Raw genomic sequence first — 107,725 nt, 5'->3', positions numbered from 1 at the left:
AAAAAAGAGGAAAAAAAGGTAGAGAATAAACTTCAACTTCTGGGTTTCTTTCTTTTTTTCTTCTGTTTTTATTTGTTTTAACCATAATGTATATGTTCAGGAAGGCTCTGTGATACTTACTGTGAGATCACTTCTTTGTGATCACTTTTCACTCTCCACACAACTGCTACTTTGACCGTGTATTTTGGGTGTAGTTTTGAATCCCAGTAGAAGAATGGTGTTTTTTCCCCACCATTCAGGGAAAATCCATCCTCACTATCCACACCTGCAAAAGCTTTCTCTGTAGTGAAACTGAAGCTCTTCCCAACAATTCATTTATTGGTGCAAAAAAAATTGTTTCCAGCTTCTAGACTACCTGATGTTCCTCAAAAACAGCATGAAAAAGCTGCAAAATTAAACCACACATCTGAGCCCAGCTACTCACAATGCCCAAAACATGAGAGAGGGTGGGGAAGGTGGACAGAAAATGGGGTGGGAAGGAAAGGAGTACATAAACCTGGTTGCTCAAAACCAAAAGGGCTTCTGGCCCCACTGCCTGCAGCAATTTGCAAGTTGGCTCTAATCTGCTCTCAGCAGTGTCTTGCCTCTCTATAAGGCAAACTGCTCCCTGAGGCAATTTTCTGCAGGTGTTCCTAATGCAACTCTTTTTTTCCCAAAGAAAGGAAAGAAAAAAAAAAGAAAAAAAAAAAGGTGGTCTGATGATCTTGTGTATAAAAGCTGCTGCCTGGCAGATCCCCCAAGAGTAGTCCAGAGTGGTATCTTCAAAATAAAAGCTACTTAGAAAGAGTTCAAGAGGAGGGAGAAAAGGCCTTATTGGGCAGACCTCAATCCCCTGGACTTACATGAGTCTGGCAGCAGCAGAATCCCAATGGATGGGGCAGCTGGAGAGGGTGTGTGGTGAAGAGCCACTGCTGGGGACATGTGGCTTCCAGCAGGGCAGTTCCCAGCCTCACAGCCTGTCCCCTGTCCCCATGGTGCCACATCAGGCGTGGATAGCTGAGTGCTGATGAGCAGGGCGAGTCCCAGAGCAGGAGGAGTTGTGGCTAAAAATACACAGAGCCACGAGGAAACACAAATCTGGTCATGTCAGACTCCTCATTGGAACCAACTGAGTGAGCAACTTACATCCATCCATCCATCCATCCATCCATCACTCAGGAGAGTTGCCTCATCTGCTAAACCAGGGGGAAATTTCCCTGCTCATTTAGAATGAGGATTGGCAGAGCCAGGCTGCCAGCAAGGGGCTGGGGGAGTTGGGCACTCAGGTCTGGGGGTGCCTCCTTCCCTGTATATGCTGTTAGTTCCAATGCTGCATGGTTAAAATTAAATGTCTGAGCAGCAGCTCCAGAAGGGAGTGTCGCTGTTGAGCCGCTAGCAGAGAAAAAGACCCATATTCTCAGTGTGGCAAGAAAAAAGAGCTTTATTGTTTTGATTCCAACTTATATAGACTTTTCAGAGGTCTCCCAGATTGGTCAGTCAGAAACCTCCCCCTAGGCAGATTGGCCAGGCCTGAACTGCTCAAATCTCGAGACACTGTTTTTAATAACATCCAAACTTTATCTTTGTTTATAAAACACAGGAGAAAAATCCTCATGGGAAAGACCTGTGCTAGCCACAAGGGAGCCTGTGAAATGAGGTGCCAAAGAGAGAATTAGGTCTCAGATTCAACAAGGTTTACCCAGGTTTGCTGTTGCACCAGAGAAGCTTCTTACACCAAACTTCTTCCCGAGGATTGTTCTGTTATTCCCTTACTTTTGAACTCTTCCCTTTGTAACTTTAACTGCAGCCCTTAATATGTTTTCTGTGGAAATAGGATGTTTATCCACTTTCACTCAGATTTCTCCAGAATTCATCAGGACTGCAATATTTATGGAGGGAAATGGGAGACCATACATTCCACCAATCCACTCTGATTCCCATGCACTCAGCTCTGCCTTCATCTCCCACATGAAGTTTTTACTTGACTTTGCTCTTGAATTCTTCATTTACAAAGTTGCAATGGGGAAAAAATGTAATCCAGAAATAATAGCACAATAATGTTAAGAGAGTAAACTTTCACCCTTGTCAACTCAACACTGCCCTTTCTATGGTTGTTTTTTCCAGAACTGTTGTGCTAAAAGAGCTGGAGCACAATTGGCAGGAATTCAAATACATTTTCACATGTAGTCAGTTTTTATTATTATTTGTCAACCACCAGCTAAACTGTAGATACATTCCCTTTATGTCCCATTAAATGTCAAGCTGGTATTTTTAAAACCCAGACAATGTATTTCACATAAACCTTTACACCATTATTCCAAAGATCAAACATGTTTTCACCTGGGAGCCACAGCATGGCTGTTCCCTCAGCAACAGGAGGTGCTTCCTGCTTGGCCAAGCAGTGAGATCCCTTTCAGGCATCTCCTACCCTGGGCCTGGATGGGAGATCAACTCTGACACAGCCAAGTTATGCCAAAAAAAAAAAGACTTTATACTGGTGTGGCTGATTTCATTCCCTCCCAGAGCTGCAGCCATGGGATACCTGCCACCTCCCTGATACTTAGCAGGCATCACTCTCACTGTAGCTCTTTACAAAGCAATTATTGCTGCAGCTTTTGCTGGAGGTAAACTTGGCTCAACGAAGCCATTAATGTGCAGGGAAGGCAGGATGGCAATAAAGGTGCACACAAGCAGTAACAACTCACACTTTCACTTTGTTCAGTATATTAAGCCTTCCTCAACATTTTCTAGACTTGCAAAAAAGCAATACATCTCCCAGTGCTTGAACTTTGTCAAATTGTTCTCCTTCCTGAGCCCCAAGTCTTATTCAAAAGAAATGTAAGACTAAAGAGCAAAGTGTAAGCAACAGAGTCAGATCTCTGAGTCAAGAGCCCCAAAACTAGAAAAGCTTATGAAACAGAGCTCAGGGCACTGCACTCCTCTTGCCAAGGCATGAATAGCTGAGTGAAACATCTCTGGCACGTCTTGCTGAGGTCAGACAGTGTCTCCCAGTGCTCCAGTCCTCTGAGCCAGCTGGAAGGAATGTGCCTGTGCTAGAAAGGCATGAAGGCAGAAATATTGGCACAACACTTCTCTGCCTAAGCCATATTCACCTGCTGTCTGCTGACAGGTACAGGTGACAAGGTCTCGAGCTCCAGAGGAGGAGGAAACTGTCTTAGCAGAAGCAGTGATTGAATTAAACACGTGTTTGGACACTACAGCATTTCCTCACTAAAATTTCTATGAAACTGCACAGACCAAATGCCTGAAATAACATTTGAAAACCAACTGAAAAGAGGCTGGGAGCCATTAGCCACAACCAAAAAAGGTAAACTTCACCTGGAGTCCAAAATATCAATAAAATCTGTGTGCCCACTAAGTCTGTAGTAGAGAAATCTGACCTGGCTTGCTGAAGTATGCAAATAAAGAGGTAGTAGATTATAAAACAGTAATTTGATCAAACCATTTCCCTGTGGCTATTGTGGCCAGGCAGTTACAGTCCTGTGCTCTTGCACACTTCACTAATGGAATTTTGGATCCAATTCTGACTTCCACCCCAAGCTTGGACCCTGGGTGCTCACTCATTCCAAAGTTTCCCACTAATTTAACAACCTCTGAAGTGGATCTGAGAGGTCCAAGTCACAGGAATTTGCAGAGGTTTCAGGGGAACCCCAGGGTCTCTCTTGCAACCTACATTTATTCTGCTGGTGGGAAGAAGGAAAGCCTGGAGGAGCACTCAGTTTAGTGTGAAGCCCAGGAATTACAGTTGAGCAGGCAAATTAACCCCTAAAAACAAAGCAAACAGACAGGCCAAGTCAAACTCCATGAGGTGGATTTCCAAAGAAAATGTCTATGTACACAACAGGGGTGGCTCAAGTCTACTTAGAGACCTGAAAATCAGTGGCAAGGATTTTGACTTTCTAATTTAAGGTGGGTTATATTTTTTAGTATATAAAAAAAAAATCCAGCATTGAAAGAGGTTGTTGACAGAAATACAACCAAGACCATTACAGTTGCAAAGGAGATGAAGGAAAGCTGGAACTCCCTAGAAAAATGGCTGATTTCGGTCAGAACTCACGAACAAAAAGATCAGTGTTCTTCACCTTGCAACTGAATCACAAACTACTTTGGAAACATCAAACCAAATAGAGAGCTTGTAGGTTGCACGAGTCAAGTGTGGACAAGAGCATATCTAAATCTCCAAAAATTCAAGCAGAGTCACAGGCAATGGCTCTGTGCAGGGAATGAACCCAAACAGGAACCCAAATATCCAATCAGCTACAAGCAATTGTATTAAGTTACAATAGAGATGTGTTTAGTATTCTATTACCAGCAGCTGTGGGGCATTAGCTGTTATCTCCTGCTGTGAACCACCCCTGATAACGGACAATGGGCCATCAAGAAACCACCATGTGACTAATGGAATTATCTCATCCTATTGTGAGATGCTCCACCCAGGAGGGAGGAGCCAAGCATTCCCACCTGGATATAACCTGGCCTTGGAATTGCCCCAGTTAGTCCTGTCTGCTGGGTTCCCCAAGGACAAGAGCTACTGCTGGACCTTCAGCTGGAGACCAAACCTTCCACAGGATCACTGCTTCAACTGAACTGCTTCACTTGGACTGCTGCTACCACCCTTAAGAGGGTGTCAGGTTGTATCTGACTCTGTCAATGCTTTTCCTTGTATTATTGCACTTATTTTTAATTTTCTTATTAAATTTATAATCCCTACTTGTGATCTCCCACTGGTTTGTTTTCAAACTGACACAGCAATGCAGCTGGACAGGTGGGACAAACAGACCTGGAACACGGGCAGAAACAACCACTGCACCTTGGAAAGTGATACAAGAGGCAGAGAGGGAAATAACCTCCTAACAGCTCTCCTGACAGATATGAGGGAGACAGAACCAAATACCCCAGGAATTTAAAAAAAACCAAACCAGCAAACAGCAACATGTGCATCAATTTGGAACACTACCAAATAAGAGGAAAATGCCTCCAGAGTGACTTTAGCTAATTAGAACACTTGCCATGTACAAACACTACAGCCTAATCACAGCCACACTGATAAGCAGCAGTATCAGACTGGAGGAAAAGGACCAGCTGCTCACCATGCACACTGAAACCATTTGGAGATGCATGAGGAAGTGCAGGCCAAGAAGGAGCTCAAAGTACCAGGAATGTTATTCTAAAACCTTCACAGCACTTGATGTGGCACAAGCACTGTCATCTGTCCACGCTCAGCACTTGTGAGTGACAGCCAGGGATCTGCCTGGAGCTCACCCTGCAGTGCTGGGAAAGGAAAGGAGGATGCCAACCCTGCCCAGCTCCAGCCTGCTCTGAAACAAGACAGGAAGGGGGGAGGGAAATGAATAGCTTGAAAATGGATTTTGGAAGAATGGCCCTCAAAAAATTTTGGGAACTCTGAAGAGAGACTCAGATGCATTGGGGAGTGCTCATTCCCCAGAAAAAGTAGGGAGTCCTCACTTTAAACAGACCAGCTATGCTTCCAGAGTTAGTGCAGCACCACTTGAATGTGATATATTTATCTAACAGCATCAAAAAAAAAATGTAACCGTGAAAAGATAGCCACGAGTCTAACAGTGCAGGAAGATGTTCAGGAGGGATTCACCAGCAGTAAAGACTCAGTTGCATGGGTAGTTCAGTTCAGGGCTTTCCTGGAGAGCAAAAAGGTTGTGTTTTCCGTGTTAGCAACATGCTTTAGGTCACAGAAGTGACAAAAATGACACAAAAGTCATTAAGGGAAAGCCAAGCAAAGCAGGCAGCTTCAAAAATACAGGTACCAAGGGCCATAAACAGCAGAGCAGAGGTGAGTGTGTCTGGGCTCCACATATCAACCCTCCGTGGGAAGCAATGGAAAAAAACAGCAGATGATCTCCAGGGCTCATGGTGGTGAGGAAAAGAGCTAAAAGAAAGTTGGTGTGCATTAAGGCACAGCCTACGTAACTGCCCACAGCAATTTAGTTTATTTAATTAGGTGTACTAACGCTAGTAAATAAGAGATTTGAACATTTGTTACAAGAAAGGGAACAGATGTGATTTTTCTGGAGCATCAGAAAAGCTCAGCATCGACCAAACAAACCAAGTACAGTTTGCTTACCCCCTTCCTGCAGAAAAATGAAGTCAGAATAGGACTCAGAGGACCACCAGGGAGCTCATAAATAGGCCTGGCTGGGGAAAAGGAAAAAAAAATCACCCCTCATGTAATTCTTGAGGATGTCAGCAGTGGCTTTGCTGCCCTCAGACAGTGCCCCAGCCTCCAACTGCATCCCTGTGCTGCCCTTTGCTTCCACCCCAGTACAAAACACACTAATTTAAATGAGTTTGGCTATGCAGGAAGACTAAGTGTTTGCAGATGTTTTTTTCTGCTTTAATTTTATCTTATTTCACAGTGCATCTTCAATTTAAAGCTCTTAATAGATGTCAGTCAACATCACGGAATGGCTATTAACTACTGCAGCTTGGTAAATACAAACCTTAACTCAAAAATCAGGTTCTGCATTACAGCAGTGTCAAACTCCTGAAGTTATCTAGATCAAAATTAAGAGCTTTAAAAAGAAAACACTTGTAAACCCTAAAAATAAATTTAAACTGTTGTTTAGCCAATCAGTTTTCAAAGTATTTAAATCCAAGGAAAAATGTCAGATTTTAGCTTAATTTTAATACTATGGTCAAACTACTGAGTGTAATTAGATAAAGCAGCTACAGAACTTAGTTTTAAAATTACCACTTAAGGTAGCTAAGTAAAGGAATCTTTATTATGTTTCAGAGCTTATAATAATTGAAATTTACAGTAAATCCACAGAGTTCAATAGAATTAACTGGCTATAAATCTCAGAGCATAAAACTGGTTTGCAGAGTAGCATGTAAGTGATTCCCAGACTTTCTGCAAGGTGCCAGCCATGGAGAGAGCTGATTAGTCAGCCTTTGATTAATTGCCTGTTATATTAGAGCCAGGGTCAATCTACTCAATTAGGTGAAGGTCTGGTGGAGATCAGAGATGTAAATCAAAACCTGCAGCAAAGGCTTCAGCCCAGGAGGAGAATGTTCCAGCAGCTTTTCTTCCCTGCAAGGACCTGTGTCCCTTGGGCAGCTGGCTGTCCAACCACAGCTGTGGATCATGGGATCACAGGCTGGTCTAGGTTGAAAGGGACATCAAAGATCATCCCATTCCATCACCTCCCATGGGAAGGGACACCTTCCACTAGACCAGGGACACCTTCCACTAGACCAGGCTGCTCAAAGATCCATCCAGCCTTGAACACTGCCAGGGATGGGGCAGCCACAGCTTCTCTGGGCAACCTGTGCCTCACCACCCTCACAGCCAAGAATTTCTTTCAAACCTCCTCTCTAAACCTGCCTTTCTTCCATTTGAAGCCATTTCCCCTTGTCCTGTCACTTCATCCATGGTGTCACCTCCAAACAGGCAAAGCTGGAGCTGCTGTGGGACAGGAGGGACTCACATTAGGGGGACACACCAGAAGAGGCTCAATGGAAGAAAAAACCCAGTGGGAAGCTGTAACTCCCTGGATATGAGAAGCAGGAGAATGTCAGGAGAAATGGTGCAATGTGTTAAAAAAAACCCCATGGATTAAGATTAGTTTAAAACCTACCAGATTGTGACATTGTCCACAGGGTGACTGGGCATGGAGACAGAAATAAGGAATGATTTGAAACTACAGTTATACCACAGAGACTGGGAAACTGTCTTGACAGGGTGCTGAAAACACTGTATTTTTAGACATTATAAATAACTAGTTAAAAACCTGTAATAGAAGAGCAGCTCGTCCACAGAGACACATGGAAATGGCTATTCTTCAACACCCCATGGAAGCAAAAAGAAACCCACAGCAATTTAAGCAATAAAATTGGATTTGAAAAAGGAGGACTACATAAAAATCAGTGTAACACTATGAAGAAATAGGTGAAAAGGCAGAAATACTTCAGGAGACCACGTAAAGGTACTATAGGAAAGTATCAGGATACTTATTGATTCAGTATACTTTAAAAGGACCAAAAAAAATCCATTTGTTGATTGGGGTTGAAGGGTAACTTCAGGCAAAAATGGAGAAAAAAGCATCCTTCAGAATGTGAATATCATGTTCAGAGAAGGAAAAGAAAAACAGATCATGAACTTCTGTCAAATTCAATGTGGAATCACTGGAGGGCAGACCAAAAAACAACTGTGGTCAGCAAATTTCTAATGGCATAAAAATTTAATTACAACTCCTCCTCAAGTATTGCAGAAATACAATGCCTTTCTGAGAGCTGGTGGGGCCACTGATGATGGAGGTGCACAGGGAACACTCATGATGGTAAATCTAGAGTAGGAAAGCCAAATTTTGCACCAATGTTACCTGCAGAGAAGCTGAAGGGTGTAATTCAGGACTATTTTCTCCCAGAAAAGGGATCTCTCTGACTGCCCAAATAGTTCCTTGAAAACAGCTCAGTGTTCAGGAGCAAGGCAAATAAAGAAGTATTATGAAAAATAGTTAGACCAGGAAAAGTATTGCCATTACAAATCCATACTGTCCCCCTTTCTTCACTACAGTGTAAAAGTCTTAAAAGACTTCTTAAAAGCCTTAATAGCACCACCCTGAGACAGACAACTTGGATAACAAGGGGTCTGCAAGAGTTTCTGCTCAAGGAAAAAACTTGATTTTGTCAAATAAAGAGGTAATTATGGGATCAGGGCAGATGGAGGAGTAATAAAAAGGGGGTAGTAAGTGTTATGGAGGTGGGAAATAAGGAATGAATTGTAACTACACCTTTCTGGAAAGCAACTGGAGGGCACACAACACAATGAGCAGGTGTTGGGTACAAATCACAATGCACAGAAATAACGTTTCATGCAACACAAGACTGTGGAACTCACTGCTGCAGGTGTTACAGGGCCTGGTAGCATAAGTATTTCAAAAACCAAGCAGATAAATGGAGTATGGGTTCATCACAGGCCATCAAACAGAACTTCTGGGTTAGAAAGTCCCCAAGCTGCTGATTGTCAGAAACTGAGAACACAAAGCCAAACTCTGTTCTTAAATATTGTCCCCAGGTACTTGCTACCAGCCAGCATGAGGGACCTTTGCTTTGACACAGCACAACCACACTTCTGGCACTGCAACCAGAGATTACTTTTTTGTTTAATTTTTAAATTGTTTGTAAATTTAGAAATAATCTCAACCCATGAGATTGCAAGCTGTTAACGAACTACTAAAATTAACTGCTTGGTTTGCAGCTTTCACTCAGCAAATCAAACAAACTAACTTTCTTCAGTAGCTTTACCTATTAAATGAACCTTTCTGATCATGTGCTTTAGGCTCAGGGACAGCAGTCCCAGCAGGAATGGTATCTGAAGGCTAATTTCCACTGCTAATCACCCAGCAACTAACAGACTACCACATCACCCAGCTGGTGTGCTATGTGCACAGCAGTCAATACCAATCCCCTGGTCCTGCAGCTCAGTTGTACAAGATTATCATGGATATTGCACAATCCCCATCACCCCTAAACCAGGGTGAGGCATTAATCCAGAGCATTATTTTTATTCTTGCTGTTTCTCCTGAGGTTTATGCTTCTGAGGCTTTTCTCAGTCTATGCCAAGCAGCACAGGGACACCTCTCTGGTGATGAATCCTTTCTGAGGAGGGCAGGAGCCGTTTCTGGGCTCAGTGCAGGATGGACATGGAGCTCCTGGAGCCATTTCTGGGCTCAGTGCAGGATGGACATGGAGCTCCTGCAGCAGGTCCAGCAGAGATGATGAAGGGATGATGAAGGGACTGGAGCAAGGAAAGGCTGAGGGAGCTGGGCCTGTTCAGCCTTTAGAAGAGGTGACTGAGAGGTGACCTCATCATTGTATTCAAATATCTTTAGGGTGAGGGTCAAGAGCATGGACCAGGCTCTTCTCAGGGCCAAGCAATAGGACAAGAGGCAATGGGCAGAATCTGCTGCACTGAAGTTCCACCTGAGCGTGAGGAAGAATTGCTTTCCTGTGCAGTGACCAAGCACTGGAACAGGTTGCCCACAGAGGGTGTGGTGTCTCCCTCACTGGGGATATTCCAGAACCATCTGGATACAATCCTGTGCCATGTGCTGTGGGATGGCCCTGCTGGAGCAGGGAGGTGGGACTAGGTGACTCACTGTGGCCACTTCCAGCCTTACCCATCCTGTGACTCTGTGATTCCACCTACCAGGACACCAGAATCCTCTCCTCCAGCCGGCAGTCTTCCCCATCCCAAGAATGAACACAGGAGTTGTTCTCTTGGCCAGGTAATGTCACTCCGTCACTGCCAAAACAACATACTTCTTTCAGCCCTACCATGCATGAGTAAGCAGTAGGACACTCAGGAGCCACAGGGAGTTTCATGGATGGGCTTTGCTGCTGATGGAGAGCTCTGGGATCAGTGCCCAGCCCTGCCCCACTGGCTGCTACTTGCCCTGATGGGCATGGAAACCAGAGAAGCCTCAGTTCATCTTCAGTGATCCTTGTGGGTCTCTTCCAACTCGTGTTATCCTATGATGCTGTCCAAGGCAGAAACCAGCCCAAGATTAACCAATACTTTTGGGGGGAAGGCAAACTGAAAAACATCTGATTACCTTTTGAAAGAACACTCAGCTTGGAGAGAAAGGCTTCACATCAGCCTAGACTGCCTTGACCATTCTGGCACAAGTAGGGAAACAAGGCCAAGTAGGGAAAACAGAAATGGGGAGTGGGAAGGGGGATGGAAGGAAAAAGGGAGAGAAGGTTAAACCAGAAAAGGAAAAAGCAATTGGCAATGTATTCCCCCTCAAGTGGGTGACAATAGGTCAGCTTCCAACTTTCAAATGAGAATTTCTCCCAGAAAAATGACAGTATCTTTTTGTTTATCTTTTCTTTGATGCTGCCAAGCCTGGCTGCCAGCAAAATAAGTTTTGAATAAAAATGTTTTGACCAGCTTTGCCTGAAACACTCAATTAGTGGTGAAGGGCAGGGCAGGGATGGGAGGGAAGAAAAGAGGCCAGCAAACAAAGCCAGGCTGACAGAGAAGCTGGCAGCATTCAGGCCACCAGCCACCTGACAAATGTGTTCAAGCTATCAAATCCAGCCCTTTTTCTCAAACGAGGCTTATCCTTTGAAGGATTCCTGTACCATCTTCTCCATGGGACTCCCCCAGGCTGCTGAGGTCCCTCAGACCATGCTGGGTGCCCAGCAAGATCTGCTTTAGCAACAGGGATGGACAGCACTGAAAATAAATCAGGAAGCTCCTTAGGAACCAGTCATCACAATGACAGCCACCAGGCTGGCTCAATACGACTCCAACCACGCTTCATGTGCTCGAGTAACAGCTCAGATATAGCAGTAGGTCAGCCTCTTTTCAGTCCTCAGATTCACCCTCTTCCTTTCCAATTCTCTCTTTTATTACATAGTACATCTCAGGCATCTCTAACTCAGTGCTCCGTTTGTTGGCTGCCTGACAGGTCTCAAAAAAGCACATCTTTCCACTTCCAGAGCAATTCTGTTTAATCTTGTGTGAAGAAGGTGTATCGCTTAAGTAACTTTTTCCACCCCTCCTTTTTTGCAGGAAAAAGGGGAAGAAGTTGGAAAGAAGAATGACAGAAATGTTTCAACCTAAACGGGAGCAATTTGCATGCAAATCAGGTTTTTCAGGTGCCACAAAAGATGTGGGTGCCCTGACAATCTGAAGGGAAGGAATAAAAGGAAGGGGGAATTTGACACAAACACTGTCAAGTGATGAACTCACAACTTTTAGTTTCCTTACTAGGGCAAAGTGGCCTGGAGAGTGAAATTTTTTCCATACTACCTACATATTTCTTTTCATTCTCATTGGCACTACCATTGTGGGACAAAGAAGTTGTTTCTTCTGGTATTTATACACTTCTCAAAGCTCCTTGCATGCAAGAGCAGCTACAAATGCAGTCAACATGTGAGTAGGTGCAACTGGAGGTAAACCCAAGTGGGAAGTGGCTTCATTGCAGAACACGATGAGAAAATGAGTTATACAATCAATAAAATAGCACCAGACTGCAGAGGAAGAGAGAATCATATGATGTACTAAACAGCGCCCAGGCGTTGTCACCAATAAATCACAAAACTGTGGGGTTTAGCAGGGGCACGACAGGGGTGCTGAAGCTGCTGAACACAGAGGAGCTGCAGGAAAGACAGATTTTCAAGGTATTTGAAAATACCCAACAGGCAGCATTTGTTATCCATATGGGAAAATCTTTATGCTCCAGAGCTGGCACTCCTTGCACTAAGTGTGGGGTTTTGTGCCTCTCAAAGAGAGACCTTTCAGAGACTGGTTCTCATGGACATTTATGTTCTTCTGGCAGCACTGAAGTAATCTTCTGCAGAACCTGAAGGCACCAAAGCCTGTGGCAAAGCATACCACAGCACTCCACATATGGGACCAGATCACTGCACCACACCACAGAGCAGCAATGTAGTCATGAAATTGTAGGTTGGGTTAGGTTGGAAGGAAACTCAGAGATTACCTTGTTCAAACTCCCTGCCATGGGCAGGAAATCTTTCACTAGACCAGGTTACTCAGAGCCCCACCCAGCCTGGTCTTGGACATTTCCAGGGATGGGGAGTCCACAACTGCTCTGGGAAATTTGTGTCAGGGCCTCACCATCCATAGACTAAAGATTTTCTTAATTACATCTAGTCTAAACCTCTTCACCTTCTCTGAAATCCATTCCCCCTTGTCCTATCACTCCATGCCCTTGTGCAAAGTGCCTCTCCATCTCTCTTGGAGCCCCATTAGGTACTGGAAGGGTCTCAGAGGTCTCTCTGGAGACCTTTCTCTTCTCCAGACTCAACAGCCCCAGCTCTCTCAGCCTATCTTCATAGGAGAGGGGATCAACCTTGTGGCTTCCTCTGTGTTTCTTCCAACAGATCAACATCTTTCTCGTGTTGGGATCATTCAGACCAGACCCATAGCACTGCCATACACAGGCAAACAACATTTTCACTGAAGCCTCAACATCAAATTGAACAGTTTTAACTTGAAAACACAGAGGGAGCAACTGAAGAAAACTCCCTGCCTTTGCCTTCCCATGGATTCTGCACAACAACCAGGTTAGCAAAGCTGCCACAGCTGCCCTTTACTAATACAGACACACACCTGGTGTTGGAAAACTTGCACTGAGCCCGAGTTTTGCTAGTGTTCCTTTTTTCCTGGAAATGGAAAATTTTTCTTCTTCCACGTTCCCGGTATTCTAATGCAATTTACCACCACTGCTCTTACAAAAGAATTACACCCTTTCTAAAATAAACCAGGGCTGTGTGACAGATCTAAACCAGCAAAATGCATCAGAGCAATTAGTGGTTCTGCTGCTTTTATGGCTCTGATTGGAATTCTGATCTCCAGTGAGAGAAGACAGTGGCTCTGCATACGGGCTCCATCTGCCGGCATTGCCTCTCTCCTGGCTCTGCTCAGAACATAGTAAACTGAAACAAAACCTACACAGCCATCAATTACATTTTTCTTCCCTCAGCCTATGAATTTCAATAAATACACCATCTGTTCATCTTCTGTGTGGGAGTTCAGTCATCTTCTTGGCAGCAATATTATTCTAGAGCAATTACCTGTGTCTTTATCACCTATCATTGTGCTTCATCATCTTTTCATCATGTGTAAAAACCAACTACTTTATTACTACAATTTCTGTAGGCAGCCCGGTCCTGTTAGTTACCATGGAGATGATCTGTCAAAAGAAGTCTACATTTAAAGAAGTAAAAGCTGTGAAAAGGAGGAGGAGAGAAACACAAAGAGCCTGAAATGAACTTGTTTCTCTAAGTCAGAGTTTAAACACAAAAGGCACATCTCAGGCAGCAAGGCTGAGCTGCCACTAACAACCTAGTTAGGAATCCATCAACCTGCCAATAAAGAGGATGAGTCAATGGCTCACAAGCATTACAATATGCACAGAGGTCAGGCACTTGGCTTTAATCCCTCGGCCCAGTCCCATGACCTGCTCTTAGGAAGGCCAATTTCTTATTACTGTAAATCAAAAGATGAAGCCAGGGGAGGGAGGACAGCCTGGGACCACAGGCAGGCGGCAGAGTGGCAATTTCCCCTCCCTGGCAGTCACAGGCACGACAGGGACTCTTACATCAGCTGCACTACAGTTTATACCCATTCCTGAAAATCTCTCTGAATTAATCACTTTCTTCCCCAACTTCACTCTGGTTTTGCCCCACTTTCTCTCACCCCTTCTGTGGATTCCTGCTTAGCTCTGCTCTTTTGCTCCTTCCCTCACAAGCTGCACACTGCTCTCCTCTTTCCATAAACCATACACACACTTGCAGCTGTTCCACCTCTCTCTTTCCAGATTCCCATATATTTTAAAGGCAGCTGTCAGTGCCAACTATTTACAGATGCTTTCTCCCTCGCCCACCCACATACACTCCCTGCCTTCACTTCATGAAATCCTGTTTTTCCCTTTGAATTTTTTCATCTCCTCCAGCCTTCCAACTCTCATCCTTCCAAGCTGTAATTGCTCTCATGTTACTGCAGGAAAAATATTAGCAAAGTACAAAGGACTTGCTGATGCTCTGTGTTTCTAGGATGCGTCATTAGCAGCCTTGAGCTGAGACACGCCGGGCTGCAAACTGCTTTGGCTCAATTCATCCTTGTATTCCTGGAAGAAATAAGCAATCTCAGAGCTGTCCAATTTGTTTGCTATCAAGTACACATGCACTGAGTTTTAATGATGTGGATTGTCATTCTGAATTGTAAGGGAACAAAAAGTGACCCCCTGTATTCGCTGTGTTCACAGCTACCTTCTGTAATTGAATTTCCACAGTGTTGTAAATCACAGAAAGAGAGCTGGGGAGGGAGGAAACATTTTCCAGAAGTTCTCCAAGCTTAAAAGCACTTTAATTTCTGTCTGTCCACTTGGAGACTTAAATTTCCTAAGTTCTAAGTGCCTGTACTTCCCATGGATTTCTGCCTGCAGAAAACTTTCTACCTTAGATAGCTGAGTCTAAAGAGTCTCAAATCTCTAAAGAGTCTGCAAAATAGGAGTGGGGATTACAATAAAACATTAAGCAAGAAAGGAGAGAGAGTGATGAAAATTTAAAAAAAAATTAAAAACTAAGGACATATCAGGAATGTGCTGCCAGAGTTCAAAGAAGAAATCTCATGGACAAAACCAAAAATATCAAACCTGAAAAAATCAGCATGTGGGGACAAATTTTGAACTAAACAAGAAAAAAACACATTTTGATCTCATATCTGATCTCCCCTAAAAATTTATTATGGAGCTAAAATTCTTCCCAACTGTCCCCTTTAGCAGAAATATTGTTGAAGAGAGGCTGAAGCCACAGACAGATCAGACACTGCAGTAGCTTCAGTTGCTGAGGAAATGGCACCCACACACTCCTCTTTATCTTTAAAGATGTGAGTCTTGTGTTTCCTCTCTCTTCAGATACCTTTTGCAGGCAGGTTGAGCCATCAGCTTCCTTATGGTGCTTCACCTTCCACAAGACAGGTCCAGGGAAAGTCACATTCCAGCTCTTTAGCTTGGTGTGTTGCTGCACAGATTGGATGGAGATGGAGAGGAGCCCAGGCTAAAAAGTGGTTTCCAGCATCCTTGGCCAACTTGGACTGTCACTTGGTAGGCAAGCTGTAGAAACTTCTGCTTCTGCTAACCTCATTTCCTCCAGCCAAGCCTTCCAGACAGGCTCAGTGGCTGCTGACTCTCTGCACAGCATCTCTGTGCCCTTCCAAGGCAGAAACCCTCAACCAGCAGCATCTGTGCTGCCTCTGCCCCTGGCAGGTGCTGCCAGAAATCAGCACAGACTCTGGTTTTGCTTCTCTCTGCTTTCCCAACAGGTCTGCAGGGACAGGAGAGCTGTGCCCTCAGGGAATGCTGCCTGCCCTGCCTGCTGATGCTGGGGCTGCTCTGCCTGGGGCAGTGACACCCCAAAGCATCACACACAGCTCCCACTGGGACACAGAGGGTGAGGTCCTCATGCACCACTCCCAATCTCCCAAACCCTCAGCAGCTTGGCAAAAATTACTGCCTCTGCTTCTTCTGCTGCTTGAGCAGATGTCCCCAGGCAGTGCTGTGTGGTGGCACAGTGATTGTGCCTCTCCAGGGCTCTCACAAGGGCATGCAGGTGAGGGAGAAGGAAAGCAATATAGGGTTTGTGGCCTGGCTCAGCCTGGTTGCCCACAGCTTGTGAAAGACATGAGGAATGAGCAGCAGATGATGACAGGCAGGCAAGAATAAAAATGGAGTGTAGGGTAAAGAAAAATTTCTTCCACTCTTTCTGTTAAATCAAATACACACAATGCAACCCAATGCACACCTGGCTCATTAAAATGAGAACCACCAGGATTGAAGAACCCACCAGGAATGAACCTACTGCCAAAGAACCCACTAGGAATGGGCCTTGCAGGTCCATTGTTATCCTTATGGAAAAATCATTGAGAAACCAGTGTGACCCCTCTCACTCCCCTCCAGAGAGCCAAAAGCACATTTCCCCAGGGGCACCCAGAAGCTGCTGCAGCAGTGACACACCAGATCCGTGGTCAGATCAGGCAGGAATTGCTCTGCAGGCTAGGGTGGCACAGCTTGGGGAGCTTGCCAAGGGGAAGCAGTGGCACACACAGCAACCCTGATAACATCAGCAAGCCCTGCACCTTGCCAGAGGAGCCTGCTACAGCCTGGAGCACTGCAGAGCCCACACCACTGCTCCTGACAAGGATCTGTGCCTGGACAGTGGGCAGAAGGTATCTGTTCATCCCTCAGCAGCATCACACACCTACAACCTCCCTAACAGCCAGTGTGAGCTCCCAGCTGCATGCTCAGCCATCTCCTTCCCAGGCTGGGATGGGAGGAGAGAGAATATGGGGTTTGGCTGCCTTTAGATGACACCTGCAGCCCACCACTGCCATGGTCCTGTGGGATCATCCCCTGGCATGATAATTAACATGTGGATCCAGCTCAGATATTCATGATCTGTGCTGGAATTTGGAAATCCCAGTGTAAGACAAGCAGTGGCAGGGCAGAGCAGGCTGGGATGACTCGTGGTGTGCCAGAGGCTCATCCAGCACAAGGTCACTACTACCTGATTTTACTTCACCAGTGGCAACCACGATTGGACCACCTGAACTGTGCTTTGAACTGTCACAAATTGATTCCACCCAGTGATCCAGCATCACTCTTTACCAAACCACGAGGCAGGAAGAGCAGAGGGAAAGACACTGGAAGAAGCTAAACACCAACACTGGTGGCAGGGACAGAAGCCAGGACCTAATTTGCCAATCTGAAGTATTAGCATAATGAAGAGGCACCATTAACACCTTTCACTCTTTCCTGTAACTCTTTATAAAGACATAGGCAAAGCAATCCCTACTTCTGTGATCAAAGCAGCGTTAATTATTTCAGTTCACAGCATGTTTCTATCCTCAGTTCACCACCAGCCTCGACTTGCTCCTTAAAATGTTAACAATAATAGTATTCCTGGCCTCACCCCGGGGCAGCAATTTCCTGGCAGTGCTGGAGAGAGTGTACAGTCAGCATTACCCACAGCAGCCTGCCTGGCAGAGCAGCAGAGCTGGGCTGAACTGCATTCAAAGGCAGAGCACAGCTGAGATGATGGTGAGACAGAAATCATCAATTCTGACAACAGCCAGGTGGAAAAACAGGAGTTCCCACAGAGATTTGGGGGTGAAAAGGTCAGAAGATCTCAGGTTATCACCTCTCCTGTTGTTCTCATGTCACTTTGGGAGAGCACACGCTTTTTTAATTTTCCATATACGTTGCTGATTTATTGGCTGTTCCACGGGGCTTTACAGCTTTTTCATTAAACAGCAATTAAAGCAGGCAGCCAAAGTCAAGCTAGACCTGTGCACTGAGGAGGCAGAAAGTCCTGAGCAAACAGTTTTTCCTTCCTCATTTTAGGTTTGAGGAAGAACGTGACACTGGATCTAGCTGATGCTTTACCTTGTGTCTGCAGGTAGCTGCATGCAATCCTAGTGAAAATTCTTGAAAATATCATTGACAATTCCCTTCACGTGGCTTCCTGCCCTGTTACATACAGATATTTGAGGAACAGAGTAAAGCTCTGTGCTGTCTTTTGCTAATATTGATGCACAGTGCCAGCAGAGCACCTCAGGAACACCCTGCTTTGTACCCCCCAAAATAAATGCAAGCACACAGCATCTGACTTTCAGCTAAACACACCAGCAATGCATTTGCATACTTCATCACGTGGCCTCCAGCACCAGGCAAATCTGGAATCCTTCAGCCTTAATTTGTCTTTTTTTTTTCTTCTGCTTTAAAGCTCAAACTCAAGTTGAGATTCTCAGACAAGGGGATGCAAGTCCTTAGCAAGCTCAGACCATTTATCCTCTCCAGGGAGCAGCTCATCACACGAGTTGCTGCCAGCAATGAAAGACAGTTAAGGATTTTCCTGATTAATATAAAAGTAGCACATAAATATTTCCATCAAAAACCACTGTGTCCTATTCTCTAGGAATCAAAATACTGTGACTTCATCTCATGCCTGGTAGCTTACTGGGGGTAAAGAAAGGGGCAATTTAAATGACTGGTAAAAAAAATACAAAAAAAAAGAGTAAAGTCTGTAGAAAACATGAGACACAAGGAAATACAAATAAAAGGGAAATTAAAAAATCACCATGGATAGAAGGGAGATTATCTGATCCCTGTATCTATTAGATCCAGTGCTTAACCTGCAGCCAGAAAACCTGTCAAGAGCGAGTTAGATATGATTCATCTGGATGTGGGGCAAAGGGATGGATCTGTAGTCCTGTCCAGCTTTATTTTCTGTAATTATCCGTGCTCCTCAGCACTCATAAATCAAGACAGCCTCCTGGAGCTTAGTGTACAAACCTAAACAGGATCTGTTTCCCATTTTGCTCAAGCTATAGAGTTTCCTCACGAAAACAATAATGCCTCCGTTTAGCCTGGGGCCCTAAACATCCAAACAAATAAGAGTAAAAAATAACCACAACTGAACAACAAAAAAGAGAGTAATTCTACAAAAAAGAAAGCCAGTATTAAAATCCATTAGGCAGAGAAACACAGTATCTATCAGATTTATTGCTTGGTTTCAGGACTTGGGAAGAGTCTCTTCATTTCCTGTACCTCTTGAGTATTTACTAGGTCCCCTATGAGCTAAGTCTCCCAGAGTCATTTTAATGTCATGTTCTAAGCACTTCAGTGTTGTAAATCATCGATTTTTATCTTCTTCTCCCAATCAATGCAAAGGTATTTATGCTGAACACATAAAAGCACTTGACACTATGGAGAAACCAATTACACCCTGCGAGACGTTTGCTTTTGGTCGTTGACATCATGGAATTATCCATTACACTTTGCACATGCCTGCCATTTACAGGAAAGCAGTGTGACCTTGCCTGCCTGGAGGTTGCATCCCTGCATCCTGGGGGAGCAGAGTGGCAGGAGCTGGAAGCAGAGCCCATCCCTGAACTGCAGACTGGTGAAATCATGGAAGGAGAAGCAGCTCTCATGTCAGTCCTGCTCCTACCAGACACTGCTTGCTGTCAGACACGAGGTGCTGGCCAGACAGATTAACTTCTGACTGGAAAACTTCATTATCTCTTAGAGTTTGCCAGTGCTTCAAGGATGGCTCCTGCATCCACCTTCTGCCAGCTTGCCAGGTCCTTCTGTCTCTCCCCACTCCCACACACCAGGCTAGCAATGACTGCATCAAACTCCAGGGCAGACACACTGAAGCACCTGCAAATTGTCTAGACCACCCCAGGATCCCTGGTGGCTCCCAGACTCCATGGCACTGGCAGACAGGTTCAGGAGATGAGCCAGGAACCAGCCCTTTTATCTTGGCAAAGCTGCAGCAGACTTGTCAAGTCTCGGAGTGATTTACGTTCCTGACGCCCACCAGTGCCTGTCTTGCACTTTCTACTTGTAGCAGCAGCAATTCACACCATCCCAGCAGAGCACTGATGAGTCCTGGAAAAGGACCCAGCACCAAAGGGCTTCCCAGGAGGTGCAGTCTCCCCAGCCTCAGCATCACTTTCTCTCTCTCCCATGTCACCTGCTGAGCAATGGAAAGGAGCTTTCCTGCCACGTGGATGTGCCTTGCTGCCACACAGCTCAGTGCTTGCTCTCTCACAAGTTAGACAGAAAAGTGTTTCTCTCAGCACTAAAACAGCCAGCATTATCTGAGGAGGAAGTGTGTTGAACAAGACCTAAGAGAGTGCTGTACCTTCCCCAGCACTGCTGCCAGCGTTGCCTTCCCATTTCAGGTGCTTGCCCAGATTTCCTCTGAAGCTGGCACATGCCTGTAGCTCCAGCAGGTGAGGAACAGCCCTCACAACTTGCTGAAGAGAGCTGCACTTCATTTTAAAACCTTGGTGAGTTCTTTCAGTGCAGAATGTAATGCCAGTGAAGTCAGGAGCTGTGATGGTTACATCAGACCCAGCCTGTAAGCCATGAGCACACTTTTAATGAGAATATAAAGAGAGGGAATATTAAACTCCAAATGGTCATCATTCTGTCTTCTTGCAGAGCAAGAGTTACAAAAGCAGTGACACCAGCAGAAGCTTTAGGGCACAGAGTCATCGTGTTTGATTCTCTGAGCTCCCAACAGACCCAGCTGAGTGAGGCAGAACTATCTCTCATTAGTAGAACAATTAACTTTCTGTGTGCCCAGGCACTGTTTATACTGAATCTATTTTAGGTTTTGGAACTTTTCCTTAGAGGGTGTTGGGGTTTTTGTCTGTTGTTGTTAAAACAGGCAGAATTGAGCCAAGTTCACTGCAGATCACCCCATTAACAGGAGGTCAAACCACTCCGGGGAAAAAGGGCAATAAAAAGCATCACTGTGTTTAAAATCTGACAACCATATTTTGACTCTCAAATTTTAGGAAAAATAAAATCCCTCCTCCCTATTATTCATCCACTTCTGAACACCTGGAGCATCAGGCAGTCAAGGGCATGGTGTGAGAACACCAAGCAGAAAAGATGTCCCTTATTTTAAAGGAGAACACAAAAGAAATGCTAATGACAAGAACTTGCAGCACATCAATTCAATGGCATTAAGCCCTTTGGCTATCTCTCTTCTCCAAAAATCAAAGCAGTCTTAAATAACAACAGTATGAAATTAAGCTGATTTCATGCTCTTTAATCTAAATCAAGGCAGCACACATGGCTCAGTTTTAAACCATAGAGGAAATAACAAGCTTCATTCAGAAGGAGACTGTGTAGACAGGAATTTGGCATCATTCTGTTAATCTGCTTTACAGTCATACCTTATTTAATTAGGAAACACATAGGGAAATTAATTGGTACAAACATAAATTAGCAGTGATGTCTATTACAGTAATGCCTCTGCAGCATTCATCAGGCAGCAGCCAATCTGGTTCACAAAGTCTGTTACCAACAGGTCTCCTACTCGACAAGGCTACATTTTGGTGTCCAAAAACCAGGATGGTCTGACAGGCAGCTTGTTCAATTCACCTGGACAAATACCACCAGCAGCAGCTCTTCCAAAAACTGAAGAGAAGGTGGATAGATACTGCTGCAAAAAGAGAAATAAGTCACGGTAGGACTGTGGCATTTGTAGGTCCCATGCACCTTCTCTTTAAAGGCAGAGCTGAGTAAAATAAAGCAGAGAGAAGAGGGAGGGGAAACACTGCTTTTGTTTTAAAAATATATCATTCTGGAAGTATGTATAAGGAATTTTGCTTCCCTCAGGTTGAAATGAGAGCATCTCATTATTCACCTCAGTTATGTAAAGTCCTCTCTCTGTTATCCACAGCCCCTCCTTTCCCATCATCATCTCTAATTTGCACAGATGAACAAGATGTACTCTGCTTGGAAAACAAACAAATATGTATTTCAGAAGTATCAGTTATTCAATGCTGAGCCCACATTCAGATCTTTTGCATTCACCCAGAGCAACTGCTCAGGATTATCTTCTCTCTCCTGCTGTGAAAAGCAGTCAATTTTAATTTGGAAGAAGTATTGCCACTGTGAAAGCTAACAGAAATCCATCATTTCCTGCCTTACAGAGGGTGTTGGTGGCACAGTCCTGTCCCAAACACCTCTCTGCTGGGTTTCAGCTCTGCTCCCTCCATGCCCATCACTGAACGACCCCCTGGCCACATGAGCAGCACAATCCTCACAGACTGGAGAGGTGAACTCCCCCATACAGCAAAAATCCACACCAAATGCTCATTAAATAATCACCCAGCCACACATGAGCTGTTCATGGGATATCAAGGATCTACCAACCCCTTCTGACAGCAGCAGCAGCCTCCAGGTTGTGGCTGACACCCTGAACCACCACCCTGCCACTCTGGGTGCAGCCTTGGAATATTATCAGCAGGCAGGTGTGTGAGGCACATCTGAGCTCCCACCTGAAGTGAATTCAAAACCTTCCAGCACAGGGGAATCTTGCTTCAATCTGTGCTCTGCTGACAGAATGATTTATTGATTTATCTCTCTGCAAGGAAAACAGGAGCACCTCCAATCAAAGGATGTGTTGCATTATGGGGCTGTCCTGGAGAAGGGAGAAAACAGATTTAAAACAAATAGCTCTTTGTGGACTCTGCTAGATGCACAGGAGGGATGAGCTTCTGTTTGTTTGTTTCCTTAAATCATGCACAAATATTGTACAATCTTTTTTTCAAGAGATTAAAGCCTTTTCAAAGTGAATACAGCCGGTCTAATGTTCAAAGTCCCCCTAAAAAGAGGGTCAGGTCTTCTGGGTACAAAAAAATTTCATTAATCAAAACTCCCTGTGAAATAAAAAACAACTTATGCTTAATACTATCTTATTTTTATTTATTTTTAACAATCATATTGCAGAGTAAGATTCCTGTGAAAGAATCCTGGAGGCACTCCTATCTCAGGGATGCTGCACTGCCCTCTAGAGCCTCTCTCACTCTCTCATTCCAGCATCCATGCACAAATTCTTACAAAATTGGCTCTAAAATCACCACAGAGGGGAGTGCTGTCTACCAGCTATGAGGCACAGCCAACAATTAAGAAAAGAATTCAGATTCAAACTCTTCAAGTGGTTGTCAGTGTATTTTGGACAATTTTCATCTGCCTCTATTTAGGAATGCACATCCATGAAATAAGGTATTGCCTTCTAGGAAGGACCTTTAATATCAGCATCTCTGTCTCTTACAGAAAGAAAGGTGCTAACAAAGAGAGAAATAATTATTTTTTTTTAATGGCTTGCTCCTTTCCCCAAAGCCACAACTATTCCTGTAACTTGGATCACAGAACGAAGAATCTGCCTGGCCCCTTTCAAGGTGGAAAACTGCTGCACTCAGACCTGCTGTATCCAAACTCTGTGCAGTGCTAGAGAAAGATGGATATTGCTCCTGGGAGTGCTTTGCTTTGATTTGAAATTAGCTGTAGCCCCTTTCTCTCACATTCATAAGGAAAGATCCTCCAACACAGCTCACTACCATACACACAGAGCCACCTTCAAGCAGCTGACTGCAATAAATTTTTCCATTCATAATGCAGCAAGGAGAGGACAAAAGATACCTTAACATATCAAACTACAGCAAGTATCTCCCATATATATATATATATATATATATATATATATATATATATGGAAAATTTAAAAAAAAAGCTGCCCAGTTGCTAAAAGACATGTTGAGAATTACAAAATCAGGACTGTTGGGACTCTCAAAGAGCTTTGTGATTATATTCAGACTTCCACAGCCATGAGAAATGAAGCATTTCTAGAAGATGGTCCTGGACACGGCCCAGACCAACTGATGGATTGCAGTGGGAACACCAAGGACTGCATTTTGTGCCTGCCTTTCTGAGTCACAGAGAGAAGGGGCACAGGATGCAGCTCTTAGGATTTTTTCTCACTACACGCCAGTTTCTGGAAGAGGACTGAGTCTCAGAGAGTCATCATGATCCCTTAGTCTCCAGCATACATCATAAAAGAGTCAAGAAGCTGAGGGTTTAGGGTTATTCTCTGAAGATTTTCTGTTTTTCTCCACACCATCTCTGCTGTACCCTGTCCCACCAGGCTTGATCTTGTGTGGAAAACTGCAATCTCTATCCAAGACAAAGTTGGAAAGCTTTTAAGTTGGCCAAATGTACATCACACTGAGTCACACTCAATTAACCTAATCAAGTATTTCTCTAATCAAAACATACGTTTCTGGGCTGGCAGATTCTGACTCAACCACAATTCATTCAATCTTAAGGAAAAATCATTAGGAAAACCATCTGTTCTCTTGAAATAGAGAAGCTATTTTTGCGTTCATGATGAGCCCAAGTAATTATAAAACAAGTGGAGTGGGTTTCAAAAAGAAAAATAAGAAGAGAGGGTAAGACAGCTGCTACCTTGTGATTATCGTGGTACTAACACATTTCCAGCCATGTGAAGTTCAGGCCTTACACTCCTCACCCTCTTATGCAACCTGTAACCTATTGTCATCCCATTAGCACAGTGAATGCTGCAGGGAGGCACTGGGGGCAGAGTGCAATAGAGTGAGATTTGGTGAATGAATATTTACATACTAGAGCTGAACACCAGCAGAATCCCAAAGTTAAAGTTCTCAGAAAAGGGTTGATTCTTGAAGGAAATCGGTGACAAGGTCCCACGCAACTGCTATTTTTATGTGCCAAATTCAAGACTTCATTCCTCAAAACCATCAGTCAGTTGACACCTAATCCTAGGGGATCTGACATTTTTTGCATTAAAATTCCCTGGGCACCCACCTGCCTGCAGAAACCATGACAGCATGAACCAAAACAGAACTCTTTCATACCTAACCCTCCCCATAGCACAGAAACTTCTGCCTACGTTTCCTGGTGAGATCATCTATTACTAAAGAGATGAAGCACCACGTGAGATCATGTGGGCAGCACTTTTCCTTCCCAGCATGGCTGCAAGGTGGGACAGCCCTGAGAAGCTCTGGCTTTGCCTGGAAGGATCTGAACCCCACCATCCTCACTGCCCTGGCCTGTGGGGCCCTCCTGAAGAATTAACTCTCAGCACACCCCGCTGAAGCTGCTCCTTTAAAATGTTCAGTGGACCAAAGAGAAAAGCCAGGGGAGCACAACTCCACTGTGAGAGAGTTTCCTAACCCAAGGCAATCTTGATATCTTGGTCATGCTCCAGGGGTTGCTGCTGCCATTGCCCTGGATGGAGACAGAAGTAGTGAAGAGAGAGAAGAACTGGACCAGAAAGAAGCAAGGAAGCAACAGGAAGGCAAACTGGGAGAAGAGCAGCTCTGGAGGTTTGTCCTTGTGCCTTCAGCAGGGCAAATAAATGACTGCATGCCCAGTGTAGTTCTTGCTGAAGAAGCACTGAAAACAAATGTGCTCACTAGAGTCACTCCTTCCCCCCCTGAGATTATCCTTCTGGGAAATCTTTAATCCATTCCTGTTTCTCTGAAAGGGGGACCTGCAGCTCTGTCCCCAGAGTTCCTAGCACATTGAAGTTCTTTGGTGTTCCTCTTAACTCTGTAACACTTAGACCTAAGTCAGAACAAAAGAGAACATCAGCTTTGTTTTGTACTTTTGTTTCTAGCTCACATTTTTGCAGGAGAAATATCTGAAAACCAGAGGTAGGCAGAGGAAAGGTCAGAGTCAGTCACGATGTGTGTGCTTTTTGAGACTTAAAACTACTGATTTCTCAGTGTTAGCTTACAGGGTTGGGAGGCAACACTGTCACCTTGACTTCTTCACAGAGCCTGAAGGATGTAATTCTTGGTAGGATGAGGAGTAATGGCTTCAAACTGAAAAAGAGTAGGTTTGGATTAGATATTAAGAAGAAATTCTTGACCCTGAGGGTGCTGAGGCACTGGAATAAGTTGTCCAGAGAAGCTGTGGCTGCCCCACCCATGGAAGTGTTCCAGACCAGGCTGGATGGGGCTTGGAGCAACCTGGGATAGTGGGAGGTGTCCCTGCCCATGGCAGGGGGTTGGAACAAGATGATCTTTAAGGTCCCTTCCAACCCAAACCACTCTGATTCAGACACACCTAAACCAATTTTCAGAGTGGCAAGGAGCAGCACAACCCCTGCCTCCTCTGCCCCCCCTGACCTGCACAGCACAGCCCCCAGCACACCCCAGGAGAAAGAGGAAATCCATGAGCAGCATCAGACTGGGACACATTGAGTTGTACCAACACAAACAGTACAACCATCAGTGTAAAGGCTCCTCCTCCAGGTACCACTTTCTCTTTGTCTTTACTAAATCACAACTCTTTGGTCATTTTGTCATTTTGGACAGATCAGATAAGAAGGCCTGGGTTCCTGAGTAATGAGGTTGACAGCATTTGGGCTAAAATGAGAAGATATCAGATACGGTCAAGATTTTGTAACTGAGTGGTGGGATCACTATTTTGCCACCCATTAGGTGTCCTTACATATAGGTCTTACATAATTAATATGTATAAATACGTATATATTTATATACGTATATATACGTATTTAATTAATTATATCTGCATATAATTAGGTGCACATCATATGGTTCAGTTCCCTGACAACATTGGCATGTGGCTCTTGGAGCCAGGCAGGATGACCACCCAGACACACAGCATGAATAGCACAGACAGAAAAACCTGGAGAGTGGCAAATCCCTCCTGTGAGCTGCCTTAAAAAGCAAACCAAGTAATTCAAACTGCAGAACAAAACCCAAAGCACTGCTGCAAAATGCTGTGAGCATTTGTACATCTCATCTAGTACAGCTTCAGTCAAACCTCAACAAGCATTTACTTTGAAGTACAGCAACAGAACCTCCTGGACTAATCTCACAGCAGGGCTCCCTGCATAGCTGTATCACCCTGATGAGGACCAATGAGTATAATTGCAGTGTTGATGTTATAGAAATTCTAAAGTCATTTTTGCAACCAGAAAATAAAATTACTTGTAACTATACTTATGCTGCAAGGAGCATGCAGGTTTTTTTAAGGCTTTAAAACTAGCATAACTTCACCAACTAAAATCTACACCTTCATCAAACAATAACAAGTGTTTTACCTAAATGTGTAGGTCTGAAGTAAATCACGAGGCGAAAATATCAGCTGCTGTAACAAGTAACCTTCTAGTCCTTGTGGCAATGAAAAACAAATGTCTTCTTTCCTTTCATCTGTTCTTCTGGAAACTCAGAAAATTTCAAGTGCTGCAAAACAAGGAAGAGGACAAAACCCTCCCACACATGAAGCATTTTGTGTGATTTCTATGGTGATTGTGTTGTTCTTCAGGGTTGACTCAAAGTTTTTAAGCACAAAGCGTAACCACAGCATGTTATGCAAAACGAATTTCAGACAACAAACCTGCTTAAGTATTTTCAACAAAACATATTGATGGAAAGTGTTGGTTTCAAAGAGTCCTCAGGAAATAAGGGAGAAGAAATACCCACTCTAGAACAGTGCTTCATGTCCCCCTGCCATTGTCTGATAAATACATAACAATTTCTTTGGTGGAGACAACAACCTCAAGACCCCAATAATTGCCTTTAAAAAGTGACCCAAATGCTTATCTTGGGATAAAATTCGCATTACCAGCAGGAATCAGCATTATGTAGATGCCCTCTATGTGGAGAGTCTTTCTCCACACACTGGAACAAATAATGCTTAGGAAAAGAGAAAGCACCACACCAAAGGGCGATAAATTGTTTCAGAAAGCTCTCTTCTTTCAATTGCAGTGTGACACAAGGGCCTGACTAGGTCTGTGTTAAAATTACTGAGGTTTTGTTCAGCTACTAAACATTTTTGTTTCAACTGTGCAAGCACTTGTTTGCCAGCATAATGTGATGGGACACATTTGGGGGATTTTTTTTTTTTTAATTTACATACATTATCTGAATATGCTCCCTAAACACTTCTGAGATGTAAACCACGTTTTCATTTTCCACGATTTTATAAGAAGTGCTTAAGTTTTTTAAAACTGGGTTTCACCCAAAATAAGTAGCTTTGTGATCTTCAAACCTGTGGTTTTTAGAATCACACTCATTTGAAGCAATTTTAAAACATGCCTGCCAGCTGCAAGAATAAGTACTATCTGCAAGTTCACAGGTGTTTTCAAACCCTGTCAAAGCCAATGAAGGCTAGTTAGGACTCCCCATTCCTTGGAGGCACCCAGTGTCTAATAATAATAATATCAATAACATCAATATCTAGCTTATATACAGAGGTTACAATAATAATATCTAGCTTATATATAAAATATATCCCATTTCATTACAGACCACTATAGAAACAGCAAGCAGGGAGGGGAAGTAAATCCCCACAATCCCAGAGTGAGCATCAGAAAAAGGACTGGACTACTAGGTGTCCCTGCCCATGGCAGAGCAGATGGAATTAGATGATTTTTAAGGCCCCTTCCAACCCAAACCATTCTAGGATTCTGTGCCTGATGCCCAACACAAGTCCCAGATGTGCCTCCTGCAAGGGGCCAAGAAAGACATGAAAGGTACTTGGGAAACAGAGGGGTCAGAATGGTGTGAGGTATCCTGAGAAAGAAAATAAACCAGCCCCTGTCCATCCCTGCCCTTCCCCAGGGCCACTCAGGGACCCTGCACCCTTTTCACTGGGAGCTCTCACCAGGGAGCATCACTCAAGTAATTCCAAGCCAGAAATGAGGGCTGAGTTAATGAAGAGATGCCACCCAGCTGCTCCAAGCAGAGGGAGGAACAAGTGTGATTTTGTGGGGTTCTGTGGAGAGTGGGAGCTGTGATAGTCTTCCAGTACACTTTCTTTGCCCCATGTCTATATCTGTGTTATTTGTTCTTCAGATCAAATCCCCTCCTGGCTTATGCAACTCCATCCTTTCCCACTTCAGACTGTTTGTTTGCATGATCTTCCCATCCTCCTCTATGCCCTTCCCATTTCCCTGATCTTCCCTGGAAATCTGTTCTCTTTTTTCTCCCTTCCACCTTACTTCCCATCTCAGCCTCTGTTTTTGTTCATGATCCACAGCTCTGCCTCCACTCCAGGCTTATCTTTTCATCCACACTCATTACTGGTGTGCCTTTCCAGTGCTTTTGCTGTACCTTTTGAGAATCAGCTGAAACTTCAGCGTGGGTCCTAACTTTCTTTGGCCCAAAATGAGGGCACTATCTCAGAATTTGCTCTGGGGTTTCACACAGAGGAAATACCCTAATTTTTGCACAATATATGTATGGCTATGCAGCTTGCAATCTGCCACTAATTACTCTTTCAACTCCCTTCCCAGTCATCTCCAGTTTGACTCCTGTGAGCTTCTCTTCTCAGGACTTCACAGATGGCATCTTGTCCCCCTCATAGCCACTGAGAAGGCTGCCACAAAGTCACTTTTCATTGCTCTAACCAAGTCCTGCAGCTGCTGATGGATAGTGCTGGCAATTTTAACCAATTGTTTACCCACTCATCTAACCCTCCAACACAAAACCAACCTATCTTAAATCTAAAAAGGAAGATATCCTAGAAGTTCATTCTGTTTAGCACAGCCAACATAGTATCCCTGATTGATTAAAATACACCTGATTGGGTTTGATTACAGCCACTATCATAAGCTGGGTGTATATATGTATCTGATAAATGGTTGAAAACAATATTCTCCTCTGATTGGGAATTCATCTCCCAAAACAACACAAAGAACAGTCTGTGCAAAGTCAGAGTGCCCAGAAAGCATCCAACCACACCAGATTGTAGTTAGTGGCTTCCCAGCTCTGAGACAGATTAGACTCGAGCTCTTGCTGAATAATTGATCAAACTTCCTCCATGCAGAACCAGAGCCATCAACAGCAGATCACACGAATGGGATGTGAATACAAAATCTCCTTAATGACCACTCAACCCCACCAGTCAGGACATCAACCTACCTAAGGCAGCACCAAGGGAAGGACACACCCAGATGGAACTCACTTGTTTCCCACGTGCACAGGAAGCCAAAGAACACTTCAAGAAGGCAAATAAACACCCCAGACTCCTGCAGATGGATCCCTCAGGAAGTGCTGGCATCATTCCTTGGAGAGAGGCAAGGAACAGAGCTGCACTTCCCACAGCCTGACACAGCTGGAAGCTGCTGCAGCACTCTGAATTCATCCTCCTCACACCACACCCACAACACTTCCTCCACAATCACCCATCTGCACTGAACAGGACCCATTTCATGGTGACTTCAGCATATTAAGCCAGTGCTACAGCCATCAGCAGCAAGGTACATTTGGTTTAAGGTGTCCTGCAGGCTCAAAAATATTTGGGTTGGTAACTCACTTTTGTCTTCAAACCTCTAAAAAGGTTATTAAAGGCCTGCATGTAGGGTCCATAAACCCAGAGGCCCTTTAGCTTTTTAATTTTCTCTGCACCTCTGCAACTGCAGCCCAGATCTTCAGTGAAGCTCTTTCCATCCTCTCCTCCAAGGCATATAAAGTTGCCTATGTTTGTGAAAAACAAACTCTCCTCAGAGGCAGAGTCCCTGGGGAATATCTCCCCCCTGCCTTGAATCAAAACAGGAAGGAAACAGATTTTAAATGTTCTCCAATATTCTTTGAAGTCTGACTATGTACTTGAATGTTTTCTCATGGGGCCAGGTGTATATATACAAATATAGGCTCTCTGTAAAAGTACCTGTGGTTCACATATTTAGAACAGAACACAATTTGTTTGGAATCAATATTTTCCACAGAGAAGGCAGTTTTCAAGATTTGCTTTCAACACAGCCAGACGTGATGCAGGTCTATTATTAGCAAGAATTTAAGCAATGTTACATCAAAATGAAACAAGAGACAAAAGCCAAAACCAAGATACAATGACATGAACTTCCAAATAGAAGCCAATATACTTCCAGTATTTAAAACTACTCTGAAAAATCACATTTATGTCTCCTCTTTTAAACATAATCTCTTGGGAGATCTTTGATTTTAAAAGATACAGAATGCTCTTAATATTATGAGGATATCATCAAATCATAGAATCATTTAGTTTGGAAAAGACCTCCAAGATCACCAAGCCCAACCAGCCCTGCCAAGGCCACCACTAAACCATGTCCCCAAGTGCCACATCAGCAAATCATTTAAAACCCTGCAGGGATGGTGACTCCACCACTGCCCTGGGCAGCCCAACTCTGTGCTTCACAACCCTTTCCATTGAAAAGGTTTTCCTAATATCCAGTCTAAACCTCTCACAGCACAGCTTGACAGGCCTGTATCTCCCCAGATCTTCCTCCCAGCCCTTCTTGGAGATGGGTGTCACACTTGCTAACCCAGGTTAGCCAGAACTGCTGGTGAATGATGGAAAGTGGCTCGGTGAGCATTTCCACCAGCTCCTTCATTACCCTGGGTGGATCTCATCAGACCCCACAGAGCTGTGTATAGCAGGTGACTGTTCCCCCTTAGACTATGGGGGCTTCATTCTGTTTCCCATCCCTGTATTCCAGCTCAGGAGACTGGGTATCCTGAGAACAATTCATCTTACTAAATTAAGAGTGAAGTAAAAAAGACATTCTGTATATCAGCCCTTTCTTCATCCTTTGTTACTGTTTTGCCCACATTTAAAGGATGGAGATTCTCCTTTTATTGCATATATAGAGATAAACATTATTTATTGTCTTTTACAGTAGTAGCCAGATTAAGTTCTAGTCAGGTTTTGGCCCTTCTGATTTTCCCCTTGAAAAACCTCACAACATTCTTGTAGTCCTCCTGAGCTGCCTGCCCTTTCTTCCAGTGGTGGTACACTCTCTTTTTATCCCTGAGTTGCAGCCAGAACTCTCTACTCAGCCAGGCCATTCTCCTTCCCCACTGGCTCATCTTTCAGCTCATGGGAATTGCCTGATCCTGCACCTTTAATTAAAACCATTAGAAGTGTATTTAAATGATCCACAGTTCTGTTTGGCACTGATCTGAACTGTGTCCAAGCTAAATTCATTTCCAACTGAACTGCAGCCATAGTTACTGGAAACCAAACTTCCCTCACTTCTGATCCTTGAGCCAGCAGGGACAATGAATTATTTAGCAATAAAACCAGAGCAGACAGCTGTAAAATGTATCTCTGATCACTTCAAGTCATCACTGCCACCTCTTCTGGCAGCCCAGAGTCTCAGAGGAAGAGAGACTGCCTGGCTGTTTTGCCCTGCTCTGAGGAACAGATCTGACACCAGGACAGAAGTGAACACTGCCTGAGTTCTCAGGGTGCCCCTGCTCCTCCCAAAGCTCCCCAGTCAAGAGAATCCTCCAGCCCTGCTGATGGTGCCACTGACCCACACAAGTACAGGAAAGGCTGGCATCTGGTGATGTGTCAGTTGGATAAAAAGTTAAACAGAACAATCCAGATTTTCCCACTTCAATAAAAATCATAGTTTGTATCTAAGTGGAATTTAATACAAGAACACCAAGTCAAAGGAATGTCAATTTATTCATTTTAACATCAGGCTTCCCTCCAGTCTTTTTTTATTTCAGGTTATTATTTCTCAATCAAAATATTTAGTAATTTTCAAGCAGATGAGGAATCAACTGTCAGGCATGGATCTCTGCTTTAAAAACCTAACTCATGGAAGGACAGATTCTGCAAGATAAAATTGTACTATTACTACTCTAAACAAACCAGGTTAGTGCCTAATTCTCCTAAGGCCATTCTGAAGCACCGAATGACTCCATGTTGTGGAAAATCCACAACTCCACCCATCAGCCTGAGCCTTGCCTGAGATGACCCTTCCTTAAGCACACAGCCCTCAAAGAAAATAAGGAACAGCAAACACAGAGGAACATCACCAAATGACAAAAGGGGAAGAGAAACTGGACTCCCGATTAGGTCCAATCTTTTTAATAAAAAGCTCAAGCCTAGGATTATTTTACCTGAGAGCTTATATACTGCTATATACCATCCTGGCATCTCTTAAAGGTTCACATGATTATTTTCCCCAAAGCTGGCAGAAGATGTAGCAAAATCAACCTGGCAATCTTCAAGAAGTTTTAAAGTTGGCATTTTTCTAGTGAATCGGGAGGAGACTGCCAGGACTCTGTCTAACAGCAGCGGTTCAGGTCCAGCAACTCGCTGGTGTTGTGATCTGAAATATTAAGGGAAATACCTGGCAGCAGCACCACTGCCACGACCAAGAGCTGAGCCAGGGTGGGTCAACGACAACCTCATCCATCAAAATAACACCTTCATCAATCAAAAACCTGGAGGCGATCATCCCTAAAATCATTTCTATTACACCGTGGTAAGAAAAACCAACAACTCCCAGGCTCCCAGACACAGGCAAGTCCCCCATGATTACAAGAACACCTGTTCTCTGTTAATATCTCAAAAGCCGGCTTTCCTAGTCCTTTATTCTCCCTTAAATGACGGTCCGTGTACACGAACCCTTTCCGTGCGGAGCACGCAGGCAGCACATCCCACCACCGCTCCCTGTGACACCCTCGGGCAGCGGCCGAGGGGACACCGCCCGCAGCCAGCCGGGAAGGGAAAGGGACCCCTGAGCCTCCTTCTCCCGCCCAGCCGGGTCCCGCGGCGGAGGGTCCTAGCCGTCCCAGGGGCAGGGCCGCTGGAGCTGGGCCGTGCATCTCTCCGGGGAGATCAGCATCCCGCAGCGCCTCACTCCCATCAGCATCCCGCATCCCGCAGCGCCTCTCTCCCATCAGCATCCCGCATCCCTCAGCATCCCGCTCGCATCAGCACCCCGCTCCCGCTCCCGCTCCCATCAGCATCTCTTTCCCATCAGCAGCCCGTTCCCATCAGCATCTCTCCCGTCAGCATCCCGCTCCCATCAGCATCTCTCCCGTCAGCATCCTGCATCCCTCAGCGCCCCGCTCCCATCAGCATCTCTCTCCCATCAGCAGCCCGTTCCCATCAGCATCCCTCTCCCGCTCCCATCCCATCCCGCTCCCCGGGCAGCGCTGGGCGCGGTCGGTACCCGCTCCCCCTCCCCGGCGCTGCCGCCCCCGCCCCGGGCGCCGCCCGCACTCACCGTCCGTGGCCATGGCGCGGCCCGGCCTCCGCTCTTTGCACGGAGCAGAGCCCCGCGGGGACGCGGCCGGGCCGCCCCTGGCAGCGCGGAGGGTGCGCGCTGGTCCCGCACGGCGCATCCCCGCCCGGCGCGGGCAGCGGGGGGAGCCGGGCGCGGCGCGGGTCCCGCGGGGCTGCGGGAGGGAGCGGCGCTGCCTCTCCCGGGGCGGCAGCGGGCAGGGGCTGTGCCGCGTTTCGGCCCTAAAGGCGGCTGGGGAAGGGCAGGGGCTGCGCCCCCTCTTCCGAAATGTCGTTCCGTGTCTTTCCGCGCGTCCTCAGGACTGCGCTGACCGGCAGGTAGCACATGTGAAACACAACGGGCAACCCCCACCCTCCCCGGGATGGACACTGAGCTTGCAACCCTGGGTCAGAATCAGCTGCTCGGCACTGTGCACTGAGCCTGTCTCTCGGATTTAATTGCTACCCCACTTTTCAAAGCCCACACAAGAAAGAAACAAGTTACTCCCCATCTCCAGTAACCCTCAGCAGCTGCTGGCTGGCCCTCATGTCCTGCCTGATTTCCCATGCCCAGGTTTGCATTGCTGTGACTAAAGAGGAAGCAATTTGGTGTCTGTTACAGAAAGCTCAAGCTGCTGAGAGATAACGTTGCTTTGATTGTTTCTATTGCAGACAAACTAAGTTGCAGCAGAGAGAAGACTGATTCAAGGGCTAGGAAATGGTGAAGGGCCCAGAGGTGAAGCTATATGAGAATAGCTGAAGTCACTTGCTCTGTTCAACCTGGAGGAGACTGAGGAGAGACCTCACTGCAGCTAAAACTTCCTTATGAGGGGAAGAGGAGGGGCAGGCACTGATCTCTGCTCTGTCTGACCAGCGACAGAAAACAAGGGAAGGGCTTGAAGTTGTGCCAAGGGAGGTTTAGGCTGGATATTTGCAGAAGGTTTTTCCCTCAGAGGGTGGTTGGGCACTGAACAGGCTCCCCAGGGCAGTGTCACAGCACCAAGCCTGGAAGAGTTCAATCAGCACTCTGAGGCACATGGTGTGACTCTTGGGGTGTCCTGTGCTGGGCCAGGAGCTGGACTTCAGTGATTGTTGTAGGTCTCACCCAACCCAGGATATTCTACAATTCAAAGTCGTAACTTCCAGGCACAAGACAGAGCTCAGCATAATTTTCAGTTCTTGTAGTTTGGGATGTTCCTTCAGTGCCATTTCCACGTGTTGGGCTGCACACACATGAAGGAGGGAATTGGCTAATCATGTGCCCAGATTTGAGGACCAAGAAGCAAATGGGATGAGGAAGCACAAAGCAAGCTTTGTAAAATCTAAATAGGCAGCTCCAGAAGTAGAATGAACTTCAGAAATAAACATTCCGGAAAAGAAGGGATAAAATATCAGTGTCATTTGAAGAAACCTCCTAAGCATGTGTGATGAGAGAATTACAAACACTCTGCACAGGGCCCTGTTACATAAGACACCTAAGTGTAATACTAGAATAAACTTAAAGTATCCTTTAGTCCTTTAGGATCAGATCTACCTTTAGAATCCTAAAAAAAAAAAAAAAAAAAGGCAACAAAAAGAAAGCAGACTGCAAGAGTTTAGTCTGAAGAAGAAAGGGTTTAGAGTGAATGTAACAGTCTTTCTGGTAATAGCCTTTACAGCTCTGTAATATGTGTTTATGCAGATAGTGATTAACTAATTTTTCTCCATATTCACTACAATAGAGATGTGTAGTTTGTATCAACATGAATTCACTTGATAAGAGAATTTCACAGTTAACAATCTGGCCTTATAACAAAGAGCAAAATCCCCTTGACTGTAGGATTCTCCAGTTATTCCAGAGGTAATATCTACATCAACACCAAACTCTACACGCCACAGATCTCCACTGTCATCCACAGCATTTGGAATTTTTTCACATCACTCCCTTAATGATCTTTCCACTTCAGTTTGAAGGCTGCAAAAGCCTCCAGATTGAGCACAGCTGCTTACAGGAGAATTCCCGAGATGGTATTTGAATTTAATTAGTCCAAGTACAGTCTTTTGCACTTACTTTGACTTAATTATACCTTGTTGATTTCTTTAATAATAAGAATAAAAAATATAATGTAAAATGTCTTTCATCTAAAGTTTCCAGGTGTTCAAGAAAAGACTGGACATGGCACTCAGAGCCATGGTCTGGTTGACTAGGTGGTGATCAATCAAAAGTTGGACTCAGTGACCTCAGAGGTCTTTTCCAAGATAATTGATTCTTATTCTGTAAACTGATGTCACCTGGAGGTGTTTTAGGTCTATTTTGCTTTTCATCACCCATATTATCCTTGCAAACACTGGAGCACTGGCTCAAGCCACCATTAAGAGGATCTTTTAGCTTTGCCAAAGAAATGGTTACTCCTTTTGGATGAACAGACAGCTGTGTATCTACCTCAGAGAAGCTTCAGCCACAACATCTGTATTTATTTCTGAAAACTGTAACAACATCCAGATACACAGTGTCATATTGCTTCACTCCTATCCATCAGCACAGCTGGAAGTTAAGACTGGCATGACAGAGATTAAAGTTTCCTTGCAGACTTTAACTACTGCAGAAGCTGAGGCTACAGCCACGAGAGGATTTAGATCCCAGAAAGTCTACTACTACTGTTTGGAAGTCCAGAATTATTGTTGTGTTTTTTTAATGACAGCTGCTTGCTTCAGTGAAGCATTTTAGGAAGTCCCTCTCCTGTTTTTCAAAGCCTGTAATTGCCCATCAGACTGCTGCAATGGATTTTTTCTTTTAAAGATTACACCAGCAGTACAAAACTCTGCTTACAGCTGCCTCTAAATTTTCAGTATTACTGTTTTGAAACATTACCATGCATATAGTCAGCAGTTCTAAGCTTATTCTTAATCACGACTTCCATTTTATATCTGTGTAATTTTATAAACAAATTACAGAACATTTGTTTTCATGATTACAATATTAAAATAACTGCTAGTTGAATGCATCCATCCCTGTGCCTAGCCAAGCCTGTGCATGCTTTGTAAATGATTTGCAGAGAAGTGCAGGGAGGACTCAAGTCACTGAGTGAAAAATTCCAATTCCACCCCATCCTCAGCTCTTGGGATGGTTCAAAGATATATGAAAAAATAAAAAATAAGACAGTCATGTTATGTGAAAGTGCCACTGCAGGGAACAGTACTAGACATGTCCTTAAACGTGTTACTGAGCAAAAACTGATTAAATTTCCTTTGAGGTCACTTTTATGGCTCTTGTACCTGCTCACCAAAAATTAGGAGCAGAAATGCAGAGAGGCAGAGTTTGTGCTGGTAACAGAAAAGCACACACATTATTACTATCAGAAAACCCAAATAAACCAAATTGTTCAAGTTTTACAGAAATTGCACCTCTAGGGCCACTATAGCCAGAGATGAGTCCTTTCAAGCAGACCAAATCTAGGACATGTTATATCCACAGCCTAAGCCAAAGAACTTTAGGACAAGGAGTGAAATAGAAAAGTGAACAGTAAACCAGAAAAAAAAGGGTATAAACTAAATGCATGTATGATGATTTTAACTGTATTATTAACACTATCAGGATTTTTTTCTCTGTGTAAAAATATTCTTTTTCTGTAATAATTGTATCTGGGCTAATAATGACTTTTGGATTGGACCATCAACTTGTGTTATTCAACTGAATATTTGATTGTTCCTTTCACAGCACAGTAAGATTTGGCTTTATTACCAAGTGTTTCCTATTTTCTCATTAACAAGGTCAAGTGAACACTGGGACTTCAGCATCAGCTTTTCCAGCATCCAACCTCTTTGTCATTCAGGCCCATTCCTCCTTGCCACTCAACACATTTAATATGGAAAGCTTTTACAGTAAAACCATTTACATCTCCATTTAAATGTTTTTTTTCTTCTACGTAAGAGCACTTCCTCTGGTCTTTGAGAATCATACTACCAAACTAATTCATTCAATTTTGGTATTCTCAATTTTGTATTCAAAATATTTCAAATTTCTATTTTATATTTCTTCTTGTAGAAAAGGACATCTCAACTCCTTTGGCCTTTCTTGAAAGAACAGCTGTGATCAACAGGAGAAATTCCAAGGAGACTAACTATCCATTCTTCTTAAATTGTTGTGGTCAGGTGGGGATATTTAAGGCTACAGCCCTCCAAGGCTGAGTGACACAAACTCCACTGGTTTTAGTGCTTACAGAAGACACTCCAGCTGATGATTCTCAGCCCATTTGCTTTTTCTGCTGCATTGTTGCCAAGCAAACATTTCCCCATCCTATGCCTGTTCTCAGCACTGAGATCCCTATTTATTTCCACACCCACTTCTTTCACTCCCCTCCAATTTATAAAGACTGTTTTGAATTCCAGTCCTGCCCTTATACAGCTTAGGGTTATCTACAGAATTAATAAACACATTTTACATCCCTCCACTTGGATACACAGTAACTCCAGCTCTGCTGGAGACAGGGTACAACAAAGGGCTTATCAGCAAGTTCATTTCCACAGGTGTGGGATCAAACCACGATAAACAGTGAAGTTACACACCATAAAATGGAACAAGTCAACTGTGAAAAATAATTTATTGTACTCATTTTCAACAGTCAATAACCTCATGTTTGAAGATAAAAGATTACAGACGTGTCTTATATGGGGAAATATTTTTCTGAGCCCTCTCTTTTCACCTCAGACAGGACACAGCAACTTTTTCTTCCACAAGAAGCATTCACCAGGTGAATAAAGGCACCAGGTGCTGCACCACGAGACAGCTGAAGTATCCCAGTCACTACCAGCATTCCAGCATCACCTGTGGCTCTGGTCCCAGGCACTTCTTTTATGTTCAGAGGTAACCAAAACAAAAGGTGTTACCTCTGACATTTTCACTCTGTCATTAAAATTAACATCAGTGCTTCTCCAACTGGATCCTCTAACGTCGTCTTCTCCTCTTGGGGAGAGATGCTTCTAAAAGGAAATAAAGAGTTTTTTTACATTTTCCTCATGGGAATTGTTCAAGTAGAATTCATTCTACCCAGCACAGGAAATTAACTAGATGAGCTCTTGAGATCCCCTCCCAATCCCTCTCCCCATGGCTTTTTACACATGAAAAACAAAAACTCTATATTCCAGAGCACACTATCATTCAAAGTATCAACTGAAATTCCACTGATGAATATTGTACTTCAAAACTTATTCCATCTTAAAAGCTTTCTGCTCCTCACCAACACCTTTCAGATTTTGCTGTGAACTTCACAAATGGAATACCCACAAAATTAAGCACAAGATATCTGGAGACTGCTTATGGGTATTTTTAATGCTTTAGAATTTACTGGAAAATTCTGAGAAATGGAGAATGTTCCTGATATACACAGAAAATTTTTGTCCACAACCATGGACAAGTGAAGGGAAAGTGAACGAAGTACAATATTAAATGCACCATTAATGAGCCTTCAATCTGACCATTCAGAATTGAATGAATTCCCATTGTCTACAACTAAAAGTGACCAGAGAAAGTAATCTCACGTCAGTACTACAAGAGGCTCTCTTGCCTCTAAAAGGAGCAAGTAAAAACATGCTACATCACTAAAAATGTATTTAAACAGTTGTTATGCTCTCTTTAATGAATTATCCTTCCATTATAGACAATTTTGCAAAAGATATACTACTCCTGCTCATCTATGTCATCAAAACTTTCCCAAAGTTGTACTTAACCCTTTGCTCACCCTTTACGCAACCTAATTAAATCTCCTTTTCAGGTTAAGAACCAAAAGCAATCTAATTAATTCCTCTTTTCAAGCTAAGAACCAGTACCTCTGTTCTACCACGTTTTGCAATTTTCTTTGTGCTGTGCCACGTTCTCCTCAAGCAACTGAGAACAAACCCTGAAGCTTCAGAGTTGCAGAGCAGCTCAGTATCATCCAACATTTTAATTTTGTGCTTCTGCAGAGCAACTCCACTGTAAGCTTTGAGCAATTGGCGTTACCAGTGCTTCCCAATTAAAATTACGTTATTTCCAGTAACCTGAGTGGCAGCAAGGGCTATTCTTTCCTAAATTCCCAGAGCAATACATGATCCAAAATATCAACTTTAGTTTCAGAAAAGCACAGCAGAGGGATATTTAAAACCAAGTCACAGGTTTGCTGGAATTCCAGTCATTGTACCTCCTTCATCTGAGCTCTCCTCTATGATTATTGGCATCCCGATATGCCGAGTAACAGTTTCCTTTGCCACTTGCATTTCACCTGCAGACAGATTTTGAGGAAAAAAAAGTCAGTTGTTTTTTTGCTTCTGCATCCCTCATCCAGCAGGTAAAAGACTGTTCACTGCTGCTCTCTTGAGATTCTGGTCAAATGCTGTAGACAAACTTCCTTTTCACAGTATCTTCAACATGGATCATTAAGAAACCTTCAATAACAAGTAATTAAAACTACCATTTAAAGAAAATTAATCACCAACTCAGTCCAATGATAATTCAAAATGCCCTTATTGCTCCTCACCACTTCATGCACTCTTTTAAAGTCAAGCAAAGGCAATACTGCCTAATGCTCACCTCTGAAGAGGAGATTAATTTTCACAGTAACTTTTTTCTAGCAGAGGCTAAGCAAGTCTGAAAATAGAGTTTGGAACTTTGAAATTAAATTCCCATTTTCAAAATAAAGATAATTCAAAACCATTTTGCTGTTTAATTTCATTTAACCTATAACAAGTAAGGAGTAAACAGAGCAACTAGTAGAAGAGCAACTTCTATCAGTTGAAAAGTTGGATATCAGAATTTCCTTAGGAAAAGTAATTTCCCATGTGTTCCACTGATCAACAGCAAAATTTAACCCAGCTAGCAAAGCAATGGATAAACTTTTGCAGTCTCCCCAGCTTCCTGGATGCAATGGAGAAGTACCTCTGACTTCTGAAGAACCTCTTCTCCTTGCAGGCTGTGGTCTCCTGGCATTTTTACTTCGACTTGGTGACTTCCCACAAGTGGATCCTGATTCCGAGGGTTCTAACTGTACCTGGCGATGTCTCCTGGATTTGGAAGCCTGGAACCCAAACACAGGAATGACACCAAAAAAGCTGAACTTCTACAGCCAGATCTTGCTGTGAGTCACTTGACAAACCAGCAGGGACCAAAATATCAACGTGGTGCAGGGTGGAGAAAGGATAAAAGGGGAAAGAGGGAGGGAGGATTCCCACTAGCTGCTGTTCTTCAATTTTAACAGGACAATGCCCTTCTATGATTTAATGAATGTGCAACTTAAAATGCAGATAATGAAATATTCATTAATTCCCAAACCATTCCTTGTTACTACCAACCCACACCATGCTGCACCCCCTACACAAAAGGAACTTCCAAAACCTGCTGCTCTGCAAACCCTTCTTACCATCATACTTTGCTTACGTGCCTAGGAAACATTACTGCACATTCACAAGCCTGAACTGTGATAAAATCCAGAGCTCTGTTTCATTTAATAACACATTTTTAATATGAGATTTTTATACACAGAGAAAGCTGAGATGTTTCTCATAGTCCTGCTAAGAAAAAGACAAACCAACAATACTTTTAAAGCAACAGCTATTGAAACAAAGTTTCCAAGACCTTTCAACTGACTTGAAACTGCCAAGTTACATTTTCACAGGCATCTTCTCAGATTCCAATATCTAAGGTTCAAGGAATCTGATCAATTAAACTCAGGTATTTTTATTACACCTCCTTGAAATTACATCTGCTAAAACAGAGCATAAACATTAAAAGATATCCTGTAAATGAAAATGCCCCAATTACAGGCCTTATCTGCACTGTTCCATAAATCTAACAAGAATAAGAGCTTTGGGTTTCTCTACTATGTTAGGAAAACTAGAGCATTCAAAAACTGAATTACAGAGTGCAATTTTAACTCATTCCTTTTTGACCCAACATTTACATTAAACTGGTACTCAAAACGGTTTTTGAAAAATAAATATATCCCCATTATTAAATTTTATACCCACCTCAACAACTGCAGAGTATGACCTGTATTTGATTTTGGCCAGGGCATTTGCTCTTTCAGAACCCTGCAAAAAACACAAGAGTCCAGTCAGAAAAGGTTTTCTTATTCTATTATCGATACTGAAATGAGATATTACACCAGGCAATCACTTGACTAATATCTCACTGCAGCTATAGCTCTGTAATTAGTTCCACGTAATTTCAATGCCACCAAAATGGCACTTAAAGAAACAAAAAATTTCATCAAAAAGGCAAAGCATAATTTTGGTTGCCTTCACTGTTACAAAGCCCAGGTGGAGAAAAATCAAATTTGAAACTTCACATCTTGCTCAAATTCAAACTTGAAATAAGCAGACAAGTACAACATGAGACAACTTTGTAACATAAAAAATATTGCATTTCGTTGAAACTCCAGAAGGAAGCACAAAGGAGTTTGGCCAAGAAAATACAGCTCTTTTCCCTCCTTACCTGAGAGAAACTTTTTATGATAATTATCTAAGAACTGTGGTAGAAGCAAATGCTCACAGCTCAATAGATAACAATGTGAGTTAGTAACAAAACCAAGCACCCAGTTCCACTAGCTGTCCCTGGAACTTATTTTGACACATCAAGCTTTGACCTACACCATTCAGACTGAGATCTGGAGTCAAAAAATGAACAGATTTGATCTCTGCAATGCAGTAAAGTAGTTCAGTTTTCTTACCTCTGATTCTAGCGAAGTCCCTTCTTTCTTTTCGTTTTCTGTTTCATCAGTTTCTTTAGCATTTCGGAATAATTTCTGGAGGAGGGAAAGCATTGTTCTTTAAACATCTGTCATATACAATACAACTAAAATCAAAGAACTGCAAAAACCAAACCAAGTATTTACACACAAGCCCATTTTCTATTTCTACCTTACACTGTGGCCTTTCTTTGATCCAGAAATGTGTTACAGAGGTATTTCAGGAGGTCAGATTAACAGTGCCCCTAACTCACACCTTCAGGGCTTCCCTCTCAGCAGTCACTGTGGTACCCCAGAGGCAGGACAACACACAAATCCTTTCCTCCATACCACACCTCTGCCTTGGGTTTTGCACATTCCATGCCTTCAGTACCACAGTTCCTCCTCTTCAGTCTGAGATTTACCACTCCGAGGTAATCACACCAAGAAATCCAGTTCTTCCATGTTCACCCAATCTGCTGAGCTGCCCCAGCACAGTGGTTGGTACTACCTACCATTCTATTCTGCTGCCATTGCTGATGTTCCAAGGTTATGTCTTTGAGATTAACCACAAAGTCATCTTTTATCAAGCTCAGGGCCTTGTCTGGCTGGGATTTGTCAGCTGAAATGACACACTTCATTTTCTGATAGTGGTCATGAATATTCATCAGTTCCTGAAATGATAAAAAAAATTAAAATAGTGTCTTTCAGGAAAAAAAAATTACAGCAGTAAAGCAATACTAGTCCTCCATGTACAAAGCCAGGGTTACACAAATCATTCTAAGGAGATCATTGGACCAGGAGGAAGGCTAGAAACTGATTCTGGTTACATCACTTGAGTTTTAGAGAGCCAAGCAATCCTGCTACCTAGCACTGACCTGCCAAATAAGCAAAAGAAGAAAGAGTGTCTTGCATAATTTAACATAAGAAGGTTACTCAGGGCCATCTTCACAAAGGTTTCATTCTGATACTGATACTGGGGTTTATTTTCATCTCTTTGGAGGAAACATTTTACTTCACAGATTTTTGTACTTCTGCAGTCAACTTTACTGATACACATTTGCCAGCAATAAATGCAAAAACCTGCAAAGAAAGTTCTATCACTGAGCAATACAAGAACCTTTACCTGGCTTGAACTACTCAGGCTTTTACAAAATGTATTACATAATAAAAACCCCCAAGTTTTGAAAGGAGAAATAAAGGGGGGAAAAGGCTATAAACTTGCAGATAAGTAAATTCATATTAGCACAAGTATCAATCCTCCAGCTGCAACCTGCAGATGTACAAAAACAAACATGCTTCTCCCCATTTTCCATCAAGTGACAATTAACCTTTCACATCCTACTGAGGCAAAACCACAAAACATTAGAGCATATTTCAGTACTGAAAAACATACCACAATTCTTCCAACCTTAATGCCACATTTCTGAGTGTCTGGTAAAATTAAAGGCTATTACCTTAGTCTGCATTCCACAAGAGATTTACAAGGGACAAGACTGTGCTGATTAGAGAAGTTAGAGCTCTTGGACAACAGAAGAATTAAAACAAAACAAGCCCCATTCATTTTTTTTTATTTTATATATATATTTAAAATAATAATATATATATAATGATATAATAATTATATTAAGGTTGCAGCTGGAGGATTGATACTCATCGTAAGATGAATTTACTTATCTGCTAGTTTATAGCCTTCTCCCTTTATTTCTCCTTTCAAATACAAAATTACCATAATTGTGCTAAGATAGGAGAAGGCTGCAGGCAGCCTAAACCAAAATAAGTTACAGCTGTGGCCCTAAACAAGAGAGGTAAACACCTTTGTTAGAGAATAAAGCAGAGAATGAGGAGTGTAGGACTAATTAGAAAAGGCACCTGTGGATAGTTCACTGACCAATGGTAATGGAATAAGGAACACCTGTTATGTAGGTGAAGAAAGAGTACAAAAAGGTGTACCAGGGGCTAATAAATGGCTGATACCTAAGACCAGCTTGTGTGTCAGGGTTTAGGTCCACTGTCAAATAGTAACCCCAATGTGAGGAAGGTTGAGACTACAGACCAGAGAGCAGCCAGCAGTGGAGCCCAGCCAAGCCAACAGGCAAACTGAGAGCTTGAAGAAGTTGGGGTGATTTAAGAAAGAAAAAACAAAAAGACACCTGGCTCCAGGTAAGTGGCTGGGAACACAGAAATGGGGGCTCAAATGTCAGCAGAAGGAAACTTTTTTTTGACATTCTACTACCAATTTTACAGAAGAGAGGCATTATATGTGAAGAGCGGGTGTTATGCACCCTGCTCATTTGGTGTAAAGGAAATGGAATAAGAGCAGATGTACAGACTGCCTTTTTTGTTGAAACGTGGGAGGAAATAGGACAAGCATTATAGAAGGTAGCTACAAAGGGGAATGAAAGAGCCACAAAATCGTTAAAGATGTGTTGCTTGGTTTGGGACTTGTTGCTGCTATTAAAAGCTAACAGGGAGGGAGCAGTCACTGCCCCAGCAGCCGATATCCCCCTGTTGTGGCTGCTGCCCATTCATCTCCTTCTCCTCCTGCTCTTCCTTGTGCTGAGGCTGCTCCTGTGCAGGAACCTGTTTTACCAGTATTGCCTGGGAGCTACCCTCTCCCCCTGGACTCTATGCTGACACTGATGCCTCCAGAGGTGGCACAGGCAGTGCTGCCCTGGGACAAAGCATCTGTTGGGAGGGCTGGGCTGTCAGCCAAATGCCCCTTCACTGCAAGATATATTCATACTAAAGCCAGTGGCCGCCTTGGTAAGGGGAGTGGATCCAAAAAGGTTTTGGACAGGATTGTATGAACAAGCTAGGGAAGCAGGAGGGTCAGATTTGGCAGACTGGATTCTAGCATGCCCTGTGACCCAAAATGGTGGTGACAGCCCTGATGAGTGGGACCTTTTTCCTTGGAGTGTGATCAGAGACCTAAGAAACACAGTGGTGCAGCCTGGGTTTGTTTCTCATTTCACACAGTCTATGCTCAAAGGTATCTTTACTAATGATCTTAACCCTTTTGCCTGTAGGCAGATAGCCCAAATTTGCTTCACTCACATGATGACTTTTGAGTCACAGTGGAGACAGCTAGTGAATGGGGTCGCTATGGGTAATTTAGAATGCTCTCAAGATGACCCTCATTTTGGAGCAGGTCCAGCACAGCTCATGGGGGATCCTTGGTTTAATTCCCCACAATCCCAACCCCAACTGCATTCCTTAGTGTTACAACAAGGGAAAGAGTTTGCATTTCAAGCAATGCACTGTGTACCATGTGTAGGGGCTCCTTGTCAGTTGTGGACAACAGTTAAGCAGAAATCAAGTGAGCCATATATAATGTTTACAGATTGTCTTAGGGAGGCAATTGAGAAACAAGTTGACAATGTAGCAGCCCAAGAAGCTTTTGCTTTTGCAATTAGCTAAAGATCATGTGAATGGGGACTGTAAGCAGGCTTTATTGCTGCAGCAGAATCCTGCGCTGGTAGATATGATCGAGACTTTCAGCAAGGTTGGAATGACAAAGTACCAGATGGAGGAGCTTGCAAAGCAAGTTGCTGCAGTTGAGCAAGTTTCCAAAAATTGTTTTCAGTGTGGTCAAGGAGGAATTTCAAGAGAAATTGCCCTAACTGGCCTAGTGGCCATTTGGCATCAGGAAACAGTGGACAGCCCCCCTCAGAACAATAGACCTGGCCATGGCTTGCCTAACTCCCTGTAATACGGAGAGGACTGAATTGACTTTCTGTTATTATCCCATGGGCATGAGGGTGAGGATTTTGATGGTGTGCGCTGTATGATTTTAGAAATCAAATCAATGTTAGTTCTTGAATGCATTCAAAAACTGGTGGAAACCACATAGAAAATGCTTGTATCCTGTTTACCATTTTTTCTGCAAGGGCCCTGCAAGAAATGGTGAACACAGCGTTCGTGGTTGAAAAGCAAAAAGGGGGAATTTTTTTTGTGGTAAGATAGGAAAAGGCAACAGGCAGCCTAAACCTAAATAAGTTACAGCTGTGCCCCTAAACGAGAGAGGTGGACAACTTTGTTAGAGAATGAAGGAGAGAATGCAGACTATAGGACTAATTAGAAAGATACCTGTGGATAGTTTACTGACCAACAGTAATGTAATAGGGAACACCTGTTATGTAGCTGAAGAAAGAGTATAAGAAGATGTACCAGGAGATAATAAATTGCTGATGCCTAAGACCACCCTGTGTGTCAGTGTTTAAGACCACCGTCAATCAATCTGTAGTTTAAAGGTTACTGTACCTCCAATACATCATTAGTGATGAGGCTGTTTACTCTGTTACTTGGGTCCTTAAATTCTTCTTTAAAATAGTTTTCCTCAATCTTCTTCTTCGTTCTGTAGGTCAGCTAAAACAAGAGACAATGTTTGTAACCTAAAAGAGAACTTAAAATGGCACCTCCTCTTAGAAATTTCTACTGCATATCTATCAATCAAGAGATGGGAGATGCTGAAAGGCATAAAACCATCTCACCAACAACAGCTTTGCTGTCACATGCTCAGAGACAGTACTTTTGATAAATTATTCTCTAGTTAAGAATTTAATCCAGCACCCATATTCATTTTCCCAACTCGTAAGACATCCCAAATCTATTAGGAACATTAGATACTGAAAAAATATTTTCAGGTCAGAAACATTCAAATGTTCTCTAATCTTTTCATCACCTACCTACAGTAAAGCAATACATACTACATTTCAAAACAGTCTCAAGGCTGAGCTGACAATGAGTCCTGTTGACCTGTCAGACATTGAAAGATGAGGGTATTTTATTTAGGAATGTAAGTCATTGATGTAATAACTCACTAGCTTTGGCATTGCTGTGAAATGGAAGGCTCTGGCAAGACGCAGTCTCCTGAAGATATAGGCTGCATCATAATGCTGGGAGTCAAGTAGATCCTGCTCAAACTTCTGGATCTCAGGCCAATCCTTGAGTGCAATTCTGATCTGCAACAAGTTACATCCTGTTATACCAATATTTCAACAATAGAAATTAATTCAGCTGACTACAGACAACACCTGGATGTCCAGAGGGTAGCAGGTCTCATGATCACAGAGCTGCAGAAAGGATCCTACTATAACATTTGTTTTACTATCATCACTTTATGCACTTTTGTGTTAAGTCTTCTCACTGCAGCTGTCTTTGACAGTGACATGGAACACAAGTCCTTTCTGACACTTGAAAACACTAATTCTTCACACTCTGAAGTGTGTGAAAAATAGTCTGCACCTAGGAGACTCCCACTCTCTAGTGATTAGGAAACAATACTCATCAGGTTGTGCTGCTACTGAAATGCTCATAAATGTTCTCTCTCCCTTATTTATTTCTTCCTCTCCTATCACATCCACTCTGCCCACTTCACTTCCTCTCTTAAGTTTCTTGATAACTCACATACCCTCTAACAGGTGCTACACAGCAGTGGCTTTAAAGTTGCCTAAATTCATCTTCATAAAAGTGATTGATTTCTCTGAGATCAAAAGATGATGGCATCACTGTAGGCTACTCCAAATTCAGTTTATTTAAAAAATTTGGACTCATTTTTGCATGTGCACATCAGAGTTCCCAAGCAAACCACTTCTTGCACCAAGTTTCCACCTCCTTTAGAGATTGGTCTCCTATCCTAAAAGCAGCAAGGAGGGATGGCATTCAGGCATGCACCCTCTCAACCCATTTATGAATTAACAGGAACTGAAAATAATTCAGTCAGTATTCATTCTGTTGGAATTCTAAAGAATAATTTGGGCTGTAATGGGGCTCACCCCAGAGCTGATGAGCATGTTCTCTACCCCCACCTTTTCCACCAGCTTCCAGCCTGGTTCTAAGTATTTTTTTTTTTAAAAAATTGAGAGGAAATGCCCTAACCATTTATGATGACAAAGTAGACAGTGGTATACTACATATCTTATATCTAGTATCTCCTGAGAATAAAATCTCAGGAACGTTTACCTTTTGTTTTGGCTGACAAAGCTGGGCATTATAGAGCCCATACAGAAGGTACAGAGCACCAACTCGGATCTGGAAGGCGTAGGGGGGCAAGAAGTACTGCTGGGCCAGTTCTAGAGTCTTCTTTGTGAGCTTATTCCTCTCCAAAGCTCTCATCCTACCACTAAAACAAACAACAACAACAAAAAAAGGCAGCATGTTAAAGCAAATAAATATAAAGCTGCAGGTCAGAGAAAATCCATAATGGAGAAATAAGCTCTAGACGTTCTAAAAATAGAGAATCATTGAATGTCTTCAGCTGGAAGGGACCTGCAAAGATCATTGAGTCCAACTCCTGGCCCTGCAGAGGACAACCCTAAGAATCACAAGCTGACAGCGTTCAAGGAGAGTTTGGACAAGGCTCTCAGGAACAGGGAATGACCCTTGGAGTGTCCTGTGCAGGGCCAGGAGTTGGACTCCGTGATCCTTGTGGATCTCTTCCAACTCAGGATACTCTATGATCCTGTGAAACATGCAATGTCCCTCGATTACACTTTTAAATCTCACGAGGATTACATCAAGCTCCTCGAGGAATCAGCGCTCAAATCACACACATTCCTAACGCACGAAATACACTGAATTAAGACTTCTTTCCCAGCATCACACAGGGACCGATGCTTCACTTTCCTCAGACCCCAGGCGGGCAGCCCTCTCCCTGAGCGAGGCCTGAGGGGGCAATACCTGGATGTCCACCCCCTTTAGGCTCCCCGTTCCCCCGGGGGTCGCTGAGCAGCGGGGGCTGTGGGCCTGGCCAGGGGGCGGCCGGGCGCCATGCCCTCCGTCACTCACTAGAACACGGTGTGGAAGCGGCGCTCCCGCCACAGCTCGGCGAAGCGCTCGAAGCGGACGGTGTCGGCCTGCTGGAAGGCGCCGAGCAGCTCCTCGCAGTCCTCCTTGAGCCCCGGCACGGCGCTCATCGCCCCGCGGTAGTGTCACCGGCACGGCGCTCCTCCCGCGGCCGCTCCGCGCACCACAACAGCCCCTCGGCGCCTGCGCGGCTCTCCCGCGCCTGCGCACTGCCGTGCCGGGAGGAGCGGCTGGGGCTGCCCGTGAGGGAGCGGGGCTGCTCCACTCTCCGGCACTCTCGCAGAGCTCCTGCCCCGGCGCCGCTCTCTGTGGCGAGGCCCCGTCGGTGACGGCCGCTAGCTCTGCCCACTCCGGGCGCTGCCCTGCTCCTCCCTTCCATGGAGGGTCCCTGGTCCAGAGGCAAAAAGCCTCTCCGAGTAGCTCATCCCTGGGTGGTCCCGAGGCGCAGCCCGCGGGGATGAGCAGGTTCCGGCGGGATGAGCAGCGGCGGCTCCGCTGTGGCAGGCGCCGCTGTACCACAGTCCCAGAGAGCCCAGGGATGCTCTCGGGGCGTGGGGCTTCACCGCTCCAGTCCGCGCCGGAACTCCCGGCAGCGAGCTCGGGGCCGTGACCCGCCGGGCCCGGGAGCAGCGGGTTCCTCGCGGGAAGGGCTCCCGGCAGCCCCGCGGAGCGCCCGCGCCGTGCGGCAGTGGGGACGTGCCGCGCCGCCACGCTCCGGTGCAGGGCTACCGCCAGCCCCCTGCGCCGGTCCCCGCTGTGCCCCCCGGCTGTCCCCGATCCCCGACGGCTGCGGGAAGCCCCATTTCCCCCTGGGCGAGCGCGACAGGCAGGAGTGAGCAGGCGGCTGCCCCCCCCGAGCGGCGGGATGCCGTGCCGTGCCGTGCCCTGCCCTTCCCTGCCCTGCCGTGTCATGTCGTGCCGTGCCGTGCCGTGCCGCCCGCTCCCCGCATGCACGGCCACACGTAGGCGGCCGGGGCAGCGGGGCGGGCGGGGAGGGGGCCGCGGCTGCCGAGCCGCACGTAGGGTGGGTGGGTGCGGCCTCGCCGGCGGCGCGGAGCGGGCGGAGGGGGCTCTCCTGCCCGCGCTCCCCCGCGCACGTACAGAGAGGGGCGAGCGGCCACCCAGGCGGCTGCCGGGACCAGCGCCGGCGTCGGAGAGCCCCGAGCCGCGGTGAGTACGGAGCAGCGGCACCGGGCAGCGCTCGGGGAGGGGAGTGTCCCAGGAGAGCCGGTCGCGGTGCCCGGGAGGCTCCGCAGCCCCTCGGGCGGGTCCGCAGAAGGTTTAGGGATGGGGCTCGGGTTTCACGGCGGCGTTGCGGTGATCGCCGCTGCGGTCGGGGCTTGGCTGCGGATTGTGGGAGCGCGGCTGGACAGCGGCACCTGCTCCGGGAGCGGCCCGGGCTGGGCAGCAGAGCTGGGCAGGAGAGCTCCCGAGCGCCTGTGCACCCACGGGATGAGGGCTCGGCAGGTGCGGCATCTCCCTGCGCGGGGGGAGCCTTAAAGGGTGAGAAACGGCGTGTAGGGAAAGTATGGAATGCGCATGGGATAGAGCCTTGCGCGGTGCCTTTGGGGTATTTAAACCTGCAGGAGTTTTCCCAGAGACCGCGTTAAAAATTCACATTTTGCTTTTGCAAACAATCATGCGCTGGGAAATGAATGTTGGGTTCTGCTGGCTGCGGTACGGCGATGTTCTCCAGTTCACCGTTAGCATCAACTAATTGATCCAAAGGTCGCTCCTTACAGCGAGGTGCATCAAGCTGTCAGCTCCTACCATGACAGGAGCTCCCACAGTGCTTCAGGCACGCAAGCATCTTTCCGTATTTATTGTATTTCCCAAAAGGTTGATGGAATCCAACCTTTAGCAGCATTTATTAGGAGGTGAATGGTCATCGGCTGAACAGCAGTTGCCTGTGAGCACCACTGGTTGCCAATGTCGTTGACTATAGGAACAGAAATATTTGCAGAGATGTTGCATGTGAACTGGACAGGGTTTAGCAGCTTTGGGAGGAGAGCTGCACCTGCTGGGGTTTGGTTTGTGGGCTTTTTCCATTTTCTGAAAAGACATTTTCATCTGTCATTGGGATTCATGCTAGGAGATGTAGGGCAGTGACCCTGTTCATCCAGTACGTGACCCTGACTTCAACAGATTGTACTGATTTTGGAACAGAATGCCAATGCTGTTAGGAAAACAGATATAATGTGCTCCCCCCTCAATGGATTTAAGGATTCAAAGCACGAGTAAGTCAAAATTGACACATCATGGAGCGAGTTCATCATTACCTACAGCTCAAGCCAAGCCCTGTTTAGTCATAGGAGTTATCCCTTAATTTAATAGGAGCAGAGGAGCCTGGCTCTGGAGTAATGCTGAGAGCTCGAGTGTGTTTTCTGATTTTTGTATTTTAAGCGTGCATTGAGTTGGGTGATTTCTCAGAGATGGTGTTTCAAGGAACACTTTATGGGATTACTTTTTTTCCTGAGGCAGATGGGGCTGCATGATGCAAGATGCAGTGAGGATGAGGCTGTTGTGCCCATGTTAACGTGTGCTAAGTCTTCCCTTGCAGAAAGTTTGGGTACAATGTTAAGAATGAAAATGCAGAAGAATAAAACCAACAAGGTCTCTCTGTGTAACTCCCCTTTTGTGGTATATAAAATGAAATACAGTATCAATTTTTAGACTAATTAATACTCTCTCTACATAAACTGTGTGTTTTCAGCGCTACTTCAGATTTTTCGTTAGTACATTTTAATTCTTAATTGATGCCTTCCAAACTAACGAAAAAATAATAAAAAATACTTAGATGACGTAAGGAAGAGTGTGCTGGTTACTGTATCTTCTTCATATTCAACCACTAAACAAAAGGATGAAACCCTATTTGCCCTATTCCTAGTTTATAAGTTGCAAGTTAAAAGCCATTTATCCTGCACTGATATAAATAATGGGGTTTCCAGGTGCATATGGCACAAAACAAATCTTTTTTAATACCTCATACGATTGCATCAGAACACACTTTCAAGTTGAAAACATGAAAATAAACCATGTTTTAATCGATTTGCATGAAAATAAATAATGGATATATTTTATTAAACTGCATATTCCACCTTTGGTACGTACAAACCTATTGCTAGTAACAGGATCTTACTCTACTGCCACATGCCTCCTGCTTTCAGACTTCCCAACAAGCACAAACGATGCAAAAGCTTTTTAATCTGTGTCATAGGAAGTGACATTGATCTAACAGGACAGCAGGAGTCACAAGTTCTTGCCAAGTCATTTGCGTGTACTGACAGCAACTGAAATCACCTGGGGACATGATGCTGGATCCAAATGAGTTTGTGTTTTGTTACTAAGAGCATTCTTGGTGTGATTTATCAAAGAGGCTTCTGAATGTTATCTGTCCCTCTGGCTCTGTAGTTGTTGCTCTCTCTTTGGCATCCCCCAGGAAAAGCTACACCATTCCCATATCTGACCTGTTATATTGCATGTTTGACTTCTTTTGTTCATGCATGTGATCTGCTCAATTCAGGTGGGATAACCACGTGTCATAGGTGAATAGGTTTCAGCTTAAATATAAATATTATATATTTATATTTAATAAAAAATATAAAAATGTTTTTGGGACTGTGACCACAGGTCTGCTGGGTGCCCAAGTTTCTGACAGCAGGCAGTAAGGTCTCAAACCTGCAAGGAGTTTCTTACTCTACACAGTGATTTAGTTCACTTCAAAGCATGCTGCCACCTCCACCTTTTACAACAGGGAAAAGGGGTGAACAGAAAGATCACAGATGACACAAATTAGAAACAAACCCTCTCTTTTATTGAATTTTATACTGTTACACAATCAAAAAGAAATACAGTCACAAGTACGTCAAAATGTTTCAAGAGAAATATCAATTGCAATACGTTGTACTTGGTTCCAAAAAAGAATTCCATTAAAATATACCACTTCTTCATGAGAGAATACTGCTATTATTCACAAAATCTACTGTACTGTATAAATCCAGTAGCAAACTCCTTTAACTTTTTGGTAACTTGCTCAAGGTAAACAGGGAAGCAGAAGGAAAATGGCAATTCATTTATAGAATTTGGATGAAACATCACAGTCCTCCAGAATGGAGCTTTTCAGGGAGTAAAATCATAATGGTATTTTTAATGAAAGCTGGATACCCAACTCATGTGGCATTCCTATGAAAATGGTCTTCCCACAAAGCACTCCTGGCCTGTGAGGTGTTTATTTTCATGCTGGACAGTTACAGCTTGAATAACGTGCCCAAGTGCAGTGACATTTGAGTGAGAAGCGTGCTCTGTTCAGGAGCAGGGCAGCAGTGGGACTGGGAACAGATGGCTGACCTGGGGCATGTCCAGCCTGGCTGACAGGGGCAGGATGCTCCCAGATCCTGCTGCACTGCCAGGAAAGGTTCCCTCACCAGTGTAACAGGGGAGAACACTTGCCAGCAAATACTGCCTTTAGCTGCCAGTGCTCAGCTGTTTAATTAAACAGCTCTTTAAGTAATGAAAAATTACTATTAAATGTGCAATAATTTAACCTGTAATCATCAGAATTATCTGACCCTACAGTCATATTTCATTGGAAGCAGAGCTGATCATTTGATCCAAACTAAGCTTTGAAGTCTTAAAACTGTCACCAGTGTTATATGTAAATGGCTCTTTTGGGCCCTAATCTGAGGTTCTTAAATTCAGTAACTACTTTGGGAGAGTTTAATGTGTGTCCACAGACACTACTAAGTTTCTTTTCTCGGGTAAATTTTTTCCACTTCACCCAAAGGTTTTCAAAGATCACCAGAGTCCAAGCCAGTCTCACTAGGTGGGAGGAAGATATATTAGCAAGAGGTACTTTGGACTCCATGCTAACTTAATTTACTCAGTATCTTACACCCAAGATAAGTTATTGCACAGCATATTTAAGTGATTTCTGGGGAGTTACAGCTGTAGTTACTTGTAACTACTTTCAGGTAAAGGAAGGAACTATGACATCATAAGTACTAGTTTAAAAAATCCTTTACCCTTTAACAAAATCATCACTGTTGATGATTAAAGAATCAATTAAAATCTCTATGTAAAAACAATAATTGTACTGGGCCCTGAAGAAGGCCTGGGTTGAATACTGCTGTAGTCAGGAAAACCTGGAAGAAAACTTTGTCATTCTCCTCAGTTTATCATTTTCACATAATTAGCATGTTCTATATGCAGGAAGAAAACACTGTATTTACCCACAGTTTCTTCATTGCAACTAATGGCAAAGAAAAAAATTACAAAATTATTTGGGTGGGAAGGGACCTTAAAGCCCACCTAGTTCCACTCCCCATACTAAGGGACAATTTCTGCCAGACCACATTGCTCAGAACCCCACACAACCTGGCCTTGAACACTTCTAGGGATGGGGCATCCACAGCTGCTCTGGGAAACCTTTGTGAGTGTCCCACCAGCCTCACAGTCGTTCATTTCCTCATAATTTCTATTATGGTGCATCAGTATTTAAAAAAGGGAGCAAGTCAGCAAATAAAGTATGCAAAATTACTAAAAACCATTTAGGAAGCCATTTATTCTAGAAGCTTCAACTCCAAATTAGCTATAGAATCAGACTGCACGTTCCTGGAATCTAAAGAAAAAAAAAAGGTAGTTTTAACAGGGGGAAGAAGTCAGTAAAACACAAACAAATAAAAAGAAACTGAAAGGTGTACTTCTAGGTTTTGCAAACTGGCATCTGCATTTAGCAAAGCTCTTAAAAGGCCAGAGCAATTACTGTTCCTTTTCTGTGCCTTGTTCAGTATCTCTAGGAGGCTTGGTGGGGTTTTGTTAGGTTGTTATTGTTCCCCTAGAGTAAACCAATACAGCTACTACAGTTCATCACAGTAATCAAAATGCCTTATTATGCATTATAAAAAATGTGAGAGTTGAGATTTTTAGATGAAATATGGCTCAGTTATACACATAGCTCCTGCCATTAAGATCAGAGATAAACAAAGACAGGTGGGAGGGAGCTGTGAGCAACCTGATCTCGTGGAAGGTTCCCTGCTCATGACAGGGGTATGGGAGTAAGACGATCTTTAAAGTTGCTTCCAACCCAAACCATTCTGACTCTAGCAGCTCATAACCATAAATCACATGGGTCACTTCTGTTTTACTCTATGAAAACTTACTGCCCTCCTAAAGTGCACTGAAGAGGACCTCACATATCCAAACAGGTCAGGCTCCTCCAAAACACAGCCAAGAGAGCAGCAGAACATCTCTGACCTTTCTCTTGGGAGTGCAAAGGGATAACTCCCCACCCCAGGCCAGCTCTAAGCTTGGCAGCTGCACCTTTCACCTGCCTGCAAGACTCTCCCCACTATCTCACAGAAGCACCACCTCAGCCCATGCAGAACTAAGCAGGAGGGATGTCCTAAACAACAGGGGCTTTATCCAACTTCACTATCTAAACCTTCTAACTGCTGACAGAGAAAGAAATGCCATGGAAAGAATGCCAGCCCAGACACAGCAGGCAGGGAGGAGCTCTGCTGCTTTAAGCCATTAAAAATGCATTAAAAATGTTTACTAGTGAAAATGTTCTCTGCATGAAGCTTCAGCTCCAGCTGACTGCCCCTACACACCTCCTCTCCGTGCAACTTCTACTCAAAACTTCAACAAGTGTGCAACTATCTTCTGCTGCCAGTGCCTTATCATTCTTTTGTTAATAGTGTCCTTTTACTTTCATACAGTTGTGGCAGTATGGAAAGTGCTCCTTTCAGTGAAACAGTAATTTTAGAGAACAGGTTACGCTTATATATTATTACATTGATTTCAAAACAGTGCAATGAAACCAAAAAGTTTACAACATAAAACCAAAGTTACTCCTGTGACACTCCACGATTGATTACTTATACTGAGATAGGTTTTTTAAAAAATAGTTTTGGGAACGCACAGAATATCTTGACCATATTTACACAACACAGGGTTACCAATAGCATCATGTTTTATGACAGCATGATGAGGAAAGTCACTGAGTCAACAGCACAAAAATGTAGAACAAGTTTTACCAAGTACCAGCTTAATTTTTTAATCATGGAGTTTTGTGATAAAAATCCATCCCAGATCAATCACTCCTGTGAATTTTACTTTTTCCTGCTTTCCTGTGTTACCTTGACAAAGCTTCCAGAGACAAGCCTTTAAGCTGTTCATGAAGATGAATTCTTTCTGCTCTAAAGTAAAACAAAAACGCTGCCTCCTGGCTGTCAGGTTTGCTCACTGGTGTGATAACAGGTTGAGAAGTGTAACGTCTTTGGCGAGTGGTAGTACAACACTGTCTAGGAGACTTCAGTACTGAACAGGCTCAAATAATTAACGCAGAGATGTTACAATCAAAAGAAGGAAGCAGTGATTTCCAATCAACTCTAAGTTAAAAAGGGAACACGGATGAACAATAACCACTAACAAAAATATAAATTATCTCATTTCTTTCAGATAACACACTCCCCAAGGGGGCCTGGTCCACATATAGTTTATTGATGTAAGAAAACAATACAGTTAGTGTTAGATCCAACCACAAAGAGCAAAAAGAATGAGTGAATGAAGGTTTTGTACAGTACATATAGGAAAATAAGATGTTTGTGACAACTATATATTTCTAAATAAAAAGGCTTCTAAATATATTCAAGTTATTGAAATCTACATGAAAACATATGGATGTTAATAGCAACAAGGTGCATAAAACCAAAACATCAAAATATTGAGCAACTCAATGATGTACTAGATAAAAGTTTGCTAACAATGCAAGATGTTTTACAATCTGCTTGAAATATCACCTATACCACACAGGGTAAGCTGAACATTTAGATTTAAGATCATACACAATATTAGCATTAACTTCAACAACTACAGGCAGGGATTTTTTTTTTTTAAGCTGGCAAAGTGACTACTTTAAGAACATCAAACTTTCTCTAAATTGAGAATGTATCCAAATAAAATGCTGCTAGCCCTTTCCAGATAAAGCCTTTCCTTTGACTAACCACACTCACTGAAGTCAAAAGCATAAGACAGCATTTAAGAACAATTTATATTACAACGTGACTAAAATAATGACATAATCCAGGTTTAAACATGTTTTCATAGGCAAACAAAAGATTCTTCTTAAAAACTAGTTTTTATAAATGCAGAATATATTGCATGAGGAACTGCTGGTATTTTTTAAGAAAATATATTGTGCGATTGTGGCTACAATGCACCGCTGCAAAGCATTGTTGTTTCTTATAAAAACTATTAAAATAAAAAACTTACTTGAACATAAAGAGTAAGAGAGCACAAGTCTTCCAACTACCTATGAAAAGCAGCATGGAAGTATTGCCAGTTTTTCCTGTGTTGACATTTTACTAATGATAAGATTTGGTGACCAACTCCCCAGCCAAAAAATAATTTTTTTTTTAAGTCAGGTGCATATTTCAAAGCTGCTATTGCAAGTGTGTTTTAAATGTAATGGACTTAAAAGTGTATGTACCAAAGAATTATAAAAATGCACTATAGTTTGAGTTATTGTTACATAAAGAACATATTAAAAAGACTGTCAAAATAAGTAGAAAGGGGATCAAAACTGAACTAACTGAATTAGTGCAGTACTGTAGCCAGGCTTCTAAAATCAGATATAGAAAATATAAATAGACTGCTTTAGGTGATGATTCACCAGTGTCCAAAAAAAGGAGCAAGTTTTGTGAAAGCTCAGTTAACTTGATCCAGAGCTCTGAGCAGTTCTTCCCCCTGTAGCAGGTTTCTGTTGCCTTGTATGGGAGCGTTTACTTCGCAGTCGTAACTCGTGAGTTGGGGGAGTCCACTCTCATCCATCGACTGCCCTAGAAGTTTACTTGCTATGTCTAAAGAGGGAGGGGAAGGAGAAAAAGTGCACTTTATTCACCATGCTTAACCTCTCCTCCAGAGCTGTTCACAAGGAGTTAAGTCTGGACAGTTTTGGTGACTCTGTTCTCTTTCACACAGCCCCCTCCACCCCCTCTGCCTGGGAAAGGAAGATACCAACCAGTTGATAGTAGAATGATTGTCTTTTGCTCCACTCCACTGTGACCATTTGTTTTGCATCCCTTTACACGTTTCCAAGCAAGTGATGCATTTCCTCCACGGTCACCTGTCTGCTGGAATAAAGACCCCTAGAAAGAAATAAAATGAATCTATTGAATACTGTATCTTTATATTCCTCCACGCCCCTCTTCCAAATTAACATTTCCCATCAGTAAGTACTAATGCAGGCATTATTACAATTTAAAGTGGATTTTGTTCAGAACTTGGGAGAAATAAATTTCCAAGTACCCGAACTTGAAAATTATTTAACAGAAAACTGAATCAGATTTCAAGACCTTACTTCCCTATGAGAAAATAATTACTAAATCCTGGTTATCATCAGCTACCACGCTCAAGATTAGCCTGTACATGTACACAAACACACCCATTTAATTACCACTACTCTGGGGTGAGTAAGCATCAGGTTTTCACTGGAGTCTCTAGTGGCTTTCTACACTGGAATTAATAGTGTAGGCAGGAGAGTCAAGAATCTCAGTAGGTTGATTCTATCTATGCATTTAGGATGTAAATTCTGCTTGCACTCCAGTTATTGCCACCAAGCCACCTGACCCAAGCCTTGTGGAAAATGCAGTCCTACGCCAGTCTAGTGCAGATATGGCTCCTTAGCATATTGTTTTGACAGCAGAACAGAAGATAGGGAGATTAGGAAGCTGTAAGGGTTTCATAGTATTGGGATAAGGAAGAAGAAGCTGCCACTGAAACAGATGGGATGAAAAGAAGAACCATCTTAGTATCAAGTCTGCTGGCAAAAGTACTTGAATCTGCTAAGTTTGGTCTTGTTAGTAATACTGACTGATGCAAAAAGAGAAGGTATTTCAAAATACTGCCATTATCCTCAACACATAAATAGTGAAGAGCATATGTTTTCAGGTTATAAAACACCCAGGCAAGTCAAAAGAACAGCTGTATAGTAGAAGTTATAGTTAACTCAGAGCTGCAGTTCATAGTTAAACCAGTCACCTACACTGCTGCTGGTTCATTTTTTTACCATGAATGCAATCCAGCCCTTCATCTTAAGATATTGCTCAAAACTGTTCCAGTATAATGATCATTATTTTATAACCTTACTATAACATGTCTTGTGCTTGTCTAATTCTCCTGTTTTCTAGGAAGCTAAAATAGTATTTTACTTTGGTCTTCACTTTTTTTCTCTTTTTGCAAAATACATCCCACTTGCCTAAACCTAAGAAGCTATGGCAATTGTTTGTACAACACTAGAACAGCATGCATTCTAAGCCTGGATTTAATATCATTTTTCTTCTGCATGTGTGAAAGGTCTGTATATCCTCTCAGAAATCCATTGTGGAGAAAGAAGCCAAACAACAAAAGCACTTGCTTAAAATAACTCCACTAAGACTCAGCTTCATGGAAATTCAGCTTCTGACTCTGAGAAACCATCAAAATATTTATATTGCTTTTGTCAGATACAGACAAAAGAAAAAGGTTTAGCAAAGGATGAAGTCTGAACCTGTAGGCATGAATCTGGCACTGAGCACAGAAGCCTGAACACTATTATAGCAGTTAATACTGAACTGCTTGTGTTCTATGCATTTAATGACATCCCATGCTATTTTGAATATTTCATCAGCAACACTATGGAGCTGTAGCACCACTGCATGAGAAAAGGGCAGTGCAAAGCAATAACGTTTCTTGCAGAGCTGTGAATTCTTACAGGGCTTCTGGAAGCAGCAGAACAACATGCATGAAAGTGCAAAGAATTTAGCAAATGAAAACTATGGCATAAAAATGGAATAGAAAACCAGCTTTGTCTCATGCTCAAACTAGAATGCTAATACAGGAGTAAGGAGAGTTCAGAGGAAAAATAATTCTGCACTGTAAGATATGGTAGATGACTACAACTAGGAGGTGGCCCAGTAGAGAAACAAAGAAGCTTGAAGGCTACATTGGAGTAGAGGAACTAAGACTAAAGACTAAGACTTCTCAAAACCTGAGAAGTGGGAATTTTCAGTGAAGATGAGAGAGAGAAAAGTGCGCAATGGCAAAGCTCAAAGTTTCAAAATACTACAAAATGACAGCGAGAGACAAAGATTGTGGAGACAATCATTTTATGCAGAAAATAACAAACTGGACAACCCCTAATTAAGTGACACAAATCTAGGAGCATCGAAAAAGTTTCTTTTGAATAGCTAGGACAGAGGAGGATGAGCTACTCCCAAGTGCCCAGAATAATACTAGAGGGAGCATGCATGAAAGGGAGTGGTAGTAATAGACATTTACTAGGTTATTATAGGAGTTCTGTTCCCTCACTGTTCAGGTGGTCTTGTTATCCAATTAAGTAAAGGAATTTCAGACCCAATGGAAAAATAAAAGCATAGGAAGAAGCATAAGAACACTAATCTCCAGTACTGACAAATATGAAAACTGGGTTTGAATTTAGAAGTTAAATACATACAGCAGTTGCACATTTAACTGTGATGCCTTACATTTGTGCATATTCTACTGAAGAAACATGTATGTTTACAGAAGATATCTTCTACCTAATCAAGAAATGTACTTGGGTGTAGAGGGCACTTTTGAAAAGCTGACAGTAAAAGAGAACAAAAATTGGAGTATCTGCATATATATAGATATGTGTGTGTGCATATATACAGAAATTTCAGTATCAAACAATTATCTCTCATCCCAAGATTCCACTGCTTACCAACAGCTCAACTGCACTGATGCCTCATTTCAGAAATTGCAAGGTTAAAAGTGAATATTTTAAAACGGTAAAACAAAACTCACAATTCCAACTGCCTGAAAAAGTGAACCATCATGTTCCATTTTTCGTTTTCTCTGAGCATTATGCAAAGCTAGCATCTTTGGATTTAGTTCTTCATCCAGTGCAGTAGATCTAAGAAAAATTGATTCAGGCTGTTAAGACATTTCTACTTTCCTCAAGCCATTCTTCTTTCGTGGACACTTATACAACATCACAGAAATGAATTTAGGAACTCCACGACTTTTTGTTCATAAATTGACTCATTTCAATAATCATTTTCTATGAGCAAAGCAAATGTTAGCCTTTAATCTTGCTGTGAAGCTCAGAATGAGTTTTTAACAAAAATTTTTAAATCTGCAGAAAAAAAAGCATAATAGTTCAGCAGTTCACTTTCAACAGAAAGAAGGGAGGAAAGAGTGAGGGAAAGTCTATTCTGACTATTTTTATGTACAGATAAATCTTTTACGTATCACGAATCTCATGTTTGACTTAACGTAGTTTTCTATTGTGATAAATATCTACTACAGACACCACAGTCCATCATAAAACTCATTTAGCTTTAAAATTAATAGAGGTAGCACAAACTGTAGTTGCCTCTTACCTCTAACTAAGTGGACAAGGAAAACACCAGAAATATTGTGTGGATATAACTACCTGCTGCATTTTAATAAAGGCTGCACATCAGGTACAAGAGCAGAAGAAAATTTTTACAGCAGCTGCCTTTTACATGAGGTGCTTATGTAAAAGCTACCATGACATGAACTTTAGGTAAGTTCACCACAAAAAAAAGACTTGTTTGACATGTCCAAATTTAAATGTCTCAATTTCTGCTCTGAAGAACGCTGAGGATGAACACACAAGAGCTGGCAGAATTTATAATTTATATCTAGTTCCTCGAACAGATACCAGGGCTTAAGTGCCACTTTTAAAATACCTTTTATTCAGAGTGACCGTTAGCAAGCTGGGTGCTCCTGGAGAAGGCTTTTCCGCCTGATCCACTGTTCCTTTCCCTGCTCTGATGGGAGAGGCAGTTCGACTCCTGCTCCCGCCGTAGGGCGAGGCGGGGGCACTGCTGGACTCGGCGACTCCGCGCACGGGAGACGAAGGGACAATTATCGTCTTCACATCGTCCGCGCGCTCCGCCGGCTTCATCTCCTCTGCAGGGCTCGGGGCTGCCTGACTCTGCTGGAATATGGTGATGGTGGCTGCGCTCTGGGAGCTGGACGAGCTGCTCTCCAGCGGGGACAGCTGATCGAAGGAGCGCAGCTGGAAGTCGTCATCCATCGGGATGTAAGGAGCCAACATCTCTAAATCTAAATCGGTTTCCTGAAAGAGACAAGAGGTGGAACTTAGCAATGTGGAAGCAATCTCAGCTATGATTTCATGGCTTCATCAAGGCTCTTCCTTATACCAAATCCTTACAATTTTTTCTTTTTTTTTTTGCACTTTAATCAAAATATTACATAAAAAAGGAAGGAGGTTCCTGAAGACATTCTAAAGAGGAAGAGTACATTCAGAATAAGATGGTAAAGAATTTTAAGTTACTGTACATTACCTGAGTAGAGAATGGATTTTTTGCTTCTGTATCTATGGCAAAGAGTTTCTCCACTAATTCCAGTTTGAATTCACTGGCCATATCATTATCCACATCAAAGCAGTAGTCGTTGGGACTACTGGGCTGTGAAAACATTTTGAGCACAGTTTTAGGTTTCTGTCATTGCATCACTTGGCACTGCAACCTACAGAGTCTCTGCAAAATGTTCTAATGTAGAAACTAATTCCACACTATAGCTGCACAAAATTAAAATGGGAAAGGAAAACACACTTGTCTGTATACATTCAAATTTACCCCATCTGGGAAGCACTTGCTTAGCTGGAACCTGGAAGTAGCCTCTACAATAATTTACTGCAACTATTTTGCTTTTTAGGGAAGTGGTGTCTGAACCAACCAAATGAAAAAGACCAATCCCAAGCTCTCCTTATTTCTATCAGATAGTATTGCATACATTTGCAAGACTCACTTTAATGAAAAAAAAATGAAAATTTATCAGTTTCTTCAGATCATGGCGTGAGCTTAAGTCACAAGGTAGAAATAATTTCCAATTCCTGTCCTGGCTGCATCCTTAACCAGATTTGCCCCACAAACCCCAACAGCACATCCATTTTAATGACAGCACATCCAAATTACGAAACTCACCTCAGGTGAACTTTGGCTGGTACTTGCATCAGAAGGGCTGGTTGGTTGCTCTTGCACCTGAGGCATGGTAAAAGAAAGTTCGAGTGGCTCTGTGTTTGGCTCCAGCTTTGATACAACTTCTCTATTGAGTGCAGGATCAGCATTGCTACGAAGTGGCTTTGTAGTTTCAGAGGCAGGTAGTGGGGACATTGCCATATTTATATTCTGCAATTTCTCACTGGATGAGGGGAGCATTACATCGTTATACAAAGGAACTTCATCACATTGTTGTTCATCAGACTCTATAAAAATTAAAAGAAACCATCAACCTAAGTAACAGTACTGTGTGTGTCTATGGACCTCATTAAATTTAAACAGCAGCTGAAATACCACTGGGCAAGTGGTACTGGGAGGTTATTTTTTGAAATCTGTTGTAAAATAGTAACTTTGCTAATCAACATGCTCTCCAATTTAAACACACACCCACCATTACTGCTGAAATCTAGAGAGATAATTGTGTCTCCAGCAGCTGGGGCCAGCACAGTTAAAGCATCTGGTTCCTGCTTAAGTTTTTCAAATAGGCTGTTGGTATCATCCAGGTCATCTTTATTGAATATTTTGGTCATTTTCATGTCAGGAGACTCCACTGGTTTCAGCATACACTCAGTTTGTCCAAGGGAAAAAATTAAGTCCTTCTGAACAATTCCACTGTTAGACAGAGAGGAAAAACGAGTGTTAAAGAAGAACTAAAAGGAATAAATTTTGGCTTAATAGTTTTGTAGGTTGAAACCCACCCACTCTCCACCCCCAAAAACCTCAAACCAAACCAAAATAAACAAAAAGCCCCAAACAAACAAACAACATCCCACCACACACATCCCACAAAATGGATAAGAGCTTTAAGAATTCTGTTTTTCTTACTCATTCTTTCCTCAAAAGAAACAGACAAAGCAAACACTAATTGTGGTGCCATCAGAAAAAAAGTAACAAAAATAAACATGCTTCTCTGTAAGCATTGAAAAAGTAAGAAAAAGATTTTAAAAAAGGGAAAAAATTTAAGTATTTCCTCAACTACTTTTCCTTGTTTTAAATGAATGTGCAATATCTTGCTGGATTTATAATGGTACCTTCACTGAAGTTTTGAAAAGCTAATTTAAGGGCTATTATACATTTGCAGAAAAATAGTCAACCAGTCTTTTCAATTAAAAGAGGAATTCTGAGGAATAAAAAAGTAGATGGGATTAAGAATGACACCACTACTGCTGCTCTGACTCCACAATGAAGTTACTAGTGGAATTAACTGCTCCAGACTTGGGACAAGGATTAGAGAGCTGTCTAGAGTGCACACAATGCTCAAATACTTCCAGTCATACAGAAGAGGCATTCATTTGCCTGCAGAGATCATCTACTGACATCACTACACCAAAAAAGTGCTTTGTTTGCAAATACAATTTCTAATCCTAGGACTGGCAGTATTCTAGGAAAAGTTTCATTGGTAGGGAGCACTAACACCATAACATACTCAACAGGGGATCACATTCCTCAACAATTTGAAAAAAAAAAAAATGCAGTGCCATCAGAATGTAACTTTGTCTTCAGTAAAGATGATGACAAAGAACACTGAAGTCTACTCAACTTACCTCAACACATAGTTCACACACACTATGCACTGTGGCTGAGAATTCTTAGTGTTGTATATAACAGTTGCTTGAGTTTCAACCCAGACATAGCCACCTTGTTTCGCCAGCATTCTGTACTGTCCTGTTGTCACCTGCCCTTTTGTGAACACTACAAGCAGAAAGGACACCAGCTTTAATAACAGGCAGAAAAACCCCAAAACTGCATGAAGTGAGTATTCATTGCAGATTCATATCTGCAACTAAAAGAAAGCCCTCGTTCTTCAGCTGCTTTCCCCCAGGGCTGTCTCTCATCTCCTGTAGTTTGAGGGCTTTAAATTCAGTTTTCACTTACTGTCATGGTGTGTTTTGGTCAGATGATCAGAATCCAGTGCGTGATAGTACTCATAGATTGAGCGACCCAGGAGCTCCTCTGGCTCGTACCCCATCAACTCTGTAATTCTTTAAAACAAGGGAAAAAATTGCTACGTGAAAGCAGACATGGGCCAGCATAAACACCAGAGCATCTGGATGCTTGCACATCTAGAAAAACCTTAAGAATCACTTCCATACATATCAGCAGCAAATTTGGGTTACTGGGACTTTTCATTTTGAAATAAATTGCTATTTTGATGTTTCTTCAAAAGAGATATTTCAGCAGGCATAGGATTTTACTTCTCACCGAGTACTTATAAATCATGCAGTGGGATATGATTAAACAAATCCCCGCTTTTTAGACTTTTTTGGGTTTTTTTTGCTTCAAGGTAGACCAGCTACTTACAGCTTAGGCAAATATGAGAATTTAACAAAATAATGAAGATATGATTCAAGAGTTTTAATCCTGCAACTAAGAGAAATTAGGAATCGGATTTCTCTTCCCACTCAAGTATTGCCTGCTTTTAAGGAAAAATTAGATTTCTTTAGTCTCTAGAGGGCAGTGCTAACCAGGGAAGTGCTTGTATTTTGCCCCACTCTACACACAGAATGTGACCAAATAAGTACCTTTTCTGTGACACCATCAGCCCTAGACAGGTAGTTACTTCAAAGGTCAGAAATAACATGTACTAACCTCTTTCTGCATCTAACTGCAACAGCTAACTAGAAATTGACTTTTGTTATAAAATAAAGGAAACGGGCAGTAACAAATGACACCAAATTAAAAACAAACAAACAAAAAAATGAAACAAACCAACCCCAAACAAAAACTTTCCTTCATTTGCATTTATCAAATTTGCCAAGCTAAGTTCCCAGAAGATAAGAAAATCAGTCTTATGTGTCTGACTCCACCCCTGATTTGTACCAGAACACAAAATCTCTTTTTTTTTCAACAACAGATGTAGTGCATTAAAAGTGCAGCTGAACTTCTGGGGGTTTTTTGACAGAAGAAAGCAGACACTGATCTCCTAAGGAAGGGAGAGAGGGTGAAGCAGTAGCAATAAAATACATCTGACAAGTATCACACACTTTTCAGTCACCAAAATGCCCTATCTGCAACAAACCTAAAATCCTGCTTTTTCAGTGTTTGGAGGAATCTTCTCATTTCAACTTAATCACTGCCACCATAGTAAAGACCAATTTGACATGGCAGTTAACTGAAGGTTAAGGACTCATTCATACTATCATAGAATGGTTTCGGTAGAAGGGACCTTAAAGATCATCCCATTCCAGCCCCCTGCCATGGGCAGGGACACCTTCCACTATCCCAGGTTTCTCCAAGCCCCATCCAGCCTGGCCTGGAACACTTCCAGGGATGGAGCAGCTACAGCTTCTCTGGGCAACTTATTCCAGTGCCTCAGCACCCTCAGGGTCAAGAATTTCTTCCTAACATCTAATCTAAACATGCCCTCTGTCAGTTTAAAACCATAGCTCCTTGTTCTATCACTATCTGCCCATATAGAGTCCCTGTCCCTTTCATTATTCTAAAGTAATAACCCTGCATCCTCCTTAGATCTAAAAACCTGGCTTTTAAGACATCATGATCAGTGAGGAAAAGCCCAAATATACCACCAATGACTGATTGCATTGTGGAGATGAAACAAATTATCAAGAAAGACTGTGTAAATGTATAAGGCAAACACTAGCCAACATGTACCAGCCCAGCAAATCCTTCAAATTAATTTTTTTTTTACAGTATAAATCATATATATTACCTTTCATCACAATAAGAAAATTTCATATCAAGACTGTGACGACTGAGGAACGTTTTACTGTCCAGGGGGACCTCAATGTTTGATGGGTGAGGAATAGGTTCACAGATCAACACCAGGCAGGTCATGGGAGGCTTTTTGTATCCGCAGTGAGTTTGGTTCCCACACGTGTCGTACACACGGATGTGGCCAGTGCAGTGCAGCACCTACAGGGAGTTGGATTTTAGCTAGAGACAAGGTTTGCTCTGTCAGACAACCCAATCCTATTCCCATCAGCACACCCAGAGCCAAATCCTGCCCCTCCCCAGCACTCAAGGGGACGGTGACAAGGGATGGCTGGAGGAAAGCAGTGTCCTCCTCCTCACCCCACACAGCCTGGGATGGGTTCACCGCCCACCAACTCCTTCTTCAGCACTAGCTGAAGCAACACCAGACATTACTGCATTTCTGTGAACTCTTCTTTCTACTCACAGTAATGACAACTCTGATGAGCAACTGCCTCGGCAAAAGGTATCTCACAATTTAAATCTGAAAGTTATGGTAATAGTGGCAACCCCCATTTTAGATCTTCTGCAGAGGTGTCGACAGAGATCAAACATATTCTTCAACAGAAAGGAACTTTTGCATTTTGTGAGGTTTTCTTTTAACCATTCTGAAGTAGAAATAGTTCACAGACAGCAGCAAAGAAGCTGTTTGATCCAGAATAATCAAATTCAAATCATAAAAGAGAACTGTGAGCCATAATCCACTCGATACAGTAAAAGGTTACTTTGTCCAGAGGAGAAAATGCATTCACTGCAAAAAGTTATCAGGCTGGCCTCTTTTTGTTCCAACTGTTACAAAAGGGAGAGCCAGCAGCTTCAAAAGAATGGCATTGAAGTCCTTCAGAGAGACCTCAACAGTCACATTTTCAGTGTCAAATCAAAAGAAATCAGGGATCAGCATAAGTGGTGTCAAATATTTTTTTCCCAGAGAAGGTTTTATGCAAATATATTTAGTAATTATAATTATTTGTAAGTAAATGACTTTTAATTTAAAATGCAAAATTCATTACAAGTTTTGAAAAACTAATTTTAAAACATTGTTTCAGTTACCTCCATGACATAGTCAGCATTAAAATTCAGCATAATGAAGCACAACCATTAAATTATAAAGTACTTAGTGAAACTCAAGCTCGTTACATGAAGCAAAAATGTTGAAATGCAGTGTTATGACATCTGAAGAGGAACCTGCCAAACTATGCAAATATTCCTTTGCATAAGTTACCTTCCATGTAGCAGACTTTATATTCACTGTTCTTCCCCTGCTAGTCAGAGTACACTTCATTCTGAGAAAAAAGCTGCGCTCCGTGTTTTGCTCTTTGCCCTTTTTCACAGGACCTAACAAAAGCAAACAGCAAAACAGTTCATAAAACACTTGGATCATCTTCCAAAGACATAAAAAAAACTTCCACAAACACTTTATAGAACTTTAAGACGAAGGGAAGACTCAAAAAATATACTAAAAATATTCACACACCTAATAGCACTTTTGATAATGGCATTTTTCAGAACAAGTTTTACTATCAAGTAGACAAAACCCTCTTAAGTTTCACAGTTATAGAATGGTTTGTATTGGAAGAGACCTTAAAGATCATCTTGTTTCAAGCCCACTGCCACAGGCAGGGACACCATCCACTATCCCAGGTTGTTCCAAGCCCATCCAGCCTGGCCTGGATCCCTACCAGGGATGGGGCAGCCACAGCTTCTGTGGGCAACCTGGGCCAGAGCCTGACCCCCTCACAGCCAGGAATTCCTTCCTAAAAATCATCTAACCCTGCCCTCTGTCAGTGGGAAGCCATGTCCCCTTGTCCTGTCACTCCAGGCCCTTGTCCAACATGCCTCTCCAGCTCTCTTGGAGCTGCTTCAGGTACAGGAAGGGACTCAAAGATCTCCCCAGAGTCTTTTCTTCCCCAGGCTGAACATTCCCAGTCCTCTCTCAGCCCATCCTCACAGGAGAGGCTTTTGATGCAGCCCAGTTTCAATGTTTTAAGATTAGTATTGTATTTGTAACCAACTCCACACTCACAGATTTCAGGAAAAAAGAGTGGGGAGAAAGAGAGACTGACTAGAAATTAATTATATTTTTAAACTGTGACAGAGGACAAGAAAAGCTCATGCAGAATAAGAAGCCTTGTTGAGGTGGTTTCCACTAAAATGCACCAGCAACTCACTATGGGGAGGTTCAAACCAAGTACATTTTGGGCTTGTTGCTCTTCAGGACTGCGAGTTTTTCAATTGAAAATTAACAACTCAGCTGTTTATATGCATCCAAATACTTCCATGGTGATTTACCCTCTTGGAGTCAACACTGACCAAGTTTTTAAACACATTATCAACATCTTTGGGAGAAAAAAAGTCAAGAAGCCCTAATACAAATCAGCATTGGTGGCACTTATTTTTAGCCTTACTTCCTATCAGCAAGCTCTAAACTTAAGCTTTTGCCTGTACAGGGGAGATCCTTGCAGATTCAATAACTAGTTACGCTACTGTGGGCAAAGAAAATGTAGCTGATGCTATCAGGAGAACTGCAAGCAGCTCACAATGTGTGCAAAGAGGACATCAAGCACCCAGGAGAAGGAGCAGTGGAAGAGCCAGTTTGCTGAGGCTTGCTAAGGAGAAAGGACCAAATCAAGGCTGAGGGGGAGGTTTAGAACACATGACCTTACTTCTGATACAAGTTTATATAATAATTTGCTCTCATCCTCCAGAGACAACATAGAACAATGTTAAAGCTCCTATGCTACCTTGTTTATTGCTTCTAGCAGAGGCAAAGACTAAAGGGCTCAAGCACATTTTATGCTACTTTAAAACATCCTCGATAATGGAGGAAGTGGGGGAGAAACAAAAGCAGAGTTCACAGAAGCAGCAAAAATTTATTTAATTCAATAAGTTTTAAGAGTTAAACCAGTCTAGAAATTGATAGTTGAAGATCACACAATGTAAGTGTTACAAAGTCCTGAGGCTTGAGGCTCTGCTATGAGAAGCAGCAGTAAAAGATGGAGCAACTTGCAAGTCTGAATCTGCACTGGCCATTATTTTTTAAAATGGCCAGCTTTGAAAGTTTAAAAAGCAGCTTCATAAAATGAGAATGCAGTTCTGTTTCTGCCAATCACATTTAAATTCACTTGCACTTGTACAGTCCCTAAGGGGAATATTTAATACTCAATTCAAAACCAAAATAATTCCACTGATGTAAGAGCTGCAGTAGAACGCAACCTGGGAATACTAACAAATATAAAAATATACTATTATTACTGTAATTTAGACTTCTGTCTGCCAACATCATTTGCAAAACAGCTTTTGTAGTAATGCTTTCCAGACATCTGATTCCAGTCTGGCCAATTTAGACATGCTTGAGATGGTCTGCACAAAACTCAGTGATATGACATTATTAATAAGCTTTTGCAACAAAACCAGGTTTCTTTCACTGCTTTAGGGAAGCTGTTCCCCCAGCCCCAAGATGCATTGCTGTATTCCAAAGGAGAAGGCAGGGGAGAAGTCTAATCTAGCCTCAGAAACATAGTTAAATTCTAAGGGTGGACAAGTTTACAAAATGGTTACAAAATCAAAGTCAGGCCCCTAATGCTACAGTATCTTATCAGGTCCTTTCCACTGAATTAAACAGGATGACAACATAAGACTCACATAAGATTTACAGTGCTACAGGAAAGCAGAGGTCAGGTTTATTAATTTATCACTATCTGGATTCAGAGTCCATATAACCCTCATTTGATGAAAGGGAAAGTAGTGAGGTCAGATTTTAGGCTTCTAACTACTGACTAAAGCAGTAGTTGTTTGGAGGCATGCGGGCTGCCAAGTCTTTATAGCCTTTATCAAATCTTTAGAAGACATAAAAGCAATAATTCTTGGGCAATTGCTAAATTTCAAAGCATACAGAACATGTAAACATGGTGTTCTGCTTCCCCAGACAGAGAAAAGGAGACTCAGAAATCTGTGAAAGGATACCAATTTCATGCACCAATTAAAAGGTGCAGAGAAACATCAACCCCAAAGCCTTTTTTGGGGCTGTTCAAGTATTCCCAGATTAGTTTCCTGGTGTCCTAAAATTTAAATACAGTATCTTTTGTCATAGGTATACCACCACAGCTTTCTGGAAGAAAGCATTTGTTCTCAGTTGTCCTGGAAAGGCAAGCCCAGACCAAAACAAATGCACCAACTGAGCTTCTTCATGTCCGTCTATAGCAATTGCTTAAAATCATAGTCATTCAACCTAACTCTAATTTTATTCCTGTAGGCACTTATTCTTTCAACCCTCAAGAACTCCATTTTAGTCATTAATTTTGTTAGATTAAAGAGTACTAATGAAGTTTCATTTCTCCTATAATTAGGATATAGCCAAAGCATTTTGGTTACTCCTGTTGTTAGTATCTCTCAACAAGGTTTAACTTGAGATTTAAGAAATAAAAACTTACTAGCTTTTTAACTCAACACCACTTTCTGGCAGATATCCAAATGGATTAATACCAACACAAATTATTCATAAGTAAATTAAATTGATTGTTATTTTCTTTCTTCTCACCATTTCTGTGTGTAAGCATTTCTCTCAGCTCCTCATGGTCACATGGATGAGTGAAATCAAATACACTGTGCCCCGTCAACTCAAACTGCAAAAGTTAAGAGGTATATGGGTGTTTAACTTCACACACACAAAAGTGGAGCAGCTTTTACAGATTTGAAACAGTCTTAGGAAATGTCAGTATTTCACCTGAGTGAGCCCCATACACTTGTTCACATTTTCAGACATGTAAATCATGTCCCCATCTTCAGACAGAACCATGACAAAGCCATCCAGAGCTTTCAAGTAGAAACAGTTCAGTTCCTTCTCCATTTTGGCTTCTGTCTCCAGCTCACCTGCAAGCAGCCACACATTTTTATTTAAGCAACCACCAGCCATTCTTCACTTACTATCAGGAATGACTTCTGGCACCAGTCTGCCAGAAGTCAGTCTTGCAGGACCATTCAAAATCAGTATAATTCATTTAGATAAATGATCAGTTCTTCAAGCTCCAGCAATGGTATCACAAATCACAGAAAATCAGAGTGAGGTTAACCCTCTGTGCTGTTATGTATTACCAATAAACCTTCCACCTTAAGGAAAAGGTCTATGTGGCAAGAATTTTACCATTTATCTCAAAAATGCATTACAAACTTCTCTCAGGGCTTTCTGAGAGAGATTTCAGAGTCTGGCTACCAAAGTTACTCCTCCATGCAGTAAAGGTAGACATGCATGAGCACAAATAAGCAGTACAGCACCCATGACATGCTATACAGCTAGTGGTTCACAACCTCCTTCAGACACTCCCTCCTGGAATTACATGTGCAGGGGTAGCTGCAGAGACAACATATCCTCAGCTAACTTCACCTCCAGTGGAGCACTTTACAAAAACACAATTGACAAAATTATTCCTTGCAGTTTACATTAAGGGGACACAGCTATATTTAGCTCAGTCAAGAGCAACTGACTGAGCTAACCAATTGCCTACAGTCAAGAAAGCACAGCTGGAACCAACAAATTTAGCGAAAAAAGAGGTTTAAATGAAGGAAACCAACTTTGGGAGAAGAGTCAAATGAGGTTGAAAAGGGCACTACAGCTGTGATGAGGCAACCAGGATCATCAGAATAGAAAGGGAAAAAATAAAATCCGTTGAACAGCGCATTTTTCCCGTGCCATTGCCAACAGCCAATTCCTACTGTAAGGTCTCCCATCTTCCCAGAGAAAGGACACAACTATTACAGGTTCTACAAATAGCTTGTTCCTCAATATCCCTCCCAGATGGTGCCACGTTGTTCCCTTACCAGCATCCAGCAGCTTCCTCATGCGCAGGTAGCTGATGGTCAGCCTCATAATGGATGCCTTGTCCAGGTGTGCACTCACAGTGTGGGGCAGGGGCAGCTGGTGAGCCAACTCATAGAACACCTCCGACTCCTTGCTCCTCCTGCACCGCGCGGCATCTCTCGACTTCTCTTTCCTGCGCTCAGAGCTAATCCTAGGGAAACAAAGTTTCGGGTTAATATTGGAGACAGAGCTCTCAGTGAAAGGTATGTTTGAAACTAAGTTACCTACAGACAAATTAACCAGTTGCCAAAGTTAAATAGTTTAAAAGACCAATTGTAATTCTTTGTATCAGCTTCTGCCCCTGTTGGGCTCTGCTAGAACTAAATTGAAACCCACGACGCATTCTTCAAACAGACACTTTGGTACTCAGAACCGCTCCTGCTTATGTCATGCCTTGTGTGCTGCCTCTCCAGCCTCCAAATCCTGACCCCTCAAGTCCATTCAACAAACTACAGAGTTATTTCCAGCTTGATGCTCCAGCATCATGTATTAAGTACACTCTCCAAGCTCTTCCTTTTTTACCATCCTAACGGGTCAGATAAGCAGGGATACTGATTTAACATGAGATATCCTGCTTTTCAAGCAATCCAGAAAGTCCCTTTCCCAAAACCATTCTATGATGATTCTGTGATTCACTCTTTCTCCAGAACAGCCCCTTCCATAGTCTCCCCTATACAGGAAAACAATACCTCATTCTCCTTCCATTGCCTCTGCAGACCTGATTCCTCCAAGGTAAAGAACACCTCACTGAGAGAAAGCACTCAAAAAACTAAGACTGTCAGTCAGGAACAGGGAGAATTCCCCCTTTTCCTAACACCCACACCAGGTCACGTTTGCCTCATGCATCTGATCAGATGAGTTTTGAACTAAACATTTTGACATGGGGGCTCTAAATTTTTTACACATGCAAACAAGAACTGCCCAGTTTTCTTTTTATACATTTACATTTTCTGAAGGCACCCTGTCTTCATTTTGCACACACCTGAGATTCAAAAGGCAGCTGCAGTTTGGGAATTACTTTTTTAAGACTTCACTAGGATTAAAAGCCATCTACTACCATTGCCAAACTAATGTTGCTAAGTCTGTGGATCTGTGCAAAAGTGCTTTCTAGTTAGCACACATCCTGTGAGAGGTGCAACAAATTACAGAGCAAAGCAATTCATGGGCTAATGTTCCCTGGGACATAATGAGACAGATGCAAAGAATGACAGAATGGTTTGGGTTGGAAAGGACCTTCAAGGTCATGCAGTTCCAACCCCCTGCCATGGGCAGGGACACCTCCCACAAGACCAGGTTGCTCCAATCCAGCCTGGCCTTGGACACTTCCAGGGATGGGGCAGCCACAGCTTCTCTGGGCAACCTGTGCCAGGGCCTCACCACCCTCTGAGTAAAGAGCTTCTTCCCAATATCTAATCTGAATTTTCCCTCTTCAGTGTTAGCAAATACATACCCAAAAAACACGTTTTTAGTCCTTTACCTGCTATGCTACCCACAGTGGCCAAAAACCTGCTTAGTTTGTTCAGAAACATACATGTGACAATACTATTACAACTGATGATGGAAGCATGAATGCCTTGAAACATGGAAGAAATCTAATAGTCCAAGGTAAAAAACAGAATAAACTATCAGAATCACTTCCAAAATTACCTTCATTTTTACCAACTTGATAAAACTGTATGACATTCCCACCCATTCCCAACTCTACCACCCTTTCCTCCACTCCTGCCACTGCCAGAAGAGAAAAACTGTTTCTGTGCAATGAGAAACATTAATAGATACATAGTAACAATAGAGGCCTTTGGAAAACTAACTCTGGGGAATCATAGTTGTAAAAAACCCTGGACTTAAAATAGTCCCATTGATTCATGTGAATATAAGCTCATGTCACTCAGAAAGACAGCCTAAAATATCTGACAGTATTTCCCCATCTTACAGATTTCTTCACATTGAATTTCCCTGTGACAACAGATGTTCCTGTTGTAGTGATGGATATCTTGATCTGAGAAGCTTGAGGCTCCTGACATACAGGTATATCTGGAAACAGCCATTACGAAAAGTCTGACCTTTAACAATACTGCAAAAATATTTTAGCTATTTAACCTGACTGATTAAACATTTCTTACTAAAGACAGGCATCAAGTACCTTTTCTCTTGGTGGAAAACGAAGGGTGGAGGTGAATAAACATGTGGATTCTCTTTGTCCTCTTTCTGAGACCACAGATTTCACTGTAACTCTATTTTGTCAAAGGTATTTCAAGGTAACTGTCGTGGTTTTAACCCCAGCCCACAACTAAGTACCACAAAGCTGTTTGCTCACTACCTCTCCCACCCTGGTGGGATGGGGAGGAAAACTGCAGTGAAGGTAAAACCCAGGGGTCAATTTAACAACAGTTTAATAATTGAAACAATTGAAACAACAGTTTAATAACTGCAATGACAAGAGAGACAGCAAAAAGAGAACAAGACCCAAGACAGGCAAGTGATGCACAATGCAATTGCTCACCACCCTCTGACTGATGCCCAGCCGGTCCCAGAGCAGGGAATGGCACCTCCCACAGTTAACACACTGGACATGATGTTCTGTAGTTTGGAATATCCCTTTGGTCAGTTCAGGTCAGCTGTCCTGGCCGTGTCCCACCCTGGCTCTTGTGCATCTCCTCACTGGCAGAGCATGGCAAGTTGAGGAGTCTTTAACTAAGGGGAAGCACTGTTCAACAACAGCTAAAACATCAGTGTGCTATCAGCATTATGCTCCAAAATACAGCCCTGCACTGGCTACCAGGAAGAAAATTAACTCTATCCCAGCTGAAACCATAACAGTAACACAAGCAATTCTGCTGCCTTAGAAAGATTCACCTTTATACCCTTGATTTTTGTTAGCTACTCATTCAAGATCTCTTCACCTGCAGAAAGTTCATCCTACAACAAAAACTCAAGAGAATTCCTGGAAGTAACTGGTTTCCACCCACAAAGATTCTTGCAGTTTTGTCACAGCTTCCCTTTCAACTGCAGACACTTTTAAGTTAAACCCCCCCTGCCTTGGCAATCAAGCTGAGCACTTAAATTCCACAGGTTTGTCAGGCTTGTGTGAATCACACAGGGCATGTAGAGAAGGACAGATGAAAATAGACACTAACCTCACAAGTTGGAATTTCAGCCCGTGTATTTTCTTTCTGACAGCCTAATGTTCTTGAAAATATTTTGTGTAGTTTCCAGATTTTTGCCAGGTTTTAGCACCCATGGCAGCAGCCTTCAGAAGAAACAGTCAAAACTTCTCCCAACCACTGAATTATTGATTACTGACTGAAACGCTGCTCAAATCCAGCCCACAGTGCTTTCTGTTAAAAATTAATCCCTGAGTAAGATCATAAAATGCTGCTAGCTGGAACTGATGGGCAAAACCCAAGGAAAAGGGGAAGTTGAAACCAACCAGTGCTGCCTGAGTGGCAGCATCTCCTCTCCCTTTTACTATGTGTTTCCTTTCTAGAAAGGCTACTACTATAGATAGATGTTTAAACTGTACAGCACAGTTTGCTATTTTTAGCTGCTATTTAAACCTAAGCTGTAACCAATCTGAGTAAAACCCAGCCATTTAAATAGGAAGATTAACTACCAGCTTCAAAGAGCGTTTCTTTAATGGATCAAATTAATAGGGAAAAGGTCTTTCACAAATGAGGTTTAATTACCAAGTGAAGTCATTGTTGCCTCAACATTGAAATGCCACCAAATTAAAAAAAAAAAAAAAGAAAATTCTTTACTATTGCAACTACTCTAAGCTTTGTTACAATTGCATAAAGTAAATAAAAAAACCACACATCAGCATCTGTAGCTGCTCACAATTTTCTGTGTAGTCAATTAAATGACACTGAACTCCTCTAAAGAAAATATTTTTCCAAAGTGAGCACTCTCTCATCTTGGGGGGAAAAAACGAAGCTCGAGGAAGGCGATTTTAAAAAGGGAGATATGAACTGCCACAAAATCAGTTTAAATAAATCATATCACTTCTCTTATCAGTTCTTTCAGAACTGCCCCTCTGTAAAACTCATTATCTTCACAACAGAAATACTATTCTGCAGAAATGGAACCAAGCTCCATTTAAAATAAATCCCAAACTTCAGAGCTGTATTGTACCCTTCTGCTGTCAGTCTGGCATGAAACAAAAACACCTCAAGAGTCTGAAGAAAACCTCAGCTGCAGAGTGGATTATACATGCAATGAAAATATCAGAAATGCCGAGTGGATTATACATGCAATGAAAATATCAGAAATGCTGGTGCTGGGCAGGAAATTGCATGCATTTGCAGGTCTGATTTTTCCTGCACAATTTGAGTGCCAGACGTTCATTTCCATTTTGTATTTCTGCCATCAGAATACAGAAGCAGAGAATCCTAAGCACGTTATCCATCACAGCTCACTGAAAGCACTGTTTCACTGGCTCCTTTAAGCCCAATGCCACTTTTCACATATATAAAGAGATGTTTACATGCAATAGCTGAATAAAATCTGAGTTCCAGAGGATACTTGAGTTAGACCCAGAGCAAAAGGATATTTTATGACCAGAACTCACTGCAGCTGAACCAAGAGCTGGCTTGGTCCTACTTATTTACTAATGGTAAATAGACAAAAAAAACCTCTGGAAAATTCCACCAATAACTGGTAAATTTTGGTTGCAAATAATTAGATTAAAAATGGTCAATAGACAGAACTTAAAATGTGTAGCAGTCAACTTCGTCTCATTAACTTTCAAAATCACCACCCAGTGTTAAGAAACTTTTAATATTGTGTGCATAATATTAGATTAACATTAAAAAAAAAATCAAGAGGTTTCCTTTATGTCACTTTGCTATGGTTACAGATTATCTAGCCTTTCTCCCTTTCTAGCTTATTGTTTCTCTAACCAGGTACATTTTGCCCTATACGTATTTTCCATTTCATGTAAAATAACTACTGTACATGATTAATTAACTGAGATTCATCCTTCTTGATACAAGTTTTGAGAACATTCTAAAACAGAAACATCTTCTGATAGCAATTCTCATTTTTCTCTTTAGATTAACTTTCTATTATCAAGTGGCTTTGTATTTATCACATTATTTGTTCCTAAAGTTTCATAGAAATATACCATGTAGGAAACAAGTAATCCAAATTAATAACGTGCCTCATATCTCCTTCTTGAGATTTGACTAGTCTTCAGTTCTGCCATTAATTGTCATCATTTGCTAGTAAAAGACTCAAATAATATTTCCACATTAGCAACAACCTCTCCTCTCAGACGGTAAAACTAGTCTGGGAAACACCTGGCATAGAAATGGAGTCACAAAAACTATATCCATGATAACATAGCTTCATTTTTTCTTCATTACAGCAAAAAAAGATGCAAGTGTTACAACACAGTAATATAGTAAGAGTATATGCCATTCCTGTGGTATTAGAACTTTGGAAAGTAGGCCTGCAAGTGGTCTCATGTTTAACTTTTAGGGCTGAATTCATTCCTGCAGCTGGTACAAAACTTGGTCACCTTTTCAGGCTCAAGCTAAGCCAGGCATTTCTGGTAGCACAGCAGAACAGGACAGAGGGGCAGCTCCTGGTTTGCAGCCATACCCTGCAGAATACCCAGAATAACCAGCTGTGTCCACGTGGAGTGTGAAGGGCTCAGCCCTGGCTATGTCCCACCAGCCACTCTCACCTACAGCCAAAGAGTGTTAAAACAGAGCTCTACTCTCCTGATTGTGCTGAATACACAATCACTAGGGTTTTTCCCACTGTAAGATTTGTGTTTTGTCCAGAGCTGCTAGCCATGATACTTGCTAAATTATTCCTCCATGCAAAGAAGGCCCAAGCAAGCCCAGCACCTAGCACAGAGAAACTAAAATGGTGGAACTGCTCTACAGACAACTTCATACAAAACCCTGGCTTATAATGAAAGAGAACAACACTCAAATCCAGTTATTTAGACACATGGGGAGCTAAGAAGCTGATCAATGAGGGGGGACAGAGCTGCAGTGCTAGCAGCATCTATCAAGTCTTGAGACAGACCCACACAGACATGGCCCCGAGTCTCAGCAGCCCCGAGAGCCCCATTCCCTCCCAGCCCTGCAGTGACGCACTTGCCTGGCCTGACCAGCAGCCCAGACTGTTCATCCCTCAGCAGGCAAACTTTTTCCAAATTGGCTGGGAGGGGTGCTCCTTCCTCCTGTGGCAGCTCTACAGAATTAGTGCAGTCTCTCAGCTGCCAGTTCTCCATGAGCTCGGGGTTACAGCTTTGAGCCACCTTGCTTTGACGTGATTTCCTTTTAAAGTATTATTGCTTTATGGCCAATTTTATTTACTAGTTCTACTTACGTTATAGTCTGGGTAGAGAGTTCTTGTAAGGAACCAGAAAACCCCACACCCAAACCTCGTGTATAATCAGAAGCATGTGATTACACAGAAGAAAGTCTTGCTCTTCATGAATTAATGAACATCACAGCCCACTAATCTAACTCAGGAAAAGAACTCAGAAAATCCTTACATACAGTATGAATGATTTAAAAGAAATTTAACTGCAGAAACTAACATAATATCCAAGCAGAGACAACACCACTGTATGTAAACTATTAAAATTAATTCCTTTGTACATTTCTTTCCAACACAGCAATTCAGACCATTTTCTTTACATGAGGGCAGAGTTACAGGCACTCCCCATAGCTTGACTACCACCAAAACAAACCCCTAACTGATAAAACTCTAACAAATCAGGAGAGCAAGCAGGCAGGTCAGCCTGGATTAGCTACAGCAGCACAAACGCTCCAAAAGCCACTGCCGTTTGCAAAATGAGAGTGGGGAGAGACAGCGAGAGGAGACTCCACTGGGCTGCACATCAGCTCACCTAGAGAAGTCACATTATGGAGACCACAAAGTCCATATAAACACCCATCCTACAGACAAATTACAGCACACACGAGCCAACAGCAGAGCCTTAAAGGCCTGAAGGCAGCACAGGACCACGCTGACAAGATAATCCATCATTTGGATTTGGCCTCGAATTGACCTGAAACCCCAACTACCTCCCCACACATAGAAAGTGTGAGTAAGAAGGAAAAAGCTTAAACATTGTAACTTCTAATTTAGATCATGGTGAAATGAATCTATCGTGTCTTACTATACAATGTAACCCACTCATAATGTAACCCTTTGCATCATAATTTACTGTTTTTAAATAACCACATGGCACACAGTGGTGGTATGTAAGAAAACATTTTTTATTTGGCTGTGTTATTTAGCTTTTTCCTTCAATATCTTTTTTTTCTCCCCCAATTAGTTGTGCTCTACCCTTCAGGATGAAAGATACATGGTAGTTAAATTGTGTTTATTATTACAGAAAAATCAGAGCTATTTAAAAGAGATATCTGAACATGGGCTTGACAGAATTAGACACTAAGTGCTCTGCTCCCTTCAGCCTTCCTGCTTTTGCTTCTACCAAGCTCACAAAAAATGATGCAAAACATATCCCCAAGATATCCGTCAGGCTCTCAGTTAACGATGTTTTAGCTAAGAACTGGTCTGTCTTCAGACAGATGCAGACTCTTGATAAAGTAACTAATGTTAGTATAAATCATGGTATTAAAATATATCTTCTCTTTTGTTCACTGCATTAGGTTCTCTAGACTGGAGGCTGGACATTTTCCCTCACTGCTTCCACCCAAGTTTCTATCCTTTCACCTCAAACCCCTCAACTGCTTTCAGTTAACAGGGTATTTTGCAGTCAAAGGTTTTAAGAACGGGGCGGGGGGGGGGGGGGAACAAACCAAAAAAAACAAAACCAAAAAAAACCCACAAAAAACCAAACAAAAAAGTAAGAGATATCGATTTTTATTATTCTGTATGAATAAAGAACAAACAGACCCACTAAGCAGTCAAGAGAAACATTTACAACACTAGCCAGGACAAAAAGCCTGCAGCAATGTCAGCTCAGCATCCAGTAGACTCAATAGGGTGCAAGGAAAAAGTCCTTTCTGAAGGTCTGAGCACCAAAATTTTCATCCCCAGCTAAATCATTCCTTTCTTTAGTTTAGCTAGTGGAAGCTGCAGCCTTTATATTTGATGTGGATTACTTTTTGTCTTCCTCAGAGCATATTCCCATGTCTTCCAACAGAGGAGAGCAGGGAGCAAACATAAGGAGCTAAGCCCCTAGTAACTCCCTTTCTAGCACAGCAGTCCATTTATTATTGTCATTTGTGAGCAAAAACTGGAGCCTTGGCCTGAAGTCCTTTTGCTTCTTGAAATGCACATATTTTTATAAAGTGACATCAGTCTAGTTTTGGTTTAGGATTGACAATAAAATAACTCATTCTGGTAAACAAAACAGGTCATCTTTTTCAGGCCACACTTCAAGGATTATTACAAATTGAGTCAAAAAGGTTATTAAATAACTTGCTTGGTAAAACCTCCCAGTGTTGTAATTATAATCGGCACTGCTGATTCAGTATCCTCAATTCTTCAGGCTCTACTGAAGTTCAAGCTCTATTTTAATGCAGTGAGTTGAAAGATTTGTTGTAACATTTCTCAAAATGCTTAAGGAGCATTCATTCACACCAAATTAAACAGAAGCTGCACAGTATCTCTGCTAATGCACACAGAGTTTGTTATGCTTTGGTGTCTTTAAGGAACGACTAATCTGGAAGCACCAGTTCTTCTTCAGCGCCAGCAAAGCCATTTTGAATGTTGTGGTACTAAAATATCTCAAGGTTTAAAAAGGCTACATTTCTCTACAAGTCCCAGAGTTATCAAACTTCAACAGGAAGAAAGGACAGATTATGCACACGATGAAGCTCCTCTTTATCAATGCACTGTCTCTGAGATCTCAAACCCAACCCCCAGGCTGGTATGAACAGGCGTAGCTTCAACTGAGGCTGTGGCTCCACATCAAAGAACCCTGAGGTGTTCGTCACCTACGTAAACTGCATTCAAAACATACATATGCTGGCATGCATTCACTTGATTCCATGTTCCTAATGATTTCAGAATGTAATTTTCATAGAGATTTTTATTCCAAGCTAAATAGCAGAGATCTCAGTAGAGGAAAACCTCAATAGGCTTCATATCCAATGGTAATTTGGAAACCTGTATCTTCCTTGAATTTTCAGTCATTAGTTAAAGTACAAAGGCTAAGCTTCTCTCCTGGGCCATTTCTGTAATCCCCAGTGTCATAAAACCTCCCTGTGTCTCTCATTTCAGAGCAGTACTCAGTGGAAAACCGAGATTCTCCTGCATTCTCTTCCACCCAATTTAGTACAAAGGAAGTTTCTCAGGAGAGGCTCAAAATGCTCAAACTTTCTCAAATTCAAAAGGCAAAGGGCTGTTATAACATGAAAAGATGATTAAGGTCCAAGTTCTTTCCATGCATTACCTAGGTGGTTTTTGTGAGGCATGTAAACACCTGCCCATATAACTGTGTATGTGAAGATAAAAGGAGCAGTTGAGCTGATGATTTGTAATCTGGAACATTCCTTCTTTTTGGACACCAGCTTGCTAGGAACGGGTATGGGTTACTGTGCCTTCTTGTAAGACTCTCGATAGATTTGTTTTTGTTTTGAATCTGTTTGTTTTTTAAAGAACACATCTTGTAATTGGATCGGTATTTGCATCTCCTTGGAAGAGCAGTATCATCAGGAAAAGCTTGATGCTCTCGTATACTGTGGGACTTCCCTCCTGGGTTTGCTTAGCAATGCACTCTCTACAACCATGTAAAAATTATTTTGTTGGCATATCCTAAAACCAAGCTCTTCAGGAATAAATTGAGTTAATACTGCTAAATTTTCTTCTGTAGTACAAAAAAAGGATACTCAAAAATCAGCAGCTTCTGTCAGTCAATGTCACCTTTAATATCAAAAAACTCATGCAAGCCTGCTTGAAATCTAGCATTCGTACAGAAATTGGTGCAATATTACTACTGAGCAACATGAACACATTCAAGAATTCAATCCACTGTTCCATAGGCTCAGCAAGAGTCCTCCAGGCTTCCAGGCTGGAAGCACACCACAGGGAACAGGCACAATCATAAGAGTTTTGGGTTTACACTCTAACGCTGCTGACATTTGACAGTGTTATTAATATTTATTGACTATTTTTTTTTCCACTTCACCATCAGCAATCAGAGTCTTGGAACCAGCCACATAAACTCCAAGCATCACAGTTCAAGGATAGGGAGGAACAAAGGTCTATGGTTGCTTTCACAATGTGCAGAGGAGGAAGTGAGCACCTGTAGGTGAATTCATGCGTTCCACTGCTGACTGAGGTCTACACGTGACAGCAGCATGGTCTCTTCTCGTGGCAGCACCTGGCACTGCTTCTCAGCTCCTCAAGGCTTACAAAGGACGTGCCACCCTAGCCTAACCTAAGTAAGCACTTGATGGGCATTTCTGATAAGAGAGAAACCAACCAGAAGATGGGGAAGGCAATTAAATGAGAGAATAAAATGGATTATCCACTTCACACCTTCACCTTTAAACCAACAGTTGACTTAACTGCCACATTTAAGCTGCTGATAACAGTATGCAGCTACATTTGTTTCCCCCCACACCTTCCAAAAATGGTCCAGGATGTGCCTCCAGACACCAAAAAGTTAAAGCATTTCTACAGAAGGCTGAGGTGCAAAAAAAGCTTGAAAGTACTTAAATAAAACCTTTTAGTGTCGCATCACCCTGTTACAGACCGCATGACAACCTGGACCATCTGATCCCAGCTGCACTGGCCCTCTTGGCCAAGCATGGACTGGTTGTTAGTATTTCAGGCACTCCAACCAAGAGACCCAGACTGCAGACTGGAGACACTGTGTTTTAAAGGGCACAGCAAGCATGACTGTAAACAAAAACCAGAAAACCCTCCTGCTGCTTTCATCAGCATACTGCCAAATTATCAGACCTTCACTGATAAAAGGGAACCAAAGCATCAGCAGAGCTAAATTACAGAAAATTTCTGCAGCAGGCAAGTCCTCCACAGCTGCTCTAACCCTGATTTTCAGTGCCTTGATGCTGATGAAGATGGGCAGTAGCACTATGCTGTCCCCTTCATCTTTAATGGGCATGGGAAAACAATTTCTTGTCATTTTTACTGACGGAATTCAAGAAACTCTTTCATATTTGAGGCAGTGCAGACAACACAGGTAAGCCCTATGGCACAGCAAACAATCCAGAAAAATCCAGAAAGCAGTAATACCACCGTTCTGTGTGCCAGAAACCACTCAGCCTTCCCCATACCTGCGGGAAGACTCTACAGGAGATTCACTGAAAGATTCCTCCTCTTCTTACAGTTCAGAAAGTGTCACAGTATACAAAAGGGTTTTGTATTCAGTTTCGACCCCAGCAATGGTGGCTCAGTTCCACCAGCGCTGAAAGAAATTAACAGACAAAAGCAATGGCACATCCAATCCTAACGACCTCACACAGGTTTAAGAAAAAACAGGGGTAGCCACTGCCCTCAGAGCCATCGGCACAGGATACAGGCTTCTCAAACAGATTCTGGCGCTGGACTTCAGCGGCAAATATCCAGCAGAAAACCCTCCAGCCTTTCAAATCATTCCCCTTAGACACTAACAATTAAGTTTCAAGGCCCAACTCTTAAGAAACTGATAAGATGAAACTCACAAGGCACTTGTGTCAGGATGGTAAATTTCACTGGTAAATTTCATACTCTCTAAGACCCAGAATGAGCACTCCAGAAACCACTTCTCATTTATATTTAGCGCCAATAGCATTAAAAATATGTATTTTATGCTACAAGGACTAACAACACATTAGAAAATAATTAATCTGGGCTACCCACCAGCTGCAAGCCACTACCAAAATAGCAACTAACCCATAACCCTAAATGGCTCATTTATTTAAAAAGGTACCAGAACTCCTCTGTTAATGGTGAAGTGTCACAGCACAGACCGGGGGAAAAACTTTTCATTGCATCAGCCATCTGCACACTGGAGTTTGTTAAAAGAATATTGAGGAAAATCTCATACTTCTCAACAAAAGCCTTCAATTTGGATCAAATGAGAGTCGATGAGCAAATAAAGCTCACAACACCTCTGGTTCACCCACCCCATGCGCTGAAACTCACTGCTTGTACCACCTGGGGAAAAACCGAGGAGCACATCAAAGTGATACTACTGAAGAATGGCTAAAACCCAAATAACTCAGTATCTAATCAAGGTGGTGATACTTGATTTTTTAGGGAGTCTTGACCCCTGTACATACATGAAAAGCTTGGAACTACATCAGAAATGGGATTCAACAGGCCAGTATAAAAATCCACACCTCCAGATACTGTTATGACTAAATTTCACTTATGTAAGTCTGAGACACAAACTTGGTCAAATTCCATATTTTTGGAATCTCACAGCACATAATTAAGTAAACAACAAGCTTTACATTAACTATCAAGAGATAAACACTATCCACACACAAGCAGAGGGAGAGGCAAGGAATAAAAGGATCTTAACCCATACCAAAACTGAGGTGTACTGTATATACAATTAGCCAGAGTTTTATCATCAAAGATGATAAAGAACAGGACCTAAAGGACTTCTCCCTGCAAGGTATTCTGAACATGGACACAATCAAACATTAACCCTTCTAAAATAACCCAGGTTTTTGAGAAATGCTTGAGATTTCCATGAAGTTCTCTGCTGAGCTCATATCCTTCCTTTTTTACTTAGCCATCTTCACTCAACTGTACATCCACAGCCCTCAGGATGAATGCACCACAGACACAGCTTTATGTTTTCCATTAAAACCCTACAACAGGAGCAATCTGAATATTCCTTTATAAGAAACATTCCCAACTTTGAACTCTGTCTGCAGGAAACAGAAAACAACAAATTCTCTTTCTTAAGCCCTGCCTTTAGGAAGGAAGGATAAGCCTTGCATACGGATTCTTGCATTTTGAAGAAAGCAGATTACATCCAGGATAAGGAAATTGCAAAGAAAGAAAAAGTCCTCCAGTGGGGCAGAATGGTAAGTAAAAAATAACAAATGCTCAAGGGCAAAAGAAAAAAAAAAAAAAAAAAAAAAAGAAAAAGAAATAAAAAAAAAAAAAGAAGTTAAAAAAAAAGGTACCAGAAAACAACTTAAGTCTCAAACCCCCTTCCTAGCCCTGCCACTAAATTAGGGCAGCAGAGCAAAGCACCAATTAACCATTTTGGTTGCAACATTTTCTCCCAGGCTTCTCAAGAGCCACCAGCTTGGAGCAGAGAACCTAAAGGCTCAGTGCCACGCCAGGTGTCCCCCTGTTGGGATTTCACTGGACCGAGAGGCGCTTCTCCCCCATCCCAGCCCGGGGAAGGCTCCAAAGGTGCTGGCAGCCGGTGCTGTCCCGGCGCTCCGATCCCGGAGCTGCCGATCCCTCCTCCCAGCTCAGCACAAAGCTCACCATCCATTTTACAAGCCGGCCAGGCTCCTTCCCCGCACAACTTAACACGCTGTAACACTTACTGCGCTTAACCTGCTCAGATGACCCTTAGATACAAGGGCAGGCAAAACCCATCTCGAATAATAAAAACCGAGAAAAGGTATCGATATCCATATAAACAAACCTTCTGCAGATGGCGATTACGGCTATTAATCCCCCCACAAAGCCCCACCGCCGGGATCTGCTCACCCGAGCCCCCCGGCTCCTTAAACTTCACCGCCTAACAAAGGCTTTTAAGGCTTTTATTCCCCCCCCTTCCCCTAATTTGCGCTAACAATCCTCGGTGAATTATTCATACTCCTCAACTCACATTGTCCACCCGCCACCCCCTTTACACCTCCCCAGAGCGGCTTTTGGGGATTTTTTTTAAGCTCAATCTCTCCAGATTGCAAGCCGGCCCCTCTCCGCACAAAGCCGGGGCACGGCGGGCTCGCAGCGCGATCAATCGCTGCCCGCTCGTTTCCAGGCGCGGAGCACCCCGGGCCGCTCCCCGGCACCGCGGCCGACACCGAGCGCTTCCCCCGGCCCCGCCGCCAGCCCCGAGCCCCGGCCCGCTCCCCCCGCCGACAAAATGGCGACGTGGACGGCGGGGACGAGGAGGAGGAGGAGGAGAAGGAGGAATGGAAGAGCGGAGCGCTCCGCGGGCCGGGGGAGCGCGGGGAGGGCGGCGGGGAAGACGACGGGGAGGGGGCGGCGGTAACAAAGCGGGGGCCGGCGGGGGCCGGCAGCGGCGAGCGGGGGGGAGGCGGGGGGCGGGCGGCGCGGCATCGGTACCTCTTCTTGTCGGTGACGCCGCCGGGGCTGTCCATGGCGGCGGGATGGCTTCTCCTCCCGCCGGCTCCCTGGATGCGAGGCGGCCGCGGCTCCAATGGCCGCCGCGGGGCGCGGGGAGATGGCGGCGCTGGCCGGGAAGGGGCCGGGTCTGGGGCCGCGCGGGCTCAAAGCATCGGGGCACGGGCTGCGGGGAGGTGCGGGCGCCGGCGGGCGCGGCAGCAGCGGCGGCGGCGGGGGCGGCGCGGAGCCCGCGCTGCGCCAGTGAGGAGCGGCGGCGCGGCCCAGCCCCTGCGCGCGGGGTCAGCTGAGCGCTCAGCTGGGCGGGGGCCGGCGCCTCACGTGCGGCGCTGTGTGCGGGGCGGGGCGGGCCCGGCCGGCCCCTCACCGGCCCGCTCAGGTCCGCTCAGCCCCACATCGGCCCGCTCAGCCCCACTTAGCCCCTCATCGGCCCGCTCAGCCCCACTTAGCTCCACACCGGCTCCACTCGGTCCCACATGGTCCCACATCTGCCCCGCTCAGCCCCACACCGGCCTCAGTCAGCCCCCTCACCGGCCCCGCTCGTCCCCACTTAGCCACTCATTCGGCCCCACACCGGTCTCACTTGGCCCCACTTAGCCCCTCACCAGCCCCGCTCAGCCCCACACCGGCTCCACTCGGCCTTTCACCGGCCCCCCTCAGTTCCACACTGGCCTCACACTGGCTCCACTCGGCCCCACACTGTCCCCACTCAGCCCCACAGCGGCCCCATATCGGCCTCACAGCGGCCCCCGTCAGCCCCACACCAGCCCCACCCGGCCCCACTCGGGTCCACACCGGCTCACACCAGCCCCTCAGTGCCCGCGGGGGGAGCCGAGCACGGCCCGTGCGGATCCTGAACAAACAGCACCCCCGTGGGCACAGCGCGAGGAGTCAGTCCCTTTTATTTTTTCCCCTCTTTTTTCCTTTCTCACGTAACTTTCTTTAATGCTTGACTCCGCTGCCTTTCCCTAAGGTGTCGTAGTACAAAAAACCCAGGACCTTTAGAATCACACAACCATCAAGGTTGGGAGAGATATGTAAGATCATCTAGTCCAAGCGTCCACCTGGCATTGCCCCAGTAGCCCCTAAACCACATCAACCAGCGTTTCCTAAACACCTCCAGGGATGGTGACTCCACCCCGCCCAGCCAGCCTATTCCAATGCCTGACCACCCTAACAGGGAAATTTTTGTTTTCTGATATCTAATCTGAATCTCCCCTGTCTCAGCTTAAAGCTGTGTCCTCCTGACCTCTCGCTGCAGCCGCGGCAGCAGAAACCAGTCCCCAGCTCTTTACAACCTCTTTTCAGGGACTTTTAGAGAGTGGTGAAGCCCCCCCTAAACCTCCTCTTCCCGAGACTAAGCAAACCCAGCTCCCGCAGCCACTCCTCACAGGACATGTTTTCTAGTCCATTTCCAGTTAAAGGGTTGAGAACCTCACATTAATTAAAGGGAACAGACAGCTCCACTGCCGAGTAGCCCAGAAGGGGAGCAGGCAGGTAATTAAGCACATTTCGAGCAAGTTTTACAACTTCCCAAACCCCAACCAAACCCAACAGCAGAGCCAGGAGGCTGGACCAGGGCTGCGCTGAGACCCCACTGCCTTCCCTGCTATCCATCCAGGCTGGTCTGAACCCAACGCTATCACCCCGGCGCCTGTCCCCAATTTTCCTGTCCCTGCTCCTGCCCTGGCAAGTCCGGCCTCAGGGACTGCTCATCAGAGAGCCCCGCGATCTCCTGCTAACCTTGGCTGGCCCTGGAGGCTCAGCAGGAGGGGCTGGACTGGGGACACCTGGCACTGACATGGCCATGGAGGCAAGCGGCTCCTTGGATTGGGAGCCAGGACACAGCCATGGGGGAGCGGGGAGCCGAAAACTGGGGGCAGAGCCCATGCATTTCAAATTAAAAGCCGTAGATGTGTGCCCTTAGTTCAGGGTCATGTGTGTGTGAGCACTCCGGGGAGGCAGGAAAGGCATTGTTCCAGGCGGAGCGACCCCACAGAGCTCAGCAGTTCCTTTAAGTCTTGTGGGCTCCCTCTAGCAAGGACTTCAAGTGACCATCTGGAGCTGAACCTTACAAAACGACTCAGTTTGCAGCTCAGCAGTAATGATACCTTTAAAAAAAAAGCAGCTTTGACAGGCGTAAGTGACATTCTTGCGCTGCTGTGTGCACACGTGGTGACATAAGAAACACCTGCAGGGCAAAGTGATGGTATTTCAGTACTGCACCTTCCTAACACTTCTGCTGTGGATTCCCAGCTTCCAGGTAGCAAGCAGTTATTTTTTGCATACAGTCATGGTTGTTCTGTGTTTGGGGGTTTATTTATTTATTTATTTATAAGAAGAGGAAAAAGCCATGACCATGACATTTGATAGCAATCACAAGGAGTTCCTGTATGAAATGGATTGCTTCTGCCCACAGCAATCAGAGACGCAGAAGAGGCACAGGTGCTTCTGACTCTTTTTATTCCTCCAAGGTTTTCCATCCAAAAGCGGACAAAGCCCAGCTCTACTTTGCTTATGAGCTGTGACAACACGATAGCCCGTGGCATTGTGGCTGTGAACTACTGATATTTCTGTTGTTCTGTGCTCACTGGAGCCTCGAGAAGAAAAACAATCTAAGCAAGACTCAACCTCGAGTGTCTTGCATAAGTACCAAGAAGCCCTCCCCAAGGGCTCACAGACAACTTTATATATCAAAATGAGGTTTAGGCAGCTGAAACATAGGAAGAAATTCAGAAGTGCACTGCAGCTATGCAATATTTTAGTCCACATAACAGCCCCTAAAGAACTTCTGTGGTGAAATGGGGGGATGTCCTGGCAGGTGCAGAAATGACAAGGCCAGCTTAGAGCCACCTTCTCCATCAGAGCCCATGGAACACATCAGGGGAGTTTTGCTAGTGAAGTGGTGATAGCAGAGGTACTTCCCATGCCTTAGAGGAGGCTGGTACAACTCAGAGCAGACGTTGCAGCTTCTCTAATCTGAGTGTGAGGTTGAAGTGGTTCCTGGTAAGCCTGGCACACTTGAAAGTGAAAGCCTCTTCTGCACTTTGACTGCAATCTCAGTGCCCTTCAAAGACCAAGAGGCACTGATGTGGTCTGGACCAGGGACTGCCCAGCTGTAACCTACAGAACCTGCCTTACCCTATCCCTTAAGCTCTTATTTTCAATCCCATCAGTCTTTCAGGGACCAATTTTGGTCCCTGTAAACATGGATGTCTTAGGATTCACTTGTGCACCTTTATTCCCACTATAGGAATTCACATGCTGTGCACTACATCAAAAGGGTTCCTTGCTGAGTATTCTCACACCTTCTGATCACCTTAAATCACTCAAACGCACCAGCTCGAGATGTGTTAGTGATCCCTGAGTAAAAATCCCTGGAGAAAAATCCCAGTCTACACTTTGCTAATGCTGCTCGAATGATTGTTTAAAGATATCAGACTTCCCAGCATGAACTGTCTGGGGAGCTGTGAGTAAGTGTTGTGGTCTCCTTACGAGACACATTTCTTTCATGCCAAACATGCTTACCCCAAGCTCATAATAAAGAATAATGCTTCAAAACCCAGCTGTGTTTCAGAACGGTGTTAGTGGAAACTTGTTCTGCAATTAAGTATTTCATACTGTAGCAGCTCTTGAGAGATGTTAAGCAAATGCTCTCCCTCACACACATCCTCTCCTTTATTAAACTTTTGCGTCACTTCACTAAAATTCTGCATGTACACTTTCTTTCCCGCTTTCCCAGTGGCTGATAACAGAAATTTCTTACAGTATATGATGCCTTAGTCACTTTTCTTGACCTTTATTGTTGCTCTAAGTTCATACTCCAGCTTACGTTAGAGAACTTCCTGAATACAATGGTGTTTGCAAATGACTAATTAGGGCAAATGCACAAGCTGATGAGTCAGCAAACGGCTCGGCGAGGACAGCGGCAGGGACTCGGCAGCAGAACAAGTCGAGGTGAAGATGTGAGAAGTGCTCCTGCCTGTGGCTTCAGATCTGTTCGCTGATGAGCCAGGTGTCACCGTGATGGGCTCCGTAGGCATTTTCTTTAGGATCCAAAGGCATCCCCATCAATAACGACTGTCAAAACTTCTGACTTTAGTGAGAAGAAATCAGGGGTTTAATTAAGGCATCTTTCCTCCCAGGAATATTCACCATTTCTGAGCAGGGACTCACCGGGCAGAGGGTGTTAAAGAGAAGCTCCATTTATCTCTCTGGAGCTGGCAGCTCACATCAGAGGGGATGTCACAACCAGCCTGCCCACAGCACTGGCTTTCCTGGGCTTTTGCTTCATAGTACAGCCCCTGCTGTAGGGAATTAATACTCATTGGTTCAATAATTAAGCTGTAACGAAGGGTATATCCTAGTCTATCAATATTTGACCACAAAACCTGTCTTGCTCACAGCATCACTGTGGAGGGTTGATTTGACAGAGAAGCGCCACGAGGTCTCAAATGCTGTGCAGACCCAGGGCTCTGTGACACAGGCTGTAATGACCTAATGGTTGTTACTACAACTTACTGTGCTTAACAGCGCAAGAACCTGAGAGCTCTGGTGGTCAACTCATTTCACAACAGAAAAATGAATTGAAATTTGAATCAAATTCAAACCAAACCACTGGCATTGGAATCTAATGCTGCTGTTTCTCAAATACAAAATAACGTCTGAAATGAGAGTATGTGATGGGTGACACAATCTCCCTTTTGCAACTGTTGTTTCCTCTGGTCTTTGCTAACCTCAGTGCTTCTTCTCTCCTTGTGCCAAGATCTTATTTACGTTTCTTTTCTCATCTGCATAATCCACATTTTTTAAACTATGGTCACCTCTGAAAGCCTGCTTGGGTCAGTGTACACTTAGGCATTTGGAAATACTCTCTGGACTATACTTTCTGGAATTTGGAAATACTCTCTGGAAATACATTCTACACAGGTACCCCAACATGGTAACAAAATCTGCAGTATAATAAAAGCACTGTGTTCAATTCAGTGCAATTAGATTTAGGAATTTAACAGATGAATTTGTAAGGCAAGCAGCAGCATTCAGCAGGCTACACTGTATGGTTTCACCCGTTGGCTGCATCCTGCCTATCCCAGGCTCCTCCTGACCAGATATTGCCAATTGCATAGTGGTTTTCCTGATGTGGACCAAAAACAGCGTGGAATTTTAAAATTGTCCTTACAGAAAAGACGGGTTTGTGGTCAAAGCCATGAACAAAGGCTCTGGGGGCCAAGGTTTGGTTTCAGGCTTCCTGTAGGAGGAAATTTAATTTTCAACTCTACACGATTCACTTAGAGAAAGACTTTCTGATTTCAGTGCTGCAATCTTTTGCCACAGTGCTAAGTGGAGGAATCCACTGCATGCCAGGCACGAAGTCTGGCTCCTCATGCAGCGAGCTGGCAGATCTGGAACACTCAGGAGCCAGCTGAGGAGGGAGCAACTGAGACAACCACACTGTAAACACAGTAAAAAAGGAGTGCTGCTTGATCCTGTCACCTCGCCAAAGCCAGGTCCAGGTTTTGGCTTTCAAGGTGTGTCTGTGCTCAGGATCTCTATCCGGTAACTCCACCCTGCAGCAAGGCACAGCAATGGGACTTGGAAAGAGCAGCTGAAGTCTGGAGGCTAGAGTGCTCTCTTGGAGGTCAGAGATGCTTGTTTAGCTTCTGTCCTGTCCAGCTCAGACCAAAGTTTGGCAACAACTTGGGCAAAGATCCCCTTCTCTCCTCTGGGAGCTGTTTTGGTTTAGCCCCTTAATTGCAGTTTCCAGAAGAACACTTGGGGACATGAAGGAGCTGTGTTTAAATCCTCTCACCAAACCAGGCAAAAGAGATTTGGGCAGAATTTTCCCTGCTCAAAGTGCCTGAACAGTGGGTTTGGTGTTTCTCGGCATGATCCTGAGTACTCCTGAGCATACCAAGTGCTGTTTTCATGGCCAGCAGTCTCACTGTGTAAGATGGAGACACAAACATATCCTTTTCCTCCTCTGCTCTGCTCACACACTCCAAGCACAGCTTTCTCATGAGGCTGTGGTGACCAGGGCAGCACAGTCTGTCATCACATCGGGAAGCAGGACACCAGCTGGTTCTCCTTGTGACCAACAAAGTGGTTTTAACCCACATCTTTGGAGCCAGCAGGACACTTCCCATATGCCAATTAACCTGTAACATCTCAGACCTACCAGGCTAGTTTTACTTTCTTCTTTGCACTGCTTCCCTTTTGAAGGCACTATAAACACAAGTGAAGTGCTTTGAGGACAGGGAAGGGAAGCCAGACAAGCAGCCAGCAAGAGCAGCGTGAATGGGGTGACAGTCTTTGCATAAATTATAACCCAGAGCAGAGGGAATATGCCTTTCTCAGAAGGAGTGATTTCAATTTCATGCAGATTTCTGACTCCTACAGCTAGTTATGATCAGCAGGAAAGTTCAGAAAGAGGTTTCTTTTTCCTGCTTTTGATCCTTTTCATCCTTCCTATGAAGCCCTTTGTTATTTTATAGCCTGGACCACAAGTTTCTCACACAGAGCAAGAAAGAGTCCAAAATAAATTGAAAGATGAAATTAAATAGGCTGCACTTGTAAAAAAAATGTAAAGGTGGCCAAACTCTTTTACCTGATCCAACATGAAGAAGTTTCAAATTCTGATTGTTTCTTCCCCCTGCTTTGACAGTAAAACATGTTTTCTTTCCAATTATACAGTTTCTTAAGTGTTTCTGCTTAACATTTCCCCAACTTGGATCTAGCTAAAAGACAAAGGGTTTGAGGTTTTATTTGTTTGTTTGTTTGTTTTCCCAGCAACATATTAGAAAATGCAGTGCAAGCTTTAATGACTATGTCTGTTTTAACATGCCTTTTGGAGGACTGTAGGCTTTTATGGGGGAATGAGGTAATTAACATATTACTTAGGCATGCAAAGACAAGTTTGAAGCAGCTGTCTTTCTTCTCTTGATATGGCAACACAATCGTTAAAACAATGCCTTCTTATATCTTTTTTTCCCCTCTCTGTGTTCACAGACCACTCAAGTTGCTTGTTTAAGTCAAAGCTTTAGGAGCTCGCCAGATTTTCAGGAGTAGTAATTTCTCTCTCAAACACAATGTTCTCTCTTTTTTTTTTATTTTAGGTAGCAAAATAAAAATCAATGTCTCAATCCCTTTAAGGAAATGTTGAACTCAAGAGCTCCCATGTTCTCATTTCAGCCTCTAAATAAATTACTTCTATAGTACATCCATTTTTCTTCCAGACTCAGATTTTCTACCTATTAATGTAGAATCTTCATGGTTCTTCACATTAATCTTACCTTCATGAGTTTGGTGAGAGGTGGGTTTAGCTGGTCCAGCCCACTGTGAGAGGTGCCAGATACCCCTGAAGAATCTGGGAAGCACAAGCAGATGGAGGAAGGATCCTGTTGTGTTGTTCCTGCCTTGCAAAAATCCAGGTGGGTAGGTGAGGGGGGATGCCTAAATCAGACTTTCTAAATTGCAGGGTCAAGGAACTGATCATTGCTCTAGGCAGAATGAAGCACTTTGCCAGCTTGATAACAACAGAGCTGAGACACAGATTACAGTTCCTTTAATTTTCTTCCAGTTAATTAAATGATCAATTGCAGCATTGGCTTTCAGCCATGGCAGTGCCAGCTGAAATGAGCTCTCCAGTTTCTGAGAGGATAATCAATAGTCATCATTTGCAGCAGCTATATGGGTTTTTATTTTAAAGCCAAATATTAAAATGTAGAGGCAAAACACTGCTGTTTTTCACAGCAAACTGAGATCTTCTCCAGCCCCCAAACAATTCCTAGTGAAGGGAAGAATGGCACAAGTAGTTACAGCTTTAGCTTGCGTTGTGTTTTCACTTCTCTGCTTACCATAGACTTCCTGCATGACCACAGACAAAACACTTAGGTCCAGATATGCAAAGGTATCCAGGCAGCTGAGATAAAAATCAGTTGGACCTAGATACATAAATAGTCTGTGGATCAGGTCCTTTGGAAAGGAGACTGAGTTCTCCAGTTAGGAAAGGTATAATAGGTACCTTCCAGCAGAACTGTAACAACTTCTGTCACAAAAAGCCAAGGCCAAGTAAGAGCAGAGGCAGCGACTGAAGAGCTCCAGGTATTTAGCCACAAAGCAGCATTTGAGCATTCTTCCTGGTGTCTTCTCCATGTTACCTACCTTAGCCAGCAGCAACAGGGAACAGCATCCCCTTTGATGGCTTTCCAGCTCTTTCTTGGTTCAAACTCTTCATTCCTTTAGCTGGAGATGCTGTGGAATGCAGGAAGGGTGAAGAGTGGGGCAGTGAAACAAGGACCACCAGTTCTGGGTTGTCAGAGCACTGTAGCACATGGGAAAATCAGAAAAAGTAACATAATGGAGGCATAGAATGGGCTGGGAGCATTCCTATATTATTAATGAAGATTTTGGCATGGTTCTGTTAGGAACTAACAAGCCCAGCATTTCAGAGCCCAGAAAACCCCTGGATTTAGGTGCCAAAAGATGTCAACACAGGATGACAGGATGGAAGGAGTTTGCCAAGAACTGAGTAAGCAAAATTCGGAACCATAATGACAAAGTTGATGCATCAAACTTCACTTTGCTATCTGAGATCACGTGTTAAATAATGAAATGTTCTTCAGTAAGAGGCAACTCATGAGCGTGGGAAACAAAGATCTTGTAGGAACTTGATCTAGATAAGAATGACCACAGACCTCACCATTTTCAGAACCAAATGAAAATTTGTTTATGCTGACTGCTTTTGCTCAGGGCAAACCTTTAGTACATATAGGTATTCATGCACCCAACAGAGAGGGATACATACAAGCGAATAAATTTTTGTTTTTTCTCATTTTCTAGAAATGAGAAAAAAGTTCATGGATATCATTTTCATTTTTAGTTGACAAGCCCTTGGGTCATCATGAACAAAACATGTCATCAAAAAACTGAACAGCAAGGTCAGAAACCAGTTACATTTCATCACCATTTCATGACTTTATTTTTAAAAATGCAAGAGGATTGTAGCAATAGCATCTCTACTACTCATTTATTTTACTAGAACTGTTACGCAAAACTGAGAAAAGGCAGCACTGCTGCAATCTCCCCCAGGTAAAAGCAAGCATAGGCCTGAGTACAGCAGCTCGTGGATTATTGATAGGACCAGCAGCTGAACAACTTCTCCCAAAGCAGCAGAAAAGAAATCTAATTGCAGGAGTAGAGCGTGGGCTTTGGAGAGGGAAGAATCCATTCAGGTGTAACAGGAAAAATTTGAAGGGTTTTAAATTGATATAAGCTTGAAAATACGCAAAGAAAAATCAACCCCTTAGGGAATCACCTCAGTGACATCTGAGGCTCCTCTCTAGCCAGTCTGGCTGGCTGAGCAGTGTCCCTTAGGTATCTTTTTGGTGTGACCTTTCTCCCCCTCAGGTATGTGCAGAGGAGGGGGCAGAACCAGTGTGAGGTGTCCCCAGTGCACCAGGCTGCAGGAAAGGCAGGGACAGGCAGCCTGCTCTGACTCTGTGGCTTCTCAGTGGAAAATCAGAGATGTGAAAGAAAAGCCACAATAAAAAAACCAACAAAACCCACCCTTTCCCCCCTCAAAATAGGCTTGGCTCAACCCAAAGGTCATTGTCAGCCCACTGACTTCTTCTAGATCACGTAGACAACCAGTCAGCTTCTCAGGGATTCACAGTGTCCAAATTCACAGATCTGTGGGGTAACCACTAATCATCCTAGCAGGGATTTTTTACAAACAAAAGATTCCTCATATGTTTTAATCCACCAAGAAAAGACAAGTAGCTTGCATCATACAACTTTTATTATTTCTCCCTGCTAAGAAAACTCATCTTAAAAAAATGGCTGAAAGTGACCTAAATGAGCCAAAAACTACCCAGGAGCAATGTTTATTTTTCAAAACATAGCTCTGTTCAGGAGCCCTCATTAATGTGAAAAGTTTCCACATGACCTCAGAGTTTCTGTAGCCTCTGAGTGTCCTGCAGCCTCTGCTGCATGTGATGGTAAAGAAATTGCTGCTGCAGCCCCGTGGAGAGAGTAATGAATTTCTGTCAATCATGGCTGAGACAGCATGACTGGTTTATTTCTTAAAATAAATTATAAAACTGCACATCTCACTGCAAGAACATTATTGGTGCAGATGGATTGTCACCTGAAAAATGCAGCTAAGCAGAGGCAGCTGCTGGTCCCAGGGCTATGGGCAGTGTCAGACACAGCTACACTTGGATGTGGCCACCTTCAAAGTGCTGAATCTCAGTGAAATCAGGCCAAGCTCTTGCTGGCTTATAAGAAGGGTATGAGGAAAAAAATAATTTCCTGGAGTTAGCCAACATATCAGACCAGAGAAAGTCCATCATCTCATTGATTAGCATCTCTTCTTCTGTTGGCCCTCTCTAATCTCTCCTGTCTGGGCAACTCCTCCCAAACACCTCATTGCTAAACAGCAATTAAAGCATAAGTACATTAGCAAGTCCATATTGTAAACTAGCTTGAAAGCCACATGGTGCTGCCAACTCTGACTGTGGCAGTGAGGCTCTGCCTCATCTCTGGCCACTTTCCCAAGCCAGGGGTATTGATCCATCACTCTGAAACAGCACCAGAGTTCATGTCCTGCTATAACACCATTTTGACCTTTAGGAAGTGACTGCAGCCTCTGCAGGGCAGGAGGTGTTAAATGGGGCTGGGTTCAGGTCATTGGCTCTGTTCCCTGATCCCAGGTAGCTCCTGCTCCAGCAACTGCTTTCTTCTCCACTTGACCAGGACAGTTTTCCATTCTGCTTTCAGGTGATGGGAAAAATTCACAGTCAGTCATACATGTGAAAGCATCTTGCAATTCTTCTGTCAGTGCTCACTGCAACACTGACAGAGTGCCCACAGAGCCCGATGGGACAGGGAAACCCAGGGCTTTTCCCTTCAATATTCAGTTTATCCCCAGGAATATAGGGACCAGCCATGGAAACCCATTGTGATAACCCCTGAAGACAGGGACTCTCTCACTGCCTGATTGAGGGGATGTGCATGGAAGAGAGGACAACAGGAAGAAGGAAGGCAGAAATTCCATATTTCCCCCAAACACAAAATAATGTTTGCCTGAGTCATCTCTGTGATATTTTGCTTTGGCAGGCCATAAGCAGCAGTTTTCCAGGAATTAAATGGGACAGTGCTCCGAAGCACGTTGAGTTTTACTCAGTTTGCTGATTCTGCTGAGCACATGAGCTTCCAGCCAAGCCATTCCCCCTTTGCTGCTCCGTTCCTTCTGCACATCAGCATGGGCAAGTTCACTTCCCCTGTGGTGAAACAAGGAGAAAAAGGTTATTTTAGAGTCCTGAAGACTTGTCTGAGGGCAGGGTGAGGGCCTCCTCACTTGTTTACACACCATTTTGGTGGAGAAGCAAAGTACCAAGCCTAAGAAGAGGGAGGCTTTCTCAGGACATCCTTGGAAATCCCTGAACTCCTGAAGCATGCAGAGAATGAGTAAAAGAATGGAAGTGGCCACAGAGCACAGGGATGGTGAACACATGACTCATGCATGAAGTGGTTTCAGCAGAGGGATGGTAATGCACAAGCAGCAAGATGGGAGCCACCAGCATGATATTTCCTGTTAACCACACACCAGACTCACTTGGCTTTCCAAGGAAAAGACACCAGGGAGGGGAAAGGGCAATATGCAGAGTAGCCATGGTTCAGTCCATGCTAAAACCTTAGACATAAAAGATAAGAGGGGCCTGGGTACATATGAGAGCTGCAGCAGCAAATGAAAAATAAACAGGGGCAGAAACGGGGTGAGCCCTGGAGAGAAGCAGGTGAGAGCTCACAGTCTGGCAGAGGTCTGGGCAGTGCTGGGTGAATGACCCACCAGCCCTGCACTGAGCTCCAGCTTGACCTGGGGCTTTCCCAGGTGGTCTTTGGGGTTTTCCTCTCCAGCAAAGAGAATTTTCGTTGGGGCAGTGATCCTGTGCAGTGCTGACTCTGGGGCAGCATTACCACTGCTGCTGCTGCAGGAGAGCTGGCACTGTGAGTTACTTTAACAAACACTCTCTGCCAGCAGCCTTTTGATGGGAGCTTTGCCTCTGGAGGATGTGACGTGTGGTAACAGTCTGTCTGCAGAAACACTTGCCCGTCTGTGTGCAGAAAGAGGCCAAACACTGAGTTTTCTCCTCATACACACACACACACACAAAAAAAAAAAAAAAAAAAAAAGAAGGTGGTTTTTAACATAAAAACTCACCTGCTTTCATGGAGCATGAACACAGCGCTGTCAGATGCTGGGGGGGAGTTTTTCTGTCCATCACACACAGCAGGATCTGCTGCCAGGCTGCCCCACAGTAGCTGTTCTGAGTGACTCTTTTTATTCTTGTGAAATATATTTTATGCTTCCCAACGCTTGGATTTACTGAAGTCCGGCACTTACAGAAAGCCAACGAATATTAAAAAAAAAGCACTTGGATTAAAACTGTAAAAATGTACAATGTTAATAGCAGCACGGATTTTTTAAGGAGTTAACATGTGGAAAATAGAGCTGACTGTGTCTCGTAAATGTTTTAAGGATGAATGGTATTTTGTGGCAAAATGTTTTTTTCTGACAAGTGGGGAGGGAGCATCTGAGGCAGAGGGACTAAATGACATAAATGTGTCTTCCTGTGTATTTTGGAACACGATTTATTTGTGTCCATTGACATGACAGCTTTTTTGGTAATTTCTTCCTTTCCTAGCAAAGAAGCCTTAATCTCCTTACTGGAAATTGTACTATTTATGCAGAAAATCCTGCCCCTGAGATTGCTTGAGATCATGAGTTACATAACCCAAACAGATGGAGCTGGTACACTTTTTTCTGAATGTCAATTCATATTATAATCCCAACAGGCTGTAATCATTTATCAGCTCATTTGTAGCACAGAAAAAATAGATTGAGGATTTTAAATGGGCATTTAATATACACTTACACAGGAACACTTATTCCAGTGACAAAACTGTCACTAAATAGCAATAGTAATAACACTTATGAAGGACTTTTCTCATTCTTACGAACACAAGGACTCTGTGTGACACACAGAATATTCTGGACATGATAGTATGACCCTCACCCTGCCACGACATGTCTATGGCTGTATTTACACATTGGATAGATGAGTTTATCTGCAGTGATGGTCTGGAGAGATCACCTGGCAGATCAAACTGGTGAATAAGTGGGAAGGGAGAGGCAGAGGAGAGCTGGGTTGGAGCAGTGCAGGGCAGGGCAGGGAGTGTGGAGAACCTGATTAATGCTGCCTTGTCCGACTTCTGAGCAGTACTAAGTGTTGTAATGATGAATCGCCCATCCAGATGATCACATGGGTGCATTGTAGAAGCCAATATATCATACACAATACCCAGTTTTAAATTTCACATTTGTTTAATTGTCCTTTTGCTAACATGGTCAGGCAGATAAAATCCTAAAAGGTTCAATTACTCTTGCAGAAATCTTATCCTTTTATTGTTACTAATGTGGCTGTTCTCATTTCATGGGTCTTTAAGCCAAAGTGAATCAAGACCACAGGAAAAAGAAGATAAAAGGGATGGGAGGGAAAGGTAATAAGTGAAGATTATTCCAAAAGAGAATTAGTATAAGTGGAGTAGCTAGGTGTTCCTAAAACTGACAAGGACTTGATCAGATGAATCTGGGAGGAAGAAGAGGAAAAAAAGATTAATTTGAAGCCAAATATATTTTTCTACCAAGGTGAAATTTGCAAGGGCTTAAAAAAAAAGGTCACAGCATTTAGATATTAATGTAGTCCAACCACATTACTTTTACTCCATTCTGTGGGAATTCCCAATGTGACACACTTGCATATTTGGGCCCAAACTGTAATCTAAGGGTCAAACCACGACAAGGAGCTTTGCTAGAGGAGAGCTTTCAGTGCAACCACAGAAAGCTGAAGCAGAGCTCCTGGTATGATGCAGAAATTTCTGCAAAAGCAAAAACAAAACAGAGGGATGATGCAGCTGCCCAGGCTGGGTTCAGGGGTCTGTGCACTGATTTTACCCCCATGGACTTGTCTGTGTGATGTGTTCAGGTGTCACTGCACAACCACTTTGCTCCAGCAAGGGCTGGGAGGTGGCTGGAATGGGCTCTGGGCCAGGGAATGTAACAGAGACACCCAAGACCTGATCTGTCTCTCTCTGCTACTTTTCCACACACGTATGGTGGCACTTTTTCCTCTTCTTGAGACTGTTGTGGTGCTTGCCCTCTGGGTTGTAATTCCCAAGGATGTGACCCAGGATGACAGCAACAGGTCAGGCTCCATTGCAAGACCAAACTTTACCTTCTGATCCCATCTTTCATTTTGCTAAAGCTCAAGCACTTCCTCTGGTGAAAGCTGAACCAGAGAGCTGCTGGCGGCCAGGCATGTCACCATCAGCTCTTGTCAGGTCTCACCACTGACAACAGATCTTACACTGAAAACATTTCTCAACAGGACAGTAAAAACTGAGTCAGCAGGGGTTAAATATTTAAATCCAGATGTGCTTATGGCCTTTAAATTCCCCTGTCCACTCTAGCCTCATTTTCCCCCCCTTCTCATATTTCACTTACAACTGCAGAGAACAATGTATTTTAGGGAAGCATTGAGTGATGGAGATTGTTAAAATATGGTCTGACAGTAGAAGGAATTACAACATTTCAAAGATAGACCCAATATAGCCAGGGAAGTGCCATTGCTTACACACAATGCTAAGCAACACCTTGATCTCCTTTCTTCTGGACTGGGGGCTTTACCTACTTAGTACAACTAATGTGAGAAAAATTATAATGGATTTTTAATTCATTCTGGATCTTGGCCAGTGATTAATTTAGTTGGAAGCTTTCATATTAGCCAAAAAAACTTCAAAGATCCCATTTTTATTTTTCTTTTTCACAAGGGAAGAAATAAGCTTCTGCTTGTAAATATATGTAAATGTTTACCTGAGCAGGATTTTGCTCAGGCTTATAAAGCGTGAGCTTTCTTTAGAATAGCTTTTCCCTGGATGATGTAATTTACTTGACTGGGTATTTTCTATCCTTGCACAACTGTGTTAGTCGATCTAAGCAGATTAACCTAAGCACCAACCTGGCACTCGCTTTGCCAAACAGTTATTCAGTGCCCTGCAGAAAAGGATTGTTATTTTGGGGAGGCAAAAGGATCCCTTCTGTGTGCCCGAGATGACTTTCAGATGGGTGTTAGTCTGTTTGTGTGTAAATAGGTCTGAAAGCCCCAAGGATGGGCAAGAGAAGTCAGATACTGTATTAGCAGTTATGTAACAGAAGCAGCACTAAGAGGAGAAAAAAATGCTGTTTTCTCTCCATTGTTACAATGCCAGTCGAGAGTTAGATGATTTAAAGGGCATAGAGAGGATTTTAGAGGGAGCATCCACAGCACTGGCTATGCTTCCTAAATCTTCAGCCCCACCGAGCTCTTGGTATCAGTCTGGGTTTGTGGAGGACAGGGGGGGAAAAAAGACAAAGGGGAGAAACAAGGAGGTTTATTTTTAGCAGAAGTGATTTTTGTACAGAGGAAAGGTGACAGACTGATGGCTTTCAGGAAATGCTTTGTTTAAACTGAAAGCACAGAATGCGGGAAGCAGATTCAAGTCATCTCCACAACACACTCCAAAATGCTTCAGCATCACCCGGTCAGTCGGCCCTTAAGGGTGAGATAATTAGGGCTGTGCTGTCTGAATGAGGGATTTTTTGGTTCACTGATCAAAAATTTTCTTTGAATCAACTTGAGATGAAAATTTGACTCTCTGTTTTTGTTGGGTTTTTTTTTAGGGAGCTTGACATTTTTCCCCTCTTTTAATTTAAAATTGTTAATGTAATTCAGGCTCAAGAAAACACAATTTTTCATCAGGGCTAAGGAGATTTTAAGGTACAAAGGCATCATGGATCATTTTGTTATTGTAAAAGTACTTCCAAAATTCAGCTCAGATACTTGATGCCCCCAAAACCACAGGCTCCGGTGGTGAAATTTCTTCCTGGACTTTTAGTGAGCTCTGAACTAATATTCAATTTCTCAATATTCCTGCCTATTAAAGACATAAATTTGGCACATCCAATCACATCTCCCTCTTGTGGCTACTTCCCAGGACTAAAAAGACCTGCCCTTTACTCGGCATTATATAGGATTGTATAGGTTGTACCCAATTTTCCAGCCCTTAGCCCTGCTGATGAGAGTACATGGGTGTTTGAGGGGCTCCACCACCACTTCCAGCCCTGTGCTCCCCAAACAAAATGTCCCCAACCGCCCCTCTGAGCCTGGGGACATCGATATCAGACTGGAGGGTCCTGCCAGCCCTGCATCAACCAGCTCATCTTTTAGACAAGCCAAGAGAGATGTTAGGAAAGAAAATGCTTTTCTATCTGAGTGATGGGCAGCTGAACAATTATCCATTTCATCAGACAATCTTGATGAAACTTGGGCTTTATAAGGAGTTTTGCCCTCCAGAGCCCTTGTGGAGATTTTCCCCTAAATTACAGCATTTTTCTGCTCCCCACTTGGGTTTTACAAATAGCTGCTTTTATAACTACATTTATCCTCCTGCTAACGGTTTCACAGCAAATGATATTTCATTTTGATGAGAAAGCTTTTGAGCTGAAGCCAAATCGCTCCAGGCAAAGCAGATTTTGTTTTCCTACAGTTTAATCAGTAGGAAATTAAGAGGCCAATATTGTGCTGCCACAGACATGGAGGTGAGCAGCTGCTTCTGCTCGGGTGAGTTTTTCCTCTCCTGCATTCCCTGGGACACAACCAGGAGTCAAAAGCCACACTGTCTAACATAAATCCAATGGTCTCGATCCTCAGCCCATCTCAATCAGCATTGCTCCATCAGGAGCAAATTTACAGCCTTCATCAGTCAGCAGGTACAGAGCACCCATCCCAGAATAGCCTGTGATCAGCCAAACTCTCTAACTTGTTTACAATTCAATTTTACATTTCAAGAGAAAGTTGAGGCTGCAATATAGATTCCTGTTTGTGTCCTTGCCTCCAGGGAAGGCAGATCCGAAGCAGCTGCTGGCAGCTGGTCAGACAGTATGAAAATCTACTGCAACTATATATATATAGATATTTTCATGCTGTCTGAAAGGGTCAAGGCTTGGCTGCTCTAAGGGAAGGTGTTTCAAGGCGAGCATTAATGCGACACTCTGTTTACAAGGGGGTGACTCAGCCACAGAAATATGTGCTTTTTATCACACATTTCTAACTCTGTAAAAAAAACAAGTTTAGGGGACTTCAGCTACTTCTTCCACAGCTCAAATTCTCCATCCGAAAGATGTTTATCTCACAGGTTTTAGCTAATATCAAACTGTATGGTCTAAATGTTTTCCAATCACATGTAATCTCTGTGGGAAATACAATACCTGTGTGGCTTTAAAATGGACCCAACAGCACTATCTAGTTGATGCTTTCCCAGTACATGCATGAAAAACGATGAGGGGTCTGTAAATTCTGCAAAGATTTCCCCCCACCAAGTCTCACTTTACAACAAAAGACTCGTTACACATCCAGCACATATCCTCGGGAGCCAAAGCTCCTCGCCGGGATGCAGAGCTGTTCCAGAGGAGTTTTCTGCGGTCGGCACAGAGGAATTCTGCCAGCAGCCGCCCTGCAGGGCTGGAGCGCTCGGACTTTTACCCGGGGTCGTGTGAGGTTAGGAGCAGCGCGGGCCACGTTGGCTGCGGCTCCTCCTGCCCTCTTCTAATCAGGATCAAACCCAAACCCATCCCAGTGCCGGGCCTGGCCCCCCTGCTCAGCCCGGGGCGGGGGATTTCCACCCTCTTTGCAGGGTTTTTAAGGGGAGACATCTGCGAGCTCCAGCTCTCCCCGGCTCTCCGGCGTTCGTGTCGGAGCAGGCTCAGCCCGGGAGACCCGGCGGGCTGGAGCCTGGAGCTGGGGAGCAGCCTGGTTGGATGTGAAAAAAACCCTCTGGAGACGATGGCACCGGGCTGTGGCACTGAGCAAAGCCAGCTGAGCTGTCTGCCACCCTAAACAGGTCACCCCACGCCGCAATCCATCCCCTGCACAGCGCCCGTGGCGGGGATGATCCGTGCGTTCATAGGGAAGGAGCATCCTCCATCCCTATCCCGGCGCTAAGCGGCTTTCCTGGGAAGCTGCCATTAGCTCATTGTAGGACAGGAGGGGCGGCATGGAAAATCCTGCCACCTTCCTCAAGGCTTCCTCACGAGGAGAGTCAGCACTTTATCATATCGCTGGCGGAAATTATTTAAAGGCTCCTTAATTAGCCCGTGGTGTCAGGCAGTTCCTGTGCCCGCGGCTGGTTGGGTCTGGGCGACACCACAGGCTTCGTTTTGTCACATGGAAAAAGTTTTCGTGTAAACCGCAGCAAAATCGTGTGCTTGCCTGCCTGCCCGGCGGGCTGGGGGCAGCAGGGGAGGTGCAGAGGGGGCAGTCATGTCACACAGGATTTGTCTGTGTGGAGTTCTGATAGGGAGCGACAGGCTCTGGACGAGCTGGATTTCTGCAGGTCTCACCTCTGAAGCATTCTCTGCTCCCAGCTCCCTGTGCCATAGCTGGAGGGTGGAGGATGGGAGTTGCTTCTCGGAGAAAAGTTACTCAGCATCTGAAACAACCATTCCGTGTTTTGCCCACCACATCCTGCTGCACAGCTCACGGCCAGTGTAGAGGGAGTTTTCCTTTTTTTCTTGAGCTGAAGTCTCAAAGAACACTCCTTTTTAAGACCTCCCCTTGTACTGTGAGCTGTGCTTTGGATGCCACCACCACAGCAGCTCCTCCTCATCCTCCTGCCTGCACCAGGACTCCCAGCCATGGCACTGGGGGACTGAGGGTCAGATAAGGACCTTTTATCCATTTCATGCCAAAAGTAGAGGCTGAGTTAAAGCTTTTTAGACACTAATATTATTGTTAAATTAGGTAGCTAACTCAGCTGTTTACTCAGCTGAGAAACCTGCCTTCCATCTGGGAGTTGTACCTGCTTTCCCCCAACATTTGGGCCAAGCCCAAGCAATGCCAAACTACAGCTCCCCAGTTAGAAGAGGCTCCAAAAACCAGAGGCGTAGAAACTTCTCCTCACTGCTCACATCCTCAAGGATGTTCCCCCCTTTCCTTACTCAACTCCCTCTGTTGCTTATCCCTCCCAGGGCTGCTGATCCTGCCTGTGGCACAGCTTCCACCTCTTCTCAGCCCCCAGCACATCTCTCCTCCTACCCCCCAAAATCCTTCCCCTGGCATGAATATGCATCATGCAGCTTGGGGCTTTTCCTTATGCACAGGGGTGCCCCTGAGTGCACCCAAAACTGCTGTTATGGATATAAAAACAGTTGTACAGATGTATGTGCACTCACGTGAACATGGTTATATATTGCAGGGGATTGTTTCTTCCAAAAATGTCCAGAAAACAGTGATCTGGGTTTGCCTGTTCCTGATTTTTTTCATCTTTACCCCCCCACATGCAGGGGAGACTTCCACAGGCAATAACAACTGGAAATAGATTTCTGATGAAGTCTAAATTAAGAATATTTTCCTCTGCTTAGGCAGGCATTGGACAGTGTAATTCTTAAATAGACTTTATTGCTATTAAATTTAATACCCATGAAGGATTACATATCTGCTTCATTGCAAGTCTGACAGGATTAGGAGAGTGGTGTCTGCTTAGTGTTCTTAAAACATCAAACACTAACAAAGCCCTGAGCAAGAAACCTTTTCTAAGGGCCGTGAAATGCCAAGGGTCCAGGGAATTGCACAGTGCCAGGAAATCCGATGGAGTGCCCTTTGAGGAGCTCCACATTCCAGCTGCTAAGGCATGTGGTGACAGAGACACAGCCACTGCGTCTGCACCAAATACTCCAAATTCTGCTCCCTGGCACGGTAAAAACACTGGCTTCAAGCCAGGCAGCTGGCTGGAGGAGCAGGAGCTCACACCCCTTCTCCACAGGCTGAGAAACTCAGGATTCAGGGCGAAAATAATACTTTCTATATTCACATTGCAAGCAATTAATTGCTCAGAGTTGCATTGTTTGTAATGATCTCCCTCTTTCACAGAGATATACATGGAAAGAAGGTCAGTTCCTCTATGGATTTGTAGTGGGCATGTTAAATCCTTGTTAGATCAGGAGGCACAGGCCAAGATGGGATGAGCCAGGCTGGCTCCGACCTTCCTGGAATGGCAAGGGGTTGGCATGAGGTCCTATTAGGGATCTGTCTCTTTAAAATGATCCCCAGTTTCTCAAAAGAGGCTGAAAGTCAATATTGTTCACTTTAATTAATGGCCTCTCCAGCTCAGGCACCAGCCCTAGGCAAATCCACCCCAAAAATCCCCTGGAATAAACACTACCACTTTGATGATAGGTAGGAGGTGACTTGCCTTGCATTACAGTAAGTTGGAATGTGGGAAGAGCAAACCAGCCTCACCACTTCCCAGCTCCCTCTGGAAAGCTCCTGCACAGTCTGGGATCTCTGGGATCCTCCACCCTTCATCTCCAAGAGCTGGGACAGTGCTCTG

At 43.6% G+C, this 107,725-nt stretch overlaps 2 protein-coding genes and 1 long non-coding RNA gene across 5 annotated transcripts; all 3 read right to left on the bottom strand.

Annotated features, from left to right (window-relative positions):
- Positions 1-25,663: 25,663 nt before the first annotated feature.
- On the bottom strand, positions 25,664-34,021 carry LOC146435851 (uncharacterized). Its single transcript, XR_014852855.1, has 3 exons — positions 33,898-34,021; positions 26,989-27,130; positions 25,664-25,741 (listed from the first exon to the last, which is right to left on the bottom strand). It is a non-coding gene; the product is annotated as an uncharacterized LOC146435851 (long non-coding RNA).
- A 4,433-nt stretch (positions 34,022-38,454) lies between these two features.
- Positions 38,455-49,532, bottom strand: SNAPC1 (small nuclear RNA activating complex polypeptide 1). Of its 2 annotated transcripts, none has more exons than XM_085061123.1 (10): positions 49,358-49,532; positions 48,533-48,692; positions 47,392-47,532; positions 46,832-46,936; positions 43,084-43,242; positions 42,572-42,646; positions 41,871-41,933; positions 40,783-40,921; positions 40,049-40,129; positions 38,455-38,852 (listed from the first exon to the last, which is right to left on the bottom strand). In XM_085061123.1, the coding sequence occupies exons 1-10, from the start codon at positions 49,483-49,485 to the stop codon at positions 38,818-38,820; spliced, it is 1,086 nt and encodes a 361-aa protein (XP_084917249.1). In that variant the 5' UTR covers positions 49,486-49,532; the 3' UTR covers positions 38,455-38,817. The 2 variants fall into 2 exon arrangements, with proteins under 2 accessions (XP_084917249.1, XP_084917250.1); XM_085061124.1 differs by lacking the exon at positions 49,358-49,532 and adding an exon at positions 49,250-49,323.
- A 3,635-nt stretch (positions 49,533-53,167) lies between these two features.
- On the bottom strand, positions 53,168-87,483 carry HIF1A (hypoxia inducible factor 1 subunit alpha). Of its 2 annotated transcripts, XM_085061121.1 has the most exons (15): positions 87,224-87,481; positions 72,973-73,163; positions 71,882-72,027; positions 71,696-71,780; positions 68,381-68,493; positions 67,118-67,320; positions 65,323-65,429; positions 64,992-65,139; positions 63,839-64,059; positions 63,373-63,653; positions 62,731-62,853; positions 62,110-62,501; positions 61,199-61,307; positions 58,395-58,521; positions 53,168-58,233 (listed from the first exon to the last, which is right to left on the bottom strand). In XM_085061121.1, exons 1-15 carry the CDS (start codon positions 87,256-87,258, stop codon positions 58,082-58,084), a joined length of 2,433 nt encoding a protein of 810 aa, XP_084917247.1. In that variant the 5' UTR covers positions 87,259-87,481; the 3' UTR covers positions 53,168-58,081. The 2 variants fall into 2 exon arrangements, with proteins under 2 accessions (XP_084917247.1, XP_084917248.1); XM_085061122.1 differs by lacking the exons at positions 53,168-58,233; positions 61,199-61,307 and having other exon boundaries at positions 87,224-87,483.
- Between the last annotated feature and the right edge of the window lie 20,242 nt (positions 87,484-107,725).

This window comes from Lichenostomus cassidix, chromosome 5 (genome assembly GCF_008360975.1).
Source record: "Lichenostomus cassidix isolate B80296 chromosome 5, HeHo_3.0, whole genome shotgun sequence".
In the NCBI taxonomy this organism is placed as follows: domain Eukaryota; kingdom Metazoa; phylum Chordata; class Aves; order Passeriformes; family Meliphagidae; genus Lichenostomus; species Lichenostomus cassidix.
Note: the sequence above shows the minus strand (reverse complement) of the source record. Positions and strands in the feature narration are given on the sequence as shown.

Bases quoted from the DNA above. Each gene is read 5' to 3' on its own strand.
- SNAPC1 (XM_085061123.1), bottom strand. From the start codon at position 49,485: ATGAGCGCCGTGCCGGGGCTCAAGGAGGACTGCGAGGAGCTGCTCGGC. The intron at 47,533-48,532 runs GTAAACGTTCCT...AACTTGTTGCAG, and splicing joins TTTGTCAGCCAAAACAAAAG to ATCAGAATTGCACTCAAGGA. The intron at 41,934-42,571 runs GTAAGAAAACTG...TGTTTTTTGCAG, and splicing joins GGACTTCGCTAGAATCAGAG to GGTTCTGAAAGAGCAAATGC.
- HIF1A (XM_085061121.1), bottom strand. From the start codon at position 87,258: ATGGACAGCCCCGGCGGCGTCACCGACAAGAAGAG. The intron at 73,164-87,223 runs GTACCGATGCCG...TTGTTTCCCTAG, and splicing joins GGCGTCACCGACAAGAAGAG to GATTAGCTCTGAGCGCAGGA. The intron at 65,140-65,322 runs GTAAGTGAAAAC...TTCTGCTTGTAG, and splicing joins GACCAAAACACACCATGACA to TGTTCACAAAAGGGCAGGTG.